The sequence below is a fragment of the Pan troglodytes genome, chromosome 12, assembly GCF_028858775.2.
Source record: "Pan troglodytes isolate AG18354 chromosome 12, NHGRI_mPanTro3-v2.0_pri, whole genome shotgun sequence".
NCBI lineage: Eukaryota > Metazoa > Chordata > Mammalia > Primates > Hominidae > Pan > Pan troglodytes.
In genome coordinates, this window is record NC_072410.2 from 112,645,872 (window position 1) to 112,777,417 (window position 131,546).

Below are 131,546 nucleotides of genomic sequence, written 5' to 3' on the forward strand. Positions count from 1 at the left end.
GGGTTCCGGCCTCGCCACATCCCCACGAACACTTGTTATTTTCCGATTTGGGGTAGGAGCCATCCTGGTGGGTGTGAAGTGGTGTCGCACTGTGGTCGTGTGTTGTATTTAAGAACCCACCCACGTGTCTGTCTCCCATCGGACCACAATGCCAGAACAAGACCCCTCAGCCCCAGCACGTTAGCGGCCACAGGGTTGGAAGTTTGTGGAGATGGCGCCCAGTCCATGCCGACTCCGCCTGCCTCCTGCCATCACCTCTCTCCCTCCAGTCCCTCGCCCCCGCTGCAGACGCTGCTTCCTTCCCCAGTGTTTCCACGGGGGTAGCCTGGCATCCGCCCCACTCCTCATGCAGGCCACAATTTGCTCTTCAAATTGCCAAACTGTTTACCAACAGCAGAATCTCCTTTACACCCTGCTGATCTGCAAAACCAGTCATTATCCCAAGTCTGGCCGCCTCAGCCTGGATGGTAACAACAGCTTAATAGGAAAATCAGCACAAATGGCTCAGAGGCCTTAATTGCTCTTCTCTGTTGAACCCCACGCCCTGCTACAGCTAGCCTCAGCCGAGGGGAGGTAGGAGGCCGTGATCAAGATTCAAAGAGAAGGCCGGGCGCGGTGGCTCACGCCTGTAATCCCAGCACTTTGGGAGGCCGAGGCGGGCGGATCACGAGGTCAGGAGATCGAGACCATCCTGGCTAACATGGTGAAATCCCGTCTCTACTAAAAATACAAAAAAATTAGCCGGGCGTGGTGGCGGGCGCCTGTAATCCCAGCTACTCGGGAGGTTGAGGCAGGAGAATGGTGTGAACCCGGGAGGTGGAGCTTGCAGTGAGCTGAGATCGCGCCACTGCACTCCAACCTGGGTGACAGAGTGAGACTCTATCTCAAAAAAAAAAAAAAAAGATTGAAAGAGAAAAAGCTGCCTCCTTCCGAAGAGGACAGGGTTCGCCTCTCATGGAAACTGCAGCCCATCACGTGGCGCCAAGCCTGTCCTGTAGACAGAGGCAAGGCCCCCTGAAGGATGGCAACCCTAAGGATTGATGGGGCCTCTTGTGTGCTCAGCTGGTGGGAGGCAGCGGGCAGTGTGATCACAGCTCCAGACAGACAGACTGGGATCTGATTTTGTCCCTGCCACTTCCCAGCTGTGTGAGTTGCTTGGCCTCTCTGGGCTTCCATTTCTTCACCGGTAAAACAGACAGCAATAGTGTCTTGTCTGTAATGTGCAGCAATAGTGTGTTGCTATGACAGAATACCTGAGACTGGGTACTCTTTAATGAACAGAAATTTATTTTCTCACAGTCTGGGGCTTGGGAAGTCCAAGGCCTTCCTAACCCCAAACCCCAACCTCTGGCCAGGGCCTTCTTGATGCATCAGCACACAGCAGAAGGCAGAAGGGCAAAGAGAGACAGAAGGAAACTGAACTTGGCCTTTTATGACAGTATTAATCCCATCCCTGCAGGCAGAGCCCTCGTGGCCTAATCACCGCTTAAAGGCCCCACATCTTAATACTGCTACAAGGGCAATTAAATTTCAACATGAGTTTTGGAGGGACAAACATTCAGACCGTAGCAAACAGCATCTCTCTCCTAGGGTCTGTGAGGTCTCATGGCAGAGACAATCCACAAAAGGCTTCTCCAGAGTCTGACATGGTGCATGCTACAAGGAGACAGGTGTTTCTAGGTTTGAATCCCAGCTCTGCCACTTACTACCTCTAGGGCATTGAACAAGGCACCTAACTTCTCTGTTTCCTCATCTGTAAACAGAAATACGACACTCATTTTGCTGGAGGTTTGCAAGGATGGCATGAGCTCATGCCTCTGAACGCCTCAGCAAATGAGAGCCCCGGAGCCCCTTCTTCCTCCTATGGGGTCACAGATGGTGGGGCATTCTGGGAGATGCCCCAGCACCCAACACAGAGCAGGGGTGGTGCTTAGCAAAGCTCAAACCCAAATAGGAGCACCTGGGGAGTGAGGGGTGGGACGCTTGGGGGGGCCATCCAGCACAGTAGACACCAGGCCCCCAGGAGCAGAGGAGTTCCATCCCCCTGCTGGGGCACTGGCCCCAGATGTCCAAGGCTGTGCGCACTGCCTGTGCTTCTCAGCAGGGCAGTCCTGCAACCATTGCAAGGCTGGAGTCCTTAGAAGAGGTGCTCACGGGAGGACCACCTGGGCACAGGGAGCCAGAACCTGGGCTGCTGCCGCAGAAGGGCCAGCGTGGCAGGTGCAGTTGGCTGCAGGTTAGATGGCAAGGGCCACCCCCTTTTCCAGCAGGACAGCCTCCTCCTGCACCACCAGGACCTGTGTCCTTGCTCCGGCCAGAGGTGGCCTGGAGTGGCAAGCAGCCCTGCACACAGGCCGGGCACTGGCAGCAGTGGGGAGGCTGTGCTGACCGGATGGCAGGCTTCAGACCTGGAAAGCCAGTGGGCTTACTAGCTCGGTGCTCTGAGTGCCGGGCACGTGAAAGTGAATAAAATCCTGGTCTAACAGGGAGGCTGCCCCAGATGGGTGATGACAGTAAAGTCTCACTCAGTGTCTGAAAAGCAGAGAGCAGCAGACAGGAGGGCCCTGCCCCAGCCTGAGGCCCAAGGCAGCTGCCCAGGGAGCCCTTTGAAGGAAGGGAAAGTAAAACAGATTGAGAGAGGGGTGGACTGGGGAGGGGCCTCTCAGGGGCTGGTCCGACACGGCATCTCGTGGGCTGCCCTCCCACCTAGTCAGGTCAGAGCCAAGGCTCAGAGGAGGACATGCTGGCCGATCACCCACACATGAGCTGCAGGGGGCTGGTCAGTGGTGGCGACTGCATGCTGGTGAGCCCGTGCCCTCCCCACAGACCACTCGCCCGGGCCTGGGCACCACATGGAGGCTAGGGAAGCATGAGGAGGCCCAGGCGCCACATGCAGCCATCCCAGGCAATGGGGAAGGAGCCCAGGAGACGGGCCTGGAGCTGTGTAAGAGTCATGTCTTCCCAGGAGAGTTAGGTGGGGGCTGAACCCCAGCCTGGAACTGGGCAGGCAGATGTGTGGCAGCGGGAAGAGGCTGCCGCGCCGGGCTCTGCTCTCTGCACACCAGGCTCCGTGGTAGGTGAGGGCTGGAGGGGGAGCAGCTCTCTTTCCCCTCCTAGCTGCCATGGAGACCTGGGCCAACGATGCTGTGTTTTCTGCTGCATCCAGTTGTCTCTCTGCCATTTGTCCGCAGAGCGGGGATGTGCGTGCCCGCAGGCCTGGGAGATTCCAGAGCTGCTCTTTCATCTGCGTTTCCACCTCTTGCGGTGCTCCTGGTGGGCCCCGTGCCCAGGGGTCCAGCTTCAAAGAAGGGTGAATAGGAGAGGAGGGAGGCCCTGCCGGGAGGCAGGGGCTCAGAAAAAAAAAAATCATGATTCATCATCCCCAAACATGAGCCATCATACATAATGGAACAAACTCGGACATGGTGATTCAGTGTGTCAAAATATAGAAAGGCCATTTAGTATTGGTGACAGAATTAGATGAGAGGCTTCACTTCTTCCAATGAAAAAGCAGACGGAACAGCGCCAAGAGGGAACCAGGGCCCACGCCTCGGCCCGCACACACTCACCCAGAACCCGTCTCCCACACAGCCCAGGCTACTCTGCTATGACCAAAGGTCACCGGATGCACCGAAGAAACCTCATGTTATTGAAATGCATGATGGGAAAACACCACGTCTCTGGGAATGAGGAGTTAAGACCTAGAGTGCTTTGTATGCGCAATAACACATTCTCTTGCCGGAATTTCAATAATTAAAATGTGTTTTATAAGAGCATTTAAAAAATTGTATTTTAGAAAAAAGCAAACTGATGATCAAAACTCATCAAAAACAAAGCCAAAACACTCACCAAAACAGAACTGTTTCTCATTTGCACTTCTCCAGCCATACGCTGAGAAGCCTCTGTCATTTGGCCTCAAGGTTGCAATTTTATTCTAAGCAAAAGAAGCACCTCCCGTCCTCCCCACTCCCCACCCCCACCCTAAATCCTTTGAGCAAAAGAAAATCCTCAAAGCAGCCATGTATCTGCGGGCTTTGCAAGCCACAGTCTTCCTCCGCTTTTCTGAATTAGTTCCCATCGCCCTGGCAATCTATGCAGAGACTGTCTGAGTGGAGCAATGCATATCCCCAAATTAATCCAACCTGTTAGATTCAGTTTGCACTGTAAAATTGGCATGGTGGAAAAAATACCTGCATCCATGTGGAACAGCATTCTTCACTTGCTGTTAAAATTTACCACAGAATTTCCCTGAACTAACCCCATGAATTTTTTTCCTTCCTTCCTTCCTTCCTTCCTTCCTTCCCTTTCCTTTTCCTTCCTTCCCTCCCTCTCTCCCTCCCTCCTTCCTTCCTTCCTTTCCTCTTCCTTCCTTCCTTTTCCTTCCTTCCTTCCTTCTTCTTTCTCTCTTTCTCTCTCTCTCTCTCTCTCACACACACACGCACACATACCACACCCCCTTCTCTAGGTAAATATGTCTGAGATATGCCACATAGAACACCCCTCTCCTGGCGATTTTCAATGCGTATTAATATACTAAAGGCCTTGAGAAGTCCTGCAGTAAGGAAATCTGCTTGACTGTGTTTAACCCAGTGTTTCATCAAATTAATTAACCAAGGAATCTTTTTTTAAACTATTAAGACCTATTGACCTATGGAGATGCCCACAGACCACAAAACCCACTGGGAAGTGCTCATATACACATCATCAAATACTTCACCTTTGCATTTGTAGTTGTTTTCCAGAGGAATTTCCCAGTCATCCCAGATAGAAACGGCAAGGCCTTATAACCCCTGTGTAACAGATGAGGAAACCGCAGCTCCAGGAGAGTCTCTTATCTCAGGTTGCACAGAAAGCACTTTTCAGGGAATGTAACCGAGATTTCAATTATATGCAACATTTATTGTCCATTGAAAAATTGTTCTCTGTTTCAAATGACTGTTCAGAAAAGTCCCGCCTATCCGTGTCTCTGTCCTGTTCACTCCTCCTCTGTTCCTGGTGGGACTGTTCTCTCTCGGGCTTGTGAAGTCCCTCTCTGTGGGATAACTATCCAAGCACACAGACCCCAGCCTGCTCTCCAGTAGTGAGGGAGTCTCTTTCCACCTGAATCCCACCAGAAGTGTATCTTCCTGCCAAGAGGGTTTGGAAACAGCCTTCCTGGACCCTGTGGCAAGGAGGCCGCATGGGAACCCAGCCCTGCGCCTCCAGGTTGGCCACACGCAGAAGAACAAGCTGAGAACATTCTGTGATGAGTGATAACAACCTGGGGGCTGTGCGGCGGCTCACAACTGTAATCCCAGCACTTTGGGAGGCAAAGGTGGGAGGACTGCCTGAGCCCAGGAATTTGAGACCAGCCTGGGCAACTCTGTCTCTACAAAATATTTTTTAAAACTGGCCAGGCATGGTGGCAGGTGCCTGTAGTCCCAGCTACTCAGGAGGCTGAGGCAGGAGGATCCGTTGAGCCCAGGAGGCGGAGGTTTCAGTGAGCTGAGATCGTGCCACTGCACTCCAGCCTGGACCACAGAGCAAAACCCTGTCTCAATTTAAAAGAAAAAAAAGAACTTGAAGGTCAAGGTACTATGTCCTGGCACAGCCCACATAGTGAGAGGCAAAGGGCTGTGCTATACCCGTGCAGAAGGCCTGGACTGGTCCAGAATGCTGCCTTCGGCCACACTGGCTAGGGGTGTTCACCAGCTTCCAAGACAGGAGCCAGGATGTGCCCAGGGCCTGACTTGCCTGCATTGAAATTCACAGCCCCCTCCCTACAACGACCGAGTCACAGTCAGAATTCCTTAAGGGAGGCATTGCCTCCTCATCCTAATCCCTCCTTTTGGCTGGCCCCACCCTCGAGGTAACAGGAATTGGTGCCAGCAATCCCAGGCCACCCGTCCTCGATGACCTTCGGTCCTGCCCCTAGACCTAGGCAGCCAGGGACCCTGCTGTCGGGGCCTTGGATTTTAGAAGGCCCTGCCCTGGGCCTCCTCTCACCATGCAGGGCTCAGGGACCCCCCCCCACCATTCTCAGCCTGTGCCCCTCTCTCCTCCAGACCACACCCACCTGCTTTCCCTGCCCACCTGCTTTCCGGATGTGTGCAAGAGGGGGGCCGGGCACAGAGCTGGATCCGCAAGCCCCCGTGTGGGATGGAGCGGGGGTGGTTTCCAAACCCAAAAAACAGTGTGAGTGTTTCAATTCTGTCACTCATGTGATCCCTTGGAGTTTTGTGTGTAAAATTTAAAAGCATTTAACAGAGTACAAACTGCAAGGTGTAACATCTTTGTTTGAAAAACACAAATTTAGTTCCATGTGGGGAAAGGAAAGAGAGATCAGATTGCTACTGTGTCTGTGTAGAAAGAAGTAGACATAAGAGACTCCATTTTGTTCTTGTTGCCCAGGCTGGAGTGCAATGGCGCGATCTCGGCTCACTGCAACCAGTACAAAAAAATTAGCCGGGCGCGGTAGCTCACGCCTGTAATCCCAGGACTTTGGGAGGCCGAGGTGGGCAGATCACCTGAGATCGGGAGTTTGAGACCAGCCTGACCCACACGGAGAAACCCCATCTCTACTAAAAATACAAAATTAGCCGGGCGTGGTGGCGCATGCCTGTAATCCCAGCTACTTGGGAAGGCCGAGGCAGGAGAATTGCTTGAACCTGGGAGGTGGAGGTTGCAGTGAGCCGAGATCGCGCCATTGCACTCCAGCCTGGGCCACAAGAACAAAATGGAGTCTCTTATGTCTACTTCTTTCTACACAGACACAGTAACAGTCTGATCTCTCTCTTTTCCCCACAGTTCCACCCAGTAAATTTTCACAAAGTGAGCATGCTTGAGAACCAGTACTTGGATCAAAAAATAGAACATTGCTGGAACCCCTAGAAACCTCCCTCCCTCGTGACCTTCTGAGGGTAAACACAGCCTTCTTTTTTTTTTTTTTTTTTTGAGACAGGGTCTCACTCTGTCCCCCAGGCTGGAGTGCAGTGGCACAATCTCAGCTCCCTGCAACCTCCACGTTTCAGGTTCAAGCAATCCTCCCACCTCAGCCTCTCGAATAAGCTGGGACTACAGGCACCTGCCACCACACCTGGCTAATTTTTTTATTTTTTGTAGAGACAAGGCCCCACTATGTTGCCCAGGCTGGTCTCAAACTCCTGGGCTCAAGCAATCCGCCCACCTCAGCCTCCCAAAGTGCTGGGATTACAGACGTGAGCCACTGCACCCGGCCAACACAATCTTACGTCTTTTCTTTTCCTTTCTTATCTTCTCCCTCCCCTCCCCTTCCGTCCCCTCCCCTCCCCTCCCTCCCTCCCTTCCTTCCTTCCTTCTTTCCTTCCTTCCTTCCCTCTCTTTCCTTCCTTTCTTTCTTTTTTCCTTCTTTTCTTTTCCTTCCTTCCTTCCCTCCTTCCTTCCTTCTTTTCTTTCTTTTCTTTCTTTCTTCTCTTTCTTTCTTTTCTGACAGGTTCTTACTCTGTCACCCAGGCTGGAGCGCAGTGACACAATCTTTGCTCACTGCAACCTCCACCTCCCGGGCTCAAGCAATCCTCCCAACCTCAGCCTCCCTCCCTGGGACTACAGGCATGTGCCACTACGCCTAGCTAATTTTTGTATTTTTGTAGACACAGGGTGTCCTCACGTTGCCCAGACTGATCTCAAACTCTTGGACTCAAGTGATCCACCTGCCTCGGCCTTCCAAAGTGCTGGGATTACAGTTGTGAGCCACCATGCCTGGCCAGCACAGCCTTATTTCTAATATGACCAACTAATGGTGCCTGTTTTTGAACTCGAGTCGCCATCCACACTGTTGCATGAAGTTGTGGTTCATTTGTTCTCATTGTGGAGTTTTCCATTACATGAATATACCACAATCGACTTACCCATTCTCCTCTTGGTAACATCCGGAGTACTCCCAGTTCTGGCTGTTATGAATAGGCTGCTAGGAACATTCTTGTACATGTCTTTTGGTAACTTATGTTTGCATTTTAATTGATTATATGCTGCCTAGAAGTCACACCATGGAGGATACTTGTATCCAGCTTAACTTATACTGCCAAAAACTCCCACTGATGCAGGCCAGGCGAGCCCCAAAATTGGGGCTTACCCCAGGAGGGTTTGTGGCTTCACCCAAGAAAGAAGGTAAGGGTGAGCCAATGGAGTTAGCAGTTTTTATTGAAGCAGCCGTGCACAGCAGCAGCAGCAGAAAGGCTGCTTCCTGTAGGGCAGGGCTACCCCATAGGCAGTGAGCCTGGAGCAGCAGCTCAGAGGTAGTGTGTAGTCAGATTTATTGCCACTTTTAATTACATGCAAATTAAGAGGTGGATTATTCAGAAATTTCTAGGAAAAGGATGGTAGCTTCTGGGTCATCAGGTCATTGCCATGGAAAGGGGCATTAACTTCTGGGTGTCGCCATGGCAATGGTAAACTGACGTGGCACACTGGTGGGTGTGTCTTATGGAAAGCTGCTTCCAGCCATCTCTGTTCTAGCTAGTCCTCAATTTGGTGTGTGTCATGTGAGCCCCTCCTCTGGAGTGGAGGCCTGCCTCCTACTTCCCACCAGCAGCATATGAGAGTTGCAGTTGTTTCAAATCCTTCCTGACATGGGTATTCCCATCTTTTTAACTTTAGCCATTCCTAGAGGTAAGGAGTGTTGTCTCCCTTTGGCTTTAATTTGTATTTCCCCAATGATTAATAAAGTTGAATATTCTCTTATGTGTATATCTTTTTTTTTTTTTTTTGATATGGAGTCTCACTCTGTCCCGCAGGCTGGAGTGCAGTGGCACGATCTCAGCTCACTGCAACGTCTGCCTCCCGGGTTCAAGAAATTCTCCCACCTCCGCTTCCCATGTAGCTGGGATTACAAGCGCACACCACCAAGCCCAGCAAATTTTTGTATTTTTAGTAGAGATGGCACTTCGACATGTTGGCCAGGCTGATCTTGGACTCCTGATCCCAGGTGATCCACCAGCCTCAGCCTCCCAAAGTGCTGGGATTACAGGCATGAGCCACTGCACCTGGCCTGGATATCTCTTCTGTAAAGTGTCTGTTGAGGTCGTTTGCCCGTCCTCCTCTTGGCTTGCCTGTCTTCTTGCTGACTTGAAGGAGTTCTTCATATTCTAATTTCCCATCTCAGGTCAGATTTCTCCTCCCACTCTGCACTCTGGCTTCTCACGCTCTTTGTGGGGTCTTTTGTTAAATGGATGTTCTTAATTTTAATGCAGTCCAATTTATCATTGTTTATTTTGTAGTTAGTGCTTTTTGTGTCCTCTCTAGGAAATATTTGACCACCTCATGCAGACATTTTCCTGTTTCTTTCTAGAAACTGTACTGTTTTGCTTTGCCAATCTGTATCTACAGTCAATCTGGAATTGGCTTTTATGTACGGCATGAAGTAGAGATCAAAATTCACTTTCCATATGAATATCTGCTCAGTCAGCTTGGGCTACTGTAACAAAATATTGAGTGCCTTAAACAACAGAAATTTATTTCTCACAGCTCTGGGGGCTGGAAATCTCACAGCAAGGTGCCGGCAGGTTTGGTGTCTGGTGAGGCCTCTCTTCTTGGCTTGTAGATGGCTGCCCTCTGTGTCCTCACATGGGAGAACCATAAGGGCACCAACCCCAGCATGGGTCACCACCCTCATGGCCTAACCACCTCCCAAAGGCTCCACCTCCTGACACCATCACATTGGGAGTTAGGGGTTCAACATATGAACCCAGGGGACACAGGCATTCAGTCCACAGTGCTCCACCCTGTGGGCTCACATCACCCCAGTTTCCCACCCTCCCTGGCCTGCAGGCTTTGCGGGTTCCATTTCCCCCACTCCGGCATGAGAGGCAGTGGGTGTGATTGAAAGCAGCAGATCTGCTGTCTATGGGGCCCTGGGGGGTCTGAGAATGGTGGGCCCACCTGCTCCGCAGGGCTGTGTGGAGTTCAGTGAAAGGATATGCTGAAGCTTGGAGCCCAGCGCCCTCTGTGCATTCTTGGTGAGTTCCCACCCAAATAACTTCATTCTGAAACAGAGTCGCTCCAGGGGTGTCCCTGCCTGGAAGGGACTCTGGGTGTCTTGCTGTGAGCACCACAGTGGCTCTCCCTTCACAATGAGGGCTGGGCTTCTCCAGACTCTGCAATGAGAGAACTGGTTGAGATCCTGGAAGACTGATTGGACAGGAAAGAAAGATTTGGTAACTGAACCAAGATCATCCAACCCATGCCCCCAAATTCACCAAACACATACTGGGCACTAGGGAGCCGGAATGTGGCCAAGGGCTGGTTCCTGCCCACAAGGAGGTTGGAGTCCATGAGGGAGAAAGGTCCACAGAGAAATGATTTCGGCACAGGGAGGAGGGCTGGGGCCAAGGCAAGCCAGGCACCATGGGTCACAAGGAGGGGCCCTTGTTCACCCGAGGGAGGGCATTGGCTTGGGGAGAGAGTTACAGGAAGTCTGGAGAAGGACTCCAGGCTGCTGGGCAGCAGGAGCAGGGATGGGGACAGCACGGAGCCTGGGGCAGATTTATCCCATCTGCCCAGCAGAGCCGAGTGGCACAGATTTCAGCTGTGCCCCTGGATAAAAGGGGTGATGGCAGCCAACAACACCAGCTATGGGGACTCTTTGCCACCTTCACCATTCTGGGAATAAGCTCTCAGCTACGCTGTGAGCAGTCAAAGCACCGATTCACTGAGCCCAGATTGTATCCGTCTCTGGCTATGCAGGGAGGGTCTATCAAGCCCCTTAGGTCTCCACGGACGGGTGGGGCACCGCTTCCCATTGAGTGGCATCTAATGGATAATGGGCATTCCTCCAGTAGGAAGATTTGGAAGCCGATCCCAACACACACACACACACACACACACGCATGCACGCACACACACATGCACACACACACGTGTGCACACACGCACACACACACGCACACACGCATGCACGCACGTCAGCTGCAGTCCCAGGGAGGCAAAGACAGTTATCAAAAGGAGAGGGTTTTCCAGACGAATATTCCAGAAGCATATTCCCACAAGAAAAGAGGAGACTGGGCAGACAAAACAATAGTGTCTACTCCACAGGAAGCAACACGGAGGTGCTGAGGTGTGTGGGGCAGGGGAGCAGCACCCCCGGCTTTGTACTATAGAAACTACTTTCCAGGCTGGGCGCGGTGGCTGACAGGGGTAATCCCAGCACTTTGGGAGGCCAAGATCAGTGGATCACTTGAGGTCAGGAGTTCAAGACCAGCCTGGCCAACATGGTGAAACCCCACCCCTACTAAAAATACAAAAATTAGCCACGCGTGGTGGTGCATGTCTATAATCCCAGCTACTCAGGGGAATGAGGCAAAAGAATTGCTTGAACCCAGGAGGCAGAGTTTGCAGTGAGCCAAGATTGCACCATTGCACTCCAGGCCCTAAGCGATGGAATAAGACTCCATCTCAAAAAAAAAAAAGAAACCACTTTCTGCAGCAGGGACTGACTGGGGAGGCCAGTTTGGCCACCAGGCAGGCAGGAGACAGGACAGGTCTGAACTGGCAGGATCCAGCACGTGGGAGGGAGGCCTTGAGCCGGAGAGGTGGGAGGGAGTTAGCAGGCACAGGGACGGGGCATCTGTTGGATGGGTGAGGGGCTGCAGAGGGCATCCAGGGTGATACGTGAGTGTCTGGCTTGGCACTGGGTGGATTCTGGTACCAGAACCTGAGATAGGCTCACATCATGAGGGGCCATGGCTGGAGATGAGTTGGGTTTGTCCAGCTGGCAGTTGGATCTATAGCTCTGCAGCTTGGGAGAGAAAGATGCCAAATAAGCCCATGAAATCCTTATTAAAAATATTTTTGTTCACTGAAATTCAATATGAAAACAGCTCATGAAACAAAGAGTGAATCAATAACCCTTTACTCATCTTAAATTAACAAAGATGAGTGGTGTGCAATTACTTTCCATTACAGAATCCTTCTGCCCAAGAGATTCGGTGAGATCCTTGTCAAAAGAGTTAGGCTTTTAACATGTGTATAGGAAGCATATTCTTTTGTGTCTGCTCATCGATCCAAATGTTTGATGCCTTAATGATTTTATGACTCAGAATTGTTTATTCCTGCCTCCTGGGTCTCACTGCAGTCCCAGCGACACAGAGCAATGTACATTTTCAAAATGGGAAAGGCTCTTGTTGATCTGTATTTAATCTGCTTGGCAGAGCTGAGTGGCTTCCTTCCCAGCCCCTTCCCCTTAGGACTGGGTGGTCTCAGCTCTGCTCTGGATAACCTGGGGCCAATCACCTGCCATCTACCCACTTGCTGTCCCTTCGGCTTCCTTCTTCTTCTCCCCAAGCATCACTGCAAAAAGCCCCTGCTCTGCCTCTATTGTTTTTCTCTCTTTTCTCTTCCCAATTCCCAATTCCTTCTTTCTCCAATTATTTCTTATGGCTCTTACTTACAATTCATTTATACAAGAACAAAAATTCACATGGATGTGAAAAAGAAGTGAATCTGCTTATTCTAGAATTTCAAATAAGGGAAATTCTAGGGTGGCAGGCACCACTCCCCCACTCATAAATTCAACAACTGGTGAATGTTTACTGCATGTCCATGGTAGTCCTGGAGATATCTCGGTGGCCAAAGGAGAGGAAGGCTTTTACCTATAGGAACTTAAAATCCAAAGGAGGATCCAGACTATAACTAACTACATGAATAAATGTGAAATTGCTCATGTGATCAATGTCACAGATGAGGGGACCATGGCACGAGGGGAACATTTAATGGGGGAGAGCTGATATAGTCAGGGAGGTCAAGGCAGGCTTCCTGGAGGAAGTGCCAAATGCACTAAACGATGAGTGTCATGAATTAGACAAAGAAAGAAGGGAAGGACCCACTCTATAGTGAAAACAGCACGGACAAGAGCCTATGTGGGCAAAATGATGGCACCCATGAGGGGCCAAAAGAGTCCAGAGAGGCTGGGGCGGGAGGTGAGTCTGAGAGGTGGGCGGGGACCGAGTCATGAAGACCTCTCTAACCTCTTAAATGTTTTTGTCTTGTTTTTATCCCCAGGGTAGTAGGATACCATTTCATGTTTTAAATGGGGGAGACTATCAGATTGCCATTCAAAGAGAGAGCCTCAGGTTCGGTGTGGAGAGCGGGCTGAGCAGATCAGAGGGGTTCAGGGGCTGGAAGGACAATTGCAGGTGGTGAGCAAAATGCAGTGACAGCTGGGTGGCCATGGAGATGGAGAGAAAAGGGCAGAGATGAAAGAGATTAGGAGGCAAAGATGACAGGACTGGGGGTGATTGGATATGGGGGAGGTGAGGGAGAAGGGGTGTCAAGATGATGTCTATGTTTCTGGCCCAAGTGATTGTGGTCATCATCCACAGAGGCCAAAGCCCCAGGAGGCGCTGGGCTGGGAGAGCAGATTGTGAGTCCTTTCTGGACATACTGAGTTTGAGTCGCCTCTGAGACAGCCATTCCCTCTGCACACAGACCTTCCGTCCGAAACCTCTTTCCTTCTTCCTGAAGTGCATTGGTGTGGAGGCCCTTTAGTGAGAGTCTCTTTGCAATAGCTGCTCTCAGCTTTTGTGTATCCGAAAATGGCTTTATTTTGCCCTCATCCTTCAAGAATCTTTTGGATTCTAGATTGTAGTCAATTTCCTTTGTGTATCCAGCTGTGTCATCCATTATTGCTGTTGTGAAGTCAACTGTCAATCTGTTGTTGGTGTTCTGAGGGTAATCTCTCTTGTACTTGCTGCTTTTAAAATCTTCTTGTGGTCTTTGGTGTTCTGCAGTTTCACTCTGATGGATCTAAATATGGATTTCTGTTCATTTATTCTCTTTGAGAATTGTTATGGTTCCTGATCTGAGGATTGGGACCTGCCTTTGACTATCACACGTCCCCTTCACTGTGTTATCTTCTTCTGGAACTCCGGTTAAGCATGTGTCAGAATTCCTTATTCCACTGCCACCTTTTTTTGCCTCTCTTTTGTGTTTTTCATGTGTTTGTCTCTGAACTGCATTCTACCTCTTTTTCATACTTCTCTTATTGTTGAGTAGTATCCAAGCTATACATTCCATGGGTACTCTTTCACATAATAGATGTTTAGGTGGCTTATATTTTCAGTTATGGTGAATACAACTATTATGAAAAATCTTATACAAGTCTTTTTATGCAGATAGATACATTTTCATTTCTTGTGCATAAATACCCAGAACAGAAATTCCTGGGTCATAGGTTAGACATGTGTTTAACTTTTTTTTTTTTTTTTGAGACAGAGTCTTGCTCTGTTGCCCAGGCTGGAGTGCAGTGGTGCGATCTCAGCTCACTGCAAGCTCCGCCTCCCGGATTCGCGCCATTCTCCTGCCTCAGCCTCCTGAGTAGCTGGAACTACAGGCGCCCACCACCATGCCTGGCTAATTTTTTGTATTTTTAGTACAGACAGGGTTTCACCGTGTTAGCCAGGATGGTCTCGATCTCCTGACCTCATGATCCTCCCGCTTCGGCCTCCCAGACACTCTCTTGGCCAGGCGCAGTGGCTCATGCCTGTAATCCCAGAACTTTGGGAAGCCAAGGCGGGAGGATCATATGAGGTCAGGAGTTCGAGACCAGCCTGGTCAACGTGGTGAAAACCTCGTCTCCACTAAAAATACAAAAATTATCCAGGGGTGGTGGCAGGTGCCTGTAGTCCCAGCTACTCCAGAGGCTGAGGCAGGAGAATCACTTGAAACCAGAAGGCAGAGGTTGCAGTGAGCGGAGATTGCACCATTGCACTCCAGCCTAAATGACACAGCAAGACTCCATCTCAAAAAAAAAATAAATAAAATAAAATAAAAATAAAAAGGACCCTGTCAAACTGTGTATTTGTTTTCCATCCAGCATCTCTGCCATAAATCTTTTTCAGACATCCAAACTGCATATTCCTTGAAACGGAAGGTATCTCTCTCCCTTTCCATGTCTCTCCTCCTGCCTCATTCCCTGAGAAACTAGAACCAGAAAAGTAAAAGAACAGAGCCTTCCCCCACCTCCGAGTGTCCACGAGCAGCAGAGGGAATGGAGAAGAGAATCATTCATCCTGTATGAGGTGGAAGTCTTCATAAGCCCCAATAAGCTGGACTTGAGTCTGAAAGTGAAGAGAAAACTCGGTTCTGCCCCAAAATGTGTTCTGACCTGGGGAGGATGCTGAGTGGGACATACTGAGGGCACTGGCCGCAGATATCACAGGCCCCATTCAAGCTGACTCCCCAGGAGACTGTTCGCTGATCGTCAATACCGAGCCCCCCTCACCGCTCAGGCCTCAGCCCCTGCTCCACGCCCCCTCCTCATTTCTCTAGGTCTCCGACCCCTGGCCTCCAGCTGAACTAGCCAGGACAATAGACAAGATTCAAGGTGAAGCAGACAGATTCTGAAGAGACGGTAAGGACAAAGAAGGCTTAGGGAGCTGGGCACTGAAAACAAGAGTTTGCTGGATTGGAAGCAGACCACGTGGGGTTGCTTGTAACCACTGCGTCTGACTTTGCTCACACTATGCCTCGGCTGTGTTAGAGCCGTGCTCCTGGGGACCACCAGGGACCATGCCTATGCTTCCTGTAGGACCCCACAGGACCCACCCGAGGTCTGCACCTGGCTGGTCTTGGCGATGCCTGTTCAATGTTAGTGGCACATGACGACATCTCTGACCACATCAGGAGGGGCCGTGGCCTCAGCGTTCAGTGCCACCCATCTTGGAAGAGGAAAAGGGACCCTGAGGCTTGGCTCCCAGCCACAGACTAAGTATCTGCATAGGGCAACTGAGAACGGATGCGGCAATGAGTAATTAAACAAATTAGTCAGCGCAGACGTGTTCACAAAAGCCAGGCAGAATCAATGGGGCGCCGATGCATTAGCGTCCTGTCCCTAATGGCCTCGGCTGCTCCCAGCTAGCTGCTCCTCTGAGAGCAAACCGCACCTCCCTGCACCCAGGGCTAGGCACAGCGCTGAGCAGGGCTGGCGGGGTCACAGCCAGTGACCACAGAAGCCAGGTAGGCTGCTCCGGTGGGCTCCATCAGAGACTTGGCTGCTTCTCTGCCAGTGGACAGAGTGGCAGCTGCCCACCAACCGTTCCTCCCTCTCCTCCCCATTTTCTCACACATTCCTCTCCCTGGAGTCTCCTTCCCTGCTCTCTTCTCCTAGCTGATGCCTAGGTATCCTTTAACACTCGCCCAGCATCACCTCCTCCAAGAAGCCTCCTCTGATCCCACAGGCTGGATGGGGCCTTTTCCTGGGCTCCCACGCCCATCACGGGTCAGTCTCCCCCGGAGGTTGGGCTTTGCTGTTGGACGAAGCCAGGCCCCAGGTGAAAGAAGTCTATCTTCTGCTTGTCTCAAGCACGAGGCTCTGTCCCAATGAGGGTAGTTGGGATGCAAGCAACAGAAACCCACTCTTGGCTAATTTTAGGGGAAGAGAGGAGTATGCTAGAAGGCTAAGGCATGCTCAGAAAATCACAAGGACTGCTGAATGGCCTCACCTAGAACAGGGACCAAGCAGCTCTAGGGATCCAGCTAGCAGGAAGTACCAGCAGTCTCTGGGGGTGCACTTGGGGGAGAAAGGTGCAGCCACCATTTGAGTCTTTGTGTCATCAGCCCAAGACTCAGAGTTCAAATTCTCTGGAGAAGGAGTTTGACTTAACCGTGAGCCCCATCCCCTTGGTCAAGGTGGAGCCGGACCCCATGTCTGGGAGACCCTCACATGTATGTATGTATGTATTTATTTGTTTATGTATTTATTTTTGTGAGACAGAGTCTCGCTCTGTCACCCAGGCTGGAGTGCAATGGCGCAATCTCTGCTCACTGCAACCTCTGCCTCCCGGGTTCAAGTTATTCTTCTGCCTCAGCCTCCCGAGTAGCTGCAATTACAGGCTTGCACCACCACGCCTGGCTAAGTTTTGTATTTTTAGTAGAGAGATGGGGTTTCACCTTATTGGCCAGGCTGGGCTCGAACTCCTGACCTTGTGATCTGCCCGCCTCAGCTTCCCAAAGTGCTGGGATTACAGGCGTGAGCCACTGTGCCTGGCCAACCCTCACATGTATTAATTCATTTACCCCTCAAGAACAATCTATGCGTAAGTGCCACTATTGTTACCTCCCACTTAACGATTGAGGAAACCAAGGCATGGGAGGTTAAGCAGCTTGCTTGAGGTCACACAGCTAGTGGGTGGCAGTCGGGAAACAGGAGCAGCCAGGCCAGCCCCAGACCCATCCTTAAGCCACACCGCCCCTGGGATGGTATGATAAACACAGGAGTGTTGAATGAGTGAGAGAATAAGCTAGTAAACTGACAGAGGGCTGGCTTCTCTCGAAAACAGCTGCTTCCTGGTACATTACCGCCTTCCGAGCCAGATGTGGGTGGGTGTTTGGCCCTGGCTGATGGATGGCTGATATTTCCAGGGGAGAAGAAAGGATGGAACACCTGTCATTGCCGAGGTAATTACTTCTCTCTCGCTGGCCTTTTGGCCAAGCTGCAGCCTGAACACTCACTGTTCTTTCTCCAGCATTTGCAGCAAGAGCTTAGAAAAAGAGGAGGTGGAGAATCTGTGTTGTTCTGGATGGTCGCAGAGGAAGACGTGGCTTTAGAAAATGGGCCAATGGCTGGGAACAGTGCCTCTCGCCTGTAATCCCAGCACTTTGGGAGGCCGAGGCAGGCAAATCGCTTGAGCTCAGTGACAGAGCAGGAGCATCACCATCTTGGACAAACACTGCCATTTTAAGTTCCTCTTGATTAAAAACCACCTAAATCCACCCCAAAAACAGCAGCCTAATGGCTAATGTCAGCATGATCATAAACCACAAATGACACCTCCAACCAGACACATTCCAACCCTGAGATAAACCTGTCTCCAACCAGAAACATGCCAACCTGAGATAACTTCCCTGCCGACCAGAAACCTTCTCACCCCAAAATAAAACTCTCCTCCAACCAGAAACATTCTGAACCTGTGATAAGCTCTCCCTCCCTAAACCCGTAAATACCCTTAGTCTATAAGAGAGAGTGCCCCTGAGAGAAATGGGCCAGAAGCCCCTCTCAGGTTTATTCTCCAAAATAAATCTGTCTTTGACTGTTGAGCTGCTTTTCATGTTTCTTTCTTCCTTCTTCAAGTCTTACATTTGGTGCTGAAACCCAGAACATTCCAAGGAAAGGTTCCAACATTCCAAGCCACTGTCCTTACATGCAAGGTATGTAGGAAAAGTAAAATATAGTTTTGGTAGAAAGATTGCAGGGAGGCATGAGAATGTGGATTTTTGCCAAGTTTGAAAGGTTAAAGGATTTTTTTTTCAGTTGGATAAAATAAAAATGAAGGTTTGGGCTAGTTGTGAAAGGCTGATTTTAGAGGCAGTTCTGTGTGTAAACATATTGGCTAAAAGGGGTATCCTCCAGTTTTTCTGTAAATTAAATTTTATTAAAATAAAAGCACAGTGGGTTTCTCTTAGAGCGCTAACCTGCTCTTTAACAAAAATTGTAAAGGGTTATAAAAAGTCTATAAAAATCTTACCTTGTGGTAAAATATTAAAATTGAGTAAATATGTCTATAAGGATTTATTAATTCGGTTTAACATTCATAGTACACTAATGTAAAGGTGAAATTTGGCTTATTTGGTATAAAAATTATACAGAAAATATTGTCAAATACAAAATGGTGCTTGGCTTTCTTTGGGCTATATTTGTGTAGATATGTTTTTGGTATGTGTTCCAAGGTTGTGGGAGACTCCTACAATCCTGATATGTTTTAGTGTACATTATCAGTAATAATTATAATTGTTATGTTAAAATTGTTGTGTGCCACGTAGGTAACAGATTTCCTCATCAATTGTGTCTTTAACTGCGGCCACCCTAAAACTTTTTGTCATCCATGAACAATTGTTGTCTTGTTTTGGTCCTCTTTAGAAGGTGGTTTTATGATCAGCTATAAAGTTCTGACAGGTGCTCTTGAACGCAGGTTTCTGATAACTTTGCAGATTGTGACATCAGAATAGAGGAAGGACGTTCGGGACTCTTGAAGAGCTGGAATGTTCATTGATATCAGGCAGGACGGGAACTGACTGCGTGAACTGAACTAACAGACTGGAGTGATCTTTTTGATGTTTTGCTCGGAATATTGTTGGTCCTTTGTTTGCTTTTCAGAGTCAAAGAGGCTTTTCTTTTGAGCTATCAACAGCTTTTGACAGTTTGGTGTACTCCCATGAACAAAATTTGAGGCATGCTTATTTCTCTCTGCCTGGTTTTCTCCAGAGTCTGGAAACTACCTGTGAGTATCCTTAAATTATGGCAGTATGGTTATTTGCATAGGTGCAATACAAGTCTGTTGTCTTTCTTTTCTTTTCTTTTCTTTCTTTCTTTCTTTCTTTCTTTCTTTCTTTCTTTCTTTCTTTCTTTCTTTCTTTCTTTTCTTTTCTTTTCTTTCTTTCTTGTTTTTGAGATGGAATCTTGCTCTGTTCCCCAGGCTGGAGAGCAGTGGTGCAATCTCGGCTCCCTGCAACCTCCACCTCCCAGGTTCAAGCAATTCTCCCTGCCTCAGCCTCCCGAGTAGCTGGGACTACAGGCATGCACCACCATGCCCAGCTAACTTTTGTGTTTTTTAGTACAGACAGGGTTTCGCCACATTGGCTAGGCTGGTCTTGAACTCCTGACATCAGGTGATCTGCCCGCCTCGGGCTCCCAAAGTGCTGGGATTACAGGTGTGAGCCATGGCACCCGACCAAAAGTCTGTTTTCTTTTATGGCAGGACACAATTGGAAGAACTGGTTGTTTTAGGAAGGCTTTGACCGGAATGGTGTGCTCTCCTTTAAGGAATCGAACTTGACTTGTGAAGCCAGTAGAGCCCTTAGATGGCGGGCCTCATATTTTGTGCGCGCGGTCCCCGTGGGCCTCATAATTTGTGCACGCGGTCCCTGCGGGCCTCATATTTTGCGTGCACGGTCCCTGCGGGCCTCATACTTTGCGCGCGCGGTCCCTGCGGGCCTCATACTTTGCGCGCGCGGTCCCTATGGGCCTCATATTTTGCGCGCGCGGTCCCTGTGGGTCTGATATTTTGTGCGCGCGGTCCCTGTGGGCCTCATATTTTGTGCGCGCGGTCCCTGTGGGCCTCATATTTTGTGCGCGCGGTCCCTGTGGGCCTCATATTTTGTGCGCGCGGTCCCTGTGCAGGTTTCTGACCTGAGGTAAGTAAAGGAATGTCACTTTCTCACAGGCCAGGAACCCCAGGTTATCTTGGAGCCTCAAGGGTGGAAGAATTCATCCAACTCATAGGTATTTGATGGTGCACTTCCATGGCTGGGATTGGCTTTAAAAAGGTCTTATCTCAAATTCCTTCCATGAAACAGAGGTTTTTTGAAGCCAATTTAAAAGGCCTATGTAAAAATAATTATTCTTGCTGCACTTTATACAAATAATCTAGCCACAGCTGGGTGTGGTGGTTCACGTCTGTAATCCCAGCACTTTGGGAGGCTGACATGGGTGGATCACCTGAGGTCAGGAGTTGGAGATCAGCCTGGCCAACATGGTGAGACCCCATCTCCACCAAAAATACAAAAATTAGCTGGGCATGGTGGCACATGCCTGTAATCCCAGCTACTCAGGAATTAAGGCTGGAGAATCGCTTGAACTCAGGAGGTGGAGGTTGCAGTGAGCTGAGATTGTGCCATTGCACTCCAGCCTGGGCAACAAGAGTGAAACTTTACCTAAAAAAAAATCTGGCAAAGCAAACTAGTCATACCATGATTTGTCTTTTTTTTTTTTTTTTTTTTTTTTTTTGAGACTGAGTCTCACTCTGTCACCCAGACTGGAGTGCAGTGGCACGATCTCAGTTCACTGCAAGCTCCACCTTCCGGGTTCACGCCATTCTCCCGCCTCAGCCTCCCGAGTAGCTGGGACTACAGGCGCCCGCCACCACGCCCAGCTAATTTTTGTATTTTTAGTAGAGACGGGGTTTCACTGTGTTAGCCAGGATGGTCTTGATCTCCTGACCTTGTGATCCGCCCACCTCGGCCTCCCAAAGTGCTGGGATTACAGGTGTGAGCCACCGCACCTGGCCCCATGATTTGTCTTTTAATACAAATGGAAAACTGGAGAGAGAGAATTGTGTTTCAAAAACTGTAGCACACCTGTTGTTAAATTCTAGTCTTGTCTGAGGTTTTTCAATTTTTATTGTTTTCTACAGTTTGGATTAAATTCTAATTTTTCTGGCTACAAGTCTCCAAAATAATGTTTTCAATTTTTCCTTTTTCTTTTCCTTTCCCCCCCCCCCTTTTTTTTTCTAGCTGGAGATCACTAAAACCTAAGCTGTGCTTTCTTGAAGCCCTGTGAGCTGAAAATTAGATGTTTCAGTGGGCGCTGCCTCTGGGCCTCTGAGGCAGAGAGTGCTACCCAGAACAAATCGACCTCTTCCACTCCAGCACCATGTTCAGTGTCCCATAACGACAACCCTCTCTCAGCAGGAAGTAGCCAGAAAGAGCACGTCGCCCCTCATCCTTTTATAACTATAGGGTCTGGATTGACAAAGCAGGAGCATCACCATTTTGGACAAACACCAGCATTTTAAGTTCCCCTTGATTAAAAACCGCCTAAATCCAGCCCCCAAAAAATCAGCCTAATGGCTGTCAGCATGACCATAAACCACAAATGACACCTCCAATCAGAAACATTCCAACCCTGAGATAAAGCACCCTCCAACCAGAAACATTCCTACCCCGAAATCAAACACTCCTCTGACCAGAAACATTCCGAACCTGCGATAAGCTCTCCCTCCCTAAACCCTTAAATACCCTTAGTCTGTAAGAGAGAGTGGTCCTGACAGCAATCAGCCAGAAGCCCCTCTCAGGTTTATTCTCCAAAATAAACCTGTCTTGGACTGTTGAGCCACTTTTCGTGTTTCTTTCTTCTTTCTTCAACTCTTACACTCAGGAGTTCAAGACCAGCCTGGCCAACATGCAAAACCCCATCTCTACAAAAAAATACAAAAAATTAGCCAGGCATAGTGATGCACATCTGTATCCTCAGCTACTTGGAAAGCTGAAGCTGGAGGATTGCTTGAGCCAGAGAAGGTGAGGCTGCAGTGAGCCAAGAGCGCACCACTGCACTCCAGGCTGGGCAACAGCACGAGACCCTGTCTAAAAAAAAAAAAAAAAAATGGGCCAAAGATGGTGAGACTCAGCTTGGCAGCAGGGTCTCCCAGCTCCCGTGAGCTCAGCTTAGGGCTTCTCCCAGGATTAGAACACAGAGGTCACCGTAAACATGGAAGAAGAATGACTTTGGAGGAGATGTTAGTTAGTCCACTTCTGGAGGACCAGAAGTGGAGGACTGCCCTATCCTGGACCACAACATTCTCTGATGATTGTCCTGCTGAAGATGCACCCCATGGGTGGGGCTCCCCTGAAGCCTGTGCATAGCCCCGAAAGGGATGTATGCGGTACATACAGGGAAGAGGCAGGGCCTGAGACACAGAATGGGCCTGGGGAGGGCAGAGGGTTTCCTCCGCCTTTGCAGGGTGTGATTGTTGAGTTCTACACCTACAACGACAGAGCGGACGTGCTTAGGAGAGTGCTTGTGGGGAGGGAAACCTGGACCCTGCCCCATTGGAGGTTTCCATGGTCAGACAGGCAGACAGGCCCAGCAGGATCCAGGGCCTCTGAGAGGGGCCCCATCCACCAGCAGCAGTGCTGAAAGTCTGAGTGACCTTCCTCCCAGAGCCTGGGCCTTAGAGAAGGTATGGCAAAGGCTCTGCTGGGCCCTGGGAAACCCTAAGATGGGACAAGCAGGACAGCAGGTAACAGGCACTTAGTTCCCGCATGGGAGTGAATATTAGAATCTGTTGGTCTTTAGTATTGCAAAAGTGACTTTATCTTCAACTTAAAGGTTGAAAGGACCAGGAGCACTGGGGGCCACGTAACTCAGTAACACCCTCCCCTGGGCCCACCGCCCAGCCCCCCTACTCCTAGCCTGCAGGTGTGCCCGCCCCGCAGGTATGGCCACCCACAGGTGCACCCATCCGCAAGTGTGCTCTCTCCAGGCTTTGCTCAATGCCCCCCAGGCCTTGCTGGAGTTCCCCCAGCCCTTCTGCTGCCCAGTGCTGCCTGGGGCATGGCAGGAGGCCATCTGTCCCAGGGCAGTTTGAGCAGCCCCTGTGCCCAGGAGTCTCCCTGTCCCCCTAGGACTGGTTGGGCAGAAGGAACATGACGAAACGAAGAGCCAGGAGAGCCAGGCAGGGAGAGGTGGAGACAGCCCGTGAAGCCGGCAGCTGCAGACCCAGCCTCCCAGCCTAGGCGCTCGCGTTACCCTTCACAGAGCTGTGACTACCTGTGACTTCCCTCGATCCACACACCAGCCCTCGGAGGCAGGGATGTTGTCCCCACTCGAAGGAGGGATTGTTGAGGCTCAGAGGCTGAGTCAGCACAATGCAGGACTGGGTTATGTGAGTACAGACCTAGGGCCTGGAGAGACGCCATGGCAGGGGTAGGGGCAGAGGCACGGGCCAAGCTGCCCTGGAGTAGGGCCTTGTCTGAGTGTGGGAAGCTCACTGGGGTGAGCTGAGCTGGCTCCCCTGGACCCCAGAGCCCCTTCTCAGGCAGCCAAAAGGCCAGTGTTGGTGGTTGAGAGAGGGAGGTGCTGCTGAGGAGCGTGGTCTCAAAAGGGATGCGCTCCCAGGGACCCCAGCCACGCAGTCTCCTTCCCATCAGGGGGCAGGGGACCCCAGCCCTGTCTTCACTCTGAGGCCCTGGCATCAGTCACTCCTGTCCCGGCTGCAGCCCTCCCTCTGGCCTCCCGGCTCTGGCTTGGCATCTGGCCACAGCGAACCCGCCTCCTCCCTGCCCAGCCCCATCGCCCTGTGCGGTCACTGCCTGTTTCTTGTCTGCTCCCTCCTCCGGATGGCTGCTCAGGCCAGGGCTGCTGGCTGTCCATCCCCGGAGCCCGGCCCCCCATGGGGACCACACACAGAGGGTTTTGCTGGGTGGGACAACGGCTGGTCCTGGACTCTTCACACCCCCACCCAGCAACCAGGACACAGCCTGGGTGGGCAGACTGACCTCCTGGGCACAGTGTCCTCAACGTCCACTCCCAGGCACTGCCAGGCAGTGCCGGCTGCTGGTCACCACAGAAACAGCCACAGTCTGGACCCAGGGCTCCTGCTGGTCTGTGCCGATCCCTAATGCCACTGCGTCCCGAGATGAAAGCCAGCTCTTTCCAAGGAGCCATGGAAGGAAGGCAAGAAGGCTGCCTGGGAGACCTCAGATTGCTGCTGAGCCGTGGGCCTGCAGTTGGTGGGGGCTCGTGGCCCACCCCACCCCTCTCTGGCCACCTTTGCTCCCCGCGCCTTCTGTCTTCACACGGGTCTGAAGCTCCTCACTGCTTAGGCCTCATATGAGGACAGGGGTCTGCAGTGCCGCATGGTCTTGCCGGAGGAAATACAGGGTGAGAAGCCACACATCTGACTAATTGCTCACCTAATAAGGATTTCTGACCACAGCATATAACAGCTGTGTGGTGCCAGGGCTGCTTCGGCCACCCCACAGTGGCAGGTCCCTGGGCAGGCGGCTCTGCCCTGCCCTGCTGGTGGCAAGATGGCTGCAGCTGCACCAGGCACCATTTCTAGCATGACTGTGTTCAACACTGGAAGTGAGGGTAGGAACAAAAGGAATTTCCTCGTACAAGTCTCTGTCTTGTCCAAGCAGGAAAATTCTTTTCCAGAGCATCCTTAGCAGGTTTTCCTAACACAGCATTGGCCAGGCCAGGTCACTACTTACCTGTGGCAACCAGTCCTACACAGGACCACCATGACAGCCTTCAGCCAGTCACGACGCGTCCCTAAGGCCCAAGGACACTGCTGCTGGGCAGTCAGGGAGAAAGGCAGGAGGCTGTCGGGGACCAACTCACAGGTCTGCCACATGGGTCCACCCGAGGCTCACCGCAACCTCTTCTCCCTCGCTTCCCACCCTTGGTCTCCGGGTAAACGCAGCTCACTTTGCCTGGGATGCTCCTCTCTCCCACACCCTCTCATCCAGCTGAAGCGACCTCACCCTTCAGGGCTCACCTACTGCCTGACTGCAGGGCTGAGCCAAGGTCTCCCCCGCATGCTCCTGCCGCTGGCTCCGGTGCTTCAGGGACCCATCACGGCGGGGACTCGGTGCTCCCCAGGGCTCCGCCAGCACTGTCCGCTCAGAGGCCCTGTGTCCGCTCTTCCTTCCTTCCAAGTCCAGCCCTCTGCCTCCGAGCCCCACCCATCCTCCTGGGACCACCTGAGCCGCTGCCTCCTCTGTGAAGCCCCTCCTCTGCAGAGAGGCTGCCTCACTGCCTCTCTTCCCATTCTGTGCCCACCTAGCCCACCTGTCACACGACCCCTCAGATGGTGGGTCTTCCAGAACATGCCTGTTGCCCTCGGTAGCTCCCCAGGAGCTCAGACCACACCTGTGGCCCTCACCACCCTGCTAAGTGCCTTTCCCAAGGCCGAGGGATCAGAATGAATTTTAGATTAAACCCGTAGCCACGACCACATGGCCTCGTGAGGGTTTTGGTGGTCATGTGCCTCACAGGCCTTGGCTATAAACCCACACACAGTAGCACAGGGCCAGGTTACCCGCATCGCTGAGAACGGAGACGCCGAGAGGTCTAGCAATCAACTTGCCCAAGATCAGGCACGAGGCAGCCTCAGAAATGGAACTCGCATGTTTCCCACCATGCCAAGGAGGCAGGGAGGAAAGTCAGGGGGCGGCTGTGACCAAGGAGTGACAGATGAGGATGCAGGGGAGGGAAGGGCAGGACAGTGGGGCTGGTCAGAGGGCAAAGTCTGGATGCCCCCGTAGAGCCCCAGCAGGAACCCCACTGAGCCCGCTCCAGATGGAGGTGAGGAAAAGGCAGAGGCACTTAGGCAGCAAGTGCTAACTTGGGCCAGAGCCCATGCTGGGCACGGGACACCAGGCCGGCCAAGCCACCCGGGGCCCACCGGTGGTTGGGGAAATGGACACGTGCCATAAGGCAGTGAAGCAGGACGGAGAAGTGCACCGTTAGCCCGGGAGCCACGGGGGGACGTTAGTAACACAACCTGCCCTGCACAGGCCTAGGCCCCAGTCCTCACACACACACCCCATCCCATTTGGGCCCGCACAAGCTGGGGAGTAGGAATCGTCATTTCTGTGTCACAGATGAGCCAGGCTGAGGCACGGCAGGACCAAGGCCTTACCCCCAGAGCCCCGCCAGTCAGCAGCCTGACCAGGAGTTGGACACAGGCCTGCTAGCGTCACACCACCGCCTTTGCTTAGAGGTCACTTGTCTGTCCCAGGAGGCCTTTGTCCACGACTGAGCCCGGAAGCTGGCCATGGCCTTGTGCACCCAGGAAGCTGGCAGCCTCCTTCCTCTTCGAAGCTTTTCCAGCTCTCCCGGTTCTAATACCAAGTAGAATCTCTTCTTTTCCTTTCAACAATGACTCATAAGATGAAATGAGGCGTTTTGGAGTAAATGATGATGGGACTGAATTATTCAAACTCCTACAGCTTCTGAAATGACTTTCATTTGTTTATGTTTGGCATTAAGCATTGAAATGGACAGAGGGTTCACAGGATTTATGTTAATTTGTGAAATGTCTCTAGGTTCCACGCTCCAGCCCAGGAGCAGCCATAATCTAAATGTCTAGGGACCTCCCTGTGCCAATTAATCCAAACTGTCTTTCTTGCTGGTCGTTTTGACAGCTTGGGTTTTGGCTCTGCAATCTCATGCTTGCTCTCAGAGGCCCAGCCCCATCCCCAGGGTGAAGAGGGGTTGCTCTGTGGCTGCTGCGGCTCTGCTGGGACATCCTGAAGCCCAGGGTCTGTTGCTGCCCGTGGTGCAACTGCCCAGTTAGGGCACGGGACTTGGGTAACCTGAACCTGTTACGTTCATGACTGACAGGTGCCCAGGAGGTCCCCGGGTGTGTGGTAGGCAGTCAGCAATGTTTGCTACAAGGACCGCCTCAGAGCTGTGCCCACACGAGCAGAGCCCTCCACCCCTGAGCAGGACAGGCTCCTGCAGGCGCGCTCGGCTGGCATCTTGAAGAACACGTGATGCAGAGGCTGTTTGCAGAGGAGTGGGCAGAATGGAGGGACAGTGGGGGACACTGAGGCACCCGGCACCCAGCCCTGTGGAAAGCTGTTGCCGCCTCCAGGCCCAAAACAGTCTCACAGAGCCTCGTGAGAAGGAGGGGCTGGAGGAGAGGAGGCCACCAGAAGGAAGAAGTCTCCCTGCCCCACAGCAGCAGCTCCGGGAGGAGGCACAGGAACATTCCATCCTCTCCTGCTACACTTGCATCTCTGGCCAGGGCTTCCCAAATGCAATGATCATTAAAGGGCAAGTGAGTCATTGACAAAATCCATCCAGGCCAGCCCCCAAGACCCAAGCTGGGTAGAAAAAGCAGGGAACCGACGGGGGAGGGCTGGCAAAACAAGGAGGCCACCTGAGGCTTCTGGCTTGTCACCTAAGCTCTTCTGCAGCGGAAGGCCTCTGCAGAGCTCCTGTAAGACTAGGGGCTGCTCAGAGCAGAGAAGGGAGCACAGGGCAGGTCTGTGTGAGGGTGTGGCTTCCCTGGAGGAGTCTGAAGGAGGACCCTGAGCCCAGGAGACTGCAGCGCAGAAGGGACATGAGGGTCAGAGACCAAGAGAGGCCAAAGCTACCTCCTGCTGGAGGATAGAGGCTGGCTCTGGAGAGGGGTCATCAGTTGGAAGCTGAGCCATGGAGAGGAGGGTCCTAGAACCCATGAAGCTGGGGGTTCAGGGTCTGAATGCACCACCTTTGGGTACTGCCTGTGGCAGCAGGGGGGAGTGGAGTGGCAGTGCCCAAGTCCACAGTGGGACTGACCCCAGACAGGCCCCCTAATACTTTCAGTCTTCCCCTGCTGGGTGGTAGAAGTGGGTTCCTCCCAGTTCCTGAGACAGGAAACAGGGACCCAGGAGACCAGCCCCAGCGAGGGGGTGCCCAACCGCCTCTCCGGGCCCCTTTTCCACTTAGGCTTGGGCTACCTGAGACTGCTCTCACACCAGGGGATTGAAAACCCTGGTCACAAGTGGGCAGGGCTCGCAGCCCGGCAGAGAGACCTCTGTCCTGCGTGGGAAGGCTTCCCAAAGTGTGTTCTCCAGAGCTGGAGCTCCCCAAGCTGCTGTAGGGAGAGGGTTCTAGAGTCACCACGGTTGGAGAAGCCCTTTCCTCCTCTACCATCACCTGAGTGTGACAAGATTCCCTGGCCCATTAAAGGCTCTGAGAAGTCCTTCAGGGAAGAACGCCCCTGGGGAAGGCTTTGCTCAGTGCCAGGACATTTACATGTTTGGGTCGGTTCACAGAATAGGACAAACCCAGGTCAGTCCCCAGGCTGAGAAAGCCTCGGCTGAACAGCTTTCACCTCCCCCTTCCCACCCCCTCCTCTTTTGAGCTCTCTTGGGACGGTGGCTGCAGCCTCCGGGAGCTCTGGGCTCTCACAGAGCAGCTCCAGCCCCCGCCCACCCTGGCCTCTGAGCTTGCATCCCTCCACCTCTGGGTGAGTCCCCTCTGGCCTCCATGAAATCCTCAGGAGATGCTGCTTGAGGCCTTACATCAAGTGACAAGACAGCCAGGAGTCGTGTGCAGATTCCTCAAGGGGTCACAGACTCATTCGAGGCCATTTCCCTGTCCTCCTGCCTCCACGCTGTAGGTCCCAAAGTGTGTCCTTGCTGCTCCTGCTGCCAACACCAAACTCCTACCTCCGCAGCAGCCGGGCCCTGGAAAGGCCCACAGCTCCCACACCAGGTCTGAGATAGCAGGAGCCTCTCACTTATTCCCAGTGTGCATGGCCATGGCTGCCCGTGTTCCCTCCAGACCCCGCAGGTTAGCCTGGTCAGGAGGGCTGGCTGAGCCCCTGGGTCCTGAGCCCTGGCTGTGGGCTGCTCCTGGTGCTGAGCCTCCCAAACCCAAGAAGGCCCCAATTGCCTTCTCTTCCGCCCCTGCTCCGCTCCAACTCAGAGACTTCCCTTTGTGGGCAGCGGTACCTCCTCTGCCTGTGCACCCAGCCGACAGCACCCATTCCCACTCTGCCCAGCCACTCACAGGCACAGCCTCTCTGGGTCTCACCCACTGGCTACTCGCTGCCACCTGTGCCTCCCAAGCCACAGAGCTAAGTCCCTACCCTCACTGACACTGATCTACTGTGGCACTAAGACCTCTCACAGACGTGATCTTATTAACCTTCCTAAGTGTCATGCAAGGTTTAGAGAGGTCAAGGAGCATGCCAAGGTCACATGGCTCATAAATGTCAGAACCCAGCATTCTGCTGTGACCAAGGCCACGCTGCCCCAAGAGTCTCTCTGCTCCCCTGACAGCCAACCCCTAGGGGCTGATAGGCACAGCTGGAGGGCTCCAGGCACGAGCAGTGTTGAGCACATGGAAAACAAGCCACACTCCTGACTTCCTTGTCCTCAGCACATCTGGGAAAAAGTTCAGAGGGCAATGCCAGGGTCCTGTGGGGCAAACTGCTCATCTCGCCATGCCTTTGTGCTCCAGATAAGCCCAGTGGTTTGTTCTTTGTAGGAAAATGTCATAATTAGAATTACTTTCCATCCACAGGTCACAGGTGGGTGGCCACAGTGGAGCTCAGGCAAGAGCAGGTGAGAGACAGCTAGAGAAGAGGAAGTGCGCATGGGGACTTGTATCACCATCGTCACCATCACCATCATCACTCTCAGCATTGTAACCATCTCTGCCATCACCATCATCACCACCATTATCATCACACTCATCAGCACCAACCCCACCATCACCACCACCATTGCCACCATCATTACCACCATCATCGCCAACATCACCACCACCATCCTCACCACCACCATCACCACCATCATTACCGTCATTATTATCACACTTATCACCACCAACCCCACCATCACCACCACCATCACCATCACCACCATCACCATCATCACATCATCATCATCATCACACTCATCACCACCAATCCCACCATCACCACCATCACCACCACCATCATCACCATCACCACATCATCACACTCATCACCACCAACACCATCCTCACCATCACCACCACCATCACCACATCATCACCACCACCACCACCACACCATCACCACCACCATCACCACCACCACCACCATCACCACACCACCACCACCACCATCACCACCACCATCACCACACCACCACCACCACCACCATCACCACACCACCACCACCACCACCACCACCACCACCACCATCACCACACCACCACCACCACCATCACCACCACCATCACCACACCACCACCACCACCACCACCATCACGACACCACCACCACCACCACCACACCACCACCACCACCACCATCACCACACCACCACCACCACCACCACCACACCACCACCACCATCACCACACCACCACCACCACCATCATCACCACCACCACCACCACCACCACCATCACCACCACCACCATCATCATCACCATCACTATCATGTCCACCATCATCAGTACCATCACCACCACCATCATCACCATCACTACCACCATCACCACCATCATCACTATCATCATCATCACCACCATCATCACCATTCACCACTTGAAGACCCTCTTGAGGGAAGGGAACAGACACTTCTCAAGTGCCCACTATGTGCCAGGTTCTGGGCCAGGAACTGGAGATGTCAAGATGAATCAGAGTTGGCCCTGCCTTCAGGAAGCCCTGGCCCATCTAGTGTCACCATGCCTCATGTCAGACTTTTAAGCACATCATCTGACTTAACCCTCACCCTGTGAGGTCAGTAGTGGTGTTCCCTTGACGTGAATGAAAAAACTAGACTAGGAGAGTTGAAGTCCCCTGCCCAGTTTCACACTGCTGCCCACTGTGGGATGGAGGATGGGGCTGTGCTGGGGACTCTAACCAGCCCCTGGCCTGAACTCCCCCAGACCAAAGACAGCAGCCACTGTGGTCTGCTTTCAGGCTTCCACCCCAGCAAGGGGCAGGCTGCTGGTGGGCTCATTGGCCTGGCCCAGGCTGAGCTGACGCCACTGCTGGAATACCATCACCTCCAAGCGTGTGCTCTTGCTCCTCCTGCCCTGTGTGGCCTCGTCACTTTGGCTGCCAGTTTCTAAATGGCACTGGCTCGTGGCTGATGAGCCATTCCTGTCTCCTCCGGGGCAGCGCCTCACATTCATCTCCCCTCTAGATCACTTCCACCTGGCTTCAGCCTCCAGAATCAATGCATCTGACTCCCCTGAAGAGCAGGGGCCACTGCCCGCAGGAAGGGAGGGGGCTGGCCCACTCTGCATCCACCTGGAGTGCCCCTTGTGAGCACCTCCTCGGCCAGGTGGGAAGGGCGTGTGTTCTGGGGCCAGACAGTGCCTGTGTTTGAATCTTGAGGCCATGGGCCCTCGCTTAGCCCTCCTGTGCCTCCATTCCCCATTCAAGAACTGGAGGATTACCTGCGTGCCCTCTTTCACCAGTGACCGTGTGGCCTGAGTGATTGATGTGTGGGAGGCAGCAGCATGGCTCTCTGGGCCCTCAGCCAATGCTCCACAAACATCAGCTACTTGGGGCGCCGGCGCCTCCCTCCAATGATCCAGCCTCCAAATGCGGCCAGGACTGGGAACTCATGACTTCTGACTTCTCAGACAGAAGCTCCTAGGAGGACACAGGAAGACATACACCACTCTCTCCGCAGCGCCCTCTTCCTAGCTGAGCACCTGCCCCTCTCTTCAGGGGTCTGGTGTGTTTGCAGTGCTGGTGAAGCATTTCAAACACCGGCCCACAAATGCCCCCCATGCCTCGGCCCAAGGCCCCAGGCCCTGGATCCCAGCTGCCCTTTATCCCCCTCAAGCAGGAAGGTGGCTCATGACGACCCCCTCAGGAGCTGAGAGGCCCAAGGAGACTGAGTGTCCCCCCAAATCCATATGCTGAAGCCCAACTCCTTAACAGGACATGTTTGGAGATGAGGTCTTTAAGGAGGTGATTCATGTGAAATGAGGTCCTAAGCGTGGGACCCTAATCCAGTAGGACTGGTGTCCTTACAAAGGACCACCAGATGAGGGCGAGACTCCAGGGATGCATGGACAGAGAAAGTCCATGTGAGGACACAGCAAGAAGGCGGCCACCTGCTGGCCAGGAAGAGAGGCCCCACCAGAAACTGAGTCTACCAACGCCTTCATTTTAGACTTCCAGACACCAGAACCATGAGACGATATATTCCTGCAGTGTGAGCCTCCATTCTGTGGCCTTCTGTTAGAGCAGCCCGAGCTGACAGACACCGAGGGAGCACCAGACCCCAGGCAGGACCACTGGGCTGCCCACTGCACCCCAGCCACCTGGGCCCTGCTCATACTCACCCAAAGTGGGAGGGGGAAGCCCTGGGGCTGCAGCTCGGGGTCCTCAGGGAAGCAGGCGCAGAGTGTCTCACCCATAAATCATTAGACCAGAGGGTCTCAAACTCGAGGGGCATCAGAACCCCCTAGAGTATGTGTTAACGCACAGATCGCTAGACCCCACTGCCCCGAGTTTCTGATTCAGTCAGTCTAGTGTGGGGCCGGAGAACTTGCATTTCTAGAGTCCCCACAGGAAGCTGATGCTCCCAGGCCAGGGACAGGGACCACACTTTGAGAACCGTGGCATCAGGGAGCATTGGGCAAATAGCCCAAGTTAGAAGCAGGAAGCAGATGGCTCTCCTCGCCTTCCTCTGTTCCCAACCGAATCATGGTGCTGGAGGACAGCAGAGGTGAGAAGGGGCCTGAACCTGCCCAGCCCCTGTGGTGTGGCTCAGCCCGGCCCATCTGCAGGGCAAGCCCAAGAGGTAGGCACCACAATCCCTGTTTTACACACAAGGAAGGCTGGGCTCAGAGTAAAAAAGTGCCAGGGCCACCAAGATCCACATGGGGCCAGAGCCCCTGCCTTTCCCTTCTCTCAGTGACCCCCACACAGACCTGGACACACAGAGCCAGCCCCAGGCCTCAGAGCATCCACATCTCCCCCAGGGCCACTGCTGAAAACAAGACAGCTGCGGGGAGACGCAGAAAAAGCCTCTCTCACTGCACAGTCGGCCCCGGGCCGCCTTCTCCTTCCAGGTGCCTGCAGTTGGAGAATGGCTGTAGTATCTTACCATCACCTGATGCAGCTCCCGTGCCCCCTCTGAGCCTGCGGCACCGTGGCAGAGGTAGGAAGGAGGGTCCTGCTACCGAGCCCTGCGTGACCGGTTTCCATGACAACTGGGCTGCAGCTATCCAGAAGGACAATTAACCTCAGAGCTGATCTTCCTGCGGGACCCTTCTGCTGGGTAGAGAGGAGTGGCCCCAGCAGCATCAGGGAACAAGGGAGAGGCTGGGCCCAGCCCCTGGGTCATTCCTTGTCTGAGAGCCCTCAGTGACCAGCACTCCGGCAGGAAACGCCATGCAGCGCTGGGAAGGACCAGGAGGCTGGGCAAAGGCCCCACAGAGCGGGGCTACACGTGGGCCTCGGGGGCACCGGCACCAGCCCCGCACGCACCTCCTCTGAGCCCCTCTTCAGGGGACTCCTGGGCACCAGAGCTCCTGGGTCCTTGTCCTGGCCCTGCCAACTTGGATGGTTCAGCGTTCAGCCTCACTGGGACCTGAGAGCATGGAGCACAGAAGACGTGTCCCCAAGCCCCCAATCTGTGGAGGTGGGGCCTGGCTCCATGTGAGGGGAGGGGTAGTGGCTGAGGTCCAGCCAATTCCCTGGCCCCACCCTGCTTCAGGCAGGGAGTGCTAAGTAATAATGACAGCTGGTGTTCGCTGAGCACTTACTATGTGCTAAGCAGGACCTACGCTAAGTCCCTTCCATGTATTTGATCCCAGGAAATCTCTCGACCACTGCTCAACTATGAGACCCATTCAGCAGATGAACAGCAGAGGCACAGAGGGGTTAGAGGGCATTGACCCCAGGCAGCCTGGTCTCAGCGTCTGCTCCTGTGGACCTGCAGGTCTCTGCTTTTAACTGTTGTACACACTACGGTTCACCAGGCTTTGGTTAGGAAAAGAATGAATCTGCTTCCGAAACCAGTTTGAAAACCACTGCTGGCCGGGCACGGTGGCTCACGCCTGTAATCCCAGCACTTTGGGAGGCCGAGGTGGGTGGATCACGAGGTCAGGAAATTGAGACCATCCTGGCCAACACGGTGAAACTCCGTCTCTACTAAAAATACAAAAAAAAAAAAAAAATTAGCTGGGCATGGCGGTGCGCGCCTGTAATCCCAGCTACTCGGGAGGCTGAGGCAGGAGAATTGCTTTAACCCGGGAGGTGGAGCTTGCAGTGAGCTGAGAAAGCACCACTGCACTCCAGCCTGGGCGACAGAGCGAGGCTCCATCTCAAAAAAAAAAAAAAAGAAAAAAGAAAACCACTGCTATGGTCCACGCTTCCCCACTTCACAGAGATGGAAACTGGGGCTCTAAAAGGTAAAATGGCTCATCCAAAATCACACAGCTCTCAGTCAATATATCAAAAGGCCAATTCAGTCAATGTGTTCATTGATTGTAACAACAGATACAAGTTTACAGTGATCCATAATGGAGGGATTTCTTTTTTAAAGATATTGAAGATTTCTGCCGAATTTAGGCTAGCTCTTCCCCACTGGACTTCATAACAACATTCAAAGTATGCTGGACCTGCCTCTGTCCAGCAGCCTACTGCTTCAGCTAGGAGAAACAGTCGAGGAGAGAGAACCTCGGCACGAGGAAGGACAGAGAGGAGGGTCAGCTCAGCAGGGGCTGCATTGCCCCATCTTCGGTCACCCAGAAGATGAGACTGAGGGTCAAAGTAGAGGTTTGGAGTTTAGGGGAGACTGGGGAGAACAGAGAGGGGAGGTGAAGGGTGGGGGAAAGGAGACAAAGAGACAGAGAGAGGAGGTTGAAAGGCAAGGAAGGGGAGACACAGGGGCACAAAAAATATACATTTGTAAGAATTTCTCATCCTCAAGAATATGTTCAAGAGTATTTTCAAGAATGTATCCAGTACACTTGAGAACAGAGTCATATGGAATTCGATGGCTAAAATCACCTTAAAACCATCCGGATTTGGGAGAGGAGTGAATGGGTGGGGAAAAGGGTGAGACAAGACTGGCCACGTGTGGACCTCTGTTGACACTGATGTTGCACGCTGGGCTTTTCTATTATTCTATTTTTGCCTATGTTCAAAGTTTCCCATTATAAAAAAGTCTTTTAAAGTATGTAGTCAATATATTCCAGAATTTTTAAATGAATAGTTTTTGAATATAGTTTTGAATATATTAATGAATCGATGCCGTCTGTCTCCCTCCCACGCTCAGCCTCTCCTGCCTCTCTCTCTCTCTCACTCTCACGCTCTCTCTCGCTTTCACGCGCTCTCTCTCTCTTGTCCTGGAGTCAGCAGCCAAAATTAACAGCTGCATACTGATTCTCCTCTGCGTGGAGGAAATCCAAAGCATTTGTTAAAATACTGATACAAAAGGGAAAATAAGCATTAGTCAAACAAAACATCACAGAAATCTTCCAAATCTACCGCATCCTACAGGGTTTGCTATAAATATTCATTTTTATAAATAGATCAAAGAAACCAGTAAATAGAATGACTTGTTCATTTGTCAGATTGGCTTTGGGTTAGTGCTGCTCTGGGCATGCTTGTGCACAGGGCAGAGACGGGTCTGAAACCCAAGTCTTCCATCTTCAGACCTGTGCTCTTCTAAACCCACAAACACTCTACAGGATCAAAGTCAAGTTGCAAGAATCTTTCTTAAGGCAGTCTCCTCCCTTTCTGACTCAGTTTCCCCATCTGCACAAGAAGTGGATGGTTGAGATATTCATGGAGCTCCTCCCAGACCAGGGTGGTGACACTTCCAGGGACAGTTGGTGTTACTGGACTCAGGGCCATTCTGGGCCTGCCCCAAACCCATGGAGACCGAGAGAGCTCATGTCTCCCCTCAGCTGTGCATGGAGCCATGAAGGAGAACAAGGGGCCGGGAGGCAGCTGCAAGGAGGCCTCAGCCCCATGCCAGGCGGGTGCTGCCTCTGTCCCGCCTGCCCCAGGCCTCAAAGGGCCTGCCATGTGGGCCTCTTCTGGAAGGGACGGTTTGGACCAACAGTCCCAGTTTGCCCAGGACTCAGGGCCTCCCACAACGTGAGACTTTCATTGCTTTTGTGGTTTTCAATGCTAAAAACAGGACCATCCCAGCCAACCTGAGCCAAGTTGGTCCCCCCACTCCCAGGAGAGTTGGCTACGCAAATTTTTAGTAAAGAGGAATATCGGAAGGGAAGGAAGTTTTGTTTTGATTTCCCAGCTTTGGGAGAAAAGAAAAGAAGGGATTGCTTATGAACTGCAAGCCCCCTGATGAAACAGCAAACTACCAGGCCGGTGCTGGTCCAAGATCTAATGGCAGGATGTTTGCAGTCCTGATGTTACCAAGCTTTGTCTCCCCAAGCCAGAAAAGGCAGTGGAGCCGGGGCTAGGAACCCTGCTGCCCTGCTTTTTTGTTTTTTTTTTTAAGACGGAGTCTCACTCTGTCACCCAGGCTGTAGTGCAGTGGTGCGATCTTGGCTCACTGTAAGCTCCACCTCCTGGGTTCACGCCATTCTCCTGCCTCAGCCTCCCCAGTAGCTGGGACTACAGGCGCCTGCCATCACACCTGGCTGATTTTGTTTTTGTATTTTTAGTAGAGACAGGGTTTCACCATGTTGGGCAGGATGGTCTTGATCTCCTGACCTCATGATCCGCCCGCCTCGGCCTCCCAAAGTGCTGGGATTACAGGCGTGAGCCACCGCACCTGGCCTTTTTTTTTTTTTTTTTTTTGAAACAGAGTCTCACTCCGTCACCCAGGCTGGAGTGCGGTGGCGCAATCTCAGCTCACTGCAGCCTCCAGGGACGTGCCATCATGCCCAGCTAATTTTTTTATTTTTAGTAGAGACAGGGATTTGCCATTTTGGCCAGGCTGGTCTTGAGCTCCTGACCTCAAGTGATCTGCCCACCTTGGCCTCCCAAAATGCTGGGATTACAGGCATAAGCCACCATACCCAGCCAGAACCCTGCTTCTCTGAATGAATCAGCCATAGAGCAACAGAGGCCCGCTGTGATCGGAATCAAGGAAAATGACCTTGCCATGGAGGGGCAGGCAGCCAGGAGGGGATGAGCCGGGCTGGCCCAAAGGGCTCTTGCCACTGTTGACTCTGTCACAGGCTTCTTATTGGATGTTGCCCAGACACCTGCCTCCACCCCTCCAGTGTCCCAGAGGCTCGGAGCCCAGTCCCACAGGTCTCAGAGGGGTCAGATGGCACATCAGCCCCGTGAGTCCTGAGGGACATAAAATCCTTAGGCCCAGATGTGGCCAGTAAGTGCTGGGTAGCCAGTGCTGCCGCTCTTTGGCCATGCTCTCAATGCTCACGCCTCTCCTGCTTCTATTTATTTTGTTTTGTTTTAGAGACAGAGTCTTGCTCTGTGGCCCAGGCTGGAGTGCAGTGGTGCCATCATAGTTCACTGCAGTCTCGAATTCCAGGGCTCAAGCCATCCTCCCGCCTTAGCCTCCCAAGTAGCTGGGTATGCGCCACCATACCTGGCTAATTTTTGTAATTTTTGTAGAGACAGGATCTTCCTAATGTTGCTCAGACTGGTCTCCAACTCCTGGGCTCAAGCAGTCCTCCCACCTCGGCCTCTCAAAGTGTTGGGATCACAGGTATGAGCCACTACACCCAGCCACTCTCCCACTTTTAAAAGAGTCTGCGTTTGAGTGGCCATTTATTTCCTTGCATGGATGTGTTGGCTGTTTCCCCTAACCTGAGCTACCCTGGAGGGAAGGACACTGGGCAAAAGGATGTCACGGTGATGACCTGGGAGGGAGAGGAGCGACTTGGCAACCATTTGCTTCAAACCACTGATACGTAGCTACTGGTCCTCATGGCTCATCCTGTTAAGGACTAGCTGCTAAATTCTTCACCCAATTTTTAATTTTTATTTTTTAGAGATGAGGCCTTGCTATGTTGCTCAGGCTAGCCTTGAACTCCTTGGGCTGAAGCGATCCCCTCACCTCCACTTCCTGAGTAGCTGGGACTAGCGTCCAGCTTCTTAGCCCAACTTCAATTAAAACTGTGTATATTTATTTTTTAGGGCTGCTGTGACAAATTACCACAAACTCAGTGGCTTAAAACGACCTGTGAGAAATAATTGTTTCTAGACCACCTAGTTCATAGTTTTGTTTTTTGTGGGATTTTTTTGGGGTTTTTTTGTTTGTTTGTTTGTTTGTTTGTTTTTGAGACAGTCTTCCTCTGTCACCCAGGCTGCTAGGCTGGAGTGCAGTGGCACTATCTCAGCTCACTGCAACCTCCGCCTCCCGGGTTTAAGCAATTCTCCTGCCTCAGCCTCCCAAGTAGCTGGGATTACAGACATGTACCATCACACCCAGCCAGTCTCTGTATTTTTAGTAGAGACAGTGTTTCACCATGTCGGCCAGGCTGGTCTCAAACTGATCCTGGGGGAGGGACAGACATGAAAATGATTTGCTCAATGTCAGAAAAGAGTATCATAAAAAGAGCCAGGCACAGTGGCTCACACCTATAATCCCAGCACTTTGGGAGGCTGAGGAATGAGGATTGCTTGAACCTACGAGTTCAAGACCAGCCTGGGCAACATAGTGAGACTTAATCTCTACAATTTTTTTTTTTAATTAGCTGCATGTGGTGGCTCACTTCTGTAGTCCCAGCTACTCGGGAGGCTGAGGTGAGAGGATCCCTTGAGCCCTGGAGGTCAAGGCTGCAGTGAGCCATGATCACAACACTGTACTCCAGCCTGAGTGACAGAGCTGAGACCCTGTCTAAAAAAAAAAAAAAAAAGAGAGAGAGAGAGCTGTGCAGTCTGTCAGATTGAGCACAATCCCACCTGGACATCACCAGGAAAATCGGAAAATATTTTCAATGGAATAATAAACTCCTACAATCAAAACTTGTATGTGCAGGGATGCAACCAAAGCAGTACTCAGAGGGAAATTTCTAGCCTGAAATGCTTGCCTGAGCCCAGGAGTTCAAGACCAGCCTGAACTGGAGAAAGGAGGAAGGATTGAAAACAAATGCACTAAGATCTATCTCAAGAAATTACAAAAGGAACAGCAAAATAAATCCTAAGCAAGCAGGACTAGAAATAAAAATACACATGTAATGAACTAAGAAACAGAGACAATCAACGAAACCTAAAGTTGGTTCCTTGAAAAGGCTGCAAAAACTAATACATTTCTGGTGAGAATGATTGAGAAGAAAAGGGATGACAATTGCTACCATCCTGCAGGCAAATTGCAATATGCTGCCTCTTGCTAGCTGCATGTCTTTGGGCAAATTAATTAACCACTCTAAGCCTGTTTCCTCATCTTAAAATTGAGAAATAGAATATCTGCCTCACTGGCTATTATGAGAATTAAATGAGATAGTGTGAGTTAAGTGTCCAGCAGAGAATACAAACTATATAAATCATACTAGTTATGATCACAGTGGTGGTGGTTATCAATATTCTAAAGTGCCACAGGGGGCTGGGTGCGGTGGCTCACACCTGTAATCCCAGCACTTTGGGAGGCTGAGGCAGGTAGATGACCTGAGGTCAGAAGTTCAAGACCAGCCTGGCCAACATGTTGAAACCCCATCTCTACTAAAAATACAAAAATCAGCCAGACATGGTGGTGCGTGCCTGCAGTCCTAGCTACTCAGGAGGCAGAGGCACAAGAATCGCTTGAACCTGGGAGGCGGAGGTTGCAGTGAGCCGTGATCATGCCACTGCACTCCAGCCTAGCAACAGAGTGAGACTCTGTCTCATCTCAAAAAAAATAAATAAATAAATAAAAATAAAGTGTTACAGGGGGAACAGAGAGGGAGAATGACTTCCTGCCCTGGCAGGTGAGAGGGAGGAGATGATTTCTAAGCCCTAAAGGATGGAGAGGGCTTCACAGAAGAAGAGAAAGAAGGACCATCCAGGCTGAGAGCCTAGTGAGCAGGAGGCAGGAGCCCTGGAGGCCTGAGGTTCATCCAGAGGGGAGAAGGGGCCAACCACGAGTGCCAAGGCCCTCGTGGGCCTCTCTGAGGCAGTGGCTGACATTTGACGCCAATGTTGAAAACATAAATGGGCCTGGCCTGCAGCCTTCATGCATTATGCAGCGAGGGTGAATAATGAATGACTTGGAATTTTTTTTAACCATTTGGTCACAGATTTCTCTCCAGGGTGACGGAAATACAATGGCCATGCCCAGCCTGTCTGTGTAGTTCACAGAATGATTTAGTTATAATAACCTCCAGGCTCACAGCGAAGTTATTTTCTGCTGGAAGCAAGTGAACAAGTGTTCACCAGACCAAGCCAGCTTCCCCCAGGACGAAGAGGTTCTCTCAGGACTGTTTATTTTCTCAAAAGCCTCTGTCTACATGACAGGGACACACTCAGGTAAAGAGCTCCCGGTATGTCCGGAGCCAGATGTGTTAGGCTGTAAGCCTCAGCTGAGACCCAGACCTCCTCCGGGGGAAGGGAGCCGTGGGACGGCATTAACCTCTGCTCAGCGTGAGGGCTCCATCATCCCACAGGAAAGTCATCGGTGGGGCCGCTCTCACAGAGAGGTGGCTCTGGGTGGAGGGCTTCCCGAGGAGGTGGCTCTAGAGCTGGATTAGACAGAGGGAAGCTCTAATCCCCAAAAATGAGGGGTACGGAGGTCCCCAGAATGTCATAATAATAAAGGCTTCAGAAAACGTTTGCATCAGAATATGTAACTGGCAGAGTAACCTATGACCCTGAGCTCCTCTAAAAATACTGACAATCCCTGGCTTATGATGGTTCAACTCAGGATTTTTTGACTTTATGATGGTGTGAAAGTGATACACATTCAATAGAAACTGTACTTCCCTCACAGTGCTGGACAGAGGCAGAGAGATGCAGCTCCCACTCAGCCACGCTGCCAATTTACAATGGGTTCGTCGGGAAGTAACCCTGTTGTAAGTCAAGAAGCATCTGAAGTTATGAGGCAAATACCACACAACCCAGCAACTGCATTTTTGTGTGAACGTAAGTTCACAAAAGAATCTATACACTAGTCTCCATAGCAGCTTTACTAAAGCAGGCAAATACTGGTAGCACTCAAATGTCCTTTTAAGGGTGAATGTCAGGCCAGGTGCGGTGGCTCACATCTGTAATCCCAGCACTTTGGGAGGCCAAGGCGGGTGGATGCCCTAGGTCGGGAGTTTGAGACCAGCCTGGCCAACGTGGTGAAACCTTGTCTCTACTAAAAATACAAAAATTAGCCGGGCGTGGTGGCATATGGCTGTAATCCCAGCTACTTGGGAGGCTGAGGCATGAGAATAGCTGAACCCAGGAGGTGGAGGTTGCAGTGAGCTGAGATCACGCCACTATACTGCAGCCTTGGTGACAGAGTGAGACTCTGTCTCAAAACAAACAAACAAACAAAAAAAGGGTGAATGCCAGACACACTGCGGTATGTCCAAATCCAGAAACACCACTCAGTAATGAAAAGAAGAAATCATCGGTACGCAGTGTCTTAGTCTGTTCCAGCTGCTATAACAAAATACCTTAGACTGCATAATTTATAAAGAGCAGAAACTTATTGCTCACAGCTCTGGAGGCTGGGAAGTCCAAGATCAAGGTGCCAGCAGAATCGGTGTCTGTTGAGGGCTCTCCGATTCATAGACGGCAGTTTGTTGCTGTGTCCTCACGTGGTTAAAGGGGCAGTGGCACTCCCTTCCCCTCTCTTATAAGGGCATTAATCCCACTCATGAGGTCACAGCCCTCGTGACTTAATCACTTCCCAAAGGTCCCACCTCTTAAAACTATTATATTGGGTATGAGATTCCAACATATGAATTTAGGAGGGCACCAACATTCAAATCACAGCACACAGCAACCTGGATGACTCTCCAGAGAACTATGCCGACTGCAAAAAGCCAATCCCAAAAGGTTACTAGTTGCTTGATTCCATGTACAGACCAATCTTATGGTGACAAAGGTATAAAGATGGAGAACAGATTGGTGGTTGCCAGAGGCTGGGGGTAGATGATTGTGTTAGAAACAAACAGGAGGGGTGGCCAGGCACAGTGGCTCATGCCTGTAATTCCAGCACTTTGGGAGGCCGAGACGGGTGGATTACCTGAGGTCAGGAGTTCGAGACCAGTCTAGCCAACATGGTGAAACTCTGTCTCTACTAAAAATACAAAAATTAGCCAGGCATGGTGGCAGGTGCCTGTAGTCCCAGCTACTTGGGAGGCTGAGGCGGGAGAATTGCTTGAACCCAGGAGGTGGAGGTTGCAGTGAGCTGAGATGGTGCCATTGCACTCCAGTCTGGGCAACACAGTGAGACTTCACATTAAAAAAAAAAAAAAAAAGCCTGCACGGTGGCTCACGCCTGTAATCCCAGGACTTTGGGAGGACAAGGCAGGCAGATCACGAGGTCAGGAGATTGAGACCATCCTGGCTAACATGGTGAAACCCCGTCTCTACTAAAAATACAAAAAAAAAAAATTAGCCGGGCGTGTTGGTGGGCACCTGTAGTCCCAGCTGCTCAGGAGGCTGAGGCAGGAGAATGGCGTGAACCTGGGAGGCGGAGCTTGCAGTAAGCCGAGATCGGGCCACTGCACTCCAGCCTGGGTGACAGAGTGAGACTCCGTCTAAAGAAAAAAAGAAAAAAAGCTTGAGCACAGTGGCTCATGCCTGTAATCCCAGCACTTTGTGAGGCTGAGGCGGGTGGATCACCTGAAGTCAGAAGTTCGAGACCAGCCTGGTCAACATAGTGAAGCCTCATCTCCAGTAAAAATACAAAAATTAACCAGACATGATGGCGCATGCCTGTAATCTCAGCTAGAAAGAAAGAGAGAGAGGGAGGGAGGGAGGGAGGGAGGGAGGAAGGGAGGAAGGAAGGAAGGAAAAGGAAAGAAGCAAACAGGAGGGATCCTTGTAGCATTGGAACTGTGGTGGTGGACCCACAAATATGTGCAGGTGATAAAAGTGTGTAGAACTAGAGGAACACACACACACGAATGGATGCAAAGGAAGCTAGGGAGATCTGAGGACATTGAATCAACATCAATATAGTTATTATGATATTGCCTTTAGGTTCACAAGATGTTACCACGGGAGAAAAGGGTACAAGGTGCACTGAATCTCTCTGTGTTACTCCATACGACTACATGGGACTCTATCATTATCTCAAAATAAAAGTTCTAACTTAAAAATAGTAATGATTTAATGTTAAGTGAAAAAGGCAGACCTCAAAACTTTATGTGATGATCAGTACATTTTATTTTATTATTTTATTTTATTTTATTATTTTATTTTATTAAAGCGAAATCTCGCTCTGTCGCCCAGGCTGAAGTGCAATGGTGCGATCTTGGTTCACCGCAACCTTCAACTCCCGGGTTCAAGCAATTCTCCTACCTCAACATCCAGAGTAGCTGGGATTACAGATGCCCACCATCATGCCCAGCTAATTTTTGTATTTTTAGTAAAGATGGGGTTTCACCATGTTGGTCAGGCTGGTCTCAAACTCCTGACCTCAGGTGATCCACCCGCCTCGGCCTCCCAAAATGCTGGGATTACTGGCATGAGCCACTGTACCCGGCTCAATCAGTACTATTTTAAAGACATCAAAATTTACACCTAATATCTACTAAAGTGAAACAATTGCCTACCCTATGACCCAGCAATTCCATTCCTAAATATACCCACAGGAGAAACAGGTGCCTATGACCACCAGGAAATGTGTACAAGACGGTTAATGACAGCTTTATTCATAATAGCCACAGTGGGCAACAATCCAAATGTCCATCAATAGGGGAATTAATAGATTGTGTTTTGTTCATACAATGGAATCCTTAACACAGCAATTATAAAGAAACAAACTTGTACACATTGATGAATCTCCCTGACCAATATTAAGCAAAAGAAACCAGATACAAAATGTAAAATGATGCAGCCACTGTGGAAAACAGTGTGGTGATTCCTTTAAAAAATTAGAAGTAGACGATGGCTCACGCCTGTAATCCCAGCACTTTGGGAGGCCGAGGCGGGCAGATCACCTGAGGTTGGGAGTTCGAGACCAGCCTGACCAACATGGAGAAACCCCGTCTCTACTAAAAATACAAAATTAGCCAGGCGTGGTGGCATATGTCTGTAATCCCAGCGACTTGGGAGGCTGAGGCAGGAGAATCGCTTGAACCCGGGAGGCGGAGGTTGCAGTGAGTCAAGATTGCGCCATTGCACTCCAGCCTGGGCAACAAGAGCAAAACTCCATCTAAAAAAAGAAAAAAAATTAGAAGTAGAATTACCATATGATCAGGAATTCCACTTCTGGGTATATGCCCAAAAGAACTGAAAACAGGGTCTTAAAGAGTTATTTTGTGCACACATGTTCACAGCAGCATTATTCCCAATGTCTAAAACTTGGGCAGATGCTACCCAGTGTCCACTGATTGATTAATGGATGAGCAACATGCCATGATATCCATAATGAAATATTATTCAGCCTAAGAAAAGGAAAGAAATTCAGACATGCTACAGATATGGATGAACTCTGAAGACATTATGCTAAGTGAAATAAGCTAGACACAAAAAGGCAAGTACTGTATGAATCCACCCATAGGAGGTACCTAGAATGGTCAAATTCATAGGAACACAGCCAGGCACAATGGCTCATGCCTGTAATCCCAGCACTTTGGGAGGCTGAGGCAGGTGGATCACTTGAGGTCAGGTGTTTGAGATCAGCCTGGTCAACATGGTGAAACCCTGTCTCTACTAAAAAATATCAAAAAAAAAAAAAAAATTAGCTGAGCGTGGTGGTGTGTGCCTGTAATCCCAGCTACTCAGAGGGCTGATGGGGAGAATCACTTGAACCCAGGAGGCGGAGGTTGCAGTAAGCCGAGATTGCGCCACTGCACTCCCACCTGGGGTACATAGCGAGACTCTGTCTCAAAAACTAAAATAAAAATTTTTTTTAATTCATATGAATAGAAGGTAGGATGGTGGTTACCAGGGGCTGTGGGAGGAGGGAATAGAGAGTTAGTGTTTAATGAGTATGGAGTTTAGTTTTCCAAGATGAAAAGAGTTCTACAGACGGATGGCAGTGATGGTTATACAACATTATGAATGTATTTAATAACGTTGAACTGTACACTTAAAAATGGTCAAGATGATAAAGTTTATGTGTATTTTAACACAATTTTTAAAATAGGGGAAAAAACAGCCAGACACAAAGACCACATACAACATGGTTCGTTTATATGAGGTTTAAGAAAGACCAAACTATTCTATGGCAATAGAATCAGAATGAGGGGTTACTGAAGAGAGTGTGAGTGTGGCTAGGCAGGACCTGCGGTGCCCTCTGGGCACTGGCCATGCTCTATATCCTAGCAGAGGTGGTGGGTGCAGAGTATGCACATGTCTAAAACTTATCAAACTGCAGACTTCAGATTTGTGCACTTTTCTGCATGTAATTATATCTAAATCAACATTTTTAAATAAGAAAAAAGCCCACATGCCTAGATTAAGGAATAGAAGGACTACAGCAGCGTGTTAGCAGGGACTTTCTGGGTATATTTGGGCATCTTTTCCTCTTCTTTCTATTTTCCCTATCTCCAAATTTCCTGTAAAATGAGGAGGTACTGCATAAGAGAAACTTTATAGTAGCTATCAACATTTTTTCTTTTTTTTTTTTTTAATCATTTTTGAGTCTCACTCTGTCACCCAGGCTGGAAAGCAGTGGTGCAATCATAGCTCACTGCAGCCTCTAGCTCCTGGGCTCAAGTGATCCTCCTGCCTCTGCCTCCCAAATACCTGAAACTACAGGCATGTGCCACCACGCCTGGCTAAGTTTTAAATTTTTTGTAGAGATGGGGTCTTGCTGTGTTGCCCAGGCTAGTCTGGAACTCCTGGCTTCAGGTGGTCCTTTGTCCTCCCAAAGTGCTGGGATTATAGGCCTGAGCCACCATACCTAGCCTTTTTATTTTTTTTTAAGGAAATAATTCAGTAGTCTACAGTCATTGAGGTCTTCTGAAGAGAGTGACCCCTCGGGGAATGTTTCTTCCTCACTCCACCCCATAGGCGCTCGCTCGTGGGCCTGCTTTCGCAGGGGACACAGAGCTGGGAGAGCTTCACCTACCCGGGGAGCTCACTGAAGGCCCGGCTGGTGAGGGGCCAGCATGGATGGCCGTTCCCCTCTGCTGACAGCAGGGCCAGGGCAGCCTGCCACTGAGGAGCTCCTCAAATTCTGCTTCTCCCCAGGCGCCACTGTCTTAGCTCAGGCCGCAGACAGGGCAGCATAATCAGCAGAAATCTACTTCTCACAGTTCTGGGGGCTAGAAGTCCAAGGTCAAGGTGCAGCCAGGGCCCAGTGTCCAGTAAGGGTTCCTCCTGGGTGGGAGGCAGCCGCCTCCTCCCCATGTCCTCACGTGGCAGAGAGAAGGTGGCAGGTTCTTATAAGGATCCTAATCCTAGTGGATCAGCACCCGCCCATACGACCTCATTTAACCGTAATTACTGCCCTACTCCAAATGCAGCCACACTGGGGTTTTGGGCCTCAACATGTGAATTGCAGGGGACACAGTTCAATCAATGGTGCCTCCACAGTCCCACCTCCAAGACTTTGCCAGATCACGCCCCCCACGGAGCACACCCGGTACAGAACCAGCCCAATCGCCACTCGGCCACCCAGCCACCCAGGCAGATCTAGGTCCTAATCAGCCCGCGCCAGGCCAAGGGCTCCAGAGGGCAGGAACCCTGCCTTCTGCCCGGCCGATGCAGGCCCTCGTTCTCTCCAATTTCACTGAACTGGGTTATACTGAATTCTTCTGGGCAGGTCTTCCGGCCTTGTGGCCATCAGAAGCCCAGAAGGAGACTGTGCATCGGGGGTGCCCGCAGAGCCCCATCACCTCTCTCCTCGCTCTCCTTCTCTACTGAGGCATGAGGGCCAATTCCAGGTGAGGCTCCCAAGCTCCGCAGAGCCCTGCCCAGGGGTGGTGGGAAGAGCTACTCCCATCCAGCCACGGGCCTGCATTGGGCTGGGCCTCTGCTGAGGGAGGTAGGGGGATAGACGGGGGTTTGCGGGGGTGCTGGAACTGGGTCATCCCTAGAGCCAGATGATGGGTCCAGCTGCTTCTTGGGTGACTGGCCAACCCAGTGGTGGGGATCAGGCTGCGGAAACAGGCTGGGCACTTGCCACTATTGTGCATCTTGGGGTGCCATTGGGGGAGAAAGGGGACTAAGGACAGGGGAACCAAATAACGGAGAGAGATGAAATAAGACGGCAAAGAGAGAAGAGAAAGAATAATCTTCGTGGCCAACACCCCTGAGTGCCTGCTATGGAACCCATGCCGGCCAAGCTTCTCACACCTCATTCTCATGATGATCCTAGGAGGTAGGGGCTATTTATCTCCCCATTTTGCAGATGCGGAAAACTGAGCACAGAGTGTTTAAGTCACTTGTCAAAGAGCTTACAACTAGGAGGTGGTGAGCTCATTTGAACCCAGGCAGCCAGAGTCCACACTGCCGAGTGCTGTGAGAAGAAGGGAGAAAGCTGAATGGAGGCGGCAGGAGAGGACAGACAAGGAAGACGGCGAAGGAAACCGGATTTTCCATTCAACAGATATTTCCTGAGTGCTGATTTGCCACTGTTCCCCGGGACTCAGGGGGTTGGCATCACGGGTGTGGGATCCGTGTGGTCACACCGGGCCCCTGCTCAGATGGGCCCTGAGCTCGGTTTCAGGCTCTGCTGCCACCATCTTGAAATTCTTCATTGTTTTTCAACAAAGGGCCCCACATTGCATTTTGCAACTGATGTGGGCAGTCCTGGGTGCAGCAACAACACACCCAGCCCCTCCCTTCGCCAGGATTCTATTCAGAGGCTGCACCCACAGACAGAAGGAAGAGGCGAAGGGGCCGACCCAGCAGGAGGCGAATGTTCTCTAATGCCATGCGGAGGGCTGGGGAAAGGGCACAGGTTGTCTTTGAAGCTGGAAAGGCATAATTCAATTATTTTTACAATTTCATTACTGGAAAAATCTATTGGCCCCAGGAGCATTCTGCTCACAAAATTGAACTAAAAACAAAAGGGCCTTCACCGTCTTCCCTCAGCTCTCGGTTGAGCCAGCTTCCTATAAATCACTGACGGAGACAAGGAGTGCTGCAGAAGCAGTGTCCTCCGTCCGCCCCTCCCCTGGTCCCTCTGGAGCAGGGTCAGATGGAGGCAGCGGAAGTGGGAGGGAAACAGGCACAGCCCAGGGACCACCACGGTGCCAGCCCCAGCCTCCTTCATCTCGTCCAACCTCCCCCAGACCCTCGCCAGACAGGCGGGCCTCAGCACCCATGACTTAGAGCAGAGAAATTTCACCCCATGCAAGGCAACACAGCAGGCTAGTTAGTATGTAGGGCAGGACTCAGCCCAGGTCTGTCTGGCTCCCAAACGCATGCCCTGTAAACACAGACGTTCCCCCTGTTAATGCACTCATGCTCAAATGCACGCAGACCCCAAAGGAGCTGTGCTTCCCCTCATCCTTGGGCGCTGGCCCGGCCTGGACTAGCAGGGCTCCTCTGCTCAGTTTTCTAAACAAGCAGCACTGTCTCCTAAGTTTTCCCAGCCTCTGGACAGGTGGGGACACCTCACAGCTCCTGTCTTCTCCTCTTCATCCTGAGCAACACAAGGGCCAAGTTTCTGTATATTTTGTTTGTTCCTGAGACCTCGTGTCCAGAACAGTGCCTGACACATAACTGACACTCAATATTTTTTAATAAGAAAGACTGTTCCAGGGACGTTGCTGGTGGAGAGGTGTCTGACTATTCTGCAGCTGAGCAGGATTCATTCCTGCCTCTGCCCGGCTGCCCTGCTCGGCTCCCTATGCCAGGGGTCCTGGGGTGGCATCCGTGTCGTCCTGACCCAGATGCTCAGGACAGCAGCTGCTGCTGCTCCCAGATCACCCTGTTCCTTTGTTCAGCATCAGCTCTGTCTTACAGGCCACATTAGGGAGACTCTCACTGACCGGTGGACACCACCTTGCCCAGCCCTGCTTAGCTCACTCGAGCCACAGGCCCCTCTTTAGGAACAATTGCAGAAATGTCACCAGCTGACATGAAGGGCCGGGGCTGCCCTGGAAGCACGGCTCAGGAGGAAGGCGGGAGATGCAGACAACAGCAGCAGCCAAACCCGACAGTTTCTCAGCTCACTGGTGCCGCTGGATTTCTCTTTCCCTTCGCTGTGCCTTGCTTGGTACTGCATGGCTGTTAGCAAGGAGTTGCTCTGTGTTTGTCTTATCTCATTTAATCCTCCTGACAGCCCAGGGGGCAGAGCTGACTGTTCACCAGTGAGGAGGCTGGGCCAAGCTGCCAGCCAGCAGAGGAGGGGTTTGGCCTCCGCACCACACGTTGCCCCCATCACAGGCTCGATGCCTGGGGTCTGTGCAGGCCCCGCAGCCTATAATGATGAGTGGCGCAGCCTGTGCTGGTTCTGCTCAGTGTGGAGGGTCATCTAGATGCCCACGTTTCCCCTGATGAGGCCTGAGCCCCACATCTCAAAGGAGCTTGCAGCCCCGAGGTGCCTGGGCTGGGGACAAGCCCCCTCTCTGTCACTTAGCTCTCTACTTTTAAAGGACGTCACTTCTCCTGGTCTCTTGATTTTGGAACAGACACAGCTTTTTTCTGGCGTCTGATTCCTAATCAGGCGTTCATTCCGCTGTGCTCTCACAGGGCTGTGGCTGGGGGCGGGGGCGTGGGGGTGCGGGACACAGGCCCCATGGAGTCTCCTGTGCTGCCCCTGCTGTGCCAGGCACACGGGAGCCTGCACACCCCCTTCCAGCAGCAAGAAAGCAGGTTGGAGAGAAGGAGGAGGGAGGAGAGGGGGAGACCCAGGCCGTAAATGACCCATGACCCAGCTGGGGCTGATGTCTGTCCCCACTGCCGACCCAAATGACCGCAGTCACCCTGGGGCTGAGCTCATCAGCTGCCCAGGCGCCTCCTTGGCATCATTCTCTCTTGTTCCCCTCCTTTCTCTCTCTCTCGCCCGACAGGAAAACAAAGCTGACAGTACAGCCCATTCACCCCTGCCCCCCAGCATTCATGACTCACCCTGAAATTCCCCCCTGGTTCCAGCGCCCACAAGCCAGGGACCGTCTGATTTCACCACAGGGCAAGATCAAAGTGACCTGGCCAAGCGACCGCTTCTTGAGGAGGGAGGACATTTATTTCCATGATAAGCAAGTCAACTCCCAAATCATGATATATTTATGTTCTATGTCTCCAGCCACCTGCTCAGCCTCAAAATCAAATTCCATTTCGAAAGAGGAAATATGAAAGGTAATTGGGAAAACTGGGAATGGGTCATCCTGGAAGGTAGAGGCGGCTCAAGGGGTTCCGGCAGGTGCAGGTGCTCACTCTGGATGTCCGGAGCGTGACTTAAAGCTAGGAAGTTGGCAGGGAAAGGCACCTCCTTCTCTCTGGAAAGCCTGAGCCCCAGTCCCGGGGGCCTCCCATGCTGCCTTCAGGGACAGCAGGGGCACCAGCTGCTCCCGTGGCCTAGCTCACTCGGGTACCAGAATCTGGATCAGAACTATCAGGTGGGGCCACTCGCTATGTAAACTGGATGCCAGCCAAGGCCTCCCAGGCCCTCAGGAACTAGGAAAACCTGACTCACATCTCCCTCTTCTCCCCAAGTTCCAGCGTGGGCAGAAGTTCAAAGCCAGCTCCCAGACTTCCTCAGATCCCCGGGGGCTGCCATCCCCCCTGGCCTCAGCCTCCTGCTCCTGCTCCCGTCCTCAGGAAGCCCAGTGCGGAGGCCAGCTCTCCAAACTCAGAGACACTCATTTTCATGGCATGAGCACTCAGGGCTGTGCAGACCTCGAGGGGGCCAGGAAAGGGGCGCGTATTCTGTGGCCGTGCCTGCCAGCTTCCAAGGAGCAGCCGCCCCGTCTTCAAATGCCCTCCCTCTGCTGGGGAGCCCCCCTGTGCCTCCCCCACCCCAGCTCACCCTCACTGTCCTGGCTTTGCATCTCTTACAGTCTCTGTAGCAAAAACCAGAACCTGTCCCATGCAGAGCATTTTGCTGGCTTCTCTGTTGCGTTGGCACCAGAGGACATCGAGGCCTTCACAGCACCTGTGAGCACTTTTCTAGAACAAAGACAGTCTTTGTCTTTCAGAGCAATTCTGGACCCAGCAATTAACCTAAGATTTCCCCTCATGTTGCACATCTAAAACTACACCTGAAGGGGGTGCTTCAACTTGGGAACTTACAAAGAGAAGCAGCTGGGCACAGTGGCGCACACCTGTAATCCCAGCACTGTGGGAGGCTGAGGCAGGAGGATTGAGCCCGGGAGTTCAAAATTAGCCTGGGCAACACAGTGAGACCCCATCTCTAAAAAAAAAAAAAAAAAAATACAAAAAGTAGCTGGGCATGGTGGCACGTGCCTGTAGTCCCAGCTACTTGGAAGGCTGAGGTGGAAAGATGGCTTGAGCCTGGGAAGTGGAGGCTGCAGTGAGCTGTGATTGTACCACTGCACTCCAGCCTGGGTGACAGAGCAAGACCCTGTCTCTAAATAAATAAATAAATATTATAATAATAATTAAGAGAAGCAAGTGATCAGTGTTTGTTGAATAACAGATGAAACACGGGTGTGTGTTGAGCATTTGCTCTGTGATGGGAGTTGGGAGCCACTGCCTGAAGGAGTCCATGGTACAGTTGCACAGGTTGAGTACTGAGGAAAGGTTGGATTGAAGGAGAGAAGAATGAGTGGGTGATCAGGTTGGTGGGTGGGTAGAAGGAAGGAATGACTGGATAAATGGAAAAGAAAAGGAGAAAAGAGAGGGAAGAAATGAATAAACAGGACAGGGGGCTGGAAGGTGGAGGAGCTGGCCAGGCCAGAGCCGGCACATCTTTTTAGCAGGTAGGGATGCATAGGAGAGTGGTGTGGGACCCACCCCAACCCCCAGAGTTGGTATCAAGATTATTTTAAACTGAAGACATTTGAGATTCAACAGATCCAGAAAGAAGCATTTTTGGAGTTTCCCTTATCTGACTAAAAGCAGAAACTTCTGGGAGTGAGGCTGCCATAAACCCCCTCTTCAAGAAGGGGCAGCTTCACTCCCAGGAAGGAGGCCCAGAGCGAAACTGCCATAAATTCCTTTCTGGGGTGGAGGGGAAGCCCTGCCAGGACGAAGATGGAGGAGATCTCTCGAACCTGCTATTAAATCAAAATTATGCAATGATGCTTGTTAATGATGGTAAGAAGGCACATTTTATTGGGGGTGTCAGGGGTGGGGGGAAGGAACTATCGCCTTAGGTATAGGACCCACTGTGATGCGATTCTGCAGTTGGGGAGAGAGGTTGGGCTCAGCCACATATACAGCAAGGAAAAGTAGGAATTAATAGCCGGAGCAGGGTGGGGGTCAGTGGAGGAAAAACTACTAGGGGGAAACACCAGGAATGAGGGGGCTCTTGCTAAACCAACCTAGCAGGATTTTTGCTTAAGGCAAAAAAAAAAAAAAAAAAAAAAAAAACAGAAAAGCCTTTGTCTTTTCTTCTGTTGATCTGTTGGCTGTTAAATTTCTCAGACCCCCAAACACAGAACAAAGTGGGTAGAGGAAGAGCTTTTCCTCCTGACACTATAGTTTGCATGCTTTAGAGCTGTCTCCAAGAAAGCCCGGGAGACAATTCCTCTGGCCAAGCAGACATTTGACCTAAGGGCTTATTAAATCTCAGAGGCAGCCACCATGGCCTTGTGCGGGAAGAGAAATCAGAACGGCCAAGTTATCTTCAGATGAGGACAGGCAGGCCATAGGTCTCTGCCATGAAGAGTTCTGGGTGGGAACCCATGGTCCAGTACACTGCCACCCAGGCTGGGGACATCAGCCCTGATCCCACCTCTCCACTTCCTCCTGGCCCAGAGAGAAGACACAAGGAGGAAGAGCCAGGACACAGGATGAGCAAGGGACAGAGGACCTTCCCACCACCACGCCTGCTGAAAAAACCTGGCCCAGGACTACACACAGCCTGAGAGGAGAGAAAGAAGCAAGGCAGGGCGTGGCGTGCAGAGCCCTGACACTCACCAGCTACCACATCCTACACACAGGCACGGACACACACCCACCACCCCACTGTTTGTCCTCTGCAGCCAGGCAGGGCGAGAGGCGAGTCCAAGCTGAGCAGTGAGACCTCAGCAGCAGGGCATTCGAGGGAAGGCTGTCCTGGGCCCTCGGATCAGCTTCTTCCCAATTCCATCAAGAGGGCCTTTTGCTTCCAGTCATTTGCCCTTCACTGGCTCATCGTTCCTTGATTGGTTCAATCTTGTATCAACAATCATTTACTGAGCGCTTCTTATGGGGCAGGTGCTACACCAGACCCAGAAAAACCAAGGCAGATAAAACAGTCAGGAGGGTGCCACGCAGGGGTGGGAGAGTGGCAGTCGAGGCGTGTCTCGAGAGCAGCTGTGCCAGGGCTCTTGACAGGTGTCACATGCCTGAATCAAACAGCATTTGACATCCTGCTCCAGAAGGCAGAGTTCTTAGCCATGTTCTCAAAGCATCTGCCATCCTGCTGACACTGGCCCCAGCAAAGTGACCATGGCCTGTCCCCATCATAAGTGGCATGTACAGAAACACTTGTTTCCTAACAGGGTCAGTGGTGACCCATTGCCACGCTCCCAACCCCGCCGGGGTAAAAGCTCTGAGAGAGAGACCATGAGCAAACCATCACCATCTAGACACGCTCATGCTTGTGGAGTGCTTAGGACACAGGCGGGGACGCAGGGCCTGTTCCATCGCCGCTCAGCAAATAGAATGTGATGACAAGGCACTGCTGCGTGGGAGCATCCAAGCAGCTGGTGCGCCATAGGGAACAGTGCGAGGGCTTTGCAGGCAACAGGCTGAGCCTTGGTCCCTGCCTCTGCACCTGCTAGCTACGCATCGCAGACGGGCCTCAGTTTCTTCAGCTGTGAAATGGGACCATAATTCTCTACCCCCAGGGGCAGTGTGGAAGATAAAAGGAGACCTGGGATGCCTGACCCCTCACCAATTTGCCAGACACGGACACAGAGAGCAGGGAGCACACGTGGTATCCCTGACCCACCCTCACCCTGAGAGACCAGGCTCTGTTCAGGGCAGCTTGGTGTTCAGGGGCAGAGCACAGAAGCCAGTCGGCTGACCTAAGCGCGCCGGCCACCAGGAACCTGGGGTGCGAGCAGGGCTGGTGGACAGCAGGGCCCGGGAGAAGGGCTGTGGGCCCCCGGCCTGCCCCTGCAGCCGGCTCTGGTCTCTGGACTTCACTCTCCCGCACTCAGCTCTGGAAGGCCTGGTTAATTTAGAGGAGTCATTTTAATCAATTAGATGAAGTGTAAAGTAACTGTTCAGCTCTGCTCAGGAAATGGGGCCTGTCGTCTTCAAGGCTTTATTGGAAAGGCATTAAGATGGAACGGTGTCCTCCACGCTGCCCTCACCAAGCTAAGCCAAACCTCGGGGCAGAAGGACCTTCCAGAGCCCCTGTGACGACCCAGCAAGCTGTCACCAGCAGCTGCTGTGCTCCCCTCCAGGCCGCTGGCTGCCCTTCCTGCCTTCAAAAGCCTCTGATGCGGCTGCTGCCCAGAGCTTCTAGGCACCCAGTCCAAGCTTCCTTCCCTGCCCATCCCCAGCTCCTCAGCAAAAGATCTGTGAAGCACTGTACGGAGTCACCACGGGGCATGTGCACAGGGACCAGGAAGCAATCAGCAGGCCCTGGACCCCTGCACTTATTCCAGTGAGTCAAATGCAGCTTTTCCAGCACAGCTCTTCCATTTTGGAAGGCAGCATCCCGGTCTCTCTGGGTGAACCAGTCTCTGATCTCTTTGCCTTTCCTCGTGTGTGGTGTTTTGGGTCATTCATCGCCCTGGTCACCCAGGAGAGGATGAGAGCGGTGATGATGATGAATGCCTGTGGGCACTTTACACTTCCAGCGCTTGTTTAAAACTGTTATTTCCCGTAAACTTTACAATATTTATCTCCCTTTTGTCCAGCTGAGCGGCAGAAGCCTTAGAAACAGCTGGTCCCCAGCCGGTTAAATGTGGCCCCCGCGCCGTGGTCCTCACCCCTGTTGGCTTCCCTTAGGTCTGCCCTTCTTTCCACACAGGGCCCCTGTCCTGGGACCATCAGCTACGGAGCCCACTAATGGGAGGTCCCCACATGTGACTCTACTTCAGTCCCTCTCCTGGCTGAAATTTCATCCCAGAGGATTCAGTGTAGGTGCCCAAAGGGAAATGTGTTTGATGGGGTCTCTCAAAGGTCCTGTAAGTGTTCCGATGAAGATAACCAAAAGAGGCCGGGCACAGTGGCTCACGCCTGGAATCCCAACACTTTGGGAGGTCGAGGCAGCCGGATTGCTTGAGCTCAGGAGTTTGAGAACAGCCTGGGCAACATGGTGAAACCACGTCTCTACAAAATATAAAAAATCAGCTAGGTGTGGTGATGTGCACCTGTGGTCCCAGCTACTCAGGAGGCTAAGGTGGGAGGATGGCTTGAGCCCAAGAGGTTGAGGCTGTAGTGAGCTGTGTTCGGGCAAAAGGAAACCAAAAGAGTAAAGCGGGGTCCCCTCTGTGCGGCAGAATTCAAAACACTTTATTCAAGGAGCAGCAAAGGGTAAAGCCAGCTGAGAATGAGGAACCCCTCGCAGTCGGTGATGGCAGCCAGTGGCAGCCTTCCCCCGTGTGCCTGGCTGCAAAAACTGAGCTTGGTTGAGTAGCCTCACATCCCAGATGGACTGCAGGACCAAGGAGGGACAGTGGGGGCCCTGGCTTGTAAGTGACGGGGGCACCTCCTGCAGGGCCCTGGCCGCCCAGATAGGAAATGGGTGGTCCCCAGGGTTGGATTCTCTGGCCACACCCACATCCCTCCCCTAGTCCCTGCATCTGTAAGTAGCCCTTAAGTTTCTGTCTCTTCTACCCTGGGATGGCATTCAAACTGTTTCACAACTAACAGGGTTCAAGCAGAGACCAATCCAAACAGATGCCAGCCTGCTCACCTCGCCCGTGAGCACTGAGTGAACCCGAGCCCTGTGTGCTCCTGAATGGATTCATCCCACTTCACCGGCTGGTTCATTGGTCATTACAGTGACCCTCAGCGTCAAAAATAACAATGATGATAAAATGTATTGAGCACTTACTGCCAGTCCTTGTTCTGAGGCTTCCAAGTGTATTAAGCCGTCCACACACCTAGGCAGAGATGTGGATAGATGATATGATCTCTACTTACAAATAAGAAAACAGGAACAAAGTGGTTTCACACACAGCTGGTGAGGTGGAGCCCAGATGCAGACTCAGGCCAGCTCCATAGCTGGTTCTCTGTCATAACACTCTGCTGCCTCTCTTTAAAATAATGTAAAAAGAATTTGGGAAATACACCCTGGGCTCCATTCAAAAAAGGTTGAAAAATACATACACTATTTAGAAACACTTCTATCCAACACAGCCACACACACACACTCATATGCACACTCACACACACGTTCACTCATGCACACACACATATTCACACTCACACTCATGCACACACACATTCACACACACACACACACACACATTCACATGCATGCTTTAGCTCGAGGGAAATGAACTCACAGGACTCTAATTTCCTGATGCCATAGGAAGAACAATGGGCATCCCTGTCATGTTTTTCATGGGAAGCTGATTCAGAGAGGCTAAGGGGCATCCCCAACGTCACACAGCCAAGAGGCAAGGCTGAGGTTTGCACTTCCACCGCTCTGGCTTGGAAGCCCAATGAGGTGCTCAAATTCAAATTAGAAACCTTTTCCTGTTGTCCAGGCAGAAAACCAGGAGAGGGGAGAGAACAGCCACTAGGGCGAGGACAGAGCGTGGCCACTGGGCAGCCGGGGAACCGAGGCTCGCGCCTGGCTGCAGACTTCCCTCTTAAGGCCTTTCTGGCACCATCTGCTGTGGACCCCACAGTTCCCACCCGCTGCTGCCCGGGATGAGTGGGCTCCATCTGCTCATTCTGCACAGCACTCATTTTGCAGACCCGGGGAAACTGAGGCCAAGAGGGCCATGTGACTTGCCCAAGATCACACAACCAACCCTCACTGGACTGAGGGGAGTGGCCCTGAGCTTGCTGTCAAACCTGGCCTCTGCTCCCAGCCTGGCTGCCCCACACCCACGTGTGGAGCTTGGTGGCACCTACAGGTGGTGGGCTTGGCCCCAGCCCCCAGAGACAGCTGCAGATGCCCCCCCACCTCCCCCCGTCTTTTCCCCACTCTGCCCAGCTCTGCCCTTTGGTTCTCCCAGGAACAGGCTGACATTCACCATCAAGCGCTCGCTCCCCCTCTCCCTGCAGCCAAGAGCTAATTGTCCTGATTTCTTTCCAAGAGCAGTCTCTCTGAATAGCCTTCGCAGGCACAATTAAGCAGGTTCAGCTTGACTTTCACACTCCAGTTCTGAAAAAATCAAATCAGCAAGGAAGCAGAGCCTCTTGGAAGTTCTCTGAGAGTGCCTTTGTGCAGGAACAAAGCACACACATAATTACCTGCTTCACTGATGAGCTCAGGGCCCGGGGCCCTGCGTGCAGGAGTGGCCCACTGGCAGCCCCGTGCAGACCCTGTCTACTCTATTCTTGGAAGCAGCCAGCCAGGCTGGGGCTCCTCCTGGGACCTGCAGTGGACGGCCATGCCCCGGGGGTCCCCGCCCCTGCAGGCCATTTGTCTCTACCTAAAGAACCCCTGTTATGGATGGCTGGCACGGGTGGCCCAATCTGAATAGCAAGTGCAATGGCCTTATTGTCAAGATGGAGTGCCTGAGGCCCAGAGAGGGCAAACGCCCTGCCCAAGGCCACACAGCAAGATCAGGAAGAGCTGTGACTCCCCAGTCCTCGGCAGGGGGTGGGGGGCAGTGGGGGGGCGCGGGTGGCTGATGTCTTCCTGGGCCTGACTCTAAGGCTAACTCACGGTGCACAGTCATCCCACCCAGAAAAAAGTGAGGGCTTTGACCTCATGAAGGAAAATGGTTTCCCACTAAACAGCGGGTGCATCGCTGTTGACAGGCCAAGGAGAGTGTGGCCGGCACTTTTTCTGGGGACAGAGAAGGAAGGGGTTCTCTATCTCCATGTGGAGAAATCAAGGCCCAGACGTCACACAGCCAAGAAATGGCAGAGCTGAGACTCATCTCCGTCTCTGATTCCTGGGCCAGCGCTCATGACTAATATCAGCAACCGCCCTGCACACGCCCACACACATCGAGACGCCGCATCCCAAAGCCTGCTGTGGCAGCGTTTTGATTGACTGAGAGAATCGACATGAGCGACGGGCGGCTCCACACCACTCTATTCATCAAGAAGTTGTGCCTGGCCTGGCAGCTCGGCTGTGCCCTGTCTCCTCCCCTCTGTGCGCCCGGGCATCCCGTGCACTCTTGGCACCTCTCTTCCCACTAAACAGCAGGTGTATCACTGTTGACAGGGCACCATTCATCCCAGGCAGCGGCGGGTGGGAGCTGTGGGTTCTGGAGCAGATGGTGCCAGAAGGGCCTGAAGAGGGAAGTCTGCAGCCAGGCGTGAGCCTCGGTTCCCCGGCTGCCCAGTGGCTGCGCTCTGTCCTCTCCCTAGTGGCTGTTCTCTCCCCTCTCCTGGTTTTCTGCCTGGACAATAGGAAAAGGTTTCTAATTTTAATTTGAGCGCCTCACTGGGCTTCCAAGTCAGAGCAGTGGAAGTGCAAACCTCAGCCTTGCCTCTTAGCTGTGTGACGTTAGGGATGCCCCTTAGCCTCTCTGAATCAGCTTCCCATGAAAAACATGACAGGAATGCCCGTTGTTCTTCCCATGGCATCAGGAAATTAGAGTCCTGTGAGTTCATTTCCCTCGAGCTAAAGCATGCATGTGAATGTGTGTGTGTGTGTGTGTGTGTGAATGTGTGTGTGTGCATGAGTGTGAATGTATGTGTGAGTGCATGAGTGAGCGTGTGTGAGTATGCATATGAGTGTGTGTGTGTGGCTATGTTGGATAGAAGTGTTTTTAAATAGTGTATGTATTTTTCTCATCTGTAGAATGGAGATGAGGCTGGCCCCTCACTGGGCTGGGGAGATCCCTGGTCCAGGTTGCCACGTGACACACCTGCAAGAGGCTGTGCCCCTCGTGCACGCGGGTGGTGGAGGTCATGACACACACATCCATATCTGCCCTGCAATAAGGAAGTCAAAGTCTTGGACCTGTGCTAGTAAAGAACCGCCAGGCCGGGCGCAGTGGCTCATGCCTGTAACTGCAGCACTTTGAGAGGCCGAGACAAGTGGATCACTTGAGCTCAGGAGTTCAAGACCAGCCTGGGCAACACGAGGAAACCCTGTCTCTACCAAAAATGCAAACATTTAGTCAGGCATGGTGGTGCATGTCTGTGGTCCCAGCTACTTGGGAGGCTGAGGTGGGAGGATTGCTTGAGTCTGGGAGGTTGCAGTGAGCTGAGATCACGCACACTCCAGCCTGGGCCACAGAGCGAGACCCTGTGTCAAAAAACAAAACAAAAAAAGAACTACCAACCTGGGACAGGGTGGAGCTCAGTGCTGTGTAGCTCAGACCACGCTTTCTGCCGCCCCAAAGAGGGAGGCTTGGAAGGACGGAGCGACCAGCTAGGAAACAATTCCACGGAGAGGCAGGGCTGGGGGTCTCAGGGCCAGGCCAGCTTCAGAAAGCCTGGTGGGAGCACTGCAGGGGCACAGGCAACAGGGCAGACAGAGGTGGCCAGGAAGGTCCTGGCTTCCCAAGAAAGCAGCCAGCTCACCTGGCGGGGGCAGGGCTCCAGGAAAGACTGAAAATACAGTGGGTTGCATGGTGCAGTGTCCTGACGTCCAGGGGTTTGGCCTGAGATGTGGGCGGAGCAGGCAGGGAAGCCATCAGATGCCCTGAGACTGGTCTGGCAGGCGGGGGTGGTCTGCACGGGTGGTCCTGGGGCAGAGGCAGAGGGGAGAGGGGACCCAAACCTCTATGGTGAATATGGGAAGGAAGGAGAGGAGCTGGGCATGAGGGAACCGCCTTAAATCCAAGCAGCCTCTAGGGAGGAGCCCCTGCCCATGCCAGCCTCCTCTCCCTGGTCTGCATGGCTCCCCTTGCTGGGTTCCACACAGTAGACACCTTCGGTCGATTTGCTCAAAGCTGCAGGGCCCGATGGGCAAGCCTGAGGTGAAGCTCTTGGGTTTCCTGGAGTCTCCACTCAGCACCACTCCGTGCAGGCAGCGGGGACCCGGGGATTAAACAGACTTTGGCACCGCTCCCCAGGGGCCCACATCTTGTCAGGGAGTGAGATGCTGTCAGCTCAGAAGGCATTTGGATTTGGTACAAAATGCTGGGGAGCAGTGAAATGAAAAGCTAGCACAGGGCAATCAGGAAGGCTTCCTGGAAAGGGGTGCAGCTCAGGTGAAACCCGAACTATGTGCAAGGCGTAGGGGAGGGCATCTAGGCTGAGCCCAGCATAAGCAGAAGACGGCAGCCCATAAGAGCAGGAACCCCCTGGTTTGCCTGGGATGTAGGCGCACACAGGAAATCACACAAGAGCAGGGAAGAAACTCATCACAGAGGGCCTAGAGGGGCAGGGAGAGGGGGCTGGACTTTCCCCCGAGGGCCCTGGGGATGCACTAAGCACAAAGGGTAAGAGCAGAGCTGTGTCCTCAAGGAGAGCCGGGCCTCCTGGGCGCTTCCCACCTCCAGCCACCTCCCTCACCAGCAGAAAGCACAATCGTGAGGCTACAGAGAAACTGGGGGGCAGGCTCCCAGGGCTCCTTCGAGCCAGCGTTTCTGAAACGCTGGGCTCTTCTCCCTGGAGAGGCTTCTGGGAAACAAAGATCTGAGTGTTGGGGAAAAGCTCCAGTCTCCATCTCTGTGTGTGTGAACACACAATACAGCGGCCAATAAAGGCTCTGAGCAGCCCTGCAGGAAGGAAGCCTCTTTAACCGTTTCAACCCAGTGACGCCTAAACCTCAGTCATCCTGGAGTCTTTCTTTTCTTGCTGCACCATTAAAATCCTGTTTGAAAAACACCGCTCAGAGCTCCACCTTCTGTGAGGGCCTCGTGGAAAGACCCTGTGTCTGATCTGGGCCCAGGGGTCAAATTCAGTGCATGGAACTGAGTCGGAGGAGAGACCCGCCTAGGCCAGACCTCAGTCTCCTGAGAATTAGATACAGGAGCGGACACTATGCAAAGGCCGGCAGCCAAAAGACAGGTCTCTGGAAGAACCAAAGACTCAGCGACATTCCCAGGCTGAGGGCGAGAACCAGTCAGGGGAAAATGCTGGTGTCACCTCCTCGGATCCCTCTGGGGCTTTGCTCATCGTCTGGGTACCTGGGGCACCTGGTAGCCACTGTTTACAGCTCTTCAGCCACTCAAGCCTTTGGGCTGAGGGTGTCTCCACCCACGAGGGAGTGGTCTTATCTCATTTAGGGATACAGCCCCTTTGAAAATGTCACCCACCCCCACCTTACCTCTCAGTACCAGAGGTGAACAAAAATTAGGGCCAATTTGGTCCCCATTGGAAACTGACTTCCACCTCTTGACAAGAGAGTGTGATATAAATGACTCATTTATGGAAGAAGACGTCCAAAGGACCGACGATCTGGGCCAGCCCCGCGGCACTGTTCTCACTGCTACTTGGTTCTCCAAGGTGAAGGTCTGGGGACGAGCTCTCCTAGGCCTGCCCAGGTTGGGTCAGGTCAGTGTCAGCTTCTGCCTGGTCATAGCTGACCAGCTGACCGACCCCAGGCTCCTGGCAGAGAAGGCCACTCCTCGGAAGCACCCAGCCATTCCCCAGCTGGGGCAGCCAGGCCTTCCTCAGAGCACGGCCCCAGCCCCCATGCCAGTCTCCCGCTTGGCTGCTTATTATTGAAATTCAAATAAGCATAATAAGTTTGAGGGCCCCTATTACTCCAGACACAGAAAATGAAATTAGTGAGCACAGACACTGCAATTGTATTCCAACCTCATCCTCTGGGTAAAGAAGGTGAGGGGAGGAAGAGCATCGGAGCCAGGGCTGCTGCATCCAACAGAGCTGCTTCATCACAGCCTGGAGTTAGGGCAGGCAGCAGAGGTGGCTCAGGGACCCTCACCCTCTGTACTGAGTGCCTCAGATGGAAAGACATGGCCAAGACCCCTTTGCTCACATAATCTCCCAGAGGCAGGCAGCATGGGGTGGCAGGAGATGTGCAGGGGGATGATTGAAGGCTGTAGGTTCAAATCCTGGCCAGGCCACTTACAGGCTACATGAGCACAAACCAGAACAATGATGCGCAGGAAGTTCGTGAGCGCTTTCCTGTGCCAGAACTGCTGACCACTTTGTGTGTATCACCCCCTCATCCACTCAACAATCTGCTGAGCTCTACTGACACCCATTTCGTACATGGGAAAACTGAGAGCTCAGAAGAGTTAAATGACCTGGATTCTCTGAGCCTTGTTATTTTTTTCATCTATAAAATCAAGGTAGCCATCCCATCTCAAAGAGTTGTGGCAAGGATTACATATGGCAGCATTTATGAAGATGACCAGAGGTGTTTGACACAGGTGAGTACCCAGTAATGCTCTTCCCAGAAATGCATTCATTTAGTCACTTACCCCTCCTCTCATTCATTCCTTTATTCCTTCATTTATTCATGAACTCATTTATTTAAAATAAATAGGCCAGCTGTGATGCCCGAGGTTCCAACATTAGGCATTCTACTAGGTTACGCCATGGAAGGTTCTCACTAAAATACGTCACCTGCCCCTTTACAAGTTCAGTTCCTATGGGCAGGGTTGGTTTGCAGAGCAAGGAGCAAAACTGAGCCATTAGTTGCCTCTAATAGTTATTCATAATTTTAAAAATGAAATGCACAAATGCCAATCGGGGTAGAATGAACAAACTGTAGTATAGTCAAACAATGGAATACTCTCTACAGCAACAAAAAAGATTACAGCTACCTGCAACACAGAGTCTCACAAGCATAACGTTGAGTCAAGCCAAAAAAGGGCACCAAAAAGTGTACCATCCTTGATCCTGTCTGCCGAGCAGCGGCCATCTGTGGGGATGGAAGTGGAGATGGAGGCGCCTTAGTGTGGTCAGGACTGGGAGGAGCCAGGAGGGGTTTCCTGGGTGCTAATGATGTTCTCTTTCTCCATCTGGGGGCTGACTTCACAAGTGCATACACTTTGAGAAAAGGCATCGAGCTGTGCTCTTATGATGTGTGCATTTTTCTGTGGTGTAATAATTTAGTTTAAAAAAATGTCTATTAGGGCCAGTTGCAGTGGCTGACTCCTGTAATCCCAGCACTTCGAGAAGCAGAGGCAGGCAGATCACCTGAGGTCAGGAGTTCAAGACCAGTCTGGCCAACATGGTGAAACCCCATCTCTACTAAAAAATACAAAAATTAGCCAGGCACAGTGGCTCACACCTGTAATTCCAGTACTTTGGGAGGCCAAGGCAGGAGGATCACCAGAGGTCAGGAGTTTGAGACCAGGCTGGCCAACATGGTGAAACCCTGTCTCTACCCTACTAAAAATACAAAAATTTGCCAGGCGTGGTGGCATGCACCTGTGATCCCAGCTACTCAGGAGGCTGAGGTAGAATCGCTTGAACCCAGGAGGTAGAGGTCGCAGTGAGCTGAGATCATGCCACTGCACTCCAGCTTGAGTGACATAGTGAGATTCCATCTCAAAAAAAAAAAAAGTGTCTTTCAGACATCCCAGGGGGAGCGCTTCATAGACAATGAGATATTTGAGTGTGGCAGCCAGGAGGGCCAGGACAGAGCCATGAATGTCAGCGTTGTCGGTGGGCCTGGTGGGAGCCAGCAGCACAGGAAGGCAGGGGTGCTGAGCTCTGGGGTGCAGCAGGTTGGGAGAGGAGAGGACCCAGCAAAGGGAACAAAGAAGGGGAGCTAGTGATGCTGGCGGAAACCAAGGAAGGGTGGGTCCCAGAGGCCAGTGGAAGTTTCCAGGAGCATGTGCTGCTGAGAGTCAGGCAAGATGAGGCCCTGAGGACCCACTTTTGGGTCTGGCAACATGAAGGTTACTTGATAAAAGCATTTTGGGGACAAAGAATGGACAAGGGCCAGACTGTAGCTGGCTGCAGAGGGGAGGGAGACAAGGAAGAAGAACAAGACCTCCGCCTCCCGGGTTCAAGCAATTCTCCCATCTCAGCCTCCCAAGTAGCTGGGTGTACAGGTGCACACCACCACGCCCGGCTAATTTTTGTATTTTTTTTAGTAGAGATGGGATTTCACCATGTTGGTCAGGCTGGTCTCGAACTCCTGACCTTGTGATCTGCCCCCAAAGTGCTGGGATTACAGGTGTGAGCCACCGCGCCCAGCCCCGAGACTTCCTTTTTTTCTTTTGGAGATGGAGTCTCACTAGGTTACCCAGGCTGGTCTCAATTCCTGGGCTCAAGTGATCCTCCCACCTTGGCCTTCCAAACTGCTTAGATTCCAAAGTACTTGGCCTTCCAAAGGGATTACAGGTGTGGGACATCATGTCTGGCCTCTTTTTTGAGACAGGGTCTCACTCTGTCACCCAAGCTGAGCGCCATGACACAATCATGGCTACTGTAGCCTCAACCTCCCAAGCTCAAGTGATCCTCCCATTTCAGCCTCCCCAGTAGCTGGGACTACAAACATGAGTCACCATGCCTGGCTAATTTTTAATTGTTTTGTAGAGACTAGGTCTCATTATGTTGCCCAGATGGGTCTCGAACTCCTGCATACAAGCAGTTCTCCTGCCTTGGCCTCCCAAAGTGCTGGGATTACAGGCGTGAGCTACTGTGCCCAGCCTGAGACTTTCCCAAAACTCTGTTCTCTCCTGTAATAAATCATTCCTCCCCAAACAGTTGTTTTTGTATTGCTGTGCAAAGATTATTAGTATAATGATGAGATTTAATATTACATTAATTTGGTTGTGAATTATTTGTATTGTCACAGTCATTAAGTCGGTGATTGCAAATTTGTTTTAATTTGATTAAGCTCCTTGTGCATTCTCTCTAAACTTCCAGCAACAATGTAACCCAGAACTGTGTAATGTAATGTTGCATTCATGGTAATCTGACCTGGGTTATGGATCAGGCAAACAACAGAAGGTTCCAGTACTCACCTCCCTGGCTTCACTCACCCTCCAAGACCTCACTACCCTGGACCTTTTCCATGGGTAGAAAAAGGTTTCTGAATCAGGTTGTCCATCAGGGAAGCAAAGCAGATGGGGTGGAGGGGGTGCCCTTTGTGGGAGAGGAGTTATCCTGAATTAAGCAATCAGGCACCAGGTGCTCTACTAGATACGTTTCTTAGAACCCATTTTACAGATGAGAAAACTAAGACTCAGAGAGGTTCAGCAACTTGCCCAGAAAAGGAAAGCACAGAAGTGGGAGAGTGGAAATTTTGTGTCTGACCCCAAAACCCTTTTCCTTCCACTGGCCAGATTGCTTAATGGACCTGACTGCTGGCAGAGAGCTGGCCTCGCCATAGGCTGGCTCTGCAGCAGTCACCCCCTAGAACAGAAAAAACACCAAGGACAGCAGGTGCAGACAGGTAAGAGCCAGGTAGGACCAACACTCACCCCCTCCCACACAGGCAGCTTGGTTCTTTGGCCCCATTTCAGCCCCCTCTAGACCCTGAGGGCCTCAAGGACAAGAACTGGGTCAGCTCCACTCTCTGCCCCACACAGAGCTCAGGTCAACATCCTGCACATAGCATAGGCCTCAAAGAGCGGTGGAAAAGCGGCACGGTTTGGAATGAAGGAATGACCAGCCCTAGCAGCACTTGGTTTTGGCACATAGGGCAGAGAGCCTGGATATGTAATGTAGGTCTTCTTTCTTCTCTCTCACCGGCTCACATCATGACCCTAGCCCTGGTCCAGGCTGCAAAGGCTGGAGAAAAAAAAGCTCAGGTGACTTGAATTCATCTGGCTTTTCACCATTGGGCTTCACAATCTTTGCACTTGAACTGAACATGACCTTTTCCTTACTGAGCTACTGATGGCTGAAGCCAGCTGACTGTCCTCCAAGAGGCCTCCCAGGTAGCACTTACCTGTCAGCTGACCCAACTCAGAAACCTCACTGCCATGCCAGAACCAGCACACATAGTAGCTTGCAAGGAAGACTCACATTAGCCAAGTTTACATGGCTGATGTATAAACCAGGAGCCATTTTTTTCATTAATAATGAGCAAGTGAGCTGTGACAAGCACTGGACTGTTTTCTCCCAGAGATGCAGTCCTCCCTTCATCTGCCACCCCAGGCCTCTTTCTGGGCAGTCATAAAGCCCCTGGGTGTCCCAAGGTGCCAGGCACAGTGCTGTCACCTGGCCCCCACGTGGGTCTCTTCTTCCGCTCCCTGCAATGGTGTGGCCTGTCCTGACCGATCATGCTGCTAAAGCTCAGGCTACATCCCTTGTCCCTGCTGCCAAGGGACATGGCCCATTCCCTTTTCACTTCTCTTCCACTGAAGCCCCGCACTGAAACTTTGGGAAGATCCAAGTATAAGAAATGGGCTGAGCTCAGAAACTCCCTTCCTCCAACACACTACCATTGATTCCAGCATCTGAAACATTCCTCTGGCTGGGCACTGTGGCTGAAGCCTATAATCCCATCACTTTGGGAGCCCAAGGGGAGGCAGAAGGATCACTTGAGCCTGGTTGTTCAAGACCAGCCTGGCAGCATAGCGAAACCCTGTCTCTACCAAAAAATACAAAAAGTAGCCGGGTGTGGTGGCGTGGGCCTGTAATCCCAGCTACTCAGGAGGCTGAGGTAGGAGGATGGCTTGAGCCCAGGAGGTGGAAGTTACAGGGAGCTGAGGTTGCACCACTGCACTCCAGCCTAGGTGACAGAGACCCTGTCCCAATCAATCAGTCAATCAATCAAGCAGTCCCTCACACGTTGTCAAAGCTCAATAAGTAGGGAATGAAAGAATAATGAACATGGCCTAGCTTTTGCACCTCTGTTCTCTCTTTCTGTGAGAACTTTCCCAGGAGGCAAGAACCCTGGTGTGCTGTTCCCAGCTCCCCAGACGACTGGAGACACAGCTGGACCCCCAGAGAAGACCCCACTGCCCAGGACTGCCCCTTCCCCTGCTCACAGCATTCAGTGAGTGCCCTGATAGGTCTTACAGGCCTGGGAGCTGTTTCTTCTTTAAGACTGTACATATCTCTGATCCATTATAGCAAGCTTGTCCAACCCGTAGCCCAGAACGGCTTTGAATGTGGCCCAACACAAATTTATAAACTTTCTTAAAACATTATGAGTTTGTGATTTTTAATTGTTTTTAGCTCATCAGCTATCGTTAGTGTTAGTGTATTTTATGTGTGACACAAGCCAATTCTCCTTCCAATGTGGCCAAGGGAAGCCAAAAGACTGGACACCCCTGCCTTACAGGCTAACTGAAAAGTGAGCTCTGAGAGCAGTTAGAGCTCCAAGGTCTAGAGGGGCTTACTGGGGTGCCAGCAGGGTACTTCCTGTAGACTCAGGCAGACTCAGGCCAGAGAAACCCAGTCCTCAGGAGAGCAGTGTGGGCTGGCGGGCTCTGGAGTCAGACATCCCGCTCTGGAAGATGACCTGAGTGGCTCTGCCTGTGGTGCACAAGCTCCTTGGGCTGTAGCCTCCTTATCCTCAACAGAGAGCCCATGTCATTGTGCAAACGTTCACCTCGCTAGGGGCACAGTGGAGCCAGGTAACCCTGACTCAGCGCTGCTTCCCAGGGAGGGGACGCAGCTCTGGGCGAACTCTTTGCCACTGTTCTGGAGGAAATCCAGCTGGAGAGCACTGGAAGTGGAGGGCCAGTGTCTCCCAGGTCAGGCCCAGTGGCTCATGGGTCTGCAGCTGCTGATGATCAAATGAAGATCAGAGGTGTTTAGGCAGAAAGGAGGCATTCTGGACTGGAACAGAAGAGGGGGAGGAATCAGAGGGTGGAGGAGAGCCCGGGAACCCCTCAGTAATGGGGAGTGGGAGACCAGATACCCACCCCACCCCTCATTTCATAGTAACGAAACCAGGGCCTGGCAGTGCAGCCTGAGCTAGGGACACACCAAGCTCAGTCTAATTCCAGGCCCACATCCCCTCCACTCCTCCCTCCAGGCTGCCCCCTGGCTCACCGGCTGGATGGATGAATGAGCAGGGTACCTTCTGTCCACAGCAAAAGGGCACAGAGAGAAAACCCAGAGGAGGGAGCCTCATGTAGCCAGGTGGAAATTAACAATAATACTCAGATGTACAAAATACTTATTTATTTCTCTGCAATTTATCTAACCATTTTCACAAGACTCCATGAATGTAAACTTGCTAATTAAAGAAACCCCATTAGGCCCTGAATCAAGACTAGTGTTTTGCTGTAGCTGTTGGTTTCAAACAGGATCCGAGAGTGATGTCTTCCTTGTGGTCTGTTCACTGCTCAGTATCCCAGTGTCAGTGGCCAATTCAGTTGGAAGCAACATGGTCTTGAATATAAAGCCACTGTTTTTTTTTAACAGAGCAATTTAACTATGTTAGGCTTAAGAATCAGGAACTTACAGGCCGGGCACAGTGGCTCATGCCTGTAATCCCAGCACTTTGGGAGGCTGAGGCAGGCGGATCACCTAAGGTCGGGAGTTCAAGACCAGCCTGGCCAACATGGAGAAACCCCGTCTCTACTAAAAACACAAAATTAGCCAGGCATGGTGGCGCATGCCTGTAATCCCAGCTACTTGGGAAGGCTGAGGCAGGAGAATCACTTGAACCCAGGAGGCAGAGGTTGCAGTGAGCCGAGATCGCGCCACTGCACTCCAGCCTGGGCAACAAGAGTGAAACACAGTCTCAAAAAAAAAAAGAATCAGGGACTTACTCTGTGGAGATAGGGACTTAACCAAAATAATATTTATTAGCCACTCAGCGGAACTTGGTCCTCCTCCTTTCTTCCCACCTCCTCCCTTTCCCCCTCAAGATCACTTGCTCGCTTTGTGACTGTTAGGATATTGACCATGCAACCTCATACTGCCTGATAATTTTTTTTTTTTTTTTTTTTTTGAGATGGAGTCTCGCTCTGTCACCCAGGCTGGAATGCAATGATGCCATCTTGGCTCACTGCAACCTCTGTGCGCCCACCCCCCACCCAACCACCCACCAGGTTCAAGCAATTCTCCTGCCTCAGCCTCCCAAGTAGCTGGGACTACAGGCGTGCGCCACCACACCCAGCTAATTTTTGTATTTATTTTAGTAGAGGCGAGGTCTCGCTATGTTGGCCAGGCTGGTCTAGAACTCCAAGCGATCTGCCCGCCTAGGCCTCCCAAAGTGCTGGGATTACAGGCGTGAGCCACCACGCCCAGCTTGCCTGGCAATATTTAATTTTAATTCACATTTATGCTGATGGTCCATACTTCAGTTCATCACTGGGGAACTTAGGTGTTGACTACAGCTAACTAACCCCAGAGGGAATATGCTTTTTTAAAAATACTCTTTAATTGTGGTAAAACATAGGTAACCCAATGTAACATTTTAATCATTTTTAACTGTGCCATTCAATGGTATTATGAATATTCACAATGTTGTGCAACCATCAACACTTTCTTTTCCGAACTTTTCCATCAGCCCAAACAGAAACTCTACCTGTTCAACAGCACCTCTCCCTTCTCCCCTCCCCAGTCCCTGCTATTCTACTGTCCTATTTTCCATCTCTATAAATTTTCCTGGGAATTTGCTTTTTTAAGCCACTATACCGGTCTGTGTTTTATACTTGGCAGCAAGAAAAAGTTCTCAGTGCTTTTGGGTCTTGTCTTATGTGTTGGACATTCTGGTAAAATCATTTTTGGATTAAAGGTAGGCAAGGGGTGAGGGAGGGAGCAGAGAATCGCTGTGAGGCTTGCTGAGAACTATGCCAATCTTAGCTTACTGTTTCCCTTGGTATTGCTGATGGCTTTTCCTCTTTTTTTCCTAAAGAAAAAAACAGAAACCTCAGCCTATATGGGGCCTTGTATAATAGCTTGACACAGCAGAGGAGCTGGTGGGTCCTCTCTCTCCTCCCAGAAACCGGCTCAAAGAGAACAGAAAAATAAACCCCAATCTCCAACCTCATACCATACACAAAAATTAACTAACAAGGCAGCAGAGACCTAAATGTAAAAACTATGAAGTACCTAGAAGAAAACATCTTTGTATCGTAGAGTCGAAAAAGATCTTTTTTTGGAGACAGGGCCTCACTCTGTCACCCAGGCTGGAGTGCAGTGGCATGATCTTGGCTCACTGCAACCTCCGCCTCCTAGATTCAAGTGATTCTCCTTCCTCAGCCTCCCGAGTAGCTGGGACTACAGGTGCGCACCAGCACACACTCAGCTGATTTTTGTATTTTTGGTAGAGACAGGATTTCACAATGTTGGCTAGGCTGGTCTCAAACTCCTGACCTCAAGTGATTCACCTACTTTGGCCTCCCAAAGTGCTGGGATTACAGGCATGAGCCACCACACCCGGCCCTTTGATCCCTTCATTCATCAACACCTAGGTTGTTTCCATATCGTGGCTAATGTGAATAATGCTGCAATTAACACAGGAGTGCAGCTATCTTTACAAGGTGGTGATATAATTTCCTTTGGTCAGTCATATGGTAGTTGTATTTTTTATTTATTTAGAAACCTCCATACTGCTTTCCATAATGGCTGTACCAATCGACACCCCCACCAACCATGTCCAAGAGTTCCCTTTTCACCACAGGGAAAGATTTCTTAAGAATAGTACACAGGGGCCAGGTGTGGTGGCTCTTGCCTATAATCCCAGCACTTTGGGAGGCCGAGGCAGGCAAATCACCTGAGGTGAAGAGTTCGAGACCAGCCTGGCCAACATGGTGAAACCGCGTATCTACTAAAAATGCAAAAATTAACCACACATGCTTGCGGGCGCCTGTAATCCCAGCTACTTGGGAGGCTGAGGTGGGAGAACTGCTTGAGCCCAGGAGGCCGAAGCTGCAATGAGCCAAGATCACACCACTGCACTCCGGCCTGGGTGATACAGCGAGACTCAAAAAATAAAAAATTAAAAAAAAAAAACAGTACACAGAAAACATAAACTATAAAAGAAAAAAAAGCAACAGTAAATTGGACTTCACCAAAATTAAGTCTTTTACTTTTTCAAAAGACACTGAATAAAATGAAAAAGAAGGGCACAGACTACAGAAAATATTTACAAGTCATATATCTGATAAAAGACGTGTAACTAGAATAAAGAGCTGTTAAACCTAATATATGACACAACTTGATATTTTTAAATGGGCAAAGGGGCCAGGCGTGGTGGCTCACACCTGTAATCCCAGCACTTTAGGAGGCCGAGGCAGGCGGATCACGAGGTCAGGAGATCGAGACCATCCTGGCTAACATGGTGAAAGCTTGTCTCTACTAAAAATACAAAAAATTAGCTGGGCGTGGTGGCGGGCGCCTGTAGTCCCAGCTACTCGGGAGGCTGAGGCAGGAGAATGGCGTGAACCTGGGAGGCGGAGCTTGCAGTGAGCCGAGATGGGGCCACAGTACTCCAACCTGGGTGACAGAGCAAGACACTGCCTCAAAAAAAAAATAAAATAAAAAATAAAAAATAAATGGGCAAAGGATTTGAACAATTCACCAAAGATGGTGTACATATAAAAAATAAGTACATTTAAAAAGGCTCATGCCAGTTGTTATTGGTGAAATGTACATGAAAACCACAAGGATATACACTAGACACCCACTCGGAGGGCTAAAATGTAAAAGATTGGCCATGCCAAGTGTTGGCAAGGGTATGAAGCAACTGGGACTCTTGTGTTGCTCTTATGTGCTCAGAGGCATGTAAAGCGGTATGGTCACTTTGAAGAGCAGCTGGGTCACTTCTTAAATAGTGAAACCTACTATATGACCCAGTCATTCTGCTCCTGTGCACCTCCTCAACAGCAATGTGGCCAGGTGTGGTGGCTCACGCCTGTGATCCCAGCACTTTCGGAGGCCGAGGCAAGCAGATCACGAGGTCAGGAGTTCAAGACCAGCCTGGCCAACATAGTGAAACCCCATCTCTACTACAAATACAAAAAAAATTAGCTGGGCTGTTGGTGGGCACCTGTAGTCCCAGCTACTTGGGAGGCTGAAGCAGGAGAATCGCTTGAACCAAGGAGGCAGAGGCTGTAGTGAGCCGAGATCGCACCACTGCACTCCAGTCTGGGCGACAGAGCAAGACTCTGTCTAAAAAAAAAAAAAAAAAAATCTACATGGAGACTGGCAGCAACTTGATTCATCATAGCCAAAAGCTGGAAACAGCCCCAATGTCCATCACCAGGTGAATGGATGAATAAATATGGCATAGCCATACAATGAAATGCAACACAGCAATAAGAAGGAATGAACCACTGTTATTATACAACTGATGGACTTCAAAATAACTATGCTAGGCCGGGCGTGGTGGCGCATGCCTGTAATTCCAGCAATGGTAGGCCAAGGCGGGTGGATCACCTGAGGTCAGGGGTTTGAGACCAGCCTGGCCAACATGGTGAAACCCCATCTCTACTAAAAATACAAAAAATTAGTCGGGCGTGGTAGCAGGCACCTGTAATCCCAGCTACTTGGGAGGCTGAGGCAGGAGAATCGCTTGAACCCAGGAGGTGGAGGTTGCAGTGAGCCGAGATCGCGCCATTGCACTCTAGCCTAGGCAACAAGAGCAAAACTCTTTCTCAAAAGAAAAAAAAACTATGCTAAGTGAGAGAAACCACATCAAAAAAAAAAAAACACAACACACTGTAGGATTCTATTTACATGAAATTCTAGAAAATGTAAACTCTGGCGATGGAAAGCAGGTCAGTTTGTCTGAAAATGGGAGTGGAGGTAAGAAACAGCACGAGGAAGCTGTGGAGGGTGACAGGATGTCTAGTGGCTGATGGTTGTGACAGCTGCATGGGTGTATACATATGTCAGAACTTACTAATAACACATTCAATAGGCGCAGTTTATTGTATGTCAATTATACACCAATAAAGCCGAAAAAAAAAATCATCCCACAGTAACAAGGAGAAAGAGAAACAGGATGCAAACGCCATCTTTTTTTTTTTTTTTTTTTGAGGCAGAGTCTCACTCTGTCGCCAGGCTGGAGTGCAATGGCGTGATCTCGGCTCACTGCAACTTCCACCTCCCAGATTCAAGCGATTCTCCTGCCTCAGCCTCCCCAGTAGCTGGGATTACAGGCACCTGCCACCGTGCCTGACTAATTTTTTGTATTTTTAGTAGAGATGGGGTTTCACCGTGTTAGCCAGGATGGTCTCGATCTCCTGACCTCGTGATCCACCCGCCTCGACCTCCCAAAGTGCTGGGATTACAGGCTTGCACCACCACGCCCGGCTAATTTTGTGTTTTTAGTAGAGATGGGGTTTCACCTTGTTGGCCAGACTGCTCTCGAACTCCTGGGCTCAAGCAATCCACCCGCCTCGTCCTCCAAAAGTGCTGGGATTACAGGCATGAGCCACTGCGCCCAGCTACACTCCATTTCCAATGGAAACAGATGAGAGATGAAACCCAAACTAGAAACGAGTCAGAGGGTTGCCCAGGCAGGAAATACCACACAGATGTTTGGGAAGAAGCAGTGAGAAGGGATCACACTGCCCACCAACCAACGTCCCTTATCTGCATGAGCAGGAGTGGGGCCTGTGATCTCATGACAGTGGCATTTGAGATACAGGTAAGCTTGGAACCAAGAAGCAGAAGCAGCAGATCAGACACAGACAATCACACAGACAAGCCACACTTGCAGGCAAAAAGAGGAATCACCAGACTGCACATGAGCAGCCCTACAACTGCACACGGCACTGGGTGTAGTCCTCGCTTCTTCTCCCACACAAACCTCTGGCAAATAGATGGTTGAAGAAAAACTCACCTTGCCCAAAGATGAGAAATAAAAAAGCAAACAGCGCAGCATCTACAGGAAGACGCTGCAAGAATTAAAAAATAAAAACGAGAAAAGGAACAGGAAAAACAAGTGGCAAGTGAAAACTCACTAGTAAAAATGTTGTCATAGAACAGATGAAAATTGCCAGCAAACTTTTTGCTGAAAATTAAACAACAACAAAAATTAATAAAGCAGGGCTGGGCGCAGTGACTCACACCTGCAATCCCAGCACTTTGGGAGGCTGAAGCGGGCAGATCACCTGAGGCCAGGAGTTCGAGACCAGCCTAGCCAACACGGCAAAACACCATCTCTACTAAAAATACCAAAATTAGCCGGGCATGGTGGCGCAAGCCTGTAATCCCAGCTACCTGGGAGGCTGAGGTAGGAGAATCGCTTGATCCCAGGAGGCAGAGGTTGCAGCAAGCTGAGATCCCACCACTGCACTCCAGCCTGAGCAACAGAGTAAGACTCCATCTCGAAAAAAAAAAAAAAAAATGAATACAGCAATCCTCTCCAGAAAGCAAGCACACAAAACAGATATGAGAGCTCAGGGGGAACATGAAACTGGAGCTGACAGAACTGGAGAAAGAAGGAAAAACATCGCATCTTCAAAGTCATGAGGAAATGGAAAGCTGCGCAGAGGAGCATCAAATATTGCTCAAAACACAATCAAGACACTGAGAACAAGACTGAGGAAAGTGAGCAAAAGGAAATGAAAATGAACGGTGTAAAGAGATTACAGAGAAAATTACAGATTTGGAAGATCTACAAAGGACCCATCGTATATCCCAGAATAGAAAACTCAAATAGGGGAACATAAATATTTAAAGATATCATTCAAGAAAATTTTCCTGAAGTAAAAGAAGATAAATCTACAAACTGAAAGGGCACACCATGTCTTGGGGAAAATGACAAAAATCTGTCAATAACAAGGTAATTTCTATGAAAGTAACTAGACTTAAAATATAAAAGAAAGGGGGAAACAGCTAAATAAAAAAGACTTTGGACAGTCAAGTGAAAACATCAATTCATAAAGGGTAACAAAATAGAAGTTAGACTCAGACTTTCCCACAGTGGCATTTAACTCTAGAGACAGAAGTGACATCTGCGAAGTTCTCAAGGAAAGAAAGTGTGGCCTAAGAATTTTATATCCTGGAAAGCTGTCAATCAAACACAAAGACTGGAAACCTTTTTGAACTTGCAATAACTGAATATTTTTTTTTCATTTAGTCCCTTTTGATTAAACTACTGGAGAAGGAATTTCAGCAAATCAAGAGAAAAATAGGAAAACTTCAGCAAGAGAACTGACAGTGAGCAATGAATCTACCTGTAGGGCCAATGTGAGTGAGGATTAAGGACATATATAAATATAAACCATGAATTTAGAAATGATACATTAAACAAAAATTGGGAAGAAAAGAAAGAAGGAGAGAGTTGTTAGTATCTGATTTCTTTTTTTTTTTTTTTTTTTTTTTTTGAGTCAGAGTCTCACTCTGTTGCCCAGGCTGGAGTGCAGTGGCATGATCCTGGCTCACAGCAACCTCCACTTCCCAGGTTCAAGCAATTCTCCTGCCTCAGCCTCTGGAGTAGCTGGGATTACAGGCACCTGCCACTAAGCCTGGCTAACTTTGTATTTTTACTAGAGACAGGGTTTCACCATGTTGGCCAGGCTGGTCTCAAACTCCTGACCTCGAGTGATCCACCCGCCTCAGCCTCCCAAAGTGCTGGGATTACAGGCGGGAACCACCACACCCAGTCTAAGTCTCTGATTTCTTTATCTTTCTTATGGGGGAGGGGGCAAAAATAAGAAAAAGATAGCATAGAGGTATAAGTACATTTTAAAGACAAACACTAGGAAATATAATCTAAAATTAGATGGCAAAAAAGGAGAAGGGGTAAGAGAAAATACACACTTTTCCTAAGTGTTTTTAGTAGGAAACATACTATTGAAAAAGGAATTCAAGGCGAATGCAAAGGCTCACACCTATAGTCTCAACATTTTGGAAGGCCGAGGTGGGTGGATGGCTTAAGCCCAGGAGTTTGAGAAACTTATCTCTAGCCGGGCGTGGTGGCTCACGCCTGTAATCCCAGCACTTTGGAAGGCTGAGGTGGGCAGATTTGCTTGTTGCCTGGGCAACAGGGCGAAACCCTGTCTCTACAAAAAAAATACAAAAATTAGCTGGGTGTGGTAGTGCATGCCTGTAGTCCCTGCTACTCAGATGAGGTGGGAGGATCACTTGAGCCCAGGAGGTTGAGGTTGCAGTGAGCTGCAACTGTGCCACTGCACTCCTGCCTGGGCAACAGAGTGAGATTCTGTCTCAAAAACAAAACAAAACAAAAAAAAACCCTTATCTTTAAATAAAGAAACTAAGCCGGGCCCAGTGGCTCACATGTGTAATCCCAGCACTTTGGGAGGCCGAGGTAGGCAGATCACGCGGTCGAGAGATTAAGACCATCCTGGCCAACAAGGTGAAACCCCATGTCTACTAAAAATGCAAAAATTAGCTGGGCGTGGTAGTGCGCGCCTGTAATCCCAGTTACTCAGGAGGCTGAGGCAGGAGAATCGCTTGAACCTGGGAGGCAGAGGTTGCAGTGAGCCAAGATCACGCCACTGCGCTCCAGCCTGTCAACAGAGACTCCATCTCAAAAAAATAAACAAAAATAAATAAAGAAACTAAAGTATACATCTAAAACAGGAAGTTAGAAAAGAAACAAACCTTTAAAAAGTAGATAGAAAGAATACACAAAAAGTGAAAATGGATTAGAAATGAACACGCACCCAAACGCAGGCATTTCCTCACTACCTGTGTACACTTTCCCCGTGCTCAAAACGGGGGCAAGGCTGGGGGTCGCTGCCCTTGCACTGCCCTCTCCTCTCCCTCCTCCTCCTCCCTACCCTTCCCGGGGCTTACCAGGCACCCCCTCAAGGCCTGATCCATCCCCACCCCATCTCAGCTCTCCTGCGCCCCTCCAAGCATGGCCCACCTGCAGCAGGGGCAGAGCGAGGAGCATGCGCTGGGGGGAGGGACAGAGGGGACACAGCGTTGCCCAGTGCAAGGGGGCTAGCAGCCCCCAGAAGGCAACCTGTCCGTGCAACGGCTGAATGGATGGACAAGCAGGTGGCAGATGGGGACAGAGGGGAGACACAGGGCCACTTACACCCCTTCCCTATTCCGCAGAGTAGAGGCGCCCCACCCTAGCTGCACATGAGAATTACCAGGGAGCTTTAAAAATACCAGGGTCTCTAAGTCCCTTCTCCATACACTCTGATTGAATCAGTTCATGTCTTTCCACATTGGTCATCTGGTTCCAAAAAGCAAGGTGCACTGGGGAAAGAGGCAGCCCAGGGCATGGAAAAGAGAGGGGGCTCTGGAGCCATCGTTTGGAGTTTAAGCCCTGTCTCTGCCTCTCACTGGCTGTGTGATCTCAGGCTGGCACCTTAACCTCCCTGAGCCTCAAGGTCACCATCCGTAAGATATGCTTCCCTCCCAGAAGGGGCTAGGGATGGGCGATTGTACATGTAAACCCTTCTGCTGGTGCAGGGTGCCCAGGATGAGTGTGAGAAGGAGGGCTGCCATGGTTCCCCTGCAGCCACCTCTGACTCTCGGCAGGTAGGCTAGGCTCCAGGACCACCTGCCCCCTCTGGGGAGTGCAGATGTCAGCGAGACCCAGGGGGTGGGGGCAGCCTTGGATCCACAGTCCCAGCTTCGGAGGCTATTCTGGTTCCAATTCAGAATCCCTGGCTCCTGGCTCAATGGGCTTTGTCCCAGAGATGTAATTTCTATTTTGATTCCATGTGACATTTAATGAAATGGCTTTCAGACACCACACAGTGACGGAGTTATGAAACCACAGCTTCTGGATCCTCAACACGCCTCACGATGACAGGACCCCTCTTGCTGCTTAGGGAGCTGCCCCAAGTCTCTTGAGGCCTGGGGCCCAGGACCACTGAGGTGGGGTCTTCACTGCGGAGTCCCTGGGGTCTGCCCCAGGCCCACTGTCTGGCACCCACGTCTCATCCTAGCTGGACTCACAGCAGCCTCTGCCTGGGTTCCCGCCTCAGTCTCCCTCTTGCCAATCCAGTGTTGTTCTAACTGCAGATCAAAAATATTCAGGGAGAGAGGAAGCCAATGTAGAGGATTGCAAACAGCATTGTTCATAGAACAAATGAGCCAGAATAGAAGCAGAACAGAACACGCCAGAACGAGCTGCACATGGCAAGGGCGACTGCAGCTCACAAGCCTGGGCTGCGAGTGTGCACACTAGGTCTCTATGTATGGGAATTTGAGAAAGTTTGAATGACGTGGCTCTAACTCACCACCGTGCCACTCCCCAGTTACAACTTTCGGGATGGACTTCAGACCCCTCAGCACAGCACTAAAAACCCCTCCAGACCTGGCCCCTGTCTACCCACCCACCTGGCCCACAGCCAACTCCAACCACACTGAGCCACTGGGTACTGCAAACTCTGCCAGGAGCTCCCATACCTGCCTGGAATGTAAGAGCCTCCCTCCTCTCTCCAGGCCTCCTTCCCTCCCTCCTTCCCCTCCCGCAGCTTCCACTCTCCCACAGACTCCTACCGATCCCTTACCCTTCAAGGGAAAGGCCACCTCCTCTTTGGTGTCTCCCTGATTCCCCAGCAGCCTTGGGGGCTCCCGGCCCGGTGCTCATGCTACATGGTGTACACTTTGCATAACACGGTCACCCCCACCAGCCAGTGGGGTCATTGTTTTCATGCCTCCTCGCCCTTCCCCCAGTGGGCAGCTAGGACTTCCGTCGAGGGGCTGGCTGAGCTCCTTGGTGCTCAATGTCGTACCATTTACTGACGGCAAGTGCAGGCTGACACCGGGGCCTCTCCCAGGTGACCCTCTCCACATGCTGACCCTCTCCACATGCTGACCCTCCCTGGGTAAAGACAACCTCCTAGATTCTATAGAAGCAAAGATATAAATATCTCCGGAGCCCTTCCGTTCAAAAGGAAGTAGAAGCCCTACAATTTCTCAACAACTTGGCTATTAAAAATAGGAATTCCACCTACACACCAGAACAGTTTGTTGCGGATCATGGAAGGGCCAGAATCGTGAGGTCACACGTGTTTGGGACTGAGAAAGCTGCTGGACCCAAAAGCTGAGCACTGTAAGAAGGCAGGCAGCTGTCTGCAGCTGGTGCTACAGCCCCGAGGCCCCAGAAATCTCTAGAACCACAGGGATGCCGAATGGTACTCTGCCAAGAGTTTTATAAAACTCACTTCCCCACCACATCATGTGAACATCTGCACAGCACAGGTTCCAAAGGAAATTGAAAAAGAAAGAAATCGTGCATTAGCAAGCGTATCTGAGACCTCGTCTCTGACCTTGGAAGAGTGTGAGGAGATGCCTCAGACGCCGGCTCCTGCTGCCACCTCCTCCCACTCCCAGTCCTCAAAACAGAGCCCCAGACCCAGCCCAGAGCTGGGGTCCCCTGAGGATTCAGTCTTCCACATTCAGTTCCTGGCCCTCAAGGCCTGAAGTTCCATCCTTCCGCTACCCCTTTGGGTTACAGGAGAGTCCCCAACAGGCGCTGTGCGTGAATAGTGATGGCAGAGCGGACATGCATTCTGTCAGCATCCACAGCCACTCCAGAGACAGCCTTGGTGGAGACGGGAGAGGAGGAAGGGGAAGAAAGTGGGCAGAGGGGCCGTGTGTGGTGGCTCACGCCTGTAATCCCAGCACTTTGGGAGGCCAAGGCGGGCGGATCACAAGGTCAAGGGATCGAGACCATCCTGGCCAACATGGTGAAACCCCGTCTCTACTAAAAATACAAAAATTAGCTGGACACGGTGGTGCACACCTGTAGTCCCAGCTACTCGAGAGGCTGAGGCAGGAGAATTGCTTGAACCCAGGAGGCGGAGGTTGCAGTGAGCCAAGATCGTACCACTGTACCACCTGGCGACAGAGCAAGACTCTGTCTCAAAGAAAAAAACAAAATTGTGCAGAGGTAGCGAGCCCCACTGATGACTCCCACTCTGGGGGCCAGGGACTCCAGTCATGATCTCAACCAGGCCCCCCCAGTGCAACCTGCACGTTACCGTGTCAGACACAGCAGCTTCCCCTGCGGGTCACTCACTCGCTCATTCATTCAACAACAGAGAGTGCCCGGCCAGGTGCTGGCTGAGCACACCGGAGGACACGGACCCCATCCCTGCCCTCAGGGCACTCAGCTGGAACAAGGCATCAGAAAAGTGTACGATTTTGTACACTTTGGATAGTATGAAAAAGCGAAGTGGTAAACACTTGGGGCCATGAGGGCTCTGAGGAGGCCCCTAATCTGGCCTCACTGGTTCTGAGGAGGTTCCCAGGGAAAGTGACCTGTAAGTTGAGACCTGAAAGATCAGGAGCGGGTGGGTGGGGACAAAGTCCAGGCTAAGGGAACAGCCTGTGTGAAGGCAGGAGGCTAGAGGATGTGGTGTTTAAGAAGCTCAGGCTCAGGCCAGGCATGGTGGCTCACACCTGTAATCCCCGCCCTTTGGGAGGCCAAGGCAGGCAGATCACGAGGTCAGGAGATCAAGACCATCCTGGCTAACACGGTGAAACTCCGTCTCTACTAAAAATACAAAAAATTAGCCAGGCGAGGTGGTGGGCGCCTGTAGTCCCAGCTACGCGGGAGGCTGAGGCAGGAGAACGGCATGAACCCAGGAGGCAGAGCTTGTAGTGAGTCGAGATCGCGCCACTGCACTGCAGCCTGGGTGACAGAGCAAGACTCTGTCTCAAAACAAAACAAAACAAAACAAAAAAGAAGCTCATACTCAGGAAGGTTCAAGGCAGAGGTGAGCGGGGAGCCCGCGGGCACCTGGGCTCAGGCAGGGCCGAGAGCTGCGGTGAGGGGAGGGGCTCATGCAACACAGCCACATCGTCTGAGGTGCTGCCCGAGACCATTCCAGATGCTATGTGTGCAATGGACTGGCGGAGGGTGAAGGTGGGGTGGGGGATCTGGCCATGGTGGGGGCCTGAGCCCTGGAGGGATACGGCTATACTGAGCACTGGAATGGGAGGGGGATCGCAGGACGGTGCTGTCTGGGGCCTGGGGTGAGGGACATGGGAGGGCGAAGGCTCCCCCGCCTGGCCACACGTAGAACGGCAGAGGCTGGCAGTACCTGGATTTCCGACCTGGCAGGGGTGTGTGGGGGCCCTGTTCACTGAGCTAGGAAACAGCAGATGACAGGCCCCGCAAGCCACCTCCACAGTGGCCCCTCTTCCCCCACCGTGTGAGTTGCCATCATTTCTCACCTGAAAGCTGCAACTGCCTCCCGCTTCCACTGGCGCACCCCGAGTAACACCTGACACGCAGAAGCAGGGGATTCCCTTTCAAGACGTAAGGCTGGTCAGACCTTCCCGAGCTTCTCATCCCCTTAGAAATGAAATCCAGACTCTTTACCTGGGTCTGCAGACCTGCATGTACACACCCACTCCACTGACCCAGCCCCATCTCCCACCCCTCACTCTGCTCTGACCACTCACAGACGCGCCTGCCACAGGGCCTTTGCGCTTGCCCACCCTCCGCCTGAAACATGCTTTCCTCCCCTAACCACGTGGTCGATCCCCACATCCTCTGGCTCCCTCTGTCTCCCCACATGAAAGAGCAAGGGGCATAGCCCGCCCCTTCCTCCCTGCTTTCCTTGTCTTCAGAGCTTGTCACCGTCTGACTTACCGCACACTGGGTGGGTGATTGGTCTCCGTCTCCCTCACTGGCGTGCTGTCTCCCCGAGGGCCTGGACTCCATCTGCTTTGCACTTCACGGTCTCCCAGCACCTGCAGCAGTGCATACAGGAGGGCTCAGTGACTGCATGCTGGAGCAACCGCCTCCCAGCCCCAGCCCCAGGGCCATGGCCACCTCCTGGGGCTCTGTTTCCCGTGCTTGGAACAGTACCCCACCCTCACCTGCTCTTTCCTTCCCAAGAACAGGTCGAGGTCTCTTGCCCTCCTTCCTGCCTCCCCGCTTCCCAGAGCTAATCACGCCCTCCTCCGTGTGATCTTGGAATCCTTAAGCACATGCATTCGACTCCAAGACCAGACACCAGGCCTCCTCCATTCCAGCACAACCACAGTTAATAGCCACTGTCCACCACCATGTGCCCAGACCTCTGCTGGCAGTGGCCGAGGATGCAGAAGCAGAAGATGCACACCCATGAGGGCTGGCAGTCTCCCTGGAGAGGGCACACTAACATGGGGACAATATCCTAGCACAGCATGAGATGCGTGTCAGTGAGCGTAGCTAGGTGGCACCAACTCCCTAAGGCTCAGAGTGAGACACAGGGGTGGGGGGAGGGGATGGAGGGAAGATGGGATGGGAGGTGCCAGTTTTGCCACCCACAGACTTAACCTGAGTCCCAGAGCACATAACTGGTCAACAGCAGAGCTGGGCCTGGCTGGGTCCATCGGGCTCCAAGCCAGCGGTTTCTGAACTCAGAATGGCCCCCATTGGCCGACCTCTTTGGACAGAAGCAACTAACTCCCACCTCTCCACGAAATCCCAAGCTCCTAAGCAACTTCCAGAGGCTACAGCACAATAGTGAGCAGACACACAACTCACAACGTGGGCCCTGCACATGACAGCGACGTGGGCGAGATGCAGCCCCAGCCGCCAGTTCACAGGAGCGAGGGCTGCCAGCCTCCACATGCCCGGGGCACCTCCTCCTAACCCTGGTCCAGAGCTCAGGGTCCCTCTCCCTAAAGCCCACCTGAGACCCAGAACAGCCTTCTGCCTGGGTAGCTGCTGCCCCTGGTGGCTGCGAGTGCTCATCAACACTTATTATAAGAACATTATAGGAAAATTTAAACAGAAAAATAGAATAGAAAGAAAAACTGCTCTTACTCCCAACCCGCCCCCTAAGGCACCTTTTCATTTCTCCACGTGGGACACCTTCCTCTCTATCCATATGTACACATTTTTATGACAACGTAAGCACAGTATACCCATAACTTTACGTTCTGCTATTTTATCATTTTCCTGTAAACAGCTTTCCTTGTGTTTAAATGTGATCTGTGTATTTCTCATCTAGAGTGACTGGTTAGCACTCCATTAATAACCGGCTCTCTGAGCAGGCACCCTGCTGGCTCAGCCACCACCAATGCCATCCACTACTTTCCCATCAGGTCCACTACGGAGCTCTCAGGAACATGGTCAGGCCTTACTCAGAGCTCATCAAGCATTTTCTGTAAAGATAGAAAATACAGACCACAGCAGCTATTCCAGTCTCTTATCCATGGTGAAGGCAGCCACAGACCATACGTAAACAAACAAGTGTGGCTGCGCCCCAACGAAGCTATTTATGGGCCCTGAAATTTGAATTTCATAGAATCTTCATGCAACACGAAATGTTCTTTTGATTTTTTTTTCTTTTCTTTTTTAGAGACAGAGTCTTGCTCTGTCGCCCAGGCTGGAGTGCAGTGGTACAATCTCGGCTCACTGCAAGCTCCGCCTCCCGGATTCACACCACTCTCCTGCCTCAGCCTCCCAAGTAGCTGGGACTACAGGTGCCCGCCACCACGCCCAGCTAATTTTTGTATTTTTAGTAGAGAGGGGCTTTCTCTGTGTTAGCCAGGATGGTCTCGATCTCCTGACCTCTTGATCCACCCGCCTCAGCCTCCCAAAGTGCTGGGATTACCTCCCAAAGTGCTGGGATTACAGGCATGAGACACCACGCCCAGCCATTCTTTTGATTTTTAAAACATATTCCTAGCTCCTGGTATGTATAAAACCAGGCGGTGAACCAGATCCCACCCACGGGCTATTTCCTGACCCCTGCTCCATTAACATTGGAGGATCCAGGGGTGGAGGAAGGAAAGTCCTAGAAAGGAGTGGAGGAGGAGGGTGGGAACTGAGGAAGCAAAGGAAGGCCCAACAGACCACTCTCTGTGTTCCAGAAAGTTCTAGGACTTGCTTCCAATTCCCAAGGGGCCTGGGACAGTCCAGCTCTCTGAAACGCCCCAAGCAGAGCAAAACTGAAGGCTGGGACCATAGAGATGGCTCAGCACCTCATTTCCTGATGGAGGGGAAGGGTCACCAAGAGAGATGAGAAAGAGTAGACCCCAAATCCACTAACTGTCCCCTCATCTGCCCCCAGCAAGGTGGTGATTCCAGCCTTTGACACCCCCACTTCTAGTCAGCTTGTCACCAGCTCACAGTGGCAAAAGTCCCCTTCCAGACAATGCCCCACAAGTCTCTTTTTAATGCCAAGTGGCCTAAAATGCCAGGAAAGATCCTTCTGAAATGTAAATCAAACTTCTCTCTGCAAGGCAGACCCATCCTCTGCTGCCCCTGGCATTCTAAATGATCTCTTAGAAATATGAGCCAGTGCCTTTGCCAATAATAACTTCTACTTTAGAAGTGCCAGATCAAACCAGAGAAAGTGGCTCAGTGGCTGCCCAGGGCTGAGGCGGCAGACGGGAGACAGGGAGTGACTAAGGGACGTGAGCTTTCTTTTTGGGGTGGGCAAGATGTTCAACTGTGGAGATGACTGCCCATACCTGTGGATATACTAGACCACTGAACCACACCCTTTATTTTTTTTGAGTCAGAGTCTCGCTCTGTCACCCAGGCTGGAGTGCAATGGCGCAACCTCTACTCACTACAACCGCCACCTCCCGGGCTCAAGCAATTCTCCTGCCTCAGTCTCCCAAGTAGCTGGGATTACAGGCACCCATCACCACGTCCGGCTAATTTTTGTATTCTTAGTAGAGATGGGGTTTCACCATGTTGGCCAGGCTGGTCTCAAACTCCTGACCTCAAATGATCTGCCCGCCTTGGCCTCCCAAAGTGTTGGGATTACGGGCGTGAGCCACCACGCCTGGCGAAGAGCCATACCCTTTAGATGGGCAAACTGAATGGCACGTGAAAAAGTTGCTTATGAAAGCACTTCACTCATCTAAATTCTCACAAGCCTGTTGGGCCTGGATTACAAATCCTAGTTCACGATGTGGAAACTGAGGCTGAGAGCAGTGATGTGATGTCCCCAACCGTTTCATAAGCAGTGAGAACTGGCTCCAAGAGCAGTCAGTTTTTCAAAAGGGAGGTGAAAGGCCGGGTGCCGTGGCTCACACCTGTAATCCCAACACGGGGAGGCCAATACGGGCAGATCACTTGAGGTCAGGAGTTCGAGACCAGCCCAACCAACATGGTGAAACCCGGTCTCTACTAAAAAATACAAAAATTGGCCAGGCACAGTGGCTAATGGTTGTAATCCCAGCACTTTGGGAGGCCAAGGCAGGCGGATCACCTGAGGTCAGGAGTTCGAGACCAGCCTGACCAACATGCAGAAACCCCGTCTCTACTAAAAATACAAAATTAACAGGGCATGGTGGCATGTGCCCGTAATCCCAGCTACTCAGGAGGCTGAGGCAGGAGAATCACTTGAACCCGGGAGGCAGAGATTGTGGTGAGCTGAGATTGCGCCATTGCACTCCAACCTGGGCAACAAGGGAGAAACTCCATCTCAAAAAAAAAAAAAAAAAATTAGCCGGGCATGATGGCAGGAGCCTGTAATTCCAGCTGCTCAGGAGGCTGAGGCATGAAAATCACTTGAACCTGGGAGGCAGAGGTTGCAGTGAGCCGAGATCATGTCACTGCACTCCAGCCTGGGGGTCGCAGCAAGACTCCATCTCAAAAACAAAACAAAACAAAGAGGGAGCCTAAAGTCAGCCCTTTGCTGCAGCGGCCCCTGCACTAACAGGACCTGGAAGTGCCCTTCAGTAACACTGGGACCCACATCAGTCCAGAGGAAGGCCAGAGCAGCTGCAGGACCTGTTCCCAGCCTTCCAAAGCAAATTCCTTCCCATCTCGTCCTGGCACCCCTTCTGGAGGAGAGGCTAGATCCCCCTGAAGTAGAGGAGAGGGAAGACTCAGAGGCTCAGGGAAGACCTCACCCAGGCAGCTGCTGCCCCAGGGCTTTCTGGAAACTGAAACCTCCCCGTTTTCCACCTCCAAGGGAAGCTACTGCTTCCCACTCAGCCCATTCCTAAGCGTGAGGCTCCATTTGGGCATGTAAGTACCTGTCCCTAGACTTTGTGGCCATAAGCTACCTTTCTAGCATAGTACCCAGAGCGTCCCAGGTAGAAGCAAACTGAAAGTGGCCCCCACTCGTGAAGTGCAGACAGTAAGAGAGCCCCTGGTCCTATATGGACAGGATCCCACCCTTTGCCCCAGGTGACAAGGGGCAAAGCAGAGGTCACCCTCCCCCACTACCACAGTGTAATGACCAGGGAGGAAGGGCAGGACGAGTGTAGGCATGACCAGACCCTTCCACATGACTCACTGGCCAGCTGGTGGTTTTAGGAGCCATTCCTTGGGCGGACCAGCATGGGGCTGGCAGGTGCCTGCTCTCCCATCAAGAGGGGCACATGCAGTGAGGGGACGAATGTAGACAGGTGCAAGTTCTGGTCACCCACTGGTCTTTGTGCAGACCAGTCCTCTGTGAGGCACATGGCCTCCCTGAGCCTCCCGGCCATATCTGTAAAATGGGGGCAATCATCTCTGCCCCACGGTGGCTGTGCAGATCAAGTGAATTCTGTTGGGGTGGAACTGACTGCATGTGGCAGGAAAATCAACCTTATCCTATCAGGAATGTATTGATTTACTTCTGTGAAACATCTGGGATGTGGACTTCAGAATTCACTGGACTCAGAAAATGAATATGATGAGGCTTCAGCCTCTCTGTAGATCAGCTCCCCTTTCCTCAGTCAGGGCCTCACTCTTGGACAGGTCTACCCTCATGGGTTCAACAGCCCCAACCTTTGGCCTCCCTTCTACCCACCCCCCACCCCCAAAGTAAAAGCCTTAAAGTGTGGCTCATGGGGTCCTGGTTGCATGGAGACTAGACTCCCAGGGGCTATGGCCAGGGTATTTGTTTTTAAGAGTGGGTCTTGCTCTGTTGCCCAGGCTAGAGTGCAGTGGTGCAAGCATGGCTCACTGCAGCCTCAACCTCCTGGGTTCCAGTGATCCTTCTGCCTCAGCCTCTTGAGTAGCCGGGACTACAGATGCATGCCACCACACATGGCTAATTTTTAAAAATTTTTCTATAGAGATAGCGTCTCCTTATATTGCCTAGGCTGGTCTTGAAATCCTGGCCTCAAGCCAGGGATTCCCCCCTTGGCTTCCCAGTGTTGACATTACAGGCACTAGCCACCCGCACCTCTGATAAAGGGCAACAGGGTGTCAAGCAGTGGCCTCTAGGTGACAGCGTGCCTTTTCAAGGCCACACCCACACCCAACACAGACTCCATCTTGCCAAAGCTTGGAAGGACAGCACCCTGCACAGTGGAGGCCCACCCACACCCAGGAAGGCTCAGCCTGCCCCAGACTAGGAGGCCCCAGCATCTCCATCGCAGCACATGCTGCAAACCTGTCTTGTCTTTTCACCTGGTATCATCTGGGCCTCAACTCCTCTGCCCTTTATTGAGATTCCAGTGTGGCCACGTTGCATAGTCCAAACCATTCACTTGTGAGCAGTCATTTGACCACACCCTACCCCATCCAGGCTTGCCCCAGCCCCGCACTTTGGTGGTGCTGCCCGGACACAGGAAGATGGAACATCTTCTCACATCCGGTAGGAATGTGAGCACTCAAGCAATTGCCAGTAGAGCCATGGAGATTCTCTGCAATTGGCATAAAAGCAAACCTAGGGACTGTGTGTAGGGCCAGAGGACAATGAATAAAAAAAAAACACATGACTAATAGAATATGGCAGCACCAAGACAATAACCCGCTTCATCACTCTGAGCCTGAGCCCAGGACTCATCAGTCCCTGGGGAGGCAGGAATGAAGTCACACCCAAACACTGCAGAGACCATGTTGCTTGGTGCAGTTATCACCATCGTGTTTTCCCAGAGGAACAATCATTCTTTAGGCCAATAACTTCAATCTCTAATGGGCTTTTTGCTTTAAAGTCTTTTTCCTATAGTAATTGTTTACACTCTTAAGTGTTTAGTTTGGCAATCGTTTATAGCTAGAATTTGAGCCTTAAGAGTTTTAACTCTTAGTTTATTTACATCTACTGTGCTTTTATTTCTACCATCCTATTTTGTGCTTTCCATTGACTTGTTCTCTGCTGCATCCCGACCCTTTCCACCTTCTAAACCCGTCAAGCTTTAACTCCTCTGCAACACATCCCACACCCGCACGCATGCCCCTCCCCTCCCCCACCAGGGCCCCCACTTTGGAAGTTGAAGTTAAATCTTCTGGTGCTATGCCTCCAGTGGTCATCCTTAAACTTTAAACCATATACCTCCAAGGCCTAATAGTATAAAGACCTTGGTATTCTTTATCCCTCTGCAGCGTCCATTATTCTAGTTCCATTTGTTGTTTGAGTTCGGTCTCACTGTTGCTCAGGCTGGACTCAAGTGATCCTCCCACCTCAGCCTCGTGAGTAGCTGGGATCACAGGCATGCACCATGATGCCCAGCTTCCTTTTGATTCTATTGATTCACTGTGGACCAACCAATTTCTCTGCTCATCACCATCCTCTTTTGGCTCAATTCGCTAGGAATTATTTTGGCTTGGGGATGTGAATGGTAAAACCTTGGCATGAAAATGTATCTTCTTTCTGAATAATAATTTCGTCCAATGATTCCCTCAGCATTGAAGATATGATTTCATAATCTTTTGGCTTACGTTGAAACATTCGTTTAATGATTGTTCTTTTTGTTCATGTTCTGCAGCTTCGTTCAAATGAGACTAGGAATGAATGTTTGCTTCTCATGTGTGATTCCTTGGGGACTTCCTGATCTCAAGGATGAGTCCATTCTGGAAAGTCACCAGTCTTTACCTCCTCAAACACTGCCTGTCCACTCTCTCCATGCTTTCTTTCATCTTCTTTAGAATAATTCCCTTAGATACATCCCTTCCAACTCACAAGTCCACTCTTCAGCTATGTCTAATCTTACTAAGCTGTGTTGAAATAGCTCTAAGAGCCTGAACTCTAGTAGTCATGCTGTATCCCATTCTACCTGATTCCGAAAATCTATTTCTTCACCATACCGTCTTTTTTCCTTTTATCTGTTGTGTTGTCTGAGTTTCTAATTAAGAATTGTGAACCCCACCTGTGGGAATCCTGTGCAACCAGGCTAGGGATCAATACTGGGGATTAATTTATCTTTGAGTAGTTCCTAGACCACAAATTTATGTGAAGGTTTTTAAGAATCCAGAAGGATTAAAACCCTTATCTTCCCCACTGTGCCAATGGGATTTTTGTCTAGTTCCCGTGTCACTGGGGCCCCTAGCTTTATGCCACGGTTTTGGTCCCAACTCCTCCCCTGGTTTAGATTAACCTCTCCCTCCAAATCCAATTGCACGTCAGCCCCTGCCCATTTAATTTCTCTAAGGGACTAACAACCACTCGGAGAGCTGCTACAAGTTCCGGGGCCTCCATGGTCACTTTCTTTGTTCCCAAAAGAGGTCATTCTCCTTTCCCAGGAGGTGATCATCTATTTAACTTTTTTTTTTTTTTTTTTTTTTTTTTGAGATGGAGTTTCACTCTTGTCGCCCAGGCTGGAGTGCAATCTCAGCTCACTGCAACCTCTGCCTCCCAGGTTCAAGTGATTCTCCTGCCTCAGCCTCTGGAGTAATGGGATTACAGGCATGGGCCACCACACCCGGCTAAATTTTGTATTTTTAGTAGAGATGGGGTCTCACCATGTTGGCCAGGCTGGTCTCAAACTCCTGACCTCAGGTGATCCGCCCACCTCAGCCTCCCAAAGTGCTGGGATTACAGGCGCGAGCCACCATGCCCGGCCCACCTATTTAACTTTTTGCTGTGCTATTTATCATGGGCAGGTGTTTGAAGCAAGAGGAGTTCGGTTCCTTAGTCCACCACCTTGCTGGAGCCACTCCAGTCTCTAGAGCCAAGGCTAAGGTGAACATGACTACTGAACCTTAAGCAGCAATGGGTTCAGCTCTTCTCATCATTAAAAAAAAAAAAAATCCTGATGTCATATTCCCTCCAGGGAATGGCAGGGAGACACCACTGATGTGTTCCCTTCTGTGTCCAGACAGACACCAGGAGGGTAGCCCCTCTACACTCAGGGACTGCTGGAAGAGGCCAGGCCACGCAGTCCAACTGCAGCCACTCACGGATGAGGGGCTGGGCCTGTGCCTGTCTTGCTAAGAGGAGTTAAACCATTATCAGGATCTCCAGACCAACACTGGCAGGGCCACTGATCCTCAAAATACAGCCAGTTAGCTCCCTGGCCAGGTGACAGAACACCCATCTGGTTCCTCCTTTGCATGACAAAGTCCTCAGGTCAGAGGCCACAGCAGTACCAGGTGAAGGGAGGTTTTTGTAGGTCTGCTTTTAGCAGCCAGGCCTGGCCACTGCAGCTGGGCAGGGCCCCGAATGTGCACACGCAATGAAGTGTAACTCTTACACAGCATGTCTAGAACACACCAGAAAACACATCTGGAACATGCTGAAGCTCAGCAGGGCTGCCTTTTCCCCAAGTGAGATCCAGACTTTAGTAGCTTTTAAAAGCCCCCAGGTGATTATAATTCACACCCAGGACTGACGTCCACTGGTTTGAACTTTATGTCAGGAGTCTATCCCACCAGATCTCAAGTGTCTGAGATCTCCCATTAAGATTACAGGGTCCCTGGTTTACCCCCAGACTGATTCAGTAGGTCTGGGGGTGAGGCCGGGGAGGATGTATCTAATGAGTACCCAGGGCAATTGACTCAGCTGCCTGACCACTCAACTCTCTGCAGGCCCTCCTCGGGCAGCATGGGAGACATGTTCTATAGAGCATGGCAGCTGGCATGGGGCCGGGGGGAGCAGAACAGACTGCAGGCCACCCACAGGGAGGCTGTCCTAGTAGTTGGTCATCTTCTTGAAGCCTGGCTGCCCTGAACTTCTGCAATAGGCCCAGCGCCAACCTGACATTACAAATCAAATGACCTTAACTGAACGCTTTTAGGTGTAAAGGCAAAGCTCTCTACTAGGTTCCTCTGGGACACAGATCACACTTTTACCCAAGATACCATCCACCCCAAAATACTTCAGTTCCAATTAGTTTATTTCCCCATGTACCAGTCACTTAAATACCTGATCCTTGGAGGCCTTATGCTTATAAATATAAAGACAGATACAAATCTGTGCCCTCAAAGACAACTTTCTCTTACAGAGCAGCACGGGAAGGAATCTTCATGAGAACACAGGAGTCGGAAGCAGCACAACCTCAGACACTAGTCCCAGTCCCCTCCACTAAGGATCATCTCCCCCATGAGACCTCTCCCAATCACTCCCATCCACCTTAGAATTCTCTGCTGCCCCCACCACTGCCCAACAATTCAGATCTACTCATCTATCAGTTTTCCTCTCTAGGAGTAAACCCAAGCTCCAGAGGGAGGGGCCTCCCCTCTGGCTCAGCGCCCCATCTTCCTGAATTAAAATGCAGGTAGAAAACGTCACCTGACAAGAGAGCTGCTGTTTGTTCAATGAACTGAATGGCAGTGGCGTGAGGTACAAGGAATGATTGGTTCGTTTGGGGATGGGTGTCATGAATTCTAAAAGGCTTTATCAAAGTGGGTGGGATTCCGAGTCAGGAAAGGGCCTTTATAGACACAGGGACCAATCCAAACCTGTGCTGGAGTCCACACAGGTCAGATGAGGGACAGCAAAGCAAAACTCCAGCTGGGAAGACCTCTAGCCCCACCTGTTTTGCAAACGGGAAAAGAGCCCCAGGAGTGGCTCCCCCACAGTTGAGAAGTTAACTCAGCCCCGGCTTCACAAACCCCACATGCAGTATGGCAGTTAATATTTTTAGGCACCACCTTTCGGGTGTACCTGTCTCCTATACACCTTGTGCCACAATAGGCACAAGGCAAGTCTCTTGCCCAGAACCAGTGGAAAGCAAATGAATTCGTTAGCCTTTACAAAAAACACTTTTTTTTTTCAGACAGTCTCACTCTGCTGCCCAGGCTGGAGTGCAGTGGTGCAATCTCAGCTCACTGCAACCTCTGCCTCCTGGGTTCAAGTGATTCTCCTGCCTCAGCCTCCCGAGTAGCTGGGATTACAGGTGTGTGCCACCATGCCAGGCTAATTTTTGTATTTTTAGTAGAGATGGGGTGTCACCATGTTGGCCAGGCTGATCTCGAACTCGTGACCTCAGGTGATCTGCCTGCCTTGGTCTCCCAAAGTGCTGGGATTACAGCCATGCCTGGCCAAAAAATATTTCTCTTCCTGAATTAAAACGCAAATTTTACCAATCAAGAAACTGACATAAGAACAGTTTTATTTTAATCACTTAAGACTTGTGCATTATTCAATTTTGAGACTGAAATACTTGTTTCCCTTTCAACTGATTAGGAAATGGTCTGAGCTGGCAGAAGTTAATCCTCACATTATTCAGCTAATGAGAGACAGAATCCTAAAACCTGATTCCAACTTCCGCCTGTACCTCACAATGCAAGACAAAGCCTTTCATTTTAATGTTGTACACATATAAGGACCATATAATCTGGATTAACTTTAGGTAACAATAACTTAAAAGATAGGAAAATGTATCATATTACAGAGATTTAAAAATTGTCTATACAATAAATGATGAAGAAAACTAACAATAAACAGGACGATGTTCAAATAGTGAATACAATTAACAAATGGGGCCAAAAGATCAACATTTATCTCTCATCATCTTTCATGCAATGTCTCAGCTTTCTTCTACCACACATAAAGGCAGATTAATTCAAAGTAGCCCTATTAAGAATATTTGTTTATCACGCCTGCAATCCCAGCACTTTGGGAGGCCGAGGTGGGTGGATCACCTGAGGTCAGGAGTTCAAGACCAGCCTGACCAATATGGTGAAACTCCATCTCTACTAAAAATACAAAAATTAGCCAGGTGTGGTAGCACATACCTGCAGTCCCAGCTACTAGGGAGGCTGAGACAGGAGAATTGCTTGAACCCAGGAGACGGAGGTTACAGTGAGCCAAAATCGCGCCACTGCACTCCAGCCTGGGCAACAGAGCGAGACTCCATCTCAAAAAAAAAAAAAAAAAAAAATTATGTTTCATTCTGAAATTAATATTTGAATGGAAACTGTATTAACAGCTCATGGTTTCCTACTAAAGTTTAAGATCCCCCTAGACAATGCTCAGATTTAGACAATGCCAGAATAAGACACTGGGTGACTGAAGTATGAACTACAGGTAAAATCTAGAAGAACATAGATAATAAAAAATTTCTGATTTAAAAGACATAGTAAATATAAATGAATTAACTCACACAACCTACTTACACCAAACAAAACTAGAATGAACAACAACTTGTAGGAACCACCTCTAGTTGATTTCGCCACTTAACAGGGGCAAGATCTTAGGTGGATCATTTTGTTTAAGGATGACTTGAAATTTTACAATACTACCTTAGCTCCCACATATGAAAACTCAAGAATTTTTTCTTATCAACCAGACGCTGAGGAAAATACAGTGAGAAATAAAATGAAACGGCTTCTCACACATATGAAGGCCCAGATCACCCCTAAATTTCTAGTGATTTAACTTAAGAAGCTCCTTGCCCTGAGAGATTGCTTTATCCCACAACACTCTACTCAGAGGGGGCAGAGAATCCCAGGACACTGCACAAGCCACAGGATAAAAACACAACCTGTCTTCTATCTGGCACCAACTGACTAATATCTAGGTATACACAGGACTGACTTTAAAGTTGGTTAACAAATATTTTAATTCATTAAAATAAAACAAAAATTACATGCTTAGTCTACACAAGTTTAACTTACTTTAGTCACTTAGTGAATTGTGAATTGGCTCCCATTAGTGGTCAGGAGAATGCTTTGTATTTGGTGTAGAAACCAAATAAATCAAGCTATTATCACCTTGTGAGTACAAACAATGTTTATTTGTTTGTAAAGTGCCAGGTTTATATTTAAGTAAACATTAAAATCTGCGTTGAAGCAGTGAGGCTGCATCTTTTAACTGGCTGTGCTGGTTAAAGGACTGTTTAATCCTGCTGTGCTAAGCTCACTAAAGGGTCACCCCTCACTTTAAAGCCAAGACTGCCATTGTCACTGCTATGGTAAGTCACAGCCAGCCAGGCCTTCTGGCAAAAGGTGATACTACCAGCACTATAAACAGACAGGACTGGTTGTGAGGTAGCTACACAGTTTTAAAGATGCTGTTAATGAACATTACGGACAATTCATGGTGTGGCTAGTTGGTAACACTTCAGCTGATTTTTCTTATGAGATGGAAAAAAAAAAATCAGCCAAGTAAGGGCACATCTTCAGTTCATTTAGAAGTCAGCATCCAAGGTAAAAGAATTCTCTGTTGGACTTGACATCACTCCCATCCTCTGATACTCGCCTACTCTCTTCTCAAAGAAGTTAGTCTTTCCTTCCAGTGAAATATTCTCCATAAAGTCAAATGGGTTCTCTACTCTGAAAACCTGAAAAGGTTCACATCAAGATATAAATACAGAGCACCAGTTTCAAAACAAGCAGAAGGCTATGTAAACAATACTTTACCTTGCTAAAACCCAGTTCCAGCATAAGTCTGTCTGCCACAAACTCAATGTATTGCTTCATTAGAGTGCAATTCATCCCAATGAGCTTCACAGGCAAGGCCTCAGTGAGGAACTCCTAGGAACCAAAATACAGCTTCTGAATACAACTAAAGCACAGGCATTTTCTAGCAAGCTTGAGTGACCCATTTCATCACCCACTTTACCTGTTCTATCCGAACAGCATTGATAATTATTTCTCTTACTCTCTCCTCCGATGGTTTGTGTACCAGGTGTTTGAACATCAGGCAAGCAAAATCACAGTGTAAACCCTAGAAAAAAAAGTTCAAGATCACTAAAGCCAGAAGACTTCTGTCATTAACATGAAATATGAAATTACTTTGTCCTTTTCTGCATTCTCCTTATCCAACATGCTCAGCCATACTGAGAGCACTTGAACTCTCAAAGGGAAGATGACTTCAACTACTGACTTCTCTGCTGATGTCACCACCAAGGCAAGCTCAGTCCCACTCAAGGCCCTCAAAGTTGCCACCTAGATGAAGACAGGCAAGGTGTATTTCTTGCTCTGCTGTGTGTTGGCAAAGGAGGAGTCAGAGCTTCACTCAGTGATCTTTCTACAGCCATGAGTGCTAATTTTGCCACTACTCCCAGCAGAAAAGGCAAAGCTCAGTAATAAGGCTAGTTTTTAGATGCTCAGGAAATTTGTATGCAATTTCAAGTAAATCAAGTTTGCAAGTTACTGCATTAAACACCAAGCTTCACAGCTTATCTCCCAATCCAGTAAGGAAGGCCCTCCTACAAGGTAACCATATTTGATTTGCCCACTGGGCTCCAAGTAAGATGGAGTTCATGCTCCTGGCTTTTCAAATGTGACTTAATCAAAGACATACACTAGACCAAAATGTATACTCATTTCACTGAAATGCTTATTAATATTGAAGTAGAGGGGCAATTTCTAGATCAAACAGGAGAAACATAATGGCTACTATGAACATTCTTTTTCGAGGGGACTGTCACCCAGGCTGGAGTGCAGTGGTGCGATCTTGACTCACTGCAACCTCCACCTCCCAGGTTCAGGCGATTCTCCTACCTCAGCCTCTCAAGTAGCTGGGACAATAGGCACGTCCACCATACCCGGCTAATTTTTTGTATTTTTAGTTGAGATGGGGTTTCACCGTGTTAGCCAGGATGGTCTCGATCTCCTGACCTCGTGATCCACCCGCCTCGGCCTACCAAAGTGCTGGGATTACAGGCATGAGCCACCGCTCCTGGCTCTACTATGAACATTTTTACGGAAAAAGGGATCACATATTAATACCAGGCAAAAATAATAAAACATCCCTTAAAATCCCAATCCCATCAATAACTTGTAGTTTTGGCTGGGCATGGTGGCTCATGCCTATAATCCCAGCACTCTGGGAGGCCGAGGCGGGTGGATCACCTGATCACCTGAGGTCAGGAGTTCAACCCCAGTCTGGCAAACATGGTGAAACCCCGTCTGTATAAAAAGATGAAAATTAGCTGGGCATGGTGGCAGGCACCTACAATCCCAGCTACTTGGGAGGCTGAGGCGGGAGAATCACTTGAACCTAGGAGGCAGAGGTTGCAGTGAGCCAAGATCACGCCATTGCACTCCAGCCTGGAGCGACAGAGCAAGATTCCGTCCCCTCAAAAAACAAAGAACTTGTAGTTTTATGCATTCAAAGCCTATAGGGGAATACATATGTACAAACGTATTACAATATATTGAGAATGCAAGTAAAACAGTTTCAGTAAATGAAAGTATTTCCTTCTTTTGTCAAGTATGTGTATGGTTGAGCTCACACATTAAATGTGGATATATGCCATCTAGTATCTCAGGTCCCCGTCAGTGAACACAAGAGCATGCCCGAGTTGTGTTTGGGGTTTAGGTCACCCTATTATTTGACTTAGACTCACCTCATCTCTGCTAATAAGTTCATTAGAAAATGTGAGGCCAGGCATCAGTCCTCGTTTCTTGAGCCAGAATATCGACGCAAAAGAACCGGAAAAGAAAATGCCTTCCACTGCAGCAAAGGCTACAACACGTTCACCTATTTAGGAGTTAACACCAACATGATTCTAGTGAGTTGGTATTCAAGGGCCAAAAATCCAGTAACATTACTTGGAAAATGAAGCTCAGGTTTAAGTAGGGGCAAGGGTCTCCTTACCATAGGTAGCCTCTTTGTCCCCAATCCAGCGCAAGGCCCAGTCTGCCTTCTTCTTGACACAAGGCATCGTTTCAATGGCATTGAAGAGAAATTCCCTAGTAGGCACATACGGTATCAGCAATTGAAGCATTACAGTAAAAGACCTCCGATTACCAACTGCTAGATAAGAGCTCTGGGACAAAGGCCAAATTCAAGTATTTGCCAATCTTCTTCCTAAAGGAAGAACTCACACCGAAATGTTTTATTTTTACTGGTCAGTTTTTCCCTCCAGTGTTCTTTTAAAAACCTCAACACTTGATTTACATTAATACAAGTTTGGGTATTCTGTAGTTCATATTGAGCTTCAGGGTCTACAGACAGTAAAACATAGTCCAGTACAGCAGGGACATTTGTTGCCTTTAAAATTATTTCAAGTCCAGATCATTGTTCAATTTGAAGAATCATAGAATTTAAATTTGAAGAACCATAAAATCCTAACTGCTGTGCTATTATCAGACTATGATTAGGTGCATTATTTGGCCTCAGTTGCCACATCTATATCATAAAATAATTAAACCAATAAACTAAGATTGCTTCCTACTAGGACTCTGTGCTACACTGTCGATCCCAGGTCAGGAAAGCAAATCCATGGGTACTACAGTTAACTGGGTCTCCCTTACCACCCTCCTCTGCCTCCCTTTATTCTGGTGCCCACCTTGAGAGGCTACTGATTTCCCAGACTGTTCCTACCCAGATGACTTTGTGTTCTGAAGCCAAGGACACCAGACATTGGGCAGCTTTTTTTTTTTTTTTTTTTTTTTAAAGAGATGAGGGTCTCACTCTGTTGCCCAGGCTAGGGTGCAGCGAGATGATCACAGCTCACGGTAAAACCAAACTCCAGGGCTCAAGCCATCCTTCTGCCTCAGCCTGCCAAGTAGCTGGGACTACTAGCTCAGACTACCATGCCCAGCTGTCTTTCATTCTTTCCATCTCACTGTCCCTCTCTCTGAGACCTGGGTCTGCCTCTCCCTTGATTTTGAGGCTTCCCCAGCAGACCTTCCTGTTCCCCTTCTGGGCATTTGCCCCCGATCGTACCCCTAATCTTTGCCTTCTTTTCTCAATTTCCACCTATAAACATGTTCAAATCTCTTTACTCCCAATAAGTTTCCTCAGTCCTTTCAAGTTACCACTTTTCCTCTTCATGTACTTCAAAGTCTACAACAGCTACTTTAGATTGCAGCTTCACCACTTCCACTCCATACAAGGTTCCGGTCCCCAAAGCTGACCTTTGTTTTTTTTGTTTTGTTTTGCTTTTTGAGACAGAGTCTTGCTCTGTCACCCAGGCTGGAGCGCAAGCTCCGCCTCCCGGGTTCACGCCATTCTCCTGCCTCAGCCTCCCAAGCAGCTGGGACTACAGGCGCCCGCCACCACTTTTTTTATTTTTAGTAGAGACGGGGTTTCACCGTGTTAGCCAGGATGGTCTCGATCTCCTGACCTCGTTGTCCGCCCGCTTCAGCCTCCCAAAGTGCTGGGATTACAGGCGAGAACCACCGCGCGCCACCCTAAAGCTGACCTTTGTATCTAGACTACTCCAGCAGCCCATTTCTAATCCCCCCACCTCCAATCTCCAAAACAAAACAGACCTTAAGCTACCTTTATTCAGCCAAACTGCTGCATGCCTAAATCAGTCACAGGGTTCACTGCTGCCTCTGCCTTATGTAACTCCTACTAAGTCTTATTTGCCTATACTGTACTGCAGGCTTCTTAGGAGGCAAGTCCTCCCCGTCCATCCCACTGCAGCCCCACATTCTAGCTTCTCAACAAATTTACCAAATGAGCAAAGATGGTCAGACATAGGTTTTAGTTTGTCTTACCCAACATCTAGGAATTTTTTCAAAAGGTTTTAGATTGGTAGACATCCAACTTTAAAAGGAGTACCTTCACAACTCTAAGTGAATAATAAAGTGCATTTAGGCCCCTTGCTAAGAGCAGACATGACCACGGGTGCTGGGAATGCCTATGACTGTCTGCTTAGTCATTCTGGAGTCATTTTTATCCCTAGATGAACTAAAAATTTGTAATAAATCAACAATTAGTGAGTCCTAAAAATCTTGGCATACCACTTGAATACTCACCTTTCTTTGGGATCTTTTATGTAAGTGTCAATAAGAAGACTATACATTTCAGAATGTATGTTTTCCATGGCAATTTGGAAGCCATAGAAACAGCGGGCTTCTGTAATCTGAACTTCTTGGCTAAATCGCTCCACCTAGTGGCAAAACACATCAAAGTTAAGCTTGAGAAAAAACCAACAGCAGTAACTGTCAACGGATACTGGCAGCATCGCACTCTTTGTACCATTATAAGGTTTATTTCCATATATATTTCATCCAATTTGTCACAATTCTTTGATATTTTATGTCATATGCTCAACTTACATATCAGGAAATAGATACATATAAAATAGGATTTCTGTGAGCGCTCGATTTCCTAATTAGTTTATGTCAAGAAAGATCCATTCGCAATAAGAGATACAACCAAATGATTATTAAAACAGCAAAGCCACAAAAAGGAGGGAACAGAGCCGGGCGTGGTGGCTCACGCCTGTAATCCCAACACTTTGGGAGGCCAAGGTGGGTGGATCACCTGAGGTCAGCAGTTCGAGACCAGCCTGGCCAACATGGTAAAACCCTGTCTCTACTAAAAATACAGAAATTAGCTAGGCATGGTGGCGCACGTCTGTAATCCCAGCTACTCATGAGGCTGAGGTTGGGGAATCGCTTGAACCCAGGAGGCGGAGGTTGCAGTGAGCCAAGATCACACCACTGCACTCCAGCCTGGGCCAGAGTGAGACTCTGTCTCAAAAAAAAAAAAAAAAAAAAAAAGAGGGAGCAGATGTGGTGGCCACAAGGAGTCATCACATTGCTACCACTTAATATTGTCTCAGCTTCTCTAGAGTCAGGAAAATACCATAAGAAAGACCTGCAAAGTGTTACAAAACAGGAAATGCCATGTAATATAAAACCCAGCTTACACACACAGATGCACTCAGCATGGAAAAACGTACAAGACGAGGAAAGCGAACTAGTTCGACCTCAGATCGTCAACGTCAAATGAATGAAAGATGTTTTGGAAACTCACCAAGTTTTCATTTACTATGCCATCGCTTGCTGCAAAGAAAGCCAGAACATGGGATATAAAATATCTCTCCTCGGGCTTCAGGGATTCCCAGTGCTGAATGTCCTTGGAGAGGTCCACCTGAGGTTCGGAAGTCACAATTTTAGCACAAAAGGAAGAGAGTAAAGCCTACAGGACTCACACTGAGCACTCAGACTTTAAGTATGCTGGCACCACTCACTATGCCCCACAGTTAGCCCCCCTTGCCAACGGGAACCTCCAAGTGCATTTATGTCTGAGGCGTCACGGTCACCCCTGCAGGGGTCTTCTGGGGTCCTCCGATTACCTCCTCGGCGGTCCAGAAGGAAGCCTCTGCCTTCTTATACATCTGCCAGATATCATGGTACTCGATGGGGAAGATGACAAAGCGGCGGGGGTTTTCTCTCAGCAGCGGCTCATCCTCCACGCCGGGGGCAGCTGCTTTACTTTTCTGTTGGGGGAGAAAATAAAACATTTAAGTACCGGGCGAACCATATGAAACGAACGTTTTTCTGGACCAAGTCCTTTCCATTGGCGGCAATTTCACGGGGCCCGATGTGAAAACGTGGCTGTCCCGTCGCACTCCGTGGGTCGCAGCAGAGGAGCGCACGCCCGAACCGGGAAATGGGCCGAGGGGCGCGGGAGGCCGCCCTGGGGAGGGGCCGCCTAGGCGGGAAAGGAGCCGGCGCGGGAGTGTGAACAGCTGAGGAAACAATGCGGCTTTGGCGCCAAGACGCCCAAGGCCGTCCCTGGCCCCTCTGCCCCACGCCCGCCACTCACCGGCTCCGCGGGCTCCTGGAAGATCCTCCTCGCGGTCTTGCTGGCCAGGACGCGGGTCCCGCTCAGGGCCGGCGGCTGCGGGGAGACGCGTGAGTGAGCGGCGGCTTCGCTTTCCCTGCCTCCCTCCCCTGCCCGCAGCGCCCTCCCCGCGCGCTCACCGTGTTCTCCTTGTCGACCAAGCTGAGCCCCTTCAGCGGCGAGAGCTGCAGCTGCTGCGGGTCCGTGATGGGCGCGAGCGGGACACGGAGGGAGAGCATAGTGGCGGCGCAGCGAAGCAGAGCGAGCGGCCAGGACAGGACGGCTGGGGCTGGGTGCACGGGCGACCCCTCACTCCAGCAGCCTTTAAATCTCCCGCGCCGCGCGCTCCCGGACCTTCCCATTGGCTTTGGTGCCTCGGCCCTTCCCATTGGCTGTGCCATGCCTCCGACCCTTCCCATTGGCTGCGCCTTGCCCCTACCCAGGCTGGCCGCGGGGCCGCGCGCGATTTTCAAGCGCAGCGCGGGAGCCTCCGCCGGCGCCTTCCGGAGACCCCCGGGTACACCCCCGTGGACGCCCCCCGGGACCTCCCGGTTCCCCCCCCCCGGCCCGTCCGCTGGCTGGGTCGAGGGCGCCGCCGCCCAGGCCCCCACAGGTCCCACGGGACCAGGGCCGCAGCCCCTGAGGGTCTCGGCGGCCTTGGCGCGCGCGGGCCCCGGTTCGCCCGGGAACCGTTTAGGATTGCGTGAGGCGCAGCGATTGGAGCCCGCGGGCGCGAGAGGATCCCCGGGCCGCGGCCCCGCCTCCCGAAAGCACCTCCTCCCAGCCGGGCCGCCGCCGGGCAGGGGTCTTAGCCAACGAGGTTGGTGCAAAGGCCTGGAAAACGCTCCTGGGTGCGGGGGAGGCGTTGCTGCGACCCTTTCGATCCGTGTCCCTGGGGTGGGGGTGCAAGGGCCCCGAGGCCTGACATTTTGGCGGGGTGGTCGGCGAGGACCCTACAGCCTAAAAGTTAGGGCCGCTGAGCCCCGCGGCTCGTTTTGCTGGGACAAGCGACCAGGCTTCTTACAGATTCGGTGTCCCCGTGAGTAAAATGGGACTCGTAATCGCGTGGGCTGTTAATGCGGTGAGGAGAGCGTTCGTTGAGATGACTCATGTAAAATGTGCAGTCCTTTGTAAACTTTCAAACTACAGGACATGGAGAGAAGGCCCTTGGTGCAGTTTTCCACAGAAATCCTGTCTTCTGTCAGACCCCTGTCCCCTATTGTCACCCTTGCCTTAAGAATTGCAAACTGTGGCTGGGCGCGGTAGCTCACGCCTGTAATCCCAGCACTTTGGGAGGCCGAGGCAGGAGGATTGTTTGAGGCCAGGAGCTGGAGACCAGCCTGGGCAACATAGTGAGACCCCGCCTCTGCCATTAAAAAGAGAAGAAAAAAAGTTGTTTTAATTGCAAACTGAGCAAAAATTCCTGGGAGAAAGTTCACAGAATGATTTTAGGACTAGGAATTAATGTACTACTCATTGGGCGTCAAATATGCTGAAGAGGAGTTTGAAAACTCCACTGGTGTAGAGACTGGAACTTAGCAATAGCTTTCATTTAATTTTCTATGTGGCTTTCTGATTTGCCAGGCCCTGCAACGGGCAAAATGCCAAAAATAAAGGAAGAGAAAGAAACTTTAAGATCCAAGAAAGAAATCATTAACCTGAGAAAGCTTCAACAGCTGCGCTCAGGGCTGTTATTGAGAGAGACCCGGGACTTTTTTGTTCACAAAGCCTTTTGTAGATAAGATACTTTAAAGAGGGTGGGGTGGGACAGGTACCCTCCCCACCTAGGTCTGTTTCTCTCATTTCTTAAAAGTACTACGGACTTGTAAATCAAAGTATTCTCGTGTTGCAGGAATAAGTGCCCATCACATTCCTTACACAAAGCCACAACTAAAACTTTGGTGTACCATGATTTGTTTAAAGCAACTAGCCATTCATTGCCATTTTCAGCCCAAACACACTAAAGCATCCATCTCCAGGAAATTGGTATTTTTATTGATTACTTTATGGCTGATAAAGCTATTATCTAACAAAATTATAATTTATTGGTGTCATCTCATACTCAACTCAGATTTCAATTTCCCATAATCAGCGTCTAAAACCCTCGTTTCGGTTGCCCTAGGGCGCCACGTGCTTTTTTGCTCCTGTTAAACTCACTGTAACTGAAGTAGTCAGAGGTGGCTTCATTGATAGTTTAGTTCCTGGCCACGTAATTAACATAGCCATTGTAGAAGACGCCGAAAGATGCGTACGTGTTGTTAGAGGCCGGGTGAAGTCGCCATCCCCCCCTCCCGCGCTAAACCTGAGTCATCTCGGCGTGGCCCTCCTCCCCCCAGGTCCGGCAACTTTGCCCCGCTGCGGAGGAGGTGGCGGCGCCCAGGGCCACGCGGCAATGCGGGCGGTTCCGCCTCCGGGGGGGTCGGGCGGTGCAGCCACTCCCGGGAGAGCGCCCGCCGCAGGCTGCTGCTAGCCCCGGGATTCACTCCTTTTTCCCTCGGTGCTCGTTTTTTTGGTTTTATTTAAGTAAACAGACGAGGGTCTCGCTTGTTTGCCCAGGCTGGTCTCTAGCGATCCTCCCTCCGCCTCCCTAAGCGTCGGGATTCCTGGCGGAAGCCACTTGAGCGCGCGTTTTGACATCTGAATCTACTCTACCACTGGTCTGCACGGGAGGCCCCGCCCCGCCCCCCGGAAGGCTCCTCTGCATTCCCAGCCTCAGGTGCCCCGCCCCGTTTCCGCTGCGCGCTCTCCGGTTCACACGCCCCAGCCTGGGCAAGTTTGCAGGTCCCAGGCCAAGGTTAGCGCGATTTCCAAAAGGCTGTTCACCATTAGGGTGGAGAAACCGCGGCTCGGGGAGCTCAGCACTCACTGTGTACCAGACGCCGTGCCGAAGGTGGTCATAATAATAATTAAGGCTGCAGCACCCACAGCCTCTGGGCGCCTGGATCATGTGAGGCTGTTTTTTTGAGTTTTTTGGTTTTTGTTTTGAGACAGGTTCTTGCTCTGTTGCCCAGGCTGGTGGCTCCATGATAGCTCACTGCAGCCTCAACTTTCCGAGCTCAAGCGATCCTCCCACCTCAGCCTCCCGCGTAGCTGGGACTCAAGGCAGGCACCACTACGCCAGGCTAATTTTTTAATTTTTTGTAGAGATGGGTTCTCGGTATGTTACCCGGGCTGGTCTTGAACCCCTGGGCTCAAGCCATCCACCCGCCTTGGCCTCCCAAAATGCTCAGATTACAGGCGTGAGCCACCACCCCACCGGGGTTGGTATTTTTAACCCTTTTCATAGGTGATGAAATGAAGGCCTGGGAGGCGAGGAAACTGCCCAAGGTCGCACAGCACAACTGCACAGCAGAACGTTTTTACCCTAGCTTTTTACTATGAATGTTTTCAACATACAGAATAATGGAAAGATTCCTAGTGTTCACCCACCAGCTAGGATTCAACAGCTGTTTCCTTTTTGCCATATTTGCTTCATGGCAAATCTGGCAGACACCCCCTCTGTGGGTGTATGAGGCTTATGCTTTTTTATGGATCATTTGAAAGTGAGTGATAGATATCATAACCCATCACCCCTAAACGTTTCAGCTCCTAAAAATTAGGACACTCTGTTAATATCACCACAATACCACATTTATCCCTAGGAAAACTAACAATAATTCTCTAATATCACCTAATATCCAGTCCATATTCCTGTTTTTCCAATTGTTTCAAAAATGTCTCATAGTTTTTTGGATTTATTTTTTTGTGCAGTATCTAATCAATCACATGCATTGCGTTTATTATGTTGCTTTAGACTCTTAGTAAAGCTCCTCCACTTCTTTTCCCCACGACACTGACTTTGAAGTACAGGCCAGTTTTCTTGTAGAATGTTCCACATTCTACATTTACCTAATTGTTTATTCACAGTGTCAATGAACTTGTTTTCCTGACCCCTGTACTCTACACTGGAAGTTAGGTCAAAAGGCTTTATTAGGCCCTGCTTGGAGGTTCACGCCTGTAATCCCAGCACTTTGGGAGGGTGAGGCAGGCAGATCACCTGAGGTCAGGAGTTTGAGAGCAGCCTGGCCAATATAGGGAAACCCCATCTCTACTAAAAATACAAAAATTAGCCAGACGTGGTAGCAGGCGCCTGTAATTCCCGCTACTTGGGTTCCCGCTACTTGGGAGGCTGAGGCAGGAGAATCACTTGAACCCAGGAGGCAGAGGTTTCAGTGAGCCGAGATCACACCATTGCACTCCAACCTGGGCAACAAGAATGAAATTCCGTCTCAAAAAAAAAAAAAAAAATGCCGGCGGGGGATCGTTATTTGCCTTAGGCTAAAAGTTATTGGCAAGAAGACTTCATAGGTGATAATATAGCTAGGATTTGAACCCAGGTCTGACTAACTCCAGAATTCCAGACTCTCAAAAACTTTGTTTTAATATGAACTGCCAATTACGTATATTTATATATATATATAGATGAGGTCTCACGATATTGCCCAGGCTGGGCTCAAACTCCTGGGCTCAAGCTATCCTTCTACCTCGGCCTCCCAAAGTGCTGGGATGACAGGCATGAGCCCTTGCGCCCAGCCCAACATTCTTAATGTAGCACAGCACAGCAGCACCACAACCACAAGTCTCAGGAGCAGCCCAGTTCAACTTTGTAGTTAGTTTATGTGTCACTCACTCAGAAGTCGGCAGGAAATGGTTAAGCAGGAAGCAGGGTGGACAACCAGATGGAGCTGTTTGATGCTGATGTGAGTGTCACCACATCATATGTGTCTAGAACATTCGCATTGGAGAGCTTCAGCCACTGAGAGGCCATTTTCAGGAGATGGTGAGGATGAGGCAGCCAGCACAGTGCAGAGCCTTTGGGATTAATGATTTTCTTCGTGCTCAGATAACCTCTAAAATGATGTTGAACAGTTATGTGCCACTTTATACAGATTTAAAATGACATTTAGCCAGGCACAGTGGCACACCCTTATACTCCCAGCTACTTCAGAGGCTGAGGAAGGAGAATTGCTTGAGACCAGGTATTTGAAACCAGCCTGGGCAACACAGCAAGACCCCTGTCTCTAAAACTAAAATAAATAAGAATTAAACTGACATTTAAACTTTTAGTCATAAATTAAATAGTTACAGGAGATGTAATCTCCATCATGTTGCAAATATTAGCACTTTAAAATGACAACTGGCCGGCATGGTGGCTCACACCTGTAATCCTAGCACTTTGGGAGGCTGAGGTGGGAGGATGGCTTGAGCCCAGAAGTTCAACACCAGCCTAGGCAACATAGACCTTGTCTCTGTGAAAAATAAAAAAGTAGCTGATTGTGGTGGCACGCATCTCTGGTCCCAGCTGTTCAGGAGGCTGAGGCAGGAGTATTGTTTGAGCCCAGGAGGTTGAAGCAGCAGTGAGCCATGATCACGCCACTGCATTCCAACCTGGGCAACAGAGCAAGATGCTATCTCAAAATAAATAAAAATAAAAACCACAACTATGTGCTTTTAACTCTTAGAATTTAGAATCCACAGATTTCAGTATGTTTGTTATGCTTATTTAAAAATTCCTAGTCTGGCCAGGCGCAGTGGCTCACGCCTGTAATCCCAGCACTTTGGGAGGCCAAGGTGGGCAGATCACAAGGTCAGGAGATTGAGACCATCCTGGCTAACACGGTGAAACCCCGTCTCTACTAAAAATACAAAAAAATTAGCCGGGTGTGGCAGCAGGCGCCTGTGGTCCCAGCTACTCGGGAGGCTGTGGCAGGATAATGGCGAGAATCCGGGAGGCGGAGCTTGCCAAGATTGCACCACTGCACTCCAGCCTGGGCAACAGAGTGAGACTCTGTCTCAAAATAAATAAATAAATAAATAATAAAAAATAAAAATTCCTAGTGTCTGCCACATTTTTTTTTTTTTTTTTTTTAAAGAAACAGGGTCTTGGCCAGGCACAGTGGCTCACGCCTGTAATCCCAACACTTTCGGAGGCCGAGACGGGCGGATCACCTGAGGTCAGGAGTTCCAGAACAGCCTGACCAACATGGAGAAACCCCGTCTCTACTAAAAAAATTACAAAATTAGCCACGCGTGGTGGCACATGCCTGTAATCCTAGCTACTTGGGAGGCTGAGGCAGGAGAATTGCTTGAACCCGGGAGGCGGAAGTTGCGGTGAGCCAAGATCGTGCCATTGCACTCCAGCCTGGGCAACAAGAGCAAAACTCCATCTGAAAAAAAAAAAGAAACAGGGTCTTGCTCTGTCACCCAGTCTGGAGTGCAGTGGTGCAATAATGGCTCACTACAACCTTCAACTCCTGGATTTAAGCAATCCTCCCACCTCAGCCTCCCAAGTAGCTAGGACTACAGGTGCACACCACCACGCCCGGCTCATTTTCTTTTATTATAGAGACAGGGTCTCACTATGGGTCCCAGGCTGGTCTTGAACTCTTGGCCTTAAGTGATCCTATAGCCTCAGCCTCCCAAAACGCTGACATTACAGGCCTAAGCCACTGTGCCTGGGCTTTGTCCATTTATTGATTGGGTCATTTATCACTTTCTTATTGATTTATAGGGGCTTTATATGATTTGGACAGTCTTTCTATTATATATGTTGCAGTTTTAGTTTCCTAATATTCCATTTATGTCTTTTTTTTCTTTTTAAAAAAAGTATTAAGCTTTATTTTGAGGTAGTTTAAGACACACAGAAGTTGCAAAAATGGTAAAGTTACTCATCCAGGTTACTCAATATCTTACATAACCATAGTACATTGTCAAAATCAGGAAGTTGACAGTAATTAAATTACTAACCTTGTTTGGATTTCACTGGTTTCTACATGCAGTCATGTATAGGTGTATGTGTACATGGTTCTTTGAAATTTTATCACATGTGTAGATTTGAATAACCATCACCAAATCAGGATACAGAACTGTTCCATCACCACAAAGAGGATCCCTGTGTTGCTCCTAATTGTTAACACCCTAGCCTTAACTCCTGGCAACCACTAATCTGGTCTCTATCACTGTAATTTGTCTTAGAGAATATTCTATAAATGGAATCATATAATGTGGAACCCTTTGAGATTAACTGGCTTTTTTTAACTAGAAATAATGCCCTTGAGATTCATCCAAGTTGTTGAATGTATCAACAGTTTCTTCCTGTTTATTGCTGAGTAGTGTGCATTTCCTTGGATGGCTGTTCACCTGGTGTGGGACATCTGTGCATTTTGCTTTCTTGTTTTATTTATTTTTTTTGAGTTGGGATCTCACTGCGTTGCCCAGGCTGGACTCGAACTCGTGGGTTCAAGTGATCCTCCCACCTCAGCCTCCCAAGTAGCTGTGATCACAGATGCATGTCACCAGGCCCTTGCTTACATCTTGCTTTCTAACTAATTAATTTCTTTGCTTATCCCCTCTCAAATATTGGTTGGGTTTACTTCTTTTTTTTTTCTTTTTTTTTTTTTTTGAGACAGAGTCTCTCTGTCGCCCAGGCTGGAGTGTAGTGGTGCCATCTTGGCTCACTGCAACTTCCACCTCCCGGGTTCAAGCAATTCTCCTGCCTCAGCCTCCCGAGTAGCTGGGATTAAAGGTGCCCACCACCATACCCAGCTAATTTTTGTATTTTTAATAGAGAAGGAATTCCACCATGTTGGCCAGGTTGGTCTCAAACTCCTGACCTTCAGTGATACACGTGCCTCAGCTTCCCAAAGTGCTGGGATTACAGGCAAGAGCCACTGCACCCGGCTGCTGTTACATTTTCTTTTGAGTACGGCTTTGGCAAATCCCACAGGTTTTAATGGATAGTGATCTCACTTTTGCATTTTTTAAATAGTCTGAGACATGGGTTTTGATTTCCTTTATTACCTAGATCTGGTTTATTTAGAATGTTAAAACTTTTCATCTCCATGTGCTTTGATTTTCATTTTGAATATCTTTTCATTCAGATTACATTGTTAGAATCATTAGATGAATTTTAGGAGAACTGACATCTTTATGATATTGAGTCTTCTAATCCATGGCCACGGTATATCCCTCCATTTATTTATGTTGTCCTTAATTTTTTTCAGTAATTTTTTTGTAGCTTCCTATATAGCGGTCTTGCACATTTAAAAATTTTTTCTCCTGGATATTTATTATTTCTTATTCTATGATAAGTAGCATCATTTAACTTTTTTATTTTCTAAATTTATGCACTGATATATATAGACATTGTTTTTCATGTTATTAACCTTAAATCCTACAACCTTGATCAATTTGTAATTAATTTGGTTTATCTGTGGACTCCTTTATGTTTTCTTCATTCACAGTCATGGTGCCTGTAAAGAATGACAGTTTTACGTCTTCCTATCCAATCTTTATGCTCATTTTTATTTTACTTTATTATCATTATTATTATTTAGAGACAGGATCTCACTCTGTCTCCTGGACTGAAGTGCAGTGGCACGATCGTAGCTTACTGCAGCCTCGAACTCCTGGGCTCAAGCAATCCTCCAGCCATCCCACCATCTACATTAAATGTAACTACTTATATATTTGGTTTACATCTACTATATTAGTACTTGTTTTCTACTTACCCACCTGTTTTGTGTTCTTTTGTCTCTTTTCTTTTCTTTTTGAGATGGAGTCTTGCTCTGTCACCCAGGCTGGAGTGCAGTGACGCGATCTCGGCTCACTGCAACCTCTGCCTCCCGGGTTCAAGCAATTCTCCTGCCTCAGCCTCCTGAGTAGCTGGGATTACAGGTGCCTGCCACCACGCCCGGCTAGTTTTTGTATTTTTAGTAGAGACAGGGTTTCACCATGTTGGCCAGGCTGGTCTCGAACTCCTGACCTTCAGTGATCTGTCTGCCTCGGCCTCCCAAAGTGCTGGGATTACAGATGTGAGTCACTGCGCCCGGTTTTTGTCTCTTTTCAAATATTCTTTGGAATTAAAAAGTTACTATTCGGCTACACCAGGCCTCACCAGATGAGTTCTACCTGGTGACTTCAGCTTACATCACGTGGAGAAGAAAAATTGCCAACCTTAGCCCCATCCAAATTCCTGATACACAAAATTATGAGATAAAATAGTGGTTGTTTTAAGCAGCTAAAAAACAGAAGTCTCATTTTGAAAGCTTTGAAAAATACTAAGGCCAGGCACGGTGGCTTATGCCTGTAATCCTAGTACTTTGGGAGGCCAAGGCGGGTGGATCACAAGGTCAGGAGTTCGAGACTAGCCTGACCAACATGGTGAAACCCCGTCTCTACTAAAAATACAAAAATTGGCCAAGCGTGGTGGTGCGCACCTGTAATCCCAGCTACCCAGAAGGCTGAGGCAAGATAATTGCTTGAACCCGGGAGGTGGAGGTTGCAGTGAGCTGAGATGGTGCCACTGCACTCCAGCCTGGGTGACAGAGGGAGAGTCCATCTCAAAAAAAGAAAAAAAGAAAAGAAAAATACTAACAAAATTGTTTTTCATTTTTAAGATTTAAACAAAGATCTATTTTTTTTTTTTTTTTTGGAGACGGAGTCTCACTCTGTTGCCCAGGCTGGAGTGCAGTGGCGCCATCTCGGCTCACTGCAAGCTCCGCCTCCCGGGTTCACGCCATTCTCCTACCTGAGCCTCCCCAGTAACTGGGACTACAGGCGCCCGCCACCACACCTGGCTAATTTTTTTTTTTTTTTTTGTATTTTTAGTAGAAACGGGGTTTCACCGTGTTAGCCAGGATGGTCTCAATCTCCTGACCTCGTGATCCGCCCGCCTCGGCCTCCCAAAGTGCTGGGATTACAGGCGTGAGCCACAGCACCCAGCCTTAAACAAAGATCTTAAGGTCTAGGCGGTCTCTAATAGGGCTGTAATAGTTTTTATCATATGATTTCTAAATCTTTTTTTTTTTTTTTTTGAGACGGAGTCTCACTGTGTCCCCCAGGCTGGAGTACAGTGGTGCAATCTCTGGTCACTGCAAGCTCCACCTCCCAGGTTCACGCCATTCTCCTGCCTCAGCCTCCCGAGTAGCTGGGACTACAGGCACCTGCCACCACGCCAGGCTAATTTTTTTGTATTTTTAGTAGAGACGGGGTTTCACAGTGTTAGCCAGGATGGTCTCGATCTCCTGACCTCATGATCCACCCACCTCGGCCTCCCAAAGTGCTGGGATTACAGGCATGAGCCACCGCGCCCGGCCTTGATTTCTAAATCTTAATGTCACCCTATCTCTTCCTACTAATTTTTAATCAATTAATTTTTTTAAAATAGAGACAGAGTTGCCCAGGCTGATCTTGAACTCCTGAGGTCAAGCAATCCTCCTGCCTCGGCCTCCCAAAGTGCTGGGATTACAAGCGTGAGCCACCATGCCCAGCCCCTTCCTACTAATTTCTATGTGAGTTCTTAATTGTCAGTGGTTCCCAGCTCTATTGGCTGTATTTGTTCTTAACCATTTTTATACTGCACCTTCTTCTACTATTGCTTTTATCATCATCACTGGTGTCTAAATTTTGGTATTTGGCCCAAGCATGGTGGCTCACGCCTGTAATCCCAGCACTTTGGGAGGCCAAGGCGGGTGGATCACATGAGGTCAGGAGTTCGAGACCAGCCTGGCCAACATGGTGAAACCCAGTCTCTGCTAAAAAACAAAAATTAGCTGTGGGTTGTGGCATGCACCTGTAGTCCCAGCTACTTGGGAGGCTGGGGCAGGAGAACTGGAACCCGGGAGGTGGAGGTTGCAGTGAGCTGAGACGGTACCACTGCACTCCAGCCTGGGTGACAGAGCAAGACTCTGTCTCAAAAAAAAAAAAATTTATTTGGTCTTGAATTTAGAAATTATTTATTCTAGGCCGAGCACGGTAGCTCATGCCTGTAATCCCAGCACTTTGGGAGGCCTAGGTGGGTGGATTACCTGAGGTCAGGAGTTCAAGACCAGCCTGACCAATATGGTGAAACCCCATCTCTACTAAAAATATAAAAATTAGCCAGACGTGGTGGCGCGTGCCTGTAATCCCAGCTACTCGGGAGGCTAAGACAGGAGAATCACTTGAACCCAGGAGGCGGAGGTTGCAGTGAGCCAAGATTGCGCCACTGCACTCCAGCCTAGGCAACAGAGCGAGACTTTGTCTCAAAAAAAAAAAAAGAAATGAGACTATCTTTTAAAAATGGCAGTTTTATCTCTTCCTTTCCAATGCTAATATCCTATGCGAAATTTTGTTGTTGTTGTTGTTGTTGTTGATGTTGTTTTGTTTTGTTTTGAGACGGAGACTCACTCTGTCGCCCAGGCTTGAGTACAATGGCATGATCTCGGCTCACCTGTAACCTCTGCCTCCCGAGGACTCGCTGTGTTGCCCAGGCTGGTCTCAAACTCCTGGCCTCAAGCAATCCTCCAGCCTTAACCTCCCAAAGTATTGAGATTACAGGCGTAAGCCACCATGCCCAGCCTATTTTCTTTTTTTTTAATTTAAAAATTTTTGTTTTTTTTGAAACATGCTCCACAGAAAAGCATGTATTATTTTCCATGATGAATTGACATAGTTTATGCTTTATTTAGAATTTTTAAATCAATTTCTTTTCTTTTTTTTGAAGTGGAGTCTCTGTTGACCAGGCTGGAGTATAGTGGCCAGATCTCACTGCAACCTCCGCCTCCCAGGTTCAAGCGATTCTCTGGCCTCAGCCTCCCAAGTAGCTAGGATTGCAGGCATCCGCCACCACACCTGGCTCATTTTTTTGTATTTTTAGTAGAGATGGGGTTTCACCATGTTGGCCAGGCTGGTCTTGAATTCCTGAGCTCAACTGACTGCCTGCCTTGGCCTCCCACAGTGCTGAGATTACAGGCCTGAGCCACCGCACCCCACCTAAATCAGTATTATTAATTGAAATTACCCTATAATTTTATTTTCTTGTTCTTTTTCCTATTTAGTTATGTATGAAGTTTATTCTTATAAAATGAATTTTGCAACTTTTACTCTTATTCTGTTGTTTAAAACACTGTATAGTATGGTGATTTTTTTGTTCATTTAATTTTTTTTTTTTTTTTTTTTGAGGTGGACTCTTGTTCTGTTGCCAGGCTGGAGTGCAGTGGCATGATCTCGGCTTACTGCAACCTCCGCCTCCTGGGTTCAAGCGATTCTCCTGCCTCAGCCTCCCAAATAGCTGGAACTACAGGCGCACACCACCACACCCAGCTAATTTTTGTATTTTTAGTAGAGATGGGGTTTCACCATGTTGGCCAGGATGGTCTTGATCTCTTGACCTCGTGATCCTCCTGCCTCAGCCTCCCAAAGTGCTGGGATTACAGGTGTGAGCCACCACACCCGGCCTGTTCATTAAATTTTTGTCAGTAACTCCTATAAACTGTCTAGGATTAGTGTCTTTTTCAGGGGGAAAGTTTGAGACTTCCAAATATGTTTCTTTCTTGGCAATGGGTTATCCTAATTTTCTATCCCTTCTTAACTCTTTTTTGGATATTTATAATTTTAGAAAATTGTCCTGTTGATCTTAGGTTTTCACATTTATTTTAAGTTTTCATAGCATTGTTTTATCACCTTTTTTTTTTTTTTCAAGGCCGAGTCTCACTCTGTCAACCCAGACTGGAGTGCAATGGCGCAGTCTCAGCTCACTACAACCTCCATCTCCTGGGTTCAAGTGATTCTCCTGCCTCAGCCTCCTGAGTAGCTGGGATTACAGGTGCCCACCACCATGCCCGGCTAATTTTTGTATTTTTATAGAGACAGGGGTTCACCATGTTGGCCAGGCTAGTCTCAAACTCCTGACCTCAGGTAATCCACCCACCTCAGCCTCCCAAAGTGCTGGAATTACAGGTGTGAGCCACTACGCCCGGCCGTGTTTTATTACTTAAAACGTTATTGTGAAATAAAGGGAGTTTTTGAGCTTCTAAAGCATTTGTATTGTGAACCCATTTTAATTCCTAATAGTGGTTAGTTTTGGTTTCTCTGTTTTTCCCTTATTAGTCTTTGTAGAAATTTGCCAATTTTATATATCTAAGAGGGAAAAAGAAACTTGGTTTTGTTTCTTTTTTTTTTTCTTTGTATTTTTAGTAGAGATGGGGTTTCACTATTTTGGCCAGGCTGGTCTTGAACTCCTGACCTTGTGATCCACCCACCTCAGCCTCCCAAAGTGCTGGGATTACAGGTGTGAGCCATCATGCCCGGCCCTGGTTTTGCTGTTTCTGTTTTGTTCATTTAAATATTTATTGGGGCCTCTCCCCTCTCCCCTCTCCCCTCTCCCCTCTCCCCTCCTCCCTCCCCCCTCTCCCCTCTCCCCTCTCCCCTCTCCCCTCTTTCCACGGTCTCCCTCTGATGCCGAGCCGAAGCTGGACGGTACTGCTGCCATCTCAGCTCACTGCAACCTCCCTGCCCGATTCTCCTGCCTCAGCCTGCCGAGTGCCTGCGATTGCAGGCGTGCGCCGCCACGCCTGACTGGTTTTCGTATTTTTTTGGTGGAGACGGGGTTTCGATGTGTCGGCTGGGCTGGTCTCCAGCTCCTAACCGCGAGTGATCCCCCAGCCTCGGCCTCCCGAGGTGCCGGGATTGCAGACGGAGTCTCGTTAACTCAGTGCTCAATGGCGCCCAGGCTGGAGTGCAGTGGCGTGATCTCGGCTCGCTACAACCACCTCCCAGCCGCCTGCCTTGGCCTCCCTAAGTGCCGAGATTGCAGCCTCTGCCTGGCAGCCACCCCGTCTGGGAAGTGAGGAGCGTCTCCGCCTGACTGCCCATCGTCTGGGATGTGAGGAGCCCCTCTGCCTGGCTGCCCAGTCTGGAAAGTGAGGAGCGTCTCTGCCCGGCCGCCATCCCATCTAGGAAGTGAGGAGCGCCTCTTCCCGGCCGCCATCACATCTGGGAAGTGAGGAGCGTCTCTGCCCAGCCGCCCATCGTCTGAGATGTGGGGAGCACCTCTGCCCTGCCGCCCCGTCCGGGATGTGAGGAGTGTCTCTGCCCGGCCGCCCTGTCTGAGAAGTGAGGAGACCCTCTGCCTGGCAACCGCCCCGTCTGAGAAGTGAGGAGCCCCTCCGCCCGACAGCCACCCCGTCTGAGAAGTGAGGAGCGTCCTCCCTCCTCGTCTGGGAGGGAGGTGGGGGGGTCAGCCCCCCGCCCGGCCAGCCGCCCCGTCCGGGAGGTGAGGGGCACCTCTGCCCGGCCGCCCCTACCGGGAAGTGAGGAGCCCCTCTGCCCGGCCAGCCGCCTCGTCCGGGAGGGAGGTGGGGGGGTCAGCCCCCCGCCTGGCCAGCCGCCCCGTCCGGGAGGTGAGAGGTGCCTCTGCCCGGCCGCCCCTACTGGGAAGTGAGGAGCTCCTCTGCCTGGCCAGCCGCCCCGTCCGGGAGGGAGGTGGGGGGGTCAGCCCCCCTCCCGGCCAGCCGCCCCATCCGGGAGGGAGGTGGGGGGGTCAGCCCCCCGCCCGGCCAGCCGCCCCGTCCGGGAGGGAGGTGGGGGGATCAGCCCCCCGCCTGGCCAGCCGCCCCGTCCGGGAGGGAGGTGGGGGGATCAGCCCCCTGCCCGGCCAGCCGCCCTGTCCAGGAGGTGGGGGGGGCGCCTCTGCCCGGCCGCCCCTACTGGGAAGTGAGGAGCCCCTCTGCCCGGCCAGCCGCTCTGTCTGGGAGGGAGGTGGGGGGGTCAGCCCCCGGCCCGGCCAGCCGCCCCGTCCGGGAGGGAGGTGGGGGGGTTAGCCCCCCGCCTGGCCAGCCGCCCCATCCGGGAGGTGAGGGGCGCCTCTGCCCGGCCGCCCCTTCTGGGAAGTGAGGAGCCCCTCTGCCCGGCCAGCCGCCCCGTCCGGGAGGGAGGTGGGGGGGTCAGCCGCCCGGCCAGCCGCCCCGTCCGGGAGGGAGGTGGGGGGGTCAGCCCCCCGCCCGGCCAGCCGCCCCGTCCGGGAGGGAGGTGGGGGGGTCAGCCCCCCGCCCGGCCAGCCGCCCCGTCCGGGAGGGAGGTGGGGGGATCAGCCCCCCGCCCGGCCAGCCGCCCTGTCCGGGAGGTGAGGGGCGCCTCTGCCCGGCCGCCCCTACCGGGAAGTGAGGAGCCCCTCTGCCCGGCCAGCCGCCCCCTCCGGGAGGGAGGTGGGGGGGTCAGCCCCCCGCCGGGCCAGCCACCCCGTCGGGGAAGTGAGGGGCGCCTCTGCCCGGCCGCCCCTACTGGGAAGTGAGGAGCCCCTCTGCCCGGCCAGCCGCCCCGTCCGGGAGGTGAGGGGCGCTTCTGCCCGGCCGCCCCTACTGGGAAGTGAGGAGCTCCTCTGCCCGGCCACCACCCCATCTGGGAGGTGTACTCAACAGCTCATTGAGAACGGGCCATGAAGACAATGGCGGTTTTGTGGAATAGAAAGGGGGGAAAGGTGGGGAAAAGATTGAGAAATCGGATGGTTGCTGTGTCTGTGTAGAAAGAGGTAGACATGGGAGACTTTTCATTTTGTTCTGTACTAAGAAAAATTCTTCTGCCTTGGGATCCTGTTGATCTGTGACCTTACCCCCAACCCTGTGCTCTCTGAAACATGTGCTGTATCCACTCAGGGTTGAATGGATTAAGGGCGGTGCAAGATGTGCTTTGTTAAACAGATGCTTGAAGGCAGCATGTTCGTTAAGAGTCATCACCACTCCTTAATCTCAAGTACCCAGGGACACAAACACTGCGGAAGGCCGCAGGGTCCTCTGCCTAGGAAAACCAGAGAACTTTGTTCACTTGTTTATCTGCTGACCTTCCCTCCACTATTGTCCTGTGACCCTGCCAAATCCCCCTCTGCGAGAAACACCCAAGAATGATCAATAAAAAAGAAAAAAAATAAAAATAAAAAAAATAAATATTTATTGGGTATATATTTAATCAATTTCCATTCTTTATTCTTTTGTTTCTTCTGCTTTTTTTGTTTACTCTGTGGATGTTTTCTACTTTCCTGAATTAAATACTTAGTTTATTTTCACTATCTCTGTTTTATAATAAATGATATAAATCTCCCTTCAAATAGGATTTTAGCTGCATTCCAAAGGTTTTGATATGTTACATTTATACTGAACAGTAGTTTGAGTGTAGAATTCCCTGGGCCAGAGTTATTTTCCTTCAGGCCTCTGGCATTGTTACTCCATTGTCCACTGTCAGTTGTTTCTTGTGAGAAGTCTGCAGTTGTGTTTCTCTTCATAAGTTGTGAGATTTTTCTCTTCCTCTTTGGTATTCTGAAATTCTATTCTGATGTGATTACATGAATGCTTACTTTTCTTTATCTTGCTTAGTTCCCAGATTGTATTTCATTGTGAAATCTCATGTCTTAAATTCTGAAAAATGATCAGCCAGTTTTTCCTCTGATGTTTCTCATCCACTATCCCCTTTTTTCTTTTTTTTTTTTTTCTGAAGTTCCTAACTGCTGCTTGTTGGGGCTACTTAATCTATACCCAGGCTTTTAACTGTTCTCATATTTTTAAAAACCTATTTCTCTCACTGTTCAACATGTTATTATTCATTAGCTCCAATCTCTTTCCTACCATTCTGTCTTTTTTCTAATTCACCTTGCACGGTGCTACCAGATTCATCTGAAAGTGAAATTCTAGTTATTGAACCAGTGAATCATGAATCATGATTTTAGAAGTGAATCCCAAAAGCCTTTGATCCTACCCCTCTTGGTTTATGGGAGAAAAAAATTTAGATCCATGCCAGGCGCAGTGGCTCACGCTTGTAATCCCACCACTTTGGGAGGCTGAGGTGGGAGGATCACTTGAGCCCAGGAGTTCAGGATCAGCTTGGGCGACACAGAGCATGTTGTTGCACACCTGTGGTCCCAACTACTCAAGAGGCTGAGGCTGGAGGATCACTTGAGTCCAAGAGGTCAAGGCTACATTGAGCCATGACGTACCACCACCACACTCCAGCCTGGGTGACAGAGTGAGACCCTGTCTCAAAAAAAAAAAAAAAAAATTACATCCAGAGATAAAGAGAATCTCCCAAAGTCACACAATAGAAGAACAGGCAGGGGAGCCTCATGGAGTCTAGTATAAAGTTGCCTGGGCTGCCCCTTTGAAGGAACACCTACCCTAGCATAGCATGAGACCCCCAACTGGCACTACAGGGAACACAAAGATAACAGGGGAGGCTGGGCGCAGTGGCTCATGCCAGTATCCGAGCACTTTGGGAGGCTGAGGTGAGTGGATCATTTGAGGTCAGGAATTCGAGACCAGCCTGACCGACACGGTGAAACCCCATCTCTACTAAAAATACCAAAAAAATTAGTCGAGCGTCGTGGCACATGCTTGTAGTTCCAGCTACCTGGGAGGCTGAGGCAGAAGAACTGCATGAACCTGGGAGGTGGAGGTTGCAGTGAGCCGAGATCATACCATTGCACTCCAGCCTGGGCGACAGAGCGAGACTGTCTCAAAAACAAACAAATTAGCTGGGCGTGGTGGCGCACACCTGTAATCTCAGCTACTCAGGTGGCTGAGTCATGAGAATCACTTGAACCTGGGAGGCATACGTTGCAGTAAGCCGAGATGGTGCCACTGCACTCCAGCCTGGGTGACAGAGTGAGACTTTCTCTCTAAAAAAAAAAAAAGATAACAGGAGGGAACACCTACCTCATCTTCTGGGCCTTTTAATTGCTCTGAATCATCATAAGACAAGGGAAAGGAGATCACTTTTATTCCAATTTTGTGATTTTTATCATTAACTTTTAAAAAATCATTTTTAAAACTGGTAGTAAAATACATACAGCATAAAACTTACCATTTTAGCCATTTTTAAGTGTGAAGCTCAGTGACATTAAGTATATTCTCATTGTTGTGCAACTATTGCCACCATCTATTCACAGAACTTTTTTATGTTCCCAAACTGAAACTCTGGACCCATTAAATAATAATTCCTCAGGCCACACGCGGTGGCTCACATCTGTAATTCCAGCACTTTGGGAGACCAAGGTGGGCAGATTGCTTGAGTCCAGGAGTTGGAGACCAGCCTGGGCAACATGGCAAAAACCCCATCTCTACTAAAAATACAAAAAAAAATTAGCCAGGCATGGTGATCCACACCTGTAATCCCAGCTACTCTGGAGGCTGAGGCAGGAGAATTGCTTGAACCTGGGAAGTGGTGGTTACTGTGAGCCCAAGATCACGCCACTGCACTCCAGCCTGGGCGACAGAGCACGATTCCATCTTGATAAAACAATACAAAACAACAACAACAAAAAAAAGCAGAGATGATCTGAAACTGGAACTTATATTTAGAAAGGAAGCAGAGCAGCTGGGTGCAGTGGCTCATGCCTATAATTCCAGCACTTTGGGAGGCCAAGGCGGGAGGATCACTGGAGGTCAGGAGTTCAAGACTGGCCTGGCCAACATGGTGAAAGCCCATCTCTACTAAATATAAAAATTAGCCTGGTGTGGTGGCATGTGCCTGTAGTCCCAGCTACCAGGGAGGTTGAGGTGGTAGGCTCCCCTGAGCCTGGGAGGATCGAGGCTGCAGTGAGTCATGATCACACCACTGCACTCCAGCCTGGGCCACAGAGATCACCCTGTCTCAAACAAAAAACAAACAAAACCTCCTCATTCCCCCTCCCTATAGCCCCTGACAACACCATTCAACTTTCTATCTCTATGATTTTGACTACTCTAAGTACCACATATGAATAGAATCATATGTTGTTTGTTCTTTTAGTGACTGTCTTATTTCACTTAGCATAACATTCTCAAGGTTCATTTATGTTGTAAGATGGGTCATAATGTCCCTTTTTTAAGGCTGAATAATATTCCATCGTGTGCATAGACGGCATTTTGTTTATCCAATCAACTGTGGATGTTTGGGTTGTTTCTACCATTTGGTTATTATGAAGAGTGCTGCTATGAACAAGGGCAAGTGTACATGTTCCCGTAAAGAAAAAGACAGGAAGATGGGGGAAAATTTCGAGCTTCCTAGAGACTTGTTAAATTATCATGACCAAAATGTTGATAGTGATATGGACAATGAAGCCCAGGCCGAGGTGGTCCCAGGTGGAGATGAGGAACTTACTGGGAATTGGAGTAAATGTCATTCTTGCTATGCTTTAGCAAAAAGACTGGTGGCATTGTGCCCCTGCTCTAGGGATCTGTGGAACTTTAAACTTGAGAATGATGATTTAGGGTATCTGGTGGAAGAAATCTTTAAGCCGCAAAGTGTTCAAGATGTGGCCTGGCTGCTTCTAACAGTGTATGGTTATATGCATGAGGTGTGAGCAAATTGATGATCTGAGGGCTGGGTGTGGTGGCTCATCCCTGTAATCTCAGCACTTTGGGAGGTCGAGGTGGGTGGATTACCTGAAGTCAGGAGTTCAAGACTGGCCTGGCCAACATTGGGAAACCCCATCTCTACTAAAAATACAAAAAAAAAATTAGCCAGGCATGGTGATCCACACCTGTAATCCCAGCTACTCTGGAGGCCGAGGCAGGAGAATGGCTTGAACCTGGGAAGTGGTGGTTACCTTGAGCCCAAGATCATGCCACTGCACTCCAGCCTGAGCAACAGAGCAAGATTCCATCTTGAAAAAACAATACAAAACAACAACAACAAAAAAAAGCAGAGATGATCTGAAACTGGAACTTATATTTAGAAAGGAAGCAGAGCAGCTGGGCGCAGTGGCTCATGCCTATAATTCCAGCACTTTGGGAGGCCGAGGCGGGAGGATCACTGGAGGTCAGGAGTTCAAGACTGGCCTGGCCAACATGGTGAAACCCCATCTCTACTAAAAATACAAAAATTACTCAGGTGTGGTGGTGGGCGCCTGTAATTCCATCTACTTGGGAGGCTGAGGCAGGAGAATCACTTGAACCCAGAAGGCGGAGGTTGCAATGAGCCGAGATCGCACCATTGCACTCTAGCCTAGGCAATTAGAGTGAGACTCCATCTAAAAAAAAAAAAAAAAAAAAAAAAAAAAGCAGAGCATAAAAGTTTAGAAAATTTGCAACCTGACCATATGGTAGAAAAGAAAGCCCATTTTCTGGGGGAGGAATTCAAGCTGGCTGCAGAAATTTGCATAAGTAAAAAGGAGTTAAATATTAACAGCCAAGATAATGGGAAAAATGCCTTGAAGGCAGGCCCTCTCATCACAGGCCCAGAGGCCTAGGAGAGAAGAACAGTTTCATGGGCAGGGCCCTGCTGCCCTGCACAACCTCAGTACACTGCTCCCTGCATCCCAGCCACTCCAGCTCAGCCATGGCTAAAAGTGCCCCAGATTAATCTCAGGCAGCTGATCCAGAGAGTGCAAGACATAAGCCTCAGTGGCTTCCATGTGATGTTAAGCCTGCAGGTGCACAGAGGGCAATAGTTGAGGCTTGGCAGCCTCCACCTAGATTTCAGAGGATGTATGGAAACGCCTGGATGTCCAAACAGAAGTTTGCTGCAGGGACAGAGCCCTCAAAGGGAACCTCAACTAGGGCAGTGTGGAGGGGAAATGTGGGGTTGAAGCCCCCACACAGAGTCCCCACTGGGGCACTGCCTAGTGGAGCTGAGAAAAGGGGCCACCATCCTCCATACCCCAGAATGGCAGATCCACCAGCAGCTTGCACCATGCACCTGGAAAAGCCACAGGCACTCAATGCCAGCCTGTGAAAGCAGCCAAGGGGGATGTATCCTGCAGAGCCACGGGGGTGCAGAAGCCCAAGGCCTTGGGAGCCCACCCATTGCATCAGTGTGGCCTAGATGTGAAATATAGAGTCAAAGGAGATTATTTTGGAGCTTTAAGATGTAATGACTGCCCTGCTGGGGTTTGGACTTGCATGGAGCCTGTAGCCCCTTTGTTTTGGCTGATTTTTCCCTCTTGAAATGGGTGTATTTACCCAATGCCTGTACCCCCATTGTATCTTGGAAGTAACTAACTTGCTTTTGATTTTACAAGCTCATAGGAGGAAGGGACTTACTTTGTCTCAGATGAGACTTTGGACTATGGACTTTTGAGTTAATGCTGAATAAGTTAAGATTTGGGAGACTGTTGAGAAGAGAGGATTGTGTTTTGCAATGTGAGAATGATATGAGATTTGGAAAGGGCCAAGGGTGGAATGATGTGGTTTGGATTTGTGTCCCCACCCAAATCTCATGTCAAATTGTAATCCCCAGTGTTGGAGGAGGGGCCTGGTGGGAGGTTACTGGGTCATGGGGGTGGATTTCCCTCTTGCTGTTCTCATGATAGTGAGTGAGTTCTCATGAGATCTGGTTGTTTAAAAGAGTGTAGCACCTCCCCCTTCTCCCTCTTCTGCCTGCTCCAGCCAGGCAGGATGTGCCAGCTTCTCCTCCACTTTCTGCCATGATTGTAAGTTTCCTGAGGCCTCCCTAGCCATGCTTCCTGTACAGCCCGTGGAACCGTGAGCCAATTAAACCTCTTTTCTTTATAAATTACCCAGACTCAGGTAGTTCTTTATAGCAATATAAGAACAGACTAGTACATAAACATAACTCTATGTTTAATTTTTTCAGGAACTTCCACTTCCAACTTCAGCAGCTGCACCATTTTACATTCCTACCAGCAGTGCACAAGGGCTCCAATTCCTCCACATCCTCACCTATGCTTATTTTCTGCTTTGTTTTGTTTTTATAACCATTTTTTTAATTTACATGTCCAACATTAACTTTTTTAGAGGTATTTTAACAGGGTGACAATGTAGAGTTTGGAACAAAAATGATCCTGTTCTCTGCTGCATATCACTTAGCCCTGCCTAGTGAAAAAGTTGAAAAAGTTGGACAAAAGATTAGAGATTTGTTGAGGTGGGACATGGTGACAGAGGGGCCTTAATTTTAGTGCCTCTGGAGTCAGACAGACCTCAGCTGACTCCCCCTCTGTGCACTCAGAATGTGTAACTGGAAGCTCCCTGGCCTCACTGAGCTTTACCCCCCATCTATAAAATGAGCTATTGATACTTCAGTAGTGTGTTGTGAGGCTTGCATGAGTGAACTTGCGGCGGGCAACAGCACAGTGCCTGCACATCGAATCCTCAGGGAATGCTAGCTGGTGCAATGACTGAGCTCTGCTGGGGTTTTCCAGGGCCCCCTCTTTTTTTTTTTTTTTTTTTTTGAGATGGAATTTCGCTCTTGTCGCCCAGGCTGGAGTGCAATGGTGCAATCTCAGCTCACTGCAACCTCCGCCTCCCACGTTCAAGTGATTCTCCAGCCTCAGCCTCCGTGGTAGCTGGGATTACAGATGATCACCACCATGCCCAGCTAATTTTTGTATTTTTAGTAGAGACAGCATTTTGCCATATTGGCCAGGCTGATCTCGAACTTCTGACCTGAGGTGATCCGTCCATCTCAGCCTCCCAAAGTGCTGGGATTACAGGCGTGAGCCACCACGCCCAGCCCAGGGCTCCCTCTTTACCCACCACTCAAAAGCCCCAAGATGACACCAGGAGGTGTTACCATTCTTCCCTGGTGGAGCCTGAGAGGCAGGCCCGAGAGGCTTATCTCAAAGTGGCCCCATGGGGATGGCAGTCCTGGAGAGATCAGTGAAGTCAGACATTGGCCCTAGTGGGTATGCATGTTTAGAAGCCTGAAGGATCACACTTAGGATGGGTTGACAAAACCAAAGTGGCAAGACAACGTTCCAGGAAGTGGAGGGACAGGTTGGCGTGGGAAGAGCAGGGCCCGGAGACACAGAGGCTGGGCTTCAGCTGTCCTGAGGTGCTCTGGCTTCCCTGTCTCATCCCACTTGGCAGAAGTCCCAATCCTCAAAGGCCCCAGGGTACCACGTGATCCTCTCCCAGCTCCTCTCCCTGTGCCCTCCCCACACCCACCCCTCCAGCTGCAATGACCTCCTCCTGTTCCTGGGAAACAGGATACAACAGCTGCCTCGGGGATCCTCTGGCCTTGCAGCTCCTTCAAGGCTTTCCCCAAAGTCACCTTCACTGCGAGGCCTCCGTCATCACTAGGCTCGAGTAAAACCCTAAACACTTAGCCTGCACTCCCCACTCTCTGGCCCCTCCTGATCTTTCTCCATTGCACCAATTGCCTTCTCCATAATACTGACTTCTTCACTTGCTCACATTTCCTCATCCCCTCTAGAATGTCGGATGGACATTTTTACCTCTCCTGCTCACTGCTGCATCCCAGCATCTAGAATGACACCTGGTACACAGTGGACACTCACCGGAGGAACACAGAAACAGAGGGAGGTAGAGTTCTTGTTTCCAAGGAGATTGCAGTCATCTGGGAAGACAAAAGAAATGTATATAAAACAATTATTTAGTACCACAGCAAAGCTTAGACTTATTCAATTTTTTTTTTTTTTTTTTTTTGAGATGGAGCTTTCCACTCGTTGCCCCGGCTGGAGTGCAATGGTGCAATCTCAGCTCACCGCAACTTCTGCCTCCTGGGTTCACGTGATTCTCCTGCCTCAGCCTCCCGAGTAGCTGGGATTATAGGCATGCACCACCACGCCCAGTTAATTTTGTATTTTTAGTAGAGATGGGGTTTCTCCACGTTGGTCAGGCTGGTCTTGAACTCTTGACCTCAGGTGATCCGCCCGCCTCGGCCTCCCAAAATGCTGGGATTACAGGCATGAGCCACCACGCCCAGCTGACTTCCTCAATTTTTGAATTAAAATTTATTGTATGTTTCCCATGATAAAACTAATGCAGGCTGGCTGCAGTGCCTCACACTTGTAATCTCAGCACTTTGGGAGGTCAGGTGGGAGGATTACTTGAGCCCAGGAGTTCGAGACCAGCTGGGCAACATAGTGAGACCCTGTCTCTACAAAAAAGAAAAAATTATCTGTGTGTGGTGGTGCACACCTGTAGTCTCAGCTACTCAGGAGGCTGAGGCGAGAGGATTGCTTGAGCCTGGGAGATTGAGGCTACAGTGAGCCATGATTGTGCCACTGCACTCCAGCCTGGATGACAGAGCTATAAAACAAAAAAACGAGTGCACCTTCATTGTAGAGAGTAAGAAAAAATAGACAGAATAAAATCATCCCTGTTCTAATCAACCAGAAATAGGCACCAGTGGAGTTTAGACTAAGATTTTCTCTTAGTCATGGACAGCTCTTGTTCTTGCCTGCCTACGCTTTCCCCCATCTGTAGTTAGCAACTCTCCACATTTACTGGGGACCACCCTCCCCCATTCCCAGTCTGCAAGATTTAAGGGAGCCAACTCCCTCCCTCCCCCTCCTCCTTGACCCCAAAGGTCTGGGGAGGGACATTTTCTATTCTCCTGACCCACTAGGAACAGGCAACCCACACAAGCTTTACTACGGAAGCTGGATTCAGGCCATCGGCTGCCTGTGCAGGGAGAGAGAAACCGTCTTTCTGCTGTATGTGAAGCTTGGAGAACTGAGGCGGGGGCTCTTAGGAGCACAGGGTAGAAAATGGAATCGACAAAGAGGAAAGCAGAACTGAGACAGAAAGAGACTCTTCATGAGAACAGACAGGCAAAGGAGTGTTTATTGGCTCCTGTGCCCCCAAAGCCCACAGTGACTCTTCCACTGTAACTGCTCCTAAACACGAAACAGAGCCAGAAGTTGGCCATCCCGTTCTGCCTCCACCTGCATCCCCAGCACTACACCGTGTGGCTGTGCTCACCCCATGGCCTCCTGATTCCTAAGCAGCTGATCATCTGACCTTTGGCAGCCCCCCGTTTCTCCTGTTTCCTGCCCCTCCTAAGACGGCGTGCACATGTGTGTGTGTCCAGTTCTGCTTTGACCTAGAAAACAATTCAAGGAGAAGAATGTATCAAGCAAAGAGCTCAAAAGCAGTGCAGGAAATATCTAAATATTAATGTTAGCTTGAGTAGAAAAATAATACTATTTCAGCTGATACTTAGTTCTTTAAAATCTGAACCTTTTACTTGCTTCCTCATAAAAAGAGTCTAGTGATTAATTTAGGGCCTGACAAAAGACATCTCCCTGATGTTTAGACAATAGTCTATAAATAAACACCAACACTTGAATAGAGAGACAGTCCTCAACTTATGATGGGTTACATCCTGATAAAGCCATCATAATTGAACATATAATTGGAACATGCACCTAATACACCCACCCTACTGAACATCACAGCCCAGCCTCACCTGCCTTAGGTGCTTGGAGCACTTACATTACCTACAGTTGGGCAAAGTTGTCCAGCAGGAGCCTATTTTATAACAAAGGGTTGGATTCCATACGCAGATGGGCATTGTGTAGACATTATGGGATGTATAATCACAAAATACAGTATCCAGAGAACGCTGGCAACACAGTGCACTGTGGAGTGCTGGCTGTTTACTGCTCGTGATCGCCAGGCTGACGGGAGCTATGACTGCCCATCATGGCCAAACAGTCCCCTACCGATATTGCTAGACCAGGAAAAGATAAAAATTTGAAGTACAGGTTCTACTGAATGTGTATCTCTTTCACAGCATTGTAATGTTGAGCAATTGTAGTTGAGCCATCCTAAGTCAAGACCAACTATATGTAAAACAAAACCTTAAGAATCATTATGTTATGCTGGGTGTACAGTGGCTCACACCTGTAGTCACAGTGACTTGGGGGGCTGAGGCAGGAGCATGACTTAAAGCCAGAAGTTTGAGACCAGCCTGGGCAACATAGTGAGACCCCAATCTCAAAAATATATGTGGGGGGGTTTGGGGGAGTATTAAATATTTTTTAAATTATTGCAAATTTATATCAATTCTCATAAGTGACTTAAGTCATATTTACAAATTATTATAACCGATTCACTTGAATACTTTGCTATTGCAAATAAATAAAATGCTCACAAAGTCACAAAGAGCATTTTCGGGAGCCCCTGCAGATGCATCCCCATGCCCCACTCCACTCTGTGCAGGGAGGGAGGGGAATGCCCTGGCCTGGGTGGAGGCAGCAAAGAGCTTCCCCATGGCCTCATTCCAGCAGGTTCAGGCGATGGGAGGGAGTGTCCCTAGGAGACTGAGAGGGAGGAGTTGAGGTGGGCGATTCTCTCTGGCTCACTCCGTGAGGGTCACCATAGGCTGTCTGCATCCCTTGATCAGAGGTCTCCACTCCTGTCCTCATACAGTCCTGCTTCTCTGCGTCTGGTAACTGCTCGCTGTCCACCCCACTGTTCCTAGCCCCAGGGTACGGCACCACCCTTAGGGTTTCCTTCACCTGCAGAGAGTTCCTTTATTATTTTATTTTATTTTGTTTTGTTTTGTTTTATTTTTTAACCTCGGAGACATAGATTGGAGTTGCCCTGAGTATATGCTCCCCAGAGAGTTCCTTTATTAAGCTCTTCTCAAGTGAACCCATTTGAGGGTGCCAGCTGTTTTCTGCCAGGACCCTGACGGATAACTCCATGGTTCTCATTCCTTTCTTTACTAATAACTATGCCTATCTAGGTATCTTCCCAGGGTTACAATAATCTTAGAAGACTGAATTAGAAAAAGTCTTTTCTCAGAGTAGGCCCGGTACAGATTCTGAACTAACATCAGTTGAGGAGGGCACGGTGGCTCACACCTGTAATCCTAGCACTTTGGAAAGGTGAAGGTGGGAGAATCACTTGAGGCCAGTAGTTTGAAACTAGCCTGGGCAACAAAACAAGACCTATCTCTAAAAATTAAAATTAAAATTAAAAATTAGCCAGGCATGGTGGTACATACCTGTAGTCCCAGCTACTCAGGACTCAGGAGACTGAAGCGGGAGGATCACTCAAGCCCAGCTGGGCTTAAGCCTAGGAGGTCCAGGCTGCAGTGAGCACTGATTGCACTCCAGCCTGGGTGACAAATGTCACCCTGTCTCAAAAAAATAAAAAATATATTTTAAAAAACTACTTTGGGAGGCCGAGACGGGCAGATCACGAGGTCAAGAGATCGAGACCATCCTGGCCAACATGGTGAAACTCGTCTCTACTAAAAATACAAAAATTAGCCAGATGTGGTGGCACGCACCTGTAATCCCAGCTACTCGGGAGGCTGAGGCAGGAGAATCGCTTGAACACAGGAAGCGGAGACCCATGAGGCCAGGCGAGGTGGCTCACACCTGTAATCCCAGCACTTTGGGAGGCCGAGGCGGGTGGATCACAAGGTCAGGAGTTTGAGATCAGCCTGGCCAAGATGGTGAAACCCTGTCTCTACTAAAAATAAAAAATTAGCCAGGCGTGGTGGCAGACGCCTGTAGTCCCAGCTACTCGGGAGGCTGAGGCAGGAGAATTCCTTGAACCTGGGAGGTGGAGTTTGCAGTGAGCTGAAATCATGCCACTGCACTCTAGCCTGGGCGACAGAGCGAGACTCCCTCTCAAAAAAAAAAGACCCACAAATAGATTTAGTCTCAGAAACCTTTTGGAGAATCACTCTTTGGAGTGCCTTGCATTTGGTCAAGGCTGATTTTCTGATGCACCAAGAAATGCTGCCATGATGATTGCAGGTTCAGGGTCCCCAGAAGGCCATGGGACTCTCTTCCTCCCCCTCTGAACACTCATCCCTGAGATGCTCCTTGACAAAGAGCTCTGGGAAGTGTTAACTACTCACCTCATCTCCCTCCTGGAGCTCTCATTCGCAGAGTGAAGGTCCTGAGAATTCTTGCAGGAAAGAAACCTATGTAACTTCACTGGACTTAGGATACAATTGAAGCAGGTAGCCTGTCCCTTGGCCCTTCTTCTGGGTTCCCAGGCCCACCACCTGGACTTCACCCTCTGGATCTTCCTCTGCAGCTGAGGGTGGAAAAGAAGGCCAAGGAACGCTACTTTCCCTCCCCAGCCTCCTCCACCAAGACCCCACCCCCCACCGCCTCACTCTTGCAGGCTTTTCAGGGAGAAGAGGAAAACCATTCATGCCATTTTCCCAGTACCATAGGTGTTATTAAGAGAGAAGAAATGCATTTGAACCAAAGCAGCAGGTGTACGGGTGTGTGTGTGTGTGTCCTTTATTCTACCAGAAGCCCCATCTCCCACTCAGACCCTCAATGAGTCCATTTTTCCTTTTCCTGAGCACGCACTGCGCCAACATTTGCGAAGGAGTATCTTGCCCTTGGAGTTGTTAAGGATGATTACCTTTAAACAATTGCAGAGTGCAATCCTCGCACATAACAGGTGCTCCACAAGTGGAATGGAACGACATGCTGTGTTTGGGGCCAGACATAAAGATCTTATTAATCTCCGTATTTCCTCCAGCACTGGGCCCTGCACATGGCAGGACCACGTAAATAATAAATTTTGTTAAGAGCCAGTGATGGTGCAGGGTAGGGGGTAGGGTCATCAGTTTCCCAAGTGCTTCCCTCCTCAAATACATGGAGGACCCTAATCCAATAGTGCGCTTTCCCCCTTGGTATCTGTCAAGCCCCTTAGCCACTCTCACCCCCTCCACTGAGGGGCAGATGACTAGGCTGCCCTCAGTCCTCACGTGTGGAAGTTCCAGGAGCCCCACCCAGCTGAAGCTCTGGAGTTAGCCTGGAAATGTGTACCGCTGGCGGCCGCTGGGGGAGCCCCAGCCTCGCGGTGGCTCAGGGCCTTTTCCCCCAGGCAGAAGCAGTGAAAAGCTCTGGCTCTCCTGCTGGGAGGAACTGGGAGAAACTGACCTGAAACACGACCTGAAGGAACAGGGGCCGGGTGGGGGCTTGTTTGGAGGCGAGGGCAGGATGCAGTTGTTCATTATATAGAAGACACTGGGACATTTTTATTGCAGAAGAGACATCTTATTGCAGAAGAGACATTTTTATTCCACATTGCACACAGGTATTGACACAGTCAGCTGAGCATCAAATGGGGCTGGGTGTGGTGGCTCACACCTGTAATCCCAGCACTTTGGGAAGCTGAGAGAGGCAGATCACTTGAGGTCAGGAGTTGGAGACCAACCTGGCCAACATAGTGAAACCCTGTCTCTACTAAAAATAGAAAAATTAGCTGGGTGTGGTGGCATGTGCCTGTAATCCTAGCTACTCAGGAGGCTGAGGAGGGAGAATCACTTGAACCCAGGAGGCAGAGTTTGCAGTGAGCCGAGATCACACCACTATGCTCTAGGTGGGTGACAAAGCGAGAGTCTGTCTCAAAAAAAAAAAAAAGGATGGATTTGGAGGACAGGCCGACCCCTGCGGAGCCCCTCTCTCCTCACTGGCTGCTGGGGCCTGGGCCAGCTCCACACTCCTCTGGGAGCCGCTGCGCTGGGAGGCCTTCACCTGCTACCCTGCGCAGTCCTCCCACCGGTCCTCTGTCCTGTGATCCAGGGGAGCTGCTTCCCCCTCCCCAGGCTTCTGCTTGCCCACCTGGAAGGATGGCGTTTAGGCTGCGCCGGCTCTGTCCTTTGAGCTCTGATTTCCAATCCTATTCATATGTCCAGAGCCAAAGGTAAAATAAGGCTATGATTAAAGCGGCCCCACCCATCACCAGAACAGGGTGGCCGGGGCTAGGGCCTTAAAAACGGTCATTGAGTTGACACCAGCCTTCAGCTGGTGATACATTCTCCACTCAGTTACCAAACTTTTCTCATGAACTCCAGGGAACAGGTTCTTTCCACTGACTTTCTGGGAAAATGTATTTCGAATTTTAAGTAGCTGTCTTTTGCAAAACCGTTTATAGCTCACTGTTTGAGCCTCGTTATCTTCTACATGCTGTACTGATTGCTCAACATGCATAATCACTTTTAATTGTATTCACTTCTCACAACAACACAGCCAGGTGGGCATTTATTATTCATCGCACTTGAAGGCGCGGTGAGATGAAGTAGTTTATCCACAGCACACAGATAGACTTCCCCTGAATCCAGAGTGCCTCCATTTCCCAAGCGCCACTGCTCCCTAGAGCTGGCACTTGGGAACAGACCCCACTCCTGCTCCAGACAGACAATGTGCATGTGGCTAGAAATATCCCTGCCCTAGAAGAACAAAAACCTATGAGGAGCAGTTCTGAGGACTATTTGCCCAGGCTTGTCCCGGAGAAGAGAGAGGCTGTCATACATCCTCTTCTCACACTATTCAGCAAGGTAACAAATAGTTATTGAGGTTCAGACACTGTAAATGCAACCAATAAGTATAACAATTGATAATCAATAAGTACATTGAATTGTACCTTAGAAGGCAAAGGGTTATGGAAAGAAAATAAAGCAAAATAAAGGGATCTGGATTGGCCGTGCCCGGTGGCACACACCTGTAATCTCAGCACTTTGGGAGGCCAAGGCGGGCGGATCACCTGAGGTCAGGAGTTCAAGACCAGCCTGGCCAACATGGGGAGACCCCGTCTCTACTAAAAATACAAAAAATTAGCAAGGCAGGAAACAACCCTCTTGAGATGCCTGTTCCCCCTGACAGCACAAATGGTGAAGGAAAGGGTTTGGCCCCCGCAAACCCATTCAGGATCAAAGTATCAGCTCCACAGTTTGCTACTGAGATGGAAGAATGCTGCCATTTGGAAGGAGAGACCCCACCTCGCCCCAGCTCATCGGGACCACTGTCCCAGCCGTCCAGCTGGGCTCTGGGCCTTTTGTTTTGTCCTCTCCATTCCATTTCCTGTGCTGGGCAGCTGAAACTCACTCTATAAACTCCCCACAGCCCTCAGAATGAAAACCAACCTGCTCAGCAGCGGTCAAGCTTCTTCTAATCTGGACCCACCCACCTCCCCTCCCATCCCGCACGCTTTCCCATCCCGACTGGCTTGCTGGGCTGCCGATGCTCTTCTCTCTTGGCTGCATGACTGCACAGCCCTTTTCCATTGTCTCTGCCTGGTGAACGCCTAATTATCTTTTTTTCTTTTGAGACAGAGTCTCACTCTGTTGCCCAGGCTGGAGTGCGGTGGCACGATCTCAGCTCACTTCAACCTCCACTTTCCAGATTCAAGCCATTCTCCTGTCTCAGCTTCCTGAGTAGTTGGGATTATAGGCGTGTGCCACCACGCCCAGCTAATTTTTGTATTTTTAGTAGAGATGGGCCATGTTGGCCAGGCTGGTCTCAAACTCCTGACCTCAAGTGATCCACCCACCTTGTCCTCCCAAAGCGCTGGAATTACAGGCGTGAGCCAGCGTGCCCAGCAACCTCTATCTTTTAAGAAGCAGTTCAAAACCTGCCTCTGCTGGGAAGTCTGCCCTGATGCCCCCAGGCAGAGGTACTTGCCCCATGACTTTGTGTGCGAGCTCTATCCAATTTATCCCGCTGGACTGCAGTTATTTGTTCACCCTTTTATCTCCCCAGTCAGGGTACACGCTTTTTGAGGGCAGGGTCTGTCTATGTCAAGCTCATCTCCCCACAGTGCTTAGCACAATGCCTGAGACTAGCCGGGCCACAAGTGTTTGCAGAATTACAAACGACATGTTCCCTAGACTTTAGATTCCACCTCCATATGCTAAAGGCACCCCCATACCCACGCTCAGCACGGGGCCTCAC

The 131,546-nt window shown here is 50.3% G+C and overlaps 1 protein-coding gene, 2 long non-coding RNA genes and 1 other non-coding gene across 15 annotated transcripts; 3 read left to right on the top strand and 1 right to left on the bottom strand.

Moving 5' to 3' along the window:
* Nucleotides 1–1,265: 1,265 nt before the first annotated feature.
* On the bottom strand, nucleotides 1,266–100,849 carry RRM2 (ribonucleotide reductase regulatory subunit M2). 11 transcript variants are annotated; one of them, XM_063790117.1, is made up of 12 exons: nucleotides 100,498–100,791; nucleotides 100,340–100,414; nucleotides 99,867–100,010; nucleotides 99,545–99,661; nucleotides 98,539–98,672; nucleotides 96,425–96,519; nucleotides 96,174–96,307; nucleotides 94,442–94,546; nucleotides 94,240–94,353; nucleotides 81,421–81,521; nucleotides 81,000–81,120; nucleotides 1,266–3,298 (listed from the first exon to the last, which is right to left on the bottom strand). In XM_063790117.1, the coding sequence occupies exons 1-11, from the start codon at nucleotides 100,774–100,776 to the stop codon at nucleotides 81,114–81,116; spliced, it is 1,305 nt and encodes a 434-aa protein (XP_063646187.1). In that variant the 5' UTR covers nucleotides 100,777–100,791; the 3' UTR covers nucleotides 1,266–3,298; nucleotides 81,000–81,113. The 11 variants fall into 11 exon arrangements, with proteins under 11 accessions (XP_063646187.1, XP_063646183.1, XP_063646179.1 ...); XM_063790113.1 differs by lacking the exon at nucleotides 1,266–3,298 and adding an exon at nucleotides 4,402–5,530; XM_063790110.1 differs by lacking the exon at nucleotides 1,266–3,298 and adding an exon at nucleotides 21,106–21,920.
* LOC129143203 (uncharacterized) lies at nucleotides 18,994–21,839 on the top strand. Its single transcript, XR_008546356.2, has 2 exons — nucleotides 18,994–19,226; nucleotides 21,238–21,839. It is a non-coding gene; the product is annotated as an uncharacterized LOC129143203 (long non-coding RNA).
* LOC112208262 (small nucleolar RNA SNORA2/SNORA34 family) lies at nucleotides 68,177–68,311 on the top strand. The gene has a single exon (XR_002942678.1). It is a non-coding gene; the product is annotated as a small nucleolar RNA SNORA2/SNORA34 family (small nucleolar RNA).
* Nucleotides 100,850–101,065: 216 nt separating the features above from the next.
* Nucleotides 101,066–114,241, top strand: LOC107972466 (uncharacterized). 2 transcript variants are annotated; one of them, XR_001715119.3, is made up of 3 exons: nucleotides 101,066–101,177; nucleotides 108,733–108,849; nucleotides 112,340–114,241. It is a non-coding gene; the product is annotated as an uncharacterized LOC107972466 (long non-coding RNA). The 2 variants fall into 2 exon arrangements; XR_002942490.3 differs by having other exon boundaries at nucleotides 113,629–113,760.
* Nucleotides 114,242–131,546: the final 17,305 nt, after the last annotated feature.

Bases quoted from the DNA above. Each gene is read 5' to 3' on its own strand.
- RRM2 (XM_063790108.1), bottom strand. From the start codon at position 100,776: ATGGGAAGGGTCGGAGGCATGGCACAGCCAATGGGAAGGGCCGAGGCA. The intron at 99,662-99,866 runs GTAATCGGAGGA...TCCGAACCTCAG, and splicing joins CCTTCTGGACCGCCGAGGAG to GTGGACCTCTCCAAGGACAT. The intron at 98,673-99,544 runs GTGAGTTTCCAA...TTTTGCCACTAG, and splicing joins GCATAGTAAATGAAAACTTG to GTGGAGCGATTTAGCCAAGA.